Source organism: Chrysemys picta, chromosome 9, assembly GCF_011386835.1.
Source record: "Chrysemys picta bellii isolate R12L10 chromosome 9, ASM1138683v2, whole genome shotgun sequence".
Lineage (NCBI taxonomy): Eukaryota > Metazoa > Chordata > Testudines > Emydidae > Chrysemys > Chrysemys picta.
Genome location: NC_088799.1, coordinates 99,276,749 through 99,396,101, shown reverse-complemented (window position 1 = coordinate 99,396,101; position 119,353 = coordinate 99,276,749). Strand labels below are relative to the sequence as shown.

Genomic DNA, 119,353 nt, shown 5'->3' with positions numbered 1-119,353 from the left:
CTATAGATTGCTCCCACCTTGTGGCTGCCAGCTGCCATTTAATAACTGTCTGTACTGAGCTATCTTGATTATCACTTCAAAAGTTTGTTTTCTCTTAATTAATTGGCCTCTCAGAGGTGGTAAGACAACTCCCACCTGTTTATGCTCTCTGTATGTGTGTATATATATCTCCTCAATATATGTTCCATTCTATATGCATCCGAAGAAGTGGGCTGTAGTCCACGAAAGCTTATGCTCTAATAAATTTGTTAGTCTCTAAGGTGCCACAAGTCCTCCTGTTCTTCTTTTTATTTAATAATGAGGCTCTCAGAAGTAGGTCGGAATAATCAAAGACCTTTCTTTTCTTGCAGACACCTATCTCTGCATCAGGCATCTATCCTGTTTTATTTGAAGTGAAAGTGGCAAATCTACACCTTTAAGAGTATGGAAATGCCTGTCAGAATGAATCTGCACCTGGGCCGTAAGGGCGAGGCCTAGACAATCAGAATGTCTGAGATAAATTGTTCAGGAATTCATTCAGGATTGTCTTCCATGGAGATGGGTACAGAAAGATGAATCAAAAATCTTTCCCTGCTAAACTAAATCTTCGTTCCAGGCCTGGTAATTTGAAAGGAGATAAATTTGTAATTCTACCTGGGAGCAAAAGAAAAGTTAACATGCCTGGATCATCAAACTGAAAACTGCAGAAAATGAATCCCCAAGATCAAGAAAATGAATATCAAAGAAAGATAAAGGTTACACCCAGGGTCCCGTTTTAGGTCAGAATATTTGCGTTCGTCAGACTGAGGGCAAAATGTCCCCTCTCCCATCTGCACTGCGGCTCCTTATTGCATATTCTGCCCTCATTCCCCACACAGAACTCCTCCTGACATCAGGGGAAGTTCTGCCTGAGCAACGAGTGCAGAATAGACAGTAGAGAGCTGCAATGCAGACAGGAGAGGAGAATTTTGCTCTGAAAATGTAAAGTAATGGGCAGTACTGAACTGGAGAATTAAGAACCAAGAATGGTGTTATATTGACAACAAAGTATGGGAGAATTTTCACACCATGCATCCTTCCTAGTCATGATTTTCTGGCCTCAGAATACTTGGATATGGGAAATAGGAAGACTCACCTCTACTGCTCTGGAATCAGACTTTTCTAGACCTCTTCATTTATTTGACAGAACTGTGTGCTTGTGTTCATTGCCTTCAATATGTGAGACCCTCAAAGGGGTCCGAGGCTGATAGCTGCCCAACTCCTGTTTGCCTTCAAGGAAAGGAAGTTCCTTGATTCTTGGCCTGGCAGAGCTGACTTTCATTGGGAGTTTGAAAATCATTGCTAGTATTGTCCTGAATAGATGCTCTCCACACATTCTCCCAGGAGATTGGCAAGAAAAGTTTGGATACTTAATTCAAGATGAGAACATGTTGCATAGAACCAGCCTGACAATCCTCAGCAGAACAATGAGCCACAATGCAGGAGAACTTAGTGTGAGACAACCTCAGTCCTTCCTTGACTATTGCAGTGGTTGAATACAGCAGAGGTGATGCTTAAACACCTGGGAAATACTGGGTCTCTTGTTACCACTGGTTTCCGTTTATTCTGGCAAATGACGGTTCCCTTTTCAGCAAACTTCGGCCTCTGTCCTCGGCACAGTGAGTGAGAGGCACCTTGGTGGTTCCCAGGGGATCATTTGCAGGGACAGATCTAAGAATGTTTCTCCTGAACAGCTGGTTTTCTCTCACCAATCTCTGTCAGATATGAACACTCTTCATGGGGACAGAAAAGGGGCGGGACTTGCACGAGTTTTAAAACGTCAGTCTTGATTCCATTTTATGATGTGACAGAAGCAGCAATAGGGTGTAGTAGAGAGATGACTGGCACCACTTAAGCAACTTGAGATTGATCCATTTGATCTGAGTCCTGAAGAGACTTTTCAAGGACTAGGATGACCTTGGAAGGAAAACAACATTTCCACCTCCCTTGCCGCACCCTCAAAAATGAGTGAAACAGTCATACCACATCCATCAATGCCTCTTCTTTCGGAATCCAGAGGTTTAGGAATGAAAGTAAAAGCAAAATGTCTAGTCTATGACAGAGATACCTCAGCCTTAAGATGACTGAGTAGTATGAGTGGAAACTCATGTTCTATGCTGAACTTAGGGCTAAGAATTCTTGCTCCTATGGTGGAGTCCAGGGTCCTCAGGACTCAGGTTTTACATGGAACTGTTCAGGAATGTCCCATCTAGGTTGAAGTATGCTCAGACCTAGCTCTTCTTTAGATTAATTTAACAGCAAACTGGGATGGTGGTTGAGTTCATCCCAGTTTATAATGATCAGTGGCTTCAATGAGAAGAGAGCTGTTGCTTGTGATGCTAAGACTATGGCAAGTGGTGAAGTAGAAGACTATGGAGAAGCAGGGAGCCTTCTGTCTTCTGTCATTGCTAGAGATCTAGAAGGGGACATCACATATGTTGATCTTGCCTTCTCCAAGGTATCTTTATGTCTTGGCGAAGGCAAGCTGGGGCCCCATCCTTCCTTCGTTAGATAGTCATGAAAATAATCCCTACTCTCGTCAATAGTCTGACTGAGTTCAAAGGAAGGGTGGATGTTGGGCATGTTGCCCATGAAGGGTCACAAACATAGGCTCTCTTAGATCACCAGGGGAAGTGAATTTCTGAGTGGAGGGCACTGAGTGGAGGGCACTGAGTGGAGGGTGCCCTGCCAGCAGCCCCTAGCAGATGATTTCATTCCAGACAACTTTAGGCAACTTTTTGCTCCTTCGCCATATAGCCTGAAACAAAGACTCTTGCAAGAAAGATGATGATGGGTTTACAGTGCGGCACTGTCAAAACACTTCAGCGAACCAACTGCAAAAGGAGAGGTGCTCAAATTGTAAAATTATACAATGTGCCTGCTGCATAATTTTCTGTTGAACCAATTCCAGCTGCAGCCCTTAATCAGCTATTCCTTTGTAACAGGCCATTTTTCATGCTAAGAAGCTCGACTTGCTTTATAGCATAAGAGTGTAGCAATATGCACAGGCATTCCTGCTTGCTAATTGCAGCAAGGGGGGGGGGGGGGGGAGGGAATGTGAGCATAGGGCCTGGGAAGGAGGTGGCTTTTGCCGAAATGCTGCTGGTAAAGGCCTCTTCTTCCTTGGTACCACTCCAGACACATCACCCTGCTTGCGATCATCCACTGGCTCCCTGCCTCTAATGGCATCTGATTCTAGCTCCCTGCCATCACCATCTGGCCACCACCTGCATCTCTGTTGCCGTTTCCCCCTGCTGCCCATCCTACATCCCTCTCAATTCCTTTGTCTCCTGTTCATGCTCTGGACTTCGTGCTCTCTGTCAGGCTGTCCCAGCCTGGTCTGCGTGTTGTCACCCCCTCTCTTCTCCTTCAAACCCACCTCCGGAAGCAGCTGCTGCTCCCCTTTTTATTCTCATCCATAACTCCCTCCCAAGCCGTCTGTCTCTCACCTGTCATCCTGTCTCTCCTGGGCTTTGCCCCAATCCTGTAAACACGCACCTACTTAACTCTATCCATGTGGCTGGTCCCACTGGCTTCCGTGGAACTACTCCCAGGCTTGAAAATGAAGCACGCGTGTGTTTCCAGGATTGGGCCCCTGCACAGTACATTCTCCAGAGCAAGCAATGTTCCTTAATGGGCTTGTCAGGTGAGACTGAGATGTAAGAGTGACTTTGTTTTAACGACACTGAGTGTAATTGTGTTTTATGCAAATACCAGTGGAAAAAGTGCCTTGGGGAGCTGAGTGTATATGAATTCAATTCACATGATGGAAAATCACCCTCCATCTGGGCCAGAGTTCTGTTCTGAGTGCTCAGGGAGCGTCCGTGCTGTCATGGCATTGAAACTCACAGCTGTGCTGCACCTGATAGCAAAGGGGAAGGGTGGCATAAGTCATGTGTGTGACATCAGGTTCCGGTGTCACAGGCGGGATCAGTTATGGGGTTTGACACCTTGCTTGTTGAAAGGAATCAAAATGAATGTAATCTTGCATATGCTTTACAGCCTCTAGCACTGTTCAGCCCGGTTTGGGCATTCCTAACGTAAAAGTAAATAAATCCCTGACAGTGATTGAGGGCCTTGCTCAAGAAGTCATTTCAAGCTCATTTGGAAAGGGACCTTGTCTTCTTACATGTTTCAGTTAAACACCTAGCATGGGTCTGGGTCAGAGGTGGGCAAACTACGGCCTGCAGGCCACATCCCGCCCATGAGACTGTCCTGCCTGGCCCTTGAGCTCCCGGCTGAGGAGGCTAGCCCCCGGCCTCTCCCCTGCTGTCCCCCTCCCCTGCAGCCATGCCACTGCATGGGCAGCGCTCTGGGCGGTGGGGCTGCACGCTCCTGTGGAGTAGAGCGGCAGTGTGTCTAGCTCCAGTCGGGTGGCGCGGCTGCCAGACATGCTGCTCTGAGCGGCATGGTTAGGGGGCCGGGGCTGGGGGGTTGGATAAGAGGCGGGGCGTTCCGGGAGGCAGTCAGGGGACAGGGAGCAGGGAGCAGTTGGATGGGGTGGAGGCGGTCAGGGGACAGGGGGGTTGCATAGGCGTGGGAGTCCCGGGGGGCCTGTCAGGGGGCAGGGGTGGATAGGGGTCAGGAGATGGGGAACGGGGAAGTTGGATAGGCGCGGGGTTCCGGGGGGCCTGTCAGGGGGTGGGGGTGTGGATAGGGGTTGGGGCAGTTAGGGGACAGGAAGCAGGGGGGTTAGATAGGGGGTGGCGTCCCGGGGCCGGTTAGGGGTGTGGGGTCCCGAGAGGGGGCAGTTAGGGAACAAGGAGCAGGGGGTGTTGGATGGGTCGGGGATTCTGAGGGGGGCAGTCAGGGGGCGGGAAGTGGGAGGGGTGGATAGGGAGTGGGGGTCAGGCTGTTTGGGGAGGCACAGCCTTCCCTACCCGGCCCTCCATACAGTTTTGCAACCCCAATGTGGCCCTCGGGCCAAAAAGTTTGCCCACCCCTGAGCTGGGTGCTTGAAAAACCAACAATAATCATTTATAAAAGCCAGCAGTGAAAATATTCCCTGGGCAAAGGGATTGCAGGTTGAGCCCTAGCTGAGACTGTTTTGAGATGTTAGCACTGTAGCAATATTTAATTTCCAAGTCACCTTTCTCCACTAAGTACAAATGTTTTCGGGCTGAAATGTTCATTGTATTGTACAGAATCTGACGGAGCCCGGTGTAGGCTCTGACCGAGGTTATAAAGCGATCAAAGGTTTCTGGAGGCATCATCATAAACTGTGTCACCAGAGCCACTGGCTGTGTTTAGTATCCGGCAATGTCTTGTTGGTATAGAGGCACAGGTCAGAGAAAGAATCTCTCTGCTCCTAGATACAGATGAATTTACACACACACGAAGCAATCTGATACATTTTCTCTTATACAAATATCTGAGCGGTGTGGTCAAAGTCGATAAGGCATTTCTACTGAAAATGAAAATCTTGTGCTTTGAAGCGCAGCAAATAAAGCACGCCTTGCAAATGAAACCTTAGGAAAACAAGGTGTGTTAAAGAGGCACCAAATGAAAGGCCTGGCGAGTGATTTTTCCCCATAGGGTAGGATTTAAAATGTTCCACTCCGGTGAGGTTGGCTGAATCCAGCCCGCCCCCATCCCCCATCTTTAGGGGAAAGTCCTGCGGTGCTGGAAGTCAGGGGAATGGTTATGTAACTGTAGGACCGAGCCCAGCCTGATCTGAGGGGCATTCTGCGTCGTGCCAGGGGTATGTGCCCGTTGTTCCTCTCTGAATATCTTGACTGCAATCGCCACGTGGTTTCCTTGGGGTCTGACAGCGAGGAAACGCGTCTCCCCAGCAAAAGAATAATTAGCTAAAGGGCAGCCCCCCCGAGCAACCCCCCCCAGCTCTCCCCTCCTTACTGTCAGCAGCAGTGAGGAGGAGATGGGTCTGATAACAAAAATACCACCGCTTACCCCCCACCCCATAGAGAACTGTTCTTGTGACCCAACTGACCTGAAAGAGCGGAGCAGCAAAACGCTAGAGCGAGAGAGAAACCCCTGGGGTTGACTCCAGTCCTTCCCGGTGCGTCTTCTGCAGCTGTGCAGGGAGGGGCTTTCTGGGATAATGGAGACAGTCTCCGCCGCAGGTGAGCCTGACCCTGACCCTGCCGAGGGACCGTGTGCTCTGGTCAGTTCCCTAGTTCATATCGGCCAGTGCCCTGCGCGGCTTTGTGCATATCCCAGTCACCTCGGCTCGCCAGAAACACTCCACCCGGCCCCTGGGACTCCCGGGCGGGCTCTCTTTTCGGTTTGTTTCTTCTCCCCCCCCCCCCCACCCCCGCCCCATTTCTTTTCAGGATTGGTTTAATTACAGGAATAATTGATAAGGGAATAAAAGTCTGACAGCAATGCAAAATAAGCGTGAAAACATCCCCCGAATGTCTCTCTACGTGCCCAAGTGGTCTGGGTGGCACACTTTATGTATGGGGAAGCGGGTTACAATACCTCTTCTTCCAGGAGTGAAGGGGAGTCGAAAGCAAAAAAAACAAAACAAAACAAAACCCAAAACACCACCAAAAAGTCGGTTTCGGTTGTGCTTTGAATTCAATGTCTCTGCCTCGGGATGTAAAAGGTCCTGGTCCAGGTGACCCAGGTAGGCTGAGAAACTGTTAGCAAGTTACATTGCAAGACTCAGCTTTCTATAAAAGTGAAGACAGAAGTTAATTAATCTCTTTTGCGGTGAGTGTTTTGTTATTTGTTTCCTTTTTTAAAGATTCCCCCCCCCCCCCTTAGGATTCCTACTGGGGGAAATAGCTAAAGGACTCAGGGAACCTTATAGGGACTTGGATTGAATATTTAATGTTCAATTCTAACTTGCTCCTTAGAACCACTTGTGGCTGGATATTCATGTGCAGCTGTGCAGGACAGCCCCCGGTGGTCTGAAATCTTGGATCTACACTTCAGGCAGGCGTCTAGATTTTCTCAAGTCCCCCTGTCCAATGGAAACTCTCTGAAACATCATCCGAAAAGTTTGGACGAAACTTTATAGGCAAAATGTAAATAGGGAAGAAAAAGCCGTGCAGACAACCTCGCTTCCGTGTGCAGAACGGTTCTCGGAAGCGGGCATCTAACACGGTTCTAATAAAAGCGAGTGATTGTCTAGACAGTCACTGAATTACATATATTGCAACCATACAATAGCGTCAAATGACAGCCTAGGAGACTTACGCTGGAGCTGTTTTAATGAGAGAGTCTCTAGTCCTTTGCTAACTTCGAGAGATGAAATAAGAGAAACTACAACTATCGTCACCCATTCCCGTCGTGTATTTGAATAAAAACGAAATTATGAAGCAGCGATGACAGTGTTTTATCGCAAAGAACATTTGTCCCGATAGGAAGGTCAGTTTTGTAACACCACACCTGTTTTTACAGTTCCATAGATACAGATAAAACTAGATTTATACGGGTAGAAAGGATTGATGGTAAAACACCACATTAAAAGGTACCGTTGAAAATCAGGATCTGCAAGAAGATGTTGCAAAACGAAACCTCAATTAATTGCGTATAGAAATTACATTTCCGCCCCGAAAAATATAGGAGCTTTCCAACAGTCAGAGTGGCGGGTAACAAACGCTGCATATTGGGTAAAGTTTAGTTGCATCATTACCATCTCTCGCCCATTGGGATATATTTCATTTCACCGAAAAAGAAGACAGCTTGATTCGGTAGATAGATTTTTTTTTAATGGTAAATGCAAATCGATAGTAATTCATCCTCCTGGTCCGTTTGTATCACCTGAAAACGAAAGGAGACATGTGTGAATATTTTCGACCTAAGCAGGTTTTGATCGGAACAGAAGTGGTTCTGAAATCGAGATCATACATCTGCGATATGAGATAGAATGTAATAGACAGAAAGGAGCCGTCTCAAGAGGCTACATCGTTGGGTTCCTGAAATCCGTGCCACGACGGATTTGATTAAAAAAATAAATAAATAAAAGTTGCCTTTTACTCAACAGGCAACTGATGTCGGAGGAACGAAAACGAGCTGAAATGCAGTCCCGGTGCCAAGAAAGGCGCGAGGGAACCTGGTCAGGGGTACTATCAAGTGCTGGGATTGTTGCTACGTTTCTTGATTCTGCTTCCTTTCACCTCCTGTGTAGACAAGCCGGTAGCTTTGTACCGGTAGCACTATTTCCGTAAGGGGGTGATCGTTTTACCAGAATAGTCAGGCCAGTACAACCCCCGCTAGGGAGGCCGTGATTGCACATTATAAAGTAATCAATTCTCTGTAGTGCTAGAAAAGCGTTTTGGTTTTGAACGGTGCAGTTCAGGCTGAGCTGAGATGTAAAGGTGCAGCTAATTATAATTGTTTGAGACCGGATGTATTTTTAAATGGTTCAGTTAAAATATGGGATGAGTTTCTGCGGGTCTGGGCGGCCGGAGCAGCCGCTGGAGACAGTCTCCCGTTCAGAGCAAAGGCGCCTTTCCCGGCAAGCCGGATCCGCATTGGGAATGTCAGGGGTGGCCATGCTGGGCTGGTCCCAGAAAGGACATCGGCTGCTCCGAAAGAGCTCGCAGGGGCTCCTCGGAGCAGCGGGCAGGGAAACCCTGCGCGCCAGCCAGGTGCTCGGGAAGGTCGTGTCCTTCTCACCGCGTGGTTGGGTGGCTATCACGCCCCCCAGGACGGATCGCGGGTTTCGGATTCCCTTCTCCCGTGCGCGCAAGGGGCTGGCATTTCCCGGGTGCCCTCGGCCCCACGGCGTGAGAGCGTTGAGTGCAAAGCTTTTCTTTTAGACCTCCCTGTATGTGCCCCCGCCGCGGCCCCGCACTGCGCGGAGACTCCAGGCGGCCAGGCAGGGCTCCCGGTCCGTGGCACCGTTACTGCTTTCCTCTCGGGGAGGCGGGCTGGGGCTGGCTCCTGGTCCCGAGGCCGTGGCGCCTGCCCCGGGTGGGTCTCTTTGGGGTACAGGCCTAGGACGGAACACACCGAGTCATTGGGGGCGGCGGGGGGGGGCACGTTTGATAACAGCCCGATCCGTCTCCCAGCCCTGGTGCGCCGGGCTGTCCCACGCCGCCAGCCGCATCTCAGGCACATCTCCGGGCAGGCAAAGGGCGAGGCGGGGGCAGGAGGAGAGGTGGCTTTGGAGCACGTCAATGGGCCTAGTCTGAGGCGGGCAAATAACCCCCCCGCCCCCGGGGCAAAGTGGCATTTAGCGCCAGGCCCATCTCCCGCAGAGAAGCGGATTCGCGGCCAGGCTGGAGCTGGGCGCAGCGCAGCAGGGGGACGGGGAAGGCCGGCGAGGTGAGGTTTGTGACTCGCTCCTGGGGCTCGCGTGGGACCCTCGCTGTTCCCAAAGAGCCACGCCCGGCTCTCCGCGGGCAGGTCCTTTCCTTTCCCCGTGGAGAGCAGGGAGCCGGCGCCGAGAGCCCTGCAGATCACTCTGGGCAGCTGTGGAGGTCTGGTCTCAAGTCCGCCTTCCGCCCGCTCCACGCACAGTTCCCATAACACTTGTCCCTTCACCCAACAGCCACGCAGGCAGAGGCTGCCCGTTCCCCGAGCCAGCCTCCCCCGTTTCACTGCTGGGCACACGGGAAGTACGTGCTGTGCCCTGCATTGCATAGTGAGGCTGCTTTCTTCCGGCTGAACACAGGAGCGCCACGACCGTGTGCACGCGTGGGCTCCGGATTCACTGCGGTGCGCGCCGTGCAAAGAGCCCGGGGTGTAGCGCGACACCCCCTTGTGTTGTGTTGTGTTGGGGGGGGGGCAGATCTCCGCTGGGAGCAGGAGGCCGGCGAGCACGCGAGGAGATGGTGTCTCCTCCAGCACTTGTAGGCCCACGTGCGCCACGCACAGTGTCATGAAGCGACCGCCGGAGCCCGGCGAACGGAGTCGAGCCCCTGCACCCACCCCCCAGGAATCCGGGTTTGATTCTGTCTCACGCCGCTTCCACGCGCCCGGATTTCTGCCTCCCAGGAAGGAGCAGGTGGCTCCGTGCACTGGCCGGGAGACTGCTGGGCTCCCCCCCCCCCCCGGGGCGGGGCGTGGGCAGGGCAGAGTGCTCCTGTCCCCTACCGCCCTGCTCCGATTGCTCCGCAGGTGTGAACGGGCGCAGCTCCGCAGCCGCCATGGACTCCGTTTACACCAGCGGACTCTGTCCCCAGGCCCCACCCCGCGTTTAGCTTCTGGCATCTGGGCAAAACTCTGCCTCTCTTGCCAGCAGACCTGGGCCATGGCCAGGCAGCTGCACCGCGGGTGGACCGAGGTCCCAGGCAAATCGGGGGTGGGGGCAGGTTGCAGGAAGGGGACCCGATCCCTCTCTTCTCCGCACCCGCCGCAGCCCAGCTGCTCCCGCTCTCTGCCCTGAGAGGGCAATTGAGGAAACAAACGATTTGTAGAGATTAGGTGACCCGCAGCTTTGCATATTAACGCCGCGGCGTTCGGCTAATTAGCGGCGTCTCGCTTTTTCTGCCCGCGCTGGCTGATGTGGGAGGATTGGAGCCCTGGGGGGGCGGCAGCGGGTTCTCCGCCGCTGGGCGCCCCCTCCCCGCCGGCACCCCTGCCTCCAGCCTGCCCTGGCCTAGGGCTGCCGACAGGTGCTGGAACTGGGGCACCCCCCGGCTAGACGTGGTTCCCATCATATCCCTGTTCGGTTCATGTTCCAGCACCCCTGGCTGCCAAGCCTCCAGGATTGTCCTGGAGTCCCAGGAATTAATGTTTAATTAAAAACTATGTCATGTGATGAAACCTCCAGGAATAGGTCTAACCAAAACTGGCAACCTTCCCCCCACCTTTTTCCATTGAGTTGTCCAATGGGGTGAGTACCCGGCCCTTATTTGAAGAGTTCATCCCTTGACTCTATTAACCAGTCCATGGAAGGTGATGCCAATGGCACTGTCTGCCCGAGGGCAGGAGAAATGTCTGCTTGAGAGAAGATGCTAGGCTCAGGGGAATGGTGGGTCCCTAAAATGTCCCTTTAAATAAAGGGTCCCCTATTTGTCATGGGGTAGTTCCATCACACAAAGGTGGTCCCGCTGCTATCGCCTGAAGCCTGGGGGCTGCAGAGTGTGTGCAAGGCAACTGCACTTGGGTGTGTGCCCTGGGATCAGTCTGGGGGTATTGGGCCAATCCTGTAGGGTTGCAACAGCATGCAAGGCATGTGTGTGTGTAAGGGCAGGGCATGTGTGCAACTGTGTGCAAGACACTGTGTATGTATAACTGCAAGGTAGAGTTTGTGTGTGCAAGACAGTGTGTGTATAACTGTGTAAGGCAGTGTGTGTGTGTAACGGTGTGCAAGGCATTTCCGTGTGTGTAATTCTCTCTTGGCACCCCAAATATGCCTGCATTCCGTATAATACTGAGCCCTTCCTGTCCCCAGGAAGGTGGGATCATGTCAGTGTGACAGCCTGGATAATCACAGATTGGGTTTGGAAGGCTGTTACTTTCTGTATATCTGAGGCAAGGTCTACATTACAAACTGACATCAGTACAACTACGGCGCTCAGGGGTGTGAAAACCCCCTGGGCGACACAGTTATACCAACCTAATCCCTGGGGTAGACAGCCCTGTGTGGACAGGAGAGCGTCTCCCATCAACATAGCTACCGCCTCTCGGGGAGATGGATTAACTATACTGACCAGAGACGCTCTCCCGGCAGCGTAGTAGGATCTTCACTAAAGCGCTACAGTGGCGCAAGTGTCCAAATGTGTGTGTGGTTGGGGGGAATTACTACCTGGCAACACACACTGGATGTGCAGTTCCAGCATCCCAGAATGCTGGCATGGTGCTGCCTCACTAAAAGGGCCAGATGGTAATCAGCCACTAACTGTTTTTACCCACAGTAGGGGAAACACACATTCTGCAGCTCATTTTGTTCACCAGATAGCTGCAGAGATTAAAAAAGTTTCCTTAAAATGTTTGCATTACTAAAGGCACAGCAAGAAAACAAGTGATAATTATATTAGTGCCGAATACCAATAAGTAACAGCCATTTATAGGTTATACAGCTCTTTAGAGGATGAACTAGAAAAGTTGTCTAGGTTGAGTATGTATTTATTACTTTGATTGATATCATTCATTTAATTCAACATTAAGGCCGTTATTCTGCTACCTGGATTTACATTGAGTAGGACCTTCCTCCATGAACAATGAGACTGCTTCTGCCTCTCAGATGTCCTTTATTTCGAGGGACATCACGTGAGTCCCGGTTACCTGTATTCCACACAAATTTGGGGTCCCCTTGCATTTACAATTGAGAAATATTTATATCAGAAACAAAGACTCATGAAACAATAGAAACTGTGGACAGAGTTATTTGTGCTAAAGAAAGGGATCCCACCGCATGTCAAAGTTTTGGTATGATTGATGATGTGTATCCCTTCTTGGGGGTCATTGCAACACAGGGTGCCCCACATTTAGGCCTGTGGGATTTTGCATGGACTAAGGTTAAGGTAACAGTCATGAATCAAGATGGCTGGGGTTGGCCCCAAATTCATAAACAATTTGACATTCCAAAGCTATGTTTCAAAAATGATACACAGCTATGTCATAGAAACTTCCCACCAGACTGGGACATTGATCCCACCCCTCAGAAAGGCTGAGTTGGGTGGATAGAAAGGATTTGGCAATGTTCTCTGTAGGTCAGCAAACTCCAGCACTGTCACACTGCTGCAGTTACTGTCTTGGGCCAGGGAAATGATGCAACTTCGCTGTCTTTACCTTTCTGTTCTAGTCCAATAATATGTATGACAAATTTTAATAAAATGTTTAATTTTTTAAAATTGCATTACAAACAATGGGAAAACTTTTTTTTTTAAAAAGTAAACCCTGTTTTATTTGAAGGTCATTTATGTGTTGTGGTGTGTTATGCCAGCCTAGATCAAATGCATTGGATTAGGGCAGGTGATGTAATTGATGTGAGTGATGCAACTGCATGCACTAACTGGAAAGCTAGGAAAGAAACAAGTGAGAACTTTGAAACCTTTGAGAAAAAGAAGAACATGTTTTTCAAAGGGAAAATTTTTGCTTTTCTTTAAAAAAAATGCTTTTCATTATAAGATTTTATTTTATTTTTCTGCATAGCTCCTTTGTGATGTGTTATTAGAAAATTGATAAGTCCATCTACTATTAGACAGTCTCTGTATGTGTATAAATGTAATTATGGTACATTACAGCTGGTGGGGAAACTTGTTTTCTTTTCCCCGCAGAAAATGTAGACTTTTCATCAAAAAAACAAACACTCCAAAAACTGATAATTTTTCAGCAACCAAAACCCAAATATTTTTGTCTGAAAACTGCCAAAAAATTCAGATTTTGGGTTTCCAGTTTTCTGATGAAAAATCAAAACATTTTCAAGGAAAATGCACACTTTACGTGACAATTTATAGTCAAACACCCAATTTTCAGTTGAAAATAAGTTGGAAAAATTTCAATCGGCCCTAATATATATAAAAAATTATCTGTGCTTTCAAGTATATTTAAGCCTTCAGACTATATCCAGCCTATTCAATTAGTACAACCAATGGGCCAACATTTTCAAAGTTTGATGTATCAAGTTAGATGCCTAAGTCCCCATTTAGCCAACTAAATAAAGGCCAGCTTTTCAAAGGTGCTCAGTGCCCACAGTCGCTACTACCGTCAATCTTTCATTATTATACTGGAGTCACTGGGGGTTGCCAGCTGTGACAATCAGACCATTTATTTAGGTGCACCGCTTTAAGCACTCTAGGTTAAAAATGTTGGCCTTGAATGCTCAAGGCCTTGAACCAGATTATGGTAAAATTTAATTTATTATTATTCTATTTGAGAGAGACAGGCCCTGCCTACTGATGGCCTTAAAGTTTAGGACCAGGACTTATAATTACATCTGGAATTGAATGGCGATCTAGCCGAAGGCATGAGGACTGGCTCTTGGCTGCTGCATGGCGCACAAATTGGGGTTTCTGGGCCAGATCCTTGGTCTTCTATCCAGCAGGGGATTCCTGTGGCATTGGTCAGTCTTTGGCAGTGAACAGATGGTGCAGTTAGTTTGTCACCAGTGGGAGAGGGTGTGGCCAGGGAGCACTGCACTTTGGTGATTCCCAGATAGCAGAATGGGATGTCATGTAGACTTCCCTAAATTATGCCAGGTGCTGGACTGGTCAGCCTCAGGATGGGAAGGAGGAGGGAGGTGGCTTAGAGCTATCTTTTCTCCTACTCAGTCCCTGCGCCGAGTGCCGCTCAGCCAGATCTATCTGGTTTTCATCTTCTGCCCTGTGCTGAGTGCAAGAGCATGGGTGACAGTGCCCACGTTCTTGTCTGAGAGGAATGGACATAATCCCCCAGCAAGCCAGAGACGGAAGAAGGTATTTCTTGCATTGGCACTGAGTAGGAGCCGAGATTAGTGTAATAAGACCTGAAGCTTTGTACTGTAATGGCAATAAGCAGGTGGGTACCCTGGATAGAGGCTGAGGTTGATATCTTGTGTAGCTCCTTAGGGTATGTCTATACTGCAGTTAAAAACCCGTGGCTGGCCCATGCCAGCTGACTTGGGCCAAGCGGCTGTTTAATTGTGGTGTAGATGTCTAGAACCCTGCTTAGTGGTTCCCTCTTCCTTTCAGTATCGTTTCTGTGTTGCCTGGTTTATGGTTGAGCCAGCTGTTTTCCATCCAAAAGCTTTTCCGTCTCAGGCATTGTGACATCTCTGTGAGAGCAATGAGTGCAGCTGCTGAGAGGGGATGTAAATCTGGGGGTTGGCAGCGTGCTGGTGGCACTACAGCTGTGGTATCTCATGACCTCTCCAGAAGGCCTGGTGTGTTGGAAAGGAGGAGAGAAATTGATGTCTATTGGACTCCACATGTGAGGGCTCTAGGGGACAAGCAGAAGCTGTCATTTATGACTTCCCGGGATCCCTCTGCAAGCAAGGACTAAAGCCAGTAGTCCACTCCGCCAGCTCTATTGAAGGCTACAAACAGGACACACCTCACTGTTTACACTGCTGGATCTCTCTCCATAGACACAAGCAGGTCATCTATCAATGCCACCAAAGGTGTCTTTGCATCATGTCCTTAGAAGGAAGCCTGAGTGTCAAGGAGCTAAAATGTTGGCAGAGGTCAGATGTTGTAGGAACTCGGTCACTACCTCCTCTCACTGGTTTTGCATGGGAAAGGGAGGGTAAAGACTGGACGGCGGATGGTGAATTCATGATTCAAAGAGGTCAAACTGCTATTGATGATTATGATCAGAAGAGTGACAGGTTTTTCCTCATTGTCTTTCATCAGCCACGATGGGCAGGGCCCTGTTTCATGTTTAGTGGCCTGGATATCCCTCAGAGCATCCACGGACTTGGTGTGATAGGGTCAAATTGCCCTGAAGAAGTGACGCAGTCGTTGTTCTGGTTGGTAACCTCTAGTCTGGCTAGACAGTCTTGAACTGTATTATTTTCAGCAAAGCAGGAGAAAAGCTCTTCGTAGTAGTACTAGGGCCTGAGGTCTAGGTATTGCATTTGGGCTGATTTACCAGATAGCTATGCTGCATAGTTTTACCTGCCTTAATATTGCAGATGTTGTGACAGAGGAGTAGGTTCTTCACAGCTGTGGGGTATTCATGTGAGAACTCCTTGGGCTGCTGGTGAAAAGATTCTGCCTATCACTTGCTCTTCCTCCCTGTAACCCACACACCCACTTTTCTTTTCTGACCCCAGTTTGGAGTTAGATTTACTCACCAGGGGCAAAATTCACAGGTGATTGATATGGGGGATTGCGCTACGTGGGCAGCAAGCTACGTGAGTAAGTTTAATGCAGGCTAGAGGGAATCAAAGTGGGGTAATAAATATATACATATGTTGAGAGGGCCGGAAGATGATGTAAGTTATACCACTCTAGCCTTGCTCAGATTCACCTCTGAATTTGGCCCAGTAGAACTATGAAACTCCAGTGCTTTGCTAGAGAACACTGCAGTTAGCCCCAATAAGATGTTATCCAGGCGGGTCTTGGTGATGCAAATAAGGTCAGGTGTCTTATATGACATTGGCTTGTGAAGGACACTGTTCTTGTATTCACCAACAAGAGCCTCAGCTTCTTCGACCACAGACCAGAGTGCGGTCGGTTGGACTGTCAATATACACCTGTCCTTTGGACCTTTCATGTGGCGTGGACTTGGGTGGTGTCCTCCCTGCCCGCTAGGATGGGGATTTGGGAAGCTGAGGCCTGTCAGAGGGTACATGGCCCTCTGAAGGCGTCAGGGACCCAACCTACCTCTGACAGGCTCACTTGGGAATAGTGAAGTCACTGAGTAACTGGGAGGCAGTTAATGAGGCCGGGTAGCCCCCGGGGCATGATTAAAAGCTAAGCACTCCTGAGGAGAAAGGAAGCTCAGAGGATGGGAGATCCCAGGGAGAAGCTCTCCAGGCAGGGAGGCCTGGGAGAGAGCCTGAGCAAACGGGAGGAGGAGACTGCACAGCTCTCCAGGCAGCAGAGAAGCCGGAGGCCTTACAGCAGAGGGAGCTGCTCGAACCAAGAGACTTTTGTTTTGGGACTTTGAAGGCGTCTTTCGACTCTGAGCTTGGAGCCCTTAAACCATTGTACACGTGCTCCTTTCTGAAGGCTTTAGAGAAGGGAGACACACTGCTGCTATGTGGAGGGTTGGGCATTCCCTTGACAGAGCTGCTTAAGTGACATCATTGTCACCTCACTGAGGGGGAAACTGAGGCAGACCACACTCAGCTTCACAGGGATGCTTGGGAGGCAGCATTGCTGCTTTTACAAGGCCATCTGGGTTCCTTTGCATGGTGAAGTTGCTACAGCTCTAGTCTGCCCCACCCTAAGACAGTGGTAATGTTGCTAAGCCCGCTAGGCTGGAATGCTGGCGTGGCGGTTCCCAAATGGACACAGCCAAGTGTGCGAGAGCACTGAGAGTGAGTGAGCAGCGACGAGGGGAGCATCTTTCCTCCTTCCCTTCCCCCAAGAGTTTGCACTGGGTACTACATTACCCGCCTAGCGCCTTTAGCGTGGGAAGACCTTTGGCTGGACAGCAGGGAACAGGAGAAGCCCAGATTGCATGCGTGGCATGGAGAGGGGCTTCTTCCCACCACTCCCCCGTCCCGTTTTCTGTGCAGCCATTGGTTGGGGAAGGGGGGAATGGGACCAGCTGATTGGGTGCCCCCCTCTGCCTATTTAAGCTAAGCCTGGGCTTTTCAAAAGCCTCTCTCCTCTCCAGTTAGCTGCCCAGCCCTCCCTCTCCTTAGCTGTCGATTAGGAGCTGTGCTGCGGATCTGTTGGGTCGCCTGACTTTTAGGGGTCAGAGAGAATTTTTTCCAATGGGCTAAATTGGGATGGGGTTTTTTGCCTCCCTTGCAGCCTCTGGAAGGCTCAGATGGGTTAGAAGTCACAAGGTTTGTGTTTCCTATAACGCTGTTACAATTACTGAGTTGTTACTAATTGTGGCTGTTGTCCAATGCAGATAAAAGCTAAGAACGCCAGCTCCCTGAGGGAAATGAATCCTGGGATCGCCCCATTGGACTTTGTGCTCATGGAGGGAGGATCCTGAAATCTTTGCGGATCAAGATTCTTCCCACAGCCTGGTAGCCTTGGTCACTCACCCCATTTATGTGGCAGTTGGGGGGTTTCACAACTGAGCTGAAAGTCCATGAGGTAGACTGAGGAGGGCCTACCTTGAGTTATTGTTTGGTTTGTGGTTAAAGCCCCGTAATCCAACCTGGAACGGATGAAATGCCTTGTGCATGAGAGCTGGGGCAGGCAATGTAGTATCCATGCCCAAGGAATAATTAATGAAGTTGTGGCCTCCCATTTAAACACATCCCACGTGTCTGTAAATTATCCGCCTGCTTGTCCTGGTCAATGCACAGTACTGTGTGAGAAGGGCTTTTCTGAGCCTTGTTCACACCCTGGGGGCAGTAGGTTTCTTCCCTGGGGTGGCAGGTGTTGACATGAGACTGGCCTGTTCTTTGAGAAGAGAGAAGATGGGGTGGTGAGTTTGTGACATGTGCAAAATCCTTCTGAATACTTTTAGCTCGAGTTCTCTCTCCAAGGCGTTATTACAAAACGAGGCGCTGTCTTGGATGCATCGCAAACTCCACTAGATAAAGTGTCTCTGAGAGTCAAGTTTTGAAGTGACAGATGAATATTTTTTTCCGCTGGGTTTCTGGTGGATAATAGTGCTGCCCAGTGGCTCATTGGATTTTACAGCTAAATAAACCCCGGAGCAATTGTACAATCTTGGTTTGGGATTTCTAGTGGCCAGGCAGTGATTGCAGAATTCATATATAAATCTCCCCAAGAGGCATCTGTTTCTCGAAGATGCAAGCACAAAATGCTGGAAAGTTTCATAAAGGCTGCCGTGGGTCCCGCAGAGCTCTCACCGATGACATTTTTCAGCATTAGATTTGGGGGAATAGGGCAGAAAATTCTTCACAAGGATTTATTTGAATAGAAATGGCTTTGGACTCCACAAATCCTTTTGTTTCCTTTCCAAGAACACTTGCGTCAACACATATTTGTTTGCAAACGTTGACCTGATGAAGATGTGTTGCACATACTCATGTGGCGTATGTATGGGGTGGCCATCTTGAAAGCACTTCCTCGTGGAGCAGAAACAATACCATGTAACTTAGATGATCCATCACACAGTACCAACGACCAATTTCCAACCGGGGATGCTTAGCGAGTAGTGCATGCACCAAAATAGGTTTGCAATAAACAACTCATTGAAAGCCTGATCCAAAGTCACTTTCATTGAATGTGCAAATGTAGTGGCACAATTGCACATGTATTTTGGGATAGGCCTAAGCGAGCTTTTGCCCTTTGAAAATATGTCCATTCAGGGTGATGGGATCTTGGCTTATAAGGGAGCTCTCTATAGACTCCATACAGTAAACTACAGGGGACTCAATTTATCTGTCCCAGGCAAATAAAGAGTTGTCTAGTGGGTAGCTTCTGTAGATATAGACTCTTCTAAACTTGCTCAGCGTTTTGGGTGCCTCTCTGCTTAATATGGTGTGACCCTGCCAGAAGCACAGCACAGCCACGATTCCATAAATCCGTGCATTGGTCAGCAATCTGTCATTGTATTTTCATGCATCACTTTTATTTTGTGCAGGGACTTCATAAAGGGAATATGTATGTAGTTAAGTTAAGGCGCGGGACAGCTGGGAACTTGTAACACAGTTGTGGCAAAATTGTTGCTCCTTGGTTTTATGCCCTTAACACATCTTCAGTGCAGAGAGGGCCATGTTTTTGAAGCCTGGCTTGATTGCCTCACTTAACACAAAACAAAAAATCTGGAAAAGGTCCAAGATTCTACATCTGGCCCTCAAACTGACACCTCACAGAAGCTAAGAGTGGACAGGGAGGAATGAAGATGATTGACTTGACAACAGTGCTGCACTGTTCTCCTGTGAAATAATTGTGTGTGATCAAACCAAACTAAAAAAGAAATCAGACAGCTAACGGTCACTCACCCAGCGAAGCCCGGCTTCCCGGCGATGTGCCGCTGAGCACATGCTCTAGCTGTTCCTGCTGCAGGACACTTTGTACACCCAGTGGTGGGCAAAGGCGGGTTCAGGGGGAGCCGTTAGACAAACAGATTCCAAAGCAGAGTTATTTTTTCCTTTGCTCCCGTGTCTGGTGGCTGCTGATCAGGTTTATTTTTGCTTTGTAAGGAGTCAAGGGCTGTCCTGTGGTGTTTGCATTCGTATGCTGCTAATTTGCAATCATTTGCCAGGCTCTCCTGCATTGCATCAGAAATCTAATAAAAAGAAAGCAGAGAAAAGCTTTGTTTATTGATTGCCATTTTCATATAACAGGCAGCAGATTGGGCATGGCAGTGAAGCGGCATCCATTTTTAACAGGCACTTTGGAAATAGTCGCAACAGGACGTACCTCCATGCTCCCACCACAGAGTCAGTGTGAATAACTGATAATCCCCACTGACGTGCAGCTACACAAAGTCCTGTTGGGCCTACAGACATCAGGCAGCCAATGGGGGAAGTAAAAGAAAATAGACGGAGGCCAAATTCTCAGCTGGCGTAACTCCATTGTGTTTCATATGGCAGCAGAGAATTTAACCCTGGTCTCTAGGGGCCCAATTCTATGAGGCACCAAGGGCCAGTTCCTCAAAGGTATCTAGGCTCCTAATGTCCACTGATTTCAATGGAAGATAAGAGCCTAAATACCCTTGAGGATGTGGGCCCATGTGTCTTCGCCTCCCATTGAAGTCAGCAGGAGTTGAGTGTGCTCTTCTTCTATATCTCTTGGGAGGGGAGTGTAGGCTGTAGATCTGAAGGAGAGAGGTGTAAGAGCACACCGGGAGTCTGCAGGGGGCAGAAGGAGTGCATCAGATTCGGAGGTGAGAGGAGAAGGTGTATCAGAGCCAGCTGACATGTGACTTGTTTCTACTTAAGCCTGCTTCCCCTTTCATGTCAACTTGGAAGTGAAAGACAGTTGTTGGACACGTAAATACAGGCACCCTGGAGTTTGAAATTTTCCCTCTCCCCAGGACACAAACATTTTACTTACTACAAAACAATAGTCTGCTGCGCAAAGAAACAACACCTGATGTTTAACTTCGGTGGCTAATTAGTGGGTGGCTTTACCCAGGACAAGAGATGTTGGCAATCTGTGGGTAAAAGAGGGTTGGTTCTACATCTGCACCTGAAAGTACCTCCAGCACCACACTGAGCACAGAGAGAACAAACTCCTTTACCTTGATCACCAGTCTGCATGAGAGCAGATGCATTCCTGCCATATGTGGCTAGGAGTTGGATTGAAGCATGCCTTGACACAACTGCTTGCCTGAAAGATTTAAACTCCAAAATTCAATAGTGTTTTTTAAAAGATGTGTGGCAGCATCGCTCTGAGGTGAATCCTGCAGAATACGAGCCCTTGGAGCGGTTAAGAAGTTAGCAATGTAATGTACAAAATATTCAGTAGGAAGGGTTAATTCTGAAACGGAACAGATGCTGAGGCAGAATATAGAATATAAAGCATTAATAAGGAAACCAGTTATGACCTCGTATTCTATTAGCAGCTTATGCAGCCTGTTAGGAAAACACCATACTGTACAAGAGAGTGCCATATGGTATTGTACTAACTCGGTGCATAAATCCCTAATACAATTAGAAGCTCCAACTTCCATGTCGAATTAGAGCCTCCTATAGTCTGTGTGTCCTTGTCTGCAGGGATTTGTGGGTTGTTTAAGTGTAAAGGTACCGGGATGGATTTAAATATTCCGTATGGAAGGAAAAGGGAAGAGTTCTTGCAGTCTTTCAAGTGTAAATTTCTATGCTACGGCGTGTGCAGCCCTCTTCCTACTCCTGATTCAAGCTGATCCGTGGAGGTGGTTCATTGGTTTTCTTGCTGGAATTGGCTATCTGGACAGTTCAAACTCAGTTTAATAGCATTCCTACAGTTTCTTTCAGTAGACAGTTTCATTGGTATACTACACTATTTCACCAGTAAGTACTAGGCAGGGACTGCGGGCATTGGGTCTATTGGTGCTAGCGGAGGAAACTCTATGCAGAATAGATATTACATTAAGAACGACCAAATTATCATGGCCTTGAAGTTGCATGTGAAATCTGAGACCTTATTGCAAATATAGAGAAAATTACTCTTTCATTTGAGTATGGCTTGATCTTCAAATGCTAATAGTTTAACAGTAGTTCAGGTCTGACTGTTCATAGATCACATGTGAGAAATCATAGATCAAATCTGAGGGCTTATGGCACATCTAGGAAAACTTCACTTTTCCAGTTATACATGGCATCACTTTCCGCTCCTAGGAGACTAGAAGTTTGGATCCAACCGTTCCTTAATACAATCAAACATTCATTCAGAATGGCAAGATTCTAAATTTCATTGTTTTCAATATTCATCTTCATCGATATGAACTGATATTCATCTTTGTTGTATTTAAAAAAATATGACAACGCAAAGTAATAGTACTTGATTGCTCAAGGAAAACATGCAGCTATTTCATTTCATAGACATGCAACTGGGAGATGCTTTCATGTCCTGGAATATTGTAGATGATATTTCCCATCTCAGCTTTGATGCTATATTATATACTATTTTATCTCTTAAATTTTCATTTGTTTTTATAAAAGAAAGCAAACATTGGCATCTCTAGGAACTCCATGTTGGTAAATGCTGAACAAAAACATCTTTTCAAATTTCCAGTTTTGAATGTAAAATATTTATTTCACTCCACAGTGGTACAAACTGAAAAGTAACCATTTATCTTGCAGTGATATTTATCTTATTGGTGTGAGATGGGGAATTCTCCTATTTCTGCCATGTGATCTCTGTGACCTCACTTTGCTGCACTAAGATAAACACTAATATTTTAATTTGTACCATTTCATGATTAGTAGTAGAGAACTGAAATGTATTGCACTTGTCCAAACCAGCTGAATCAACTCATGCAAAACTCATAGGGAGTCAACTATTATTATTTATTTGTATTAAAGTGGAGGCTAGAGACCTCCAATACAACTGGAGCCCTATTATGCTGGGCACTTCATGAATGCACAGGGTACGTGTGACGGGGCATTTACCCCATACCAGCCCTGAAAGGGTTAATGAGGCTGAGAAGGAGACCAATTAACTTGATGATGCACCTGATGGAGATCCAGAGCTGGAAAGGCTGATTGGAGATGGAGTCCAGCTGAGAAGGAAGGGGGTGGGTGGGAGGGGAGCTGGTATAAAGACAGGAAGTTGGCAGCGGGAAGGAGCTGTGGGGGAAGTAGTTGGCAGTCACTCCCTGGGAGAAGGGAGGTGTGTTTTGGGGCTATGGTGCTAACTGGCTTGTGGTTACTTACTCCCTGGGAGGAGGGAGTTTGGGCTGGTAAGCCTAGAGCGGAGAGGAGCCAGAAGGTAGAGCTGAAAAGTAGGAAGGAGTCCAGGGGAAGAACATGGTCTGCAAGTGTGTAGGCCACCTTTGCTAGAGAATGGATCCCTGGACTGGAACCTGGAGTAGAGGGTGGGCCTGGGTTCCCCTTCCAGCCACAAGAGGAGGGGCACTATCAGGACAGCGGAGGGATGACTGCCATTTTTGTATGGAGGGACTTTGATTCCCTGGAAGGTGAGGACTATAGTGACCTGGCTGGAGGGCTGAGTCATGAAGGAGTACCCTGAGTCCCAGAGGAAGAAAGAGACCAAGGAGGGAGGAACTGACAGAAGGGTGGACCCCAGGACAGTATGTCTACACTACTATCAGAGGTACAACTGCAGCATGTGTAGACATACCTGACCTAGTTTTGATCTATAACAATAGCAATGAAGATGCAGCATCATGGGTGGCATGGCAGTGCAGACTAGCTGCTTGAATACATCCCCAGGGTCTGGGTGGGCTTGTGCAGCCCATGCTGCCATGACTTCACTGCTATTGTTGTTTGAGCTAGTTTGATCAAAACTAGTTTTGATCGATGTCTACATGTGCTGCAGTCACAGCTCCAGCTGCAGTGCAGACATACCTACAATGAGAGACAGATCTTGTCTTTGGGTTTGTCTACACAGTGCATTAGCCGCACTATAGGGGCGTAAATTCAAGTTTGTGCTAGTGTGTCACACACTAACTGGCCCATGTGGACCCTACTGGCATGCACTAAAAATTCCCTAGCACATGTTAATATAGAACTGTTTGAGCCAGGAATAAAACACAGGTCTTCTGATTTCCAGTCCAGTGCCCCATCCATAGAACTCTTCCATGAGTAACTTTGAGAACCTCTGATCTAGACTGTTCTCAGTGGTACCAGATGACAGAACAAGGAGTAATGGTCTCAAGTTGCAGTGGGGGAGGTTTAGATTGGATATTAGGGAAAAAATTTTCATTAGGAGGATGGTGAAGCACTGGAATGGGTTACCTAGGGAGGTGGTGGAATCTCCTTCCTTAGAGGTTTTTATGGTCAGGCTTGACAAAGCCCTGGCTGGGATGATTTAGTTGGGGATTGGTCCTGCTTTGAGCAGGGGGTTGGACTAGATGACCTCCTGAGGTCCCTTGCAACCCTGTGATTCTATGATCCTATGAAATGAGGACTGTAGATTTGGGCCCTATATATTAGGAAATATATAACTCACTATTTAATTTTCCTTTGAATTTGTTACAAGAACTATCTGATACTGTCTAGTTTTAATTGGGAAGGATAAAGAAATAACATGTTTTATTTCCCCCTTTTTCCAAGCTTTCATTCCTCCTCTTTCTTCAGCCAGCAGAAGTAGAGGCAGGGGCTATGGAATAACTACCTTCTCACACTATCAATTCATGCACCGATTTATAAATTGCTCGTTTGGTCACCTGATGCAGCATATTCTAATATGATAAACCTCTAAATATATTTTAACTGAAATTTCTCAGCTAAATGAGAGCACAACCAAAATGTAGATGGACCAAACTGAGATTTTGTTTTCACCATTTTAGTGACAGTGTTTGAATGCCATAGTATGTAATTTTTGTGCTGGAGTAGTGAGTTCTAACCGGGGAACTCTCTGTATATGAGAAGTATTCACGGTCTGCTTGCTCTGTAGTGTTATACAAGTTGTACAGAATTAATAAAAATATTGCACAATATGTTTCTGCCAAACAGCTCTGCTAGTAAATAGGCAAGCAACTGATGCTGTTTTCTAGAAGCTGAACAAGCCAAAGAAATGTCAGGGATAGACAGTGAGCAATAGAGTTAGAAATGAGCAAGAACATCAGGTAGCGCTTTGGGGGCCTGATCCAATGTCAATAGGAGTCCGATTAACTTTATTGGGTATTACTTAGATCAAGCATTTGGGTCTCAAAAAGACCAAGACTTTGGGAAATAGGATGACTAGCCTTTGCTGGATCGGTTGGAATTATATCTTTGGAATATTTTTTCAAAGAGCTGCAGTTTGTGAAAGAAAAACCCAAACTATCAGGTGCATTCAAGTAGCCCAAGTGCAGGTCTGACATACACAACGGAGGTATGCATGGCACCAACTCCACCTTCTCACTGACCTTCATTACGTTACTGGGGGCCACTCTTCTCACAAGGGTGGCCTGCTGGTTTGCAACGTGTGTCCAGTATCTCATGCTGACCCAAGCTTTTCTTTCCCAACCTCTTCTCCTTTCCATGGACAAATGTGAGGGGGTGACCCATGATGAATTAACACTTTCTGTTATCCTGGGCAAAGAGGGGAAATGTTGCCGGCAGCCTATTCTGCCTAAGAACAGGAAATAAAAAGAATTCACCCATATGCGTCTGTGAGTGTGTGTAGGGTATCAGCAGCACATTCAACAAAGAGGTGAAACTTTTAAGGATATTCCAAAGTGCACTGGATACAGGTGTGCAAGTGATTTAGAGAGTCAGTGGGCTAGAATGAAACACACCTGACTGAAGTGAATATGGAAGAGATCCTTCGTCTGTGCATTTTCTCTTTGACACTATGGTCCGGCCAGTCTTTCTCATGGGCTAATGTGTCGATGGCTGTGGTGATTGCAAAGAGAATCCCACTGTTTACGTGCTTTCGTTTCTTTCTTTGCCCTTGTAATGAATCCCTGGTTGCAAATGGACAACATCGTTGCCAACAAAACTGCATGCCGGGGTCTCACGCCCCCAGAGCTTTAGATCTAAAACTACAGCCCTCTACCACTTGAGCTAAAAGATCATCTCCATTGGTTAGCATGGTAGTGTTAGGATTAACATGCACTGTAATCCAAATGGGGGAGGACAACACAGTCCCATGGGAGTGGTCGGACATTACATGTTGCAGAGGGCGGAGGTGAGTCTGACCCACTTCGGGCCCTATCCTGCATGGTGGAGAATGCCTCCAGCGAGGCGCTGACTGCCCTCATCTCACTTTACGCAGTGCCCTTAGTGCACGAAGAAGAATTACTCGTGTGGGGTATTGATAGCAGGCAGAACCCTTTCCTTCCACTGCCAGGTCTCTGTCACAGGAGCCCATCCTGGTGCTCTTTGTGAGAGGAGCAGTGGGAGAGTCGTTAACTTTCTCACTTCGTGGTTGACCCCATGTGCCCCACTCCATTGCTCATCCCCGCCACAGCTGTGCCACTCCAGACCATTCTAAGCTGGGGGGCAGTCTCACTCGCTGGGGAATGACAATGAAGTCACAGCCACGGGACTCTTCACATCCCTTTCCTCAGGTTTTGCCCTGCTTCCAACAACGACAGACTCAAAACCACAACGTGTCAGTTAAAATGACAAGGGTTCTAACCACCTACTCACCCCCTGGAGGAGAGAGGATGCTGTCTCCTTTCACCAGCTTCCTCTTTCCTCGTATAACTCTGCCCACCAGCCAGGGGCAAGGCCCCTTGTGTGTCACAGCATCTCTGCACCTCATCCTAAACATATTTATAGGAACTTTTTCTTGAAGTGCTAAAACCTTTTTGGCTAAGCTGACATTTCAGTGCTGTGCATTGGCAGGTGAAAGAGGTGGGCACTCCAGGATAGAAACAGGCAGGTACCTCTGGATAGATCATGCTAATTACTGAACTTGTAAGCATGACTGAACCAATTAAAGCTAGGTCTGTTTAGGACTGACACCTTGAATTATGCAAATTACCCATCAGCCTGGGGCTGGGAAGAGAGTCAATGCTGGAAAGTGAGTGGAGCTTCCATCAGCGATTGGGAGAACTATCTGGTTTTTAAAAAATATATGACTACCTATTTATTTCATTGAAGGGGGAAACAATAGAGATTGAAATAATTACCTTGCTGGGATGAGGCAGCTCGCTTTATTTGCGACCTGTATGGCATTCCCAGAGTTGTTTTACGGCTCTCACGACTGTCCCGTCATCCCCTCTGGTGAATAGATAAATGTCTATCAGGGATGGTCTAGACAGTATTTGGTCCTGCCATGCGGGCAGGGGACTGGACTCGATGACCTCTCGAGGTCCCTTCCAGTCCTAGAATCTATGAATCTATGAATCTATGATCAATGCGTGGGTTCATTGTTAATGCTGCATCTTTCTGGAGTGTGAACCCCACACGCGTTGGTTTGGAAAGGTTTCACTTTGGCTTGGGAGGAGTAAGAATTTGTGCAGCCAATAACTTTTAAATATTGAACTCTTGCCTTCTCTCCCATTTTCCCCTTTCAGCCTATGGCCGTTAGTGTCAGTGATTGCAGATTTCTAGTGACGCCACCTATTTTACCATCAACATTTCCCCCTCTATGTCTGTGTCATCTGAGGGAGTCTCTCATTCAGAACAGACCTTCTTGAATTTTCAAAGGTCTTAGTTTTTCTTTCCTTTTATTGGAGGAACAGCTCTTAGTTGGGTCCTTTGTTCCTTCCTTTGTCCAATTCTCACTTATTCCGTTTCTTCAAATCAGACAGGGAAGTGAGGTAAAGGAGGCGGAAAGCCATCTTTACATGCCCAGCTATTCTGGGGCCATGAAGGACCCTCCCTGGCCCGGGTGTAAATTAGAATAGCCCCGCGGGAGGTTCTTCTAACTTATGCTGTGCTTCCCAGGGTTCGAATAACACTTTGCATTCACGTGGTACTTTCTTACAGCACCTTGCAGACAACACTGCTCACAATGCCAGCATGTGTCAGGGGGGGGGGGGGATTATTTCCATTGCGCAAAAGGGAAACTGAGTTACTGAAAGGCCAAGTGACTTACCCACAGGCACACAGTGAGTCAGTAGGAGGTGGCTTCCTCTCCCATTCCCACCTCAGGGCCTTCTTCCAAGCTGACCCCTGGGCTTGTGTTGCCTCCCTATCCTCATTTATTAAGGGCCCCCTCTCCACATACCTCTTCCAGCAGTCCCACCAAAACGAGGCCGCTCAGCTGAGCGGACCAAGAACTCTGGGTCGTGGTGCAGGCACGCAGTAGACACCCAGCACTTCTCAGGTTTTGGTCCCTGGTGGCTACCTTCGGGTCCCCACCTAGATCCCAAATGCCGCTTCAGCAGTGTATGGGGCTATAAAGAGGTCACGAGATCTGAGGAGAATTTCCCAGCACAGGGCTGACCGTAAGCAGCCCTATACTGCCCCCCAGGCCCAAGCGTAGGGACTATCCTGGGGTAAATCGGGGCAGGAGGGGAGTTCAGGGCTGCAGTCCATAGGCAGCCAAGGGGAGGCTGCTGTAAAGCAGAGCAGCCCCGGAGGCTGTTCTAACTAACGCTAGGGGCCACGTCAGCCTGTGCAGCTGCCCCAAAAGCACCTTGCCCCTTGCTCCACCCGGCTTGGGCCGTCTGTTCTTCCTCTCCCAGGAGATGCAGTGCAGAGTCTGGCCCTACACGTCTTGCTCCTGATTAGTATTAGTAGCTCCCGCTCTGCAGTGACCATCTGTCCCTGGATTTCTCTTGGTGCAAGACACGGGTGTGAATTTTTTGTTACTGAAACTGTGATAATACTGTGTTCCGCGGAAGAGTTCATCCAGCTTAGATTTTTAAAAGGTTTATTTGTTTTTCCCCCTCCCTTTAGTAATTACAAATTGTTTAAAGCTCGGTTTATTCTCTAAGCCTCTTCAGTAGCGAGGTGATCACTCATTTTTGATTGGGAACTTCACAGCTGGCACTAATAAAAAGCCCAGAGCATTTGCAGCGGGAGAATTCAGCATAAAGGGAAGAGCTATTTTGTTTTTTCAGAAAAAGGAATTTTAGCAGGTGACTGTCTCTCAAAAGCTCTGTCAATTTCGATGTTCAGAGGCAGCTGTTAACTAGCTGATCCTTATAGCACCCTTCTAAAAAAGAAAGAGATTGTTACCCTCACTTGGGGAAACTGAGGCAGGGTGTTTGTGTGACTGGCCTTCCTCTGCAGGGGAAGTCGGGAGTTGCTGGAAACCAGCCCTAGCCACAGACCAGGCCTCTTCTCTAATGAAAGAGAAACAAATCCAAATGTAAACATTCTTTGCTGGTGACAGCAGCAATGACCAGAGGCTCCAATGGGCAGCAGGATAAGCGGTGTTCTAACAGAGACACCCATGCCCAGTAAAGGAATGGCCTAGTCGGTGTGGCAGGGTGGATGCTGAGACCCTTTCTCTGTAAAGCGTGAGGCCTGGGGAATGAAAATCTGTCAAGTACCTTGCTTTGCTGGCCTCCTGCGAAGCTGCACTTACCTTGGCAGGCTCTTCGGGGTCTGAATGAAGCAAGCACCTGTTGCCGATTACACTCGAAACTGATTCTTTTGCCTCAATTAAGCAGAATCGGGGGAAGCAGATACAATAGCTGCCCAGCCCAGAGGAGTTTATCACAAAGGATCCTGGGAGGAAGACTCCAGAGCACCCCTGAAATGCCTAAGGGCTAGGAGGAGTGGGAAGCCGTGGCTACTCCTGGTGTAAGCGAGGAGCCCAGATTGCACTGGGGACTGTGCTACGCATGGATTATAGGTCTTTAGTTGTTATCACAGGGCACAGTCTGGATAAGAGGTTCTGCCAAATATTCTTAGAGCATCATATCTGTAGGCAAAGGTTTGCTGTCTCCAGATTTCCTGCTCTAAGATGCATCGCTTGCTGGCTGGCAGTGACTTCAGCAAGGCAATTTGTTGCTCTAAAACAGCGGTTCTCACACTGTGGGTTGGGACCCCAACTAGGTCGTGACCCTGTTTTAATGGCGTCGCCAGGGCTGGCGTTTAGACTTGCTGGGGTCCGGGGCTGAAGTTTGAGACCCACTGCCCGGGGCCAAAGCTGAAGCCCAAGCCCCACCCCCGGGGCCGAAGCCTGACGACTTCAGCTCTGGGTGGCGGGGCTCAGGTTACAGGCCCTCCACCTAGGGCTGAAACTCTTGGGCTTCAACTTTGGCTCCCCCACCTGGGGCAGAGGGGCTCAGGCTTCGGTTCCCCCTCCTGGGGTCATGTAGTGATTTTTGTTGTCAGAGGGAGGTCGCAGTGCAATGAAGTTTGAGAACCACTGCTCTAAAAGAAAAAAAACCTTTAATAAGAGATGGTGGCCTATCTCTCATCTGAGTGTGACTGAAATACTCAGACATACCCCATTAAGAATGGAACTGCTAAAACTCCTTCAGTGAAACATCGAATACAGCAAGGCAATAAATTAATGGGAAATGGACATTATCTACTGATTGACCTTCTCAGTAAGTTAAACAGCTTTCGCTTTTACCTTGGGGCATCTGGCTGCCTGACATGGCCAATTATCCTATGATAACATCAACTTCATTGGGTCTTATTGCTTCATTATGAAACTGCTTTGGTTGGTAATACATTCCGATTAGCTGGTGAACATTCTTGGGAAGGGAGATTAATTTGCTGCGTGAACGGTTCAGTACTTCTAACCCCTGGTCACTTTTCCAAATTGCGTATTTCATTGGCTCCTAGCACGAACTGGCTTCCCCAGCAACCTGACCAGAGCCCATTCCATCCCGGATGGTTCCCGAGGAGCCATCACTGCCCTAAAACACCATGCAACTCCAGCTGCCAATTAGCTCCTGCTCACGAAGGAAGGAAAAAATGTTCCTATAATGTTGCAGGGTCTTAGCAGGAAGCAGGTTCAGTGAGGAAACCAGGGAAAATCTTACATAAAGTGTTACCCATCTGGTGTCAGCAAGAAAGCAGAAGAGAAGGGGGAGATGGGAAAGCAGAATGGCAAGCACAAAGGGGCTGATCAACCCCTCTTCTGCCCTTCCTCTTCCTCCTCCTCCTCCCTGTATCTTAACATCATTTTCTTCTTTGTGTGAAACTATTTAGATGCTTTGATTTACTGCTCCAGCTGGGGGAACAAAATGCCAGAGTTTTTTGCTCGTGTCAAGCAGTCATTCATCCTGCCCTGTAATCAGAATTGCATGGAAGGCTTTGTACCAATATCCAAACTGACAGTTTCTTCCTTTTTGTCCATATGGCTACAAGGAGGGAAAGAAACACCCCCGAAGCCCTTTCCCCTCCTTATCATCTCTGACTTTGGCTTGTGGCAGGAAGCAGTTTGTGGCACTAATAACAAGTGACATCAGTTCATGCCCGTGGAGAGGAAAAGGCAACAGTTCAAATGCAGCTTTCATTTTTTCCACCCATCTGGTTGCCAACTCTGTCTTACTGCAAATCTTGTGATGTCTGGTGATTCTTCTTAAAGCCCCAGGTCCTGGAGTCATGTGAATATGTGGGAAACTCAGCTTTCATCAAAATAAAAGTACATTTCTAGCTCGCCTGGGTACATTTGTAGAAAAGCTTGAAACTGTGAGCCCTAAAGGCTCCAAAACCGGAAGGCACCTAAAATTAATTATTTTCTAAAATCTCATGATTTTTAAGCCAGTCTCATGATTCTGGGGGGCTGGGACTCCTGATTTTTGAACTCTTAGGCCATACTGCGTCTGATCTGCAATATTGCACTCCATGGGGGATGGAAGGGGCTTTCAAATGGGAGGCACAATGGTAGCACGAGCCACCAAGGAAAGTTATGTTAGACATTTCATTAAAATCATCTGTTCGTTCTTTCATGGAGTCATGGTGCTCTCCAGTTACATTATACTCAGTGGCTGTCTCATGACAACTAAGGCATGTCAAATACTTCTTAATAGATAACAGGACAAAGTCTGCCTGTCTCTTTGAGTTCATGGATTGTTCACAGACAGGGATGTTTTTGAATCTATTTGTTACTCTAAGTTATGCGCCGATTAACTTCCATGATTCCCCCCCGCCCCCGCCCGTTTGTGCTATGGTAGTGATCAACCAAGATCTGGGCGCTACTGTATTAGGTGATGCAAGGACACATAGTAGAAGTCCTTGCTCTTTATAATCTAAATAGACAAAGGAGGGGAGAAAGAAATCATTCTAATTCTTGGGTTGTAGCTTGTCCATGACGGTTTGATATTCAAAATTCAAGACTTTTGATTGGACAAATAGTCCACATGGGATTTTTCTGTTCCCTGATGGGATGAATGGAACTTTTAAAATGGTTTTTTTGCTGGAATATTTGTCTCTCTATGTGAGTGGGGGGGGCATTGGGTGTTTCGCACTGGTACGGTTATGATCTGGGAAACTCGGCTAGATCCTGATAGTTTGTTGGTGTTCAGTATCTGAGAGTAGGTTCTAGTCTGCTGTATATTAGAACATGGTCAATACACATTAGTAACTAGGGACCTGATCTAGGGCCCTTGAAACTAATGGAAGGACATCCACTGACTTCAATGAACTTCGGATCAGGCCCCTACGAGACTGATTGCAAATGGCTGACCTTGGCAAATTAGCAGGTAGATGAACAAAGCAATATAAAAAAACGAGGAGTCCTTGTGGCACCTTAGAGACTAACAAATTTATTTGGGCATAAGCTTTCATGGGCTAAAACCCACTTCATCAGATGCATGGAGTGAAAAATACAGTAAGCAGTCTATATATTTTACAGCACATGAAAAGATGGGAGTTGCCTTACCAAGTTGGGGGGTCAGTGCTAACAAGGCCAATTCAGTTAAGGTGGAAGTGGCCTGTTCTGAACAGTTGACAAGAGGGGTGAATATCAAGAGAGGGACAAAAGGGCATAGCTGCACTGCATTGTAAATTGGGGCTCCTGCTCAAGTTTGAGTCCTACCCCTCCTATCGTCCACATACAAATCTTTGACTCCAGTCAACCAGCCCTCAGCACTCGGGTCCTTGTACCTACCCAGGGGGCAGGGTGAGAGCCTGAGTCCCAGTGGACTCATGTCTGGCGATTCTGCCAACGCTATCCCACACTCCCCCGGGCCTGCGTTTCATTGTCCTCGTACTCCAACACTTTCCACTTGATTCCCAGGAACCGGAAGTAATCCCACTTGGTTCGAATACAGTTAAAATGCAGCTTCTCAGAGTTTACCTCGGCTCCCACACTGACCGCTTACCTGGAAACAGATTTAACAGTCTCCGGTGTGATCTATGACCACCGAGAGGCAGAAGCCCTATAGTAAGCATGCTGCTGCCTGGCCAGCGGAACACGGCAGAACTCTGCTGTGAGGTGAGCAAGACTTTGGACTCCAGTAAGAGTCCAAGAAATGAACATGTGGACAAAGAAATCCCCAGGAAGCTTGTGGCGTTCGTTGGGGAGCCACCGGACCACTCAGCAGTGCAGAGAGCAAGTCAAGCAGCTTAAAACCTACTATTGCAAGAAGTGGAAGGGCGCACAGAGGCAGCCAGGAGCCTTGGGGGCGGATTGTGGTGCCGCAGGCAAGAAAGAAGCAAGTCCGAGATGAAATGATGAGTGAGATCCTGCAGAAGGCCACCCCGCAGTTGGAATACCGGGGGAGAGAGAAGCTGGACAGCATGAAGAGAGATGGGCAGTGCAGTTTTTGCAGCAGGCTTTAGACTCAGGCAGGAAGCTAGAACGCAGCAGAAAGAACTGTTTGAGAGGATGTTCACACTCATGTCAATGAGTCTGCAAGCTCCAGGTCAAGTGTACATCCTGCTCCAGCCCCACAGCCGGAGTCCCCTCCATGCTACCACGTCCTGTAGCCCAGGCACTCTTTGGACAACACTGGGGTTGGGTGGCCTATGTCACAAGGAATGACCAATAGTTGGATCACCAGAGGTCCCCCACTCCAGTCCACCAGCGGCCCATGCGCATGAAACACACTAGAAAGGCCAAGCGGAACAGCGAGACGGTGGACACTCCGAAATAGTGACAGTTATTGAGCACCCTGAACAGAGCCTGCATGTTTTGTCCCATTGTGCGCAGCAGTTCCTCACATCCGCCGCTCACTGGGCTTCGCACTGGTTTTGTTTGTGGCGCTGGAGGCTTTGCTGGCAGCTGGCTTGCCTGTCAGGTTTTTAACAGCGTGAGTTTCTGTTACATGACTGTTCACAAGTAAAGCATCCCGTATTTACTAAGGTGTCATTATCCCAGTTTATTACATTTACTGTGGAGGAACGTCAGCGCAGCAATCCGTAAGCTGTGCTTTGAAGTACGTGACAAGTTTAAATTGCATAAAAAGCCCATTACTTTTAAAACATCAAGCACACAACTAAGCGGTGAGTTTAAGTACAGGGCCAGTTTTTGTAAACGGCATGCGACATTTCATATGTATCACCGCACTGCATCGAGGGCAGGTGAGGGGACTGGAGTAGGAGACCTCTCGACATCCCTTCCAGTCCTATGATTCTATAAACTGCGTGGTGAGGCTCAGGGCCTGAGTACACAAAATGCAGAATACAAATACTATTTCATTCCCTGTTTGTTCATAACACTGTACACACACTGTACACCCCATTTCTGTTCCTCCCCTCACGCACTGGACCATGCAAACCCATTATGTTGGTGCACACAGCATCCCTGATTTCCACTGAGTGCGTGGACCCTGCTCCAGTAATGACAGCTGCTCTTGCTGGCTGTGTGTACCGGCTTAGAAGTCTAGCAGTGTCTTGAGTCCATTCCTCGCACAATGGCTCACCTGTGTCCTGGCACTCATTGGGCAGACTTCAGCAGGCAAAAACGATGGGCGGCAATGCTGACACTGGCAGTGGATGGCTCTGAGCATCGCCACAGGGATTTCAATCTGCCAAATGCACATTCAACCACCCTTCTGGAACGACTGCTTGTGTGGTCACACCTCCTTTTGCCAGGCCTTCCGAGGTCAGGGCATGGCTTCAGAAGCCGTAGCAAAAAGGGGCACATAGGGTCCCTTAGAATGCCAGTGGGACGGTGACTCCATTTATAATAATGTGATTTGATGGGACTGATGTCCCCCATTCCCCACAAAGGTAAAATCCTGAGCCCTGGAACACCCTGACAACGTGCGCCTTGACAGTGCTCATGTCCGTGAACCTGCCCTTGTGGCTGACCAAAGCCTGCATAACGCTGGAGTAGTATCCTCTGTAGTTTCTGTACTCGTGCTCCTTGTGGTGGGCATACTATGGGCACATGAGCTCTATTGATAGCCCCTGCTCAGTTTGGGAAGCCCATTCTCTCCAGCAATTGTTTCAGGGCCATTGTTTATGCCCACAACCCACAAGTGCAGACTTTTGATTTTGCCAGTGGGTGCTCCTCTCCCCTGCTCCCTGCTGTGTAAACAGCCGACGGGGCCTTCAGGGAAGAGGCTGAGCATGGGTGGGGCTGCTGGGGGAAAGGCTGAGCAGGGGCAGGGCCTTGGGGCAGAGTGGTGGGCGGGGCTCAGGGGGAAGAGGCTGAGCGGGATGGGACCTTGGCGTGGAGCACGGGTGGAACGGAGGGGAGGGGCCAAGGTCTGGGCGCTTAGGGCCAAAAAAAGATTAATCCGGCCCTGTCGGTGCTGAGCACCCCCTATTTTTTTCTGTGGGTTCTTGAGCCCTGGGGCACTGACGGAGTCAGCACCTATGCCACAACCTTTGAGTAAATCACAGTCCTGATCACCTCACAAACCTCCACCACCACAATCCCAGCACTGGGGACTTGCCAACAACAAACTGGTTAGCCGTGGACCTGTAGCCGTCTGGGGTAGCCAGATTCTAGATCCCTACAGCAATCCGCTTTGGGACCAGCATGGCCTCCCACACGTGGGTGTCCTAGTCCTGGAGGGCCAGGGTCTGTAAACTCGACAGACTGGGATAGATGGGGGCATACGTGCCTGAGACCCTTCTGCCTTGCCTGGGTGTGCTCCAGGTTGCAGAGAGTCACAGCAGCGTTGAACATCTGGCAGTAGCAGGACTGGAGGCAGAAAAGCACCTGGGAGATGCAAGTGAATGTCGGGCCAAACTTTCGATGGGAGCTGGGTGTGCCTTTCACAAAGTCAGCAGGAATTAAGTGTCGAAATGAATTTAGCACCCTGGAAAAATCACACCCTTCACCGAGATTGCCCAGGACTTTTAATGTATTCCTTTAAACTGGGGCCTTTGGTGGAGTGTAGAATTGCTGAATGGCCATGAGTCTGCTTCTCCCTAGGAGCCAATGGGCATGTGTACAGCCCTATATTTTTGAGACTGTCTTTATTTTGTCGCCTTACTCTCCATGTCATGCCTGAACAGAGTCCTTGTTTATGGTGCATAATAAGCACTGTAACAAGAACTTACTTGCCAAATTATGTGCCACTGATGTCTCTCTTTGACTCCTACTGATCTCCTTTTTAATACCTTGCAGAGATCAGGAATAGGAGTGGTCAAATTGTTGTGGTGTGAGTGAGTGTGTGGGGAGATTAGAATTTATTGCTCATAAACAGAGAGAATTGAGGATTAAACTGCTCTATTTACTTTCAATAATAGTAATAATACCTAGCTCTTTTATAGCACTTTTCATCAGTAGGTCTCAAAGTACTTTACAAAGAAGGTCAGCATCCTTATACCCACTTTACAGATGGGAAAACTGAGGCACAGGCAGGTGAAGTGGCTGGCTCAACCTCACCCAGCAGGTCAGGGGCAGAACCAGGTCTTCTGAGTCCCAGTTGAGATCCAGTGTCCTCCATCCACTAGGCCACACTGCCTCTCAACATGGCCAAGGGCAGAGCTGGTGTCCCACACTAATCAGCCTAATAGCCTCAACACTGACCCTTTAGCTCAGTGTCAATGCCCATTCAATCTCTGGTGAAAATGCCAGAAAGACACCAGTAGTTCTTTCAAACTGAGACCACCAAACAGATTTCACAGAGACCATGCAGCAACCAGGTGGAGGGGAACAGTTTTCAGTCACTATCAACTCATGGTGACTTTGAACAAATGACTCATAGATGAAAGCAACAGAGAGTCCTGTGGCACCTTTAAGACTAACAGAAGTATTGGGAGCATAAGCTTTCATGCTCCCACTTGCATCTGAAGAAGTGAGGTTCTTACCCACGAAAGCTTATGCTCCCAATACTTCTGTTAGTCTTAAAGGTGCCACAGGACCCTCTGTTGCTTTTTACAGATTCAGACTAACACAGCTACCCCTCTGATACTCAGAGATGGAAGACACTGTCCCATACCAATCTGCTGAGCCCTCCAGCCAGAAACGATAATGTCGTCCTTGGAACCCTCTCAGACCAGTGGAGCAAGCACAACATTTTGCTTCTCCCAGGTAGAGGAGCATATGGGGCATCTTGGATGGAAGAAGCTTTATATAGAGTGGATAATTATTTCATTGTGCCTTTTAATCAACTAAGGCTGGGTTCATGCTTTCAAGAAACACATGTATACAAAAAATGTAACTGGATCAACAAATCCAAGCAGAGCTGGTCACAATTTTCTCAATTTTGATTTTTCAACAAAAATTTGAATTTTGACCCCCACCAAAACAACAACAACAAAAAACAAACAAAAAAACCCACCCTGACAAAATTTGCATGAAATGTCCACCTTTTCCACACATACACCCCTCCTCTGTTTTTCATTTCCAGTTGTAGGGCAGTCAATTTTTTCAAATGTTGACCCTCTCCCCAAATTAAAAAAAATATATCAAAATGTTAGCTTTTGACATCGGCCCCACCTTTAAAAGGCAGAACATGGCTACGGGACTTTTTTTCTCTCTTAATTTTATGACACATGCGTTGTGTTTTTGAACAGCTCTCCTGAGTGGGAGCTCTTCCTGGCCCCTTATTCTGCCTCAGGCCCTGAGCCTGTAAAAAAGTTAAGCATGTTGGAACAGGGTGGCCTGTGGCCAGTCAGCCCTGTTCAATTAGCCCTATCTCTTACACCTGTGAGGGTATGGGACTTAAGAGGAGGAAAGCCCAGCAGTTGAATACTGGTTGGGGGGAGGAAAACAGGTGGGTTTGAGCAAACCTGAGTGAGTGGGGCACTAAAGCCCAAAGAAACTGGTGAAATGTTTAAAGACTGAGTCCACAAGGAGTTAGAGGCTCATGAGTGGACTAGAACTCAGGGACAAAAGAGGAAAGCCCAGCAGAACTGAGTGGAGAGATGAGTACAAAGCAGAAAGAGGCCTGTGGCAGATTCCAGGTAGGAAGACATGAGAGTGGCTGCTTGGGAAAGTGCAGGGAGTCAAGCCTAGGAGGGGCTGATGGGAGAGATGGCAAGGAGCCTGAGAGGGGGGGCAAAGAGTGCTTGAATTAGATAAGAGAAAACAGACCCCTTGGGAAGGAGGGGATGGGCCCAGTTTGAGAGTGGGGAAAAGACTTTGTGTGTTGTTTGATTTGCACTTGGCTTCCCAGGAAGGGGTGGACACTTGTTAATGACTTAGCTGAAAGGCCAAGTCATTGCAATGACAAAAATAGGCTGAAAATTGTGGTGGGGAAACTGAGGCAGAGCATAGCAATGCTAGGTTTTGCCATGAGAGGGTGCTCTGAGAGGTGAGTGGTATAACACCTGTGTAAGTCTTTGCAGAATCAGGGACTATGGTTGTATAGCTAAGGATATTCATAAATTGTCTGGAAAAAGGGGTAAACAGTGAGGTGGCTAAGTTTGTAGACTATACAAAATTACTCAAGAGAGTTAAGCCCAAAGCAGACTGCAAAGAGTTCTAGGGGGATCTCACAAAACTGGGTGACTGAGCATCCCAATGGCAGATGAAATTCAATGTTGATAAGTGCAAAGTAATGTATAATTGGGATTATGTTTCCCAATATGCATACAAAAAGATGGGGTCTAAATTAGCTGATACCATTCAAGCAAATAATATTGGCGTTGTGGATAGTTCTCTGAAAATATCTACTCAATATAGAACAGCAGTGTTTTAAAAAAAATAAAAATAAAAAGCTACCAGTGTTAGTAACTGTGTGGAAAGAAACAGATAATAAGACAGCTATAATTGTGCCACTATATAAATCCATGGTACGCCTACACCTTGAATTGTGTGTGCTATACTGGTCATCCCATCTCAAAAAAGGTATATTAGAAATGAAAGTGGTGCAGAGAAGGGCAACAAAAGTTAGTAGGGTTATGGAACAGATTCCGTGTGAGGAGAGATTGAAAAGACTGGGAGTATTCAGCTTGGAAAAGAGAAGACTCTTGGGGCGGGGAGGGGGTGGCTATGACAGAGGTCTATACAATCACAAATGGTGCAGAGAAAGTGAATAAGGAAGTGTCATTGACCCCTTCATGGAACACAAGAACCAGGGGTCACCCACTGAAATTAATAAGCAGCAAGTTTCAAACAAACATAAGTGAGTGCTGCTTCACACAACGCAGTCAACCTGTGGAGCTTGTTTCCAGGGGATGTGGTGAAGGCCAAAAGTATAAGTGGGTTCAAAATAGAATTCGGTAAGTTCTTGGAGGATAGGGCCATCAATGGCTATTAGCTAAGATGATGAGACTCAACCCCAGGCTCCGGGTGTCCCTAAGCCTTTGACTGCCAGAAGCTGGGACTGGCGACAGGGGATGAATCACTTGAAATTCCCTGTTCTGTTTGTTCCCCCTGAAGCACCTGGCCGCTGTGGCAAGCCAGAATACTGGGCTACATGGGCCATTGGGCTGACCCAGTCTGGCTGCTGTTCTATATCTCACCACCTGAAGCCTCACAAAGAAGCTCTACCTGCTAGATCTATGCCCAATTCACTGTTGCTGTTTTCTGGGCAGTGGGGAGGCAGCCTAGTTTGCCATCATGAAGACATAGGCCAAGGACAATGCTCCCAATAAGCAGGGGCAGTGTTTGTAGGTGGGTGTAGGGTCTTGGGGGTTGCCGGAGGTGCATATTTACATTCTGGTTCATTCTAGATTATTTGCTGCTTAGATAGGTGAGAAGAATTAGAGAGGAAAAAATAACCTCACATGCGCAGAATGCGGATACCTTGTGTCCAGCAGCAGGGGCTGAGACAGCAACCCCCTGAGTGAGATGCACCGGACCCGTGTCCTTTGCGTACTGGACAGAGGGGGCTGACCAGTGCGTTACTCAGGGAAACCCTCCAACTCCTCAGCTTGTTTGAAAAAGTGCTGCTCCTCTCTGCTGCAATGGTTCCCCCTATGCCTCCCCCACACTGTGTATGCTCACCCTGTGGCTCTTGTGACTTCTCCTTCCCTCTTCATGGCTTCTTCCCTCTGTTCATGAAAGCTCCCCCCAATGTTCTTGTTCCCCTTTTCCTACTTCCCTTTGCCCTCCTGGTGGCTGCTTCAATTTGGGGCCTAAATCAAAGTCATCTGAGGGTCATTTGCAACTCCACTCGGTCCTCTCTCAAAGTAAAGTGCCAGTAGAAACGCCCAGCGACAGTCAATTCACTAGTGGAAGCTCTGCTTTGAGAGGGTTGTTTGCCTGGTCTTGCCAGGAGGTTGAACAGTCTGGAGCAGCTCTGATCTTCCTTTACTTGGAGTTCACGGTCACCACAGCGAGTTCATTGGCGTTAATGTGGCCGTGATAAATACCTCCTCCTGTTGGAATTGAAGATGATAGGTTCTGCCAATAACCCTGTTAGGTTGATGCCATTGGGTGTGGAGAGCTTTGAGCTGACTGGTTCCAGATTTCATCCGAGACAAGACATTAAAGAAAGTTGCCTGGAGCTTCGTGGCTTGGCAAAAATCAGTGCAGCTGGGGTCACGGTTACTCCACCCATCAGTGACCGAACTTTTTCCCTCCTTTCCTTGGCGTGCTCCTGACAAATGGATTCACGCACTTGAACTTTAGGTGGAAGAGTTTCTTTGGCACTATTAATGGGAATCTCATTGGCGTTACCTGAACTATTGGCAACCGGTCAGCACGTCTCTTAGCAGACGGCTTCAACAGCTGAGCATTTTCAGGCACGAGGATTAATATACAGCTCTGACAAACAAAAAATCAAAGACACTCTCTCTCTTTTTATTTTTTTAACTATGGAAACCACAGCTAACCAAGTATCTAGTGATGAAGGGAGGGCCACTGTATTGAATATAGCAGACATCAAAGGGTTTATACAGCCCTTACATCCCACAAGCCCTGAGTAAGAGGCAGTGAATAGTTGTGCTCTCCCAGGAGCAGACCACCCCAGCTGCTCTTTTGCTGAGGGTAGAACGAAACTCTATCACCCCTCTACCCAGCACAGTTTGCTTCCCCCTCGGCATCAGCTTGGCTATGCTGCGTTGTGCAAGTCTCTGCTTGTTCCTTGCCCACCTGTTTGGAAGGGGAGTAGCAGCTCATCTGCTCTCCCCAGGCACAGACTGCCAATGGGGGTAGCCTACTCAGGGGAGTTCCTTCTTTTCCTGCCCAGCATGGGCCCGTGAACAGCCCATGAATGAACCCAATGGGAAGAAGAATCCTGTTAATTCAGTGTGCGATAACCGCGTTGTGTGTTTTCCCTCGAGAAGGAACTCTTGGAATTTGTGGGACACTTGAGGCTGAATTTCCTCTGCTAAGCCAGGTGAATGCAGATTACCTTGGCACTGAAGAGCTTTCCCAAGTAGCTACTCACCAAAAGGCAATGGTCACAAGAATTTAAATGTAAAGCACATTGTGCTCCCTTATTAAAATATTTTGACTCATGTATCAAAGGGGAAAAGGGGGACTGTGTCAGCACATGTCAAAATACTTAGATGGTGGAAGTCAACTTCTGATGATGTTTAGTCAAAATGGGTTGAGAGCAGATATGTGAAAACATTTAGGCAGAGCTCATTTTTGAGACACATGACAAAGAAAGGAAATCAGCTGCCCTGTGTCAAAATGCTCTGACAGACTTGATGTCAATTGTTTTTCATAGCCAGCCCAGTATCTAAAAAGCTAAACTTCATAAAAAGTGGGGGGGAGGCGGCGGGGGAGTCCTCGGGGAACAGGCTGATAACCCTGGTTAACAGCTCAAACATCCTCCATCTTAACGCCCCGGCATTCAGAAAGTTGAACAACTCAATTCCTTTGGTGGCACTTGAGTGTTTTGTTCCACACACAAAAGGTTTCTAAAATCTTTGCAGATCCTATCACCTAAAAGCTGCAAATGAAAACTGTTAGTATTTGGAAAGATCGTGTAAGTTTAGGCTTAAGGGGAAAGCTAGACCGCCTAATGCAAAAAAGTAACAGCTGAAAAATCTGAAACCTGCAAAAACCTTCAAGCTGTATTTACTAAGCTGATAAAAGGTAGTTTGCATAAATTTTTAGGAACAGGGGAAATCCCTAGTATATTAACATGAGCTTCTCACAGTTTTATAGTTAAGTAAACATGCTTCACTACAAGAAAATTGTTAAGAGAATTTGCGACAATAATGAAGGTCAGAATTAACTTTATAGCTTACATTTAAGATTAGGAAATACTATATAATATTGAAATGTGGTTTCTGTGTTATATAAAATACCACTGAACAGAGAGAAGCCTGCTATTCTGTCCCAGCGTTGGTTGGCTGGTTGGTAATCTTATTACTGAATGAATGTAGCTAAATGCTTTGAAATAACTGGATGTCTATAGTTTTTTCCCCACCTGGCAGAATAGAAGAATGAGTAAAAATGAAAGAGACACACACACACATTTAGGGACCACTGAAGTGTGCACCACTTCCCCCCTCTATAAAATAAATGTAAATGTAGAGCATTGTGAAGAGATAACAGTGGAAGCTCTCAGTCTGAGCTGATGTTTCTTTCTTACCTCATGCTATTTTGCCTAGGAATGAGAGGGTGTTTTGGTGAGTATGAATAGCCACTGCTATCAGATCCTTTAATAGTCACAAGTTAAAAAGCCAGCCAGATATTAGCTCTCCACTTTCTTGCTTGTATTGGTTTCTTGTTCTAGCCTGAAGGTCAGACTCCTTTCTTGGTCCACGGACCAAAGCGATCATATATGTATGTTTGGTTCGTTTTTGTACTTTAAGGTTTATCCTCCTAGTTATAGAGTGAACTGATAGGCAGTTCATCCACCAGTGAAATGCAGTCACTTCTGGGAGGAAACCTGGATAGAAAAATTGAGGACAGGAAGTACTAGATTCATTTGAAATTGCCATATGAGGATGGAAGGAATTTTGGTAACTGTAACGATATTAGCCCTGTTGGAATGTGGCCAAGGCACTGAGATTAGCAAGACCATTTTCCAAGGACCTGGTTTTTACAGAAAAGCGGGTACTGCAATGACACACTGGTACCATGCCAGGGGATTGGTTCATAGCAGACTCCGAGGGGAGAGTGCGGTGATGAATCCAGGTGCTTCAGGCAAGAGATTTGCCAAATAAATTGCCCCCACCCACCTAGGGAATCAGGTCTAGAACCTTGTCCCATCCGTGTCTAGGTTGTGAGCTAAAGAGCTCCCTTAGGAAGTAGCAGGTTCCTTTGCGTGGTTGGGAATGAACCCTAGAGAACACCAGGGTTGTATAGACCTGTACACCTCCAGGCAATGTTCATCACCTATTACCCCTCTGATTAGACCAGCTCATTCATCCCAGGTACTTATCTGGCCCCCTCACTGTAGTATCAGAGCACCTCACGGTCTAATGCACTATCCTCACACCAACCCTATGAGACAGGGCAGTGCTGTTCTCTCTATGGGGAACTGAGGCACGGTTCCCTCCGTGACTTGCCCAAGGTCACACAGGAAGCTGGTGGAAGAGCAGAGAACTGGACCCAGGTCTCCAGTCCTAGGCTAGTGCCGTAACCGCTCGAAGTGGTTCACAGGAAGCATGTGAGTTTCACAGTTAAAATCCCATAGCAGGGTGCTAGTCTATAACAACTCCTGCTAACAGCAGCCACAGTCTCGCGCTCTTGGACCCTGGTGCTTCAGCAGTACAATACATACACCGGGATTCCCCCTGTCTGCTACAACCCGTCAATGTAATGGCATACAAGGGCTTGAAAAGCCCTGGAGTTGGCCACAGAGACCTGTCCCAGTCTGGGTACTAATATAGGGCTGCACTAGGTGGTACTACACAGGTCTCCCCACAAGCCTCAGCACAGGGGGTGGGCCAGAGGGGACATGCCTGGGGCAGGAGGGGAATCCTAATAGTGCATCCTCCTACCAGGCTTCCGGGCAGCTCAGGAGGCTACAGGCATTTAGAGCAGCTACGAAGGCTGCTCTGAATTACACTGGAGGACACGTACCCCAGAACTGGAGGGCACAAGCCGCCTTTTCACCTGTGTGCGCTGTGCCCCCTGAAAGCATAGCCCCTAATTTTATTCACAGCTTCCAACACCTGAGCTTGAGGGAATCCGTGGCATTCCTCTGGATTTACTCTGGTATAAGTGAGAGCTGATGGTTGCCCAGGAAGCGTCACTTTCTTTGTCTTTGAGCCAGCAATACAAACCCAACAGCTTCTGCTTTGCCTACCAAAACTGCCCAAGCAGATCAAGCCCCCCGCTCGAAGGAGCCCCACTGAAAAGGCAGTCACTGCTTTTATTTCATCTGCTTGCCTGCATCACTTCAAGGCAGGCTCAAGTATGATTGTTCAGCCTTGGTCTCAGCAGGTTAAGAAGAGGGAGCTTAGCTTGAGGCACATGAGTCGTACCAGACAGAAGCGCCGGAGCAAGAGGTCACCAAGCACTATCGATTCCTGTTTGAGCTCGGAGTTTGAAGGGTTATCCTGATCAGAAGCAAAGCACGGCAGTGGATTTTCAGTCTTGAAATGCCTTGGGACGCTTCCAAAAATAGAGACCGAGCTGCCAGAAAATTGACACTTCCTCCAACCGATATTAACGTATCCAGGGAGCAAACTGCAGCTTTCACCAAGTCTGGGGAGAAAAAAGGTTTTCTCCATGCAATGAAACCCAGCACTGTTTCTGAGGCAAGGGGTGTGTGTGTGAGGATTGCCTGTTCTGTTTATTCCCTTTGAAGTGCCTGTCATTGGCCGTTGTCAGAAGACCGGGTACTGGGCTAGAGGGTCTGTTGGTCTGACCCCATACAGCCGTTCTTAATCATTTGGAGAATAAATATAAAGCTGAATTTCCAACATCTGTAAAAATGGGAAATCCTGGTCCTGTGATAACGACCTATCCACTGACCTCACTTCTTGCCAAACAATTGCAGTAGGTGTAACCCTCCCATCTGATGGATGTTGGTACAGTGCAGTGTTCACTGGGCCATTATTTCCCTGCTGCTTTCTGATTGGTCAGGTGCCCTTCAGCCAATCGAGGAACAGCTCATCTTCAGCAGGTCCATTTAGTTCTTTAGTAAAAGCAAGCTGTCCTCTAAGAATAGACTGGCTTCTGGATTGCTGCGCCTGTGGAAGTGCTACGATATCGGTGAATAACGATCAAGCAGTCTGATGAGCTAGCATGTTTCATTAGGTGGGCAGCATGGTCTAGTGTTTCTCAATCTTTTTGATACCAGGGACCGGCTTGCTGCCTTCTTAAACTGTGTCAGGGAGATCTCGGGGACCAGCGCTGGTCCATGGACCGGTCATCGAGAAACACTGGTCCAGTGGAATGAGCAAGAGAGTAGGAACCAGGAGCTCCTGAGCTCTAATCTTAACGCTGTGTTTGCTGTATGGCCTCTGGGAAACCACTTAACATCTTTGTTTCCCCCTCTATAAAATGGGGAATAATGATACTTTGCCCTTGTATAACGCCTTCTATTGGAGGATCTCAAAGCACTTTACAAATGATCATTTAAACTTGCAACATCTCTCTGAGGTAGGTAACCACTGGTAGGATTCATTCATTATCACCATGTGGGGAAGCAGGGATGTAGCTAGATTGTGCAGCATTTGAGAACAGCTGGTTTTAGTTACTTAATTAACATCTTTCCCCCCCCCCCAAAAAAAACTCCTTTTCCCAATGATCTGCAGCCATCAAGTTGTGAACTTTACGGAGGGGTCTTCGGGACCCTGTGCTCTTACTGACGCCCCTTCTGTGCTCCTCCCACTTCCCTCCCCTTGTTTGTCATACTCGCTCCCTACATCCGGTTTCAAAATAGATTGTAACTTTTTGGGACTGAGAAGCAGATTTACCTGAGTGTCTATCCAGTGCCTGGCACTGTGGGATCCCAATTCTGACAGGGGCTTTGGGCAGTCCTGCAGTATAACTAATCATTAGTTCCTTACCCTGGCCTTGTTATGCTTAAACAAAGCACACGAGATCTTTTATAGGGGAGAAGGCAACACACCGCATTTAGCTGTTAGCATATGCTTTTTAGTCACACACACACACACACACCCCATGCACACAGTCCCGCCAGTTGATGTTTATAGTTACCAGTCCAGAGTCTGGATTAATTTAGGGGCCAGCCAGATTGGTTGCAGAAGGGAGCCGGGCTCTGTTGGTTGCGATCCAATGCTCCGGGAGTAGTGGCATGACGAACCCAAAGTTCCAGGGCAAAGCACCCTGTTTTTATAGGTGCGTGTTGTTTATTTTTGTTTGTTTATGGATTTTGCTGTGTCAGTTTATGACCGGTTACTCCTTAATTGATGTTATTTTTTGATGTAAACATTCCTCCGAGAGAGTTATTTTGTCCCGGATTTGATTTAATTAATTGTTTTTAGGAGCGCCAGCCTCTACCTCAGGGTCGTCAATCTGCCCTTCCTCAATCATGGCTGCGCGTTGATGGTTTTTTGGTGTTACTAAGTTTTGATAAGTGTCTTTGTTTTTCCTTTTTTGACTATCTGGTTAACAATGGCCTTTACACCTTGTCTTTTTCTGATGCATGCATTTCTCATTTACACAAACAGTCTTTTACCGAGACCTTTGAGAATACAAACAGCAGTATTTTATATTGAGCAAAAAGACCTTGTAAATTATAAAACTTAGCATGGTTTAACCAAAACAATTCACATTCAGGCCCAGGCCTTCAACGTTCCTCTAATTTACTTAACATAGACACAGTACAGGATCCTGTCTTTTACTAACAAAACCTTAAAACAAAGAACTAAAAAGGGCCCAATTTGTAATGCATATGGGAAACCGAATTCCATAGTCCCAGAGGGTCATTCCTTTCTGCTATTCAAAAAGGGTGGCTGGCAGGATGAAATCAAATCATACATTAATTCTCATAGTACAATTATAAAATCCTGCTCCGACACCCCCGCATGGAAGTCTCTGGCAGGCTGAGGGTAGAGCTCTGAGCTCCTTAATTCTAGGCCAGTGATTTAGCCATGAGACCATCCTTCCCCTGCTTCTATAATTCACAGGGGTGCCTGGAGAACTGATTGGTTAATGTTTGCACAACACTGTGGATGGTTAAGGCCAGATTCTGACCATAGGAAGCATACGGCAAGTATGGTGAGCACTGATTGTAGTAAGGGCCTCAAGCATGTCCCACTGCAAGTGGGAACAAATCCTGGATTTCAAACAGCAAGTGGCTGGCAGCCTGCAAAAACAACAGCTCTCCTTCCATGCCAAGGTCCTCTGGCATAGGCACTCTTACGGGGCTCCTGTTCAACTAATCTCAGTTACACTGATGTAAATCTGGAGTAGCTTTGCCGGAGTCATGGGAGTTGCCCTGGAGTCTCCGGTGTAACTCAGATCAGAATCTGGCCGGTAAAGCACTCATCTAAGTATTTTTAGAACTGCCGCTCCCTTGTAAACAGAACTGTTATCGGACAGGCAGAAGGACAGAGGAACACTCTCCCTGCTCATTTCAAAATACAGCCCGACAGATAAGTCTGCTGTAACCTAGGCTGCTGCTCCTCTTTGTCTTGGCTGTCACCCCCACACCACTTCCTTTCCTGTTCGGCCAAGACCAGGGGTGAAAGTAACGTAAAGGATTTACCAGTACTCTGGAGTCCTTAGGAGGGGGTGGGGCCTCAACCAGAAGAGGCGTGGCCTCTATCGGAAGAGGCCAGGCCTTTAAATCCCCGGGCACTTTAAATCAGGATTTAAAGGGCCCAGGGGTGGGGCTGTGGTAGCAGCAGCTGGGAGCCCTGGGCCCTTTAAATCACCCCCAGAGCTACGAGCTGCAGAGGTGGCTGGGAGCCCCGGGGGTGATTTAAAGGGCCCAGGGCTCCAGCTGCTGTTACCACAGTGGAGCCCTGGGCCCTTTAAATTGCCACCCGAGCCACGCTGCTGGAGCCCCACGGTAGTGGCAGCGGCGGTGCTCCAGGGATGATTTAAAGGGCCCAGGGCGGTAGCGGCTACTGGAGCCTTGGACCCTTTAAATCATCCCTGGAGCCCTGGGGAGGCGGCAGCGGGGCAGGTACAATCATTAGTTTTATACTTATGTAAAAGTGCCCAGAGTGTGAGACAGGTACTTACTGATGACCTAAATAAAATAAATGTGGCATCGCTCACAAGTGGCTAGATCCCTTTGTGTCCTGCATTCTAAAACCATCAGCCAATCAGTCCTGTTTAAGTATGAATTTTCTCTCCATATTATGTAAGTGTAATGGCCAAAGTGAATTGGGATTTTGACTGCCTCTATTTTTTTGGGTGCCCAGCTTGACACAACTTAAAGAATCCTGTTTTTCAGAAACTCCTGAGCATCCTTCTTCTGAAAATCAGAGCTCTGTATGGTGTCTCAAGCTGGGCACCTACAAAATAGAAGCACCCAAAACGACCGGTCACTTTATATAGTGTGCCATAGGCCGTGGAGCTACCGGGGCCACCTGGGCTATGGCCTGGCCACTTTTTGGATGGGTCAGACCTAAGTGGCACTGTGCCCCTGTGCCACTCGCTAAGATTTGGAGGGAGTGGGTGTAGGTGCTCATGGGCCAGGATGGGGGTGTCAGGCTGCTGCGGGAGGGAGGGACAACTCAGAGAAGAGGGTCAGGTAGGGTGATGTGGCAATGGGGCTACTCGTGCTTAAACGCCTAAAGGCCTTGCTCTCTGTGTAGACACATCCCCTCTTCTGTTGCAATAAGAACAATGTTGTACAAAGGAGCTGGGATCGTGATTCTACTTTGGAGCCGAGCTCAATCTCTGTTCACTTGCACTTATCATTCATTGTCAATTATAAACCTAGCAGCAATATTTGGAGGTGCATGTTGCTGGTTGGGTCAGAGAAGACCAAGCACCTTTATGTACGTATGGCTGCCTAAAATGATTTGCTCAGCTTTAAATGATGGAAATTTCTTCTCAAATGTTGTAAGCTAGGAAATAGCATTGCTCCCCAAACCTAAAAAGCCTCTTTTATGTGACTATTTCTTAGGTGACCAAAGTGTCTGAGTTTTACAAGAGCTGCTTATCCTTTGATAAAACAAAATCAGTGAATTTATGCTGACAGCTTCAGATGCCGTGGAAACCTAAGCAACCTTTCACCAACATATGTTTGCTGGATCATGTCTTAAGAATAAACTGCAAAAGCATCTCTGGTAATTTAATGAGTAATAAAGAAGACTGTTTTATTTACATATAAAAAAATTTTAGAACCCTACATTGTTACCAGAAACACCCAAAACGAAAGGTTGTGCTAGGTGGAATGGGTATTTTTGTCCCACAATTAAAAACATTTAAAAAAAAATAAAATGCAAAGAAAGATTGGGGCAGAGTCTGAACGACAAAATCATTATTAATCAATCACAGTCTGTGTCACGATACCCTCTGATACTTCATTAAAACAAAATTAGGGACCTGACCACGTAGCTTTGACCTCTTTTGCCTTTTGGAAATATTTGATGAAGGTGCTTCCATGCAATTTGGAGGAACAAGTAGATTCACAGTGTTAACAGTGAGTGATGTGGGTTTTTCCCCTAGGTTACTGTTACAAGAAGGCAAGTTCTGGAGCACAGAAAAAACACTTAGCCAACCAGAACAAATTAATTGTGTGTGTACAAATTCTGCCACTTGTACACAGATGCACCATTCTGCCACATATACACACCTCCTTCTATCACTTACACACATACATCCCCTTCTTCTGCAGCTTGTTCTTCTAGCAACACAACTTGTGAAACAAATGAAAGCCAAAGCATAGCACCATCCCTTATTAATATAGCAGTCTTTAGGAAAATTAGAGGATTAATTAAACGTCTTCATGCAATAACATAATGCTAACTGTTTACACTAAGCCACATTTACTTATGCAAATGATCATAACTGGAAAATTACTTCCTGTATAATTGTAATAGGGAATTAAAGACATGTGGAGGACATGCAAGGCAATCATTTTTTAATTATACACTCCAAAATGAACGAGGGGAAGACCTAATCTGCCTATGTAAATGTTAATTATTAATTTAGTGGATAGGTGCAAATGAGCTTGAAAGATCTGGGCTGTAATTATAACAGTCTAAGGGCCCAATCCCACCAATTTGCTCACAAGAGTTGTCCCAGTGACTCCATGTGAGGAAGTGTTGTAGATGCAAATCCAGGGATTCTGTGTCTGACCCTGAATTGAGCAGCCTCCTCTCACTGGAGTCTATGGGAACTGAGAATGCTCAGCATCTCCAGGGGGGAGCCTTGTTTACACTGAAGCCATGCAGAACTGATTCCAATAGGTATTGGATCAGGCCACTCATGTTCGGCCCATATGCCGATCAATTCAATTGCACACACAACAATTTGTTGCTGCTATATTTAAAATGAAATGGCCCCAGCTTGGGACCTAAATGCTAGGATCTTGGGGGAGCTATGCGAGCAATTAACCCAAACAGGGCCTGCGCAGGCAAATAGGGAAAGCAAAACCTCCCTGTTTGCATGTACCTGTGAACTCCAGTGTATTTTTTGTGTAATGATTTAAGACCCTTTGCTCCTGGATTGAATAGCCGTGTTTTGTTTCCCTGTGCTGCTTTAAGAACAAAAATGACAATGGAAGAAGTCGTAGCTGCTGTTTACATGACAGGCAGATCACTTGCCTTCAGTTCTCAGGGTTGCCCAGTGATAAGACGCTTTGCACAAGCTCAGATTAATGTGTACCATACATTTTGGAGATGCTGTATTGTCACTTGACCGCAGGGTCACTGCAGGGTAAGTCAGGAGTGTCTTCAAAGGGCTTCTGCATTCGGCATTGCATTGCAGGGTGCCTCAACGGGGTTATTGCGGAAAGAATTGGGGAGAAGCATGAGAAAATGGCAGTATTTAGGCCCAATTTGTTGTGGGAAAGTGCAGAGGGAACTAGCCTGTTTCTGGCCATCTCGCAGCAATAGAGATCTAGTCGTTCTCGACTGCAAGGGTGGCAGATGTGATGCCAGGAAACAAGGTGAGGAGGGGAAGGCTGTGTCAGCGAAAAGCCGAGGACCTGAGAAGGTATGTGGGAGTCTCTTCCCATCCCCCAACAGACCTGGGAGGTAGTCCCTGATGAGGGGTCTTTTTTTATCTCCTCTCTCAGGATGCAGGTCTATTTTTACCTGGGGAATGGGTCCTTTGTTTTCCACACACACACCCCTCCCCAATTGCTGGTATGGATGAGATCGCTGAATGGGAATCTTTCTTCCCAACCTGCACCCTGGGAAGTGCAGCTACCCCGGTCGATAGACTGGGGTCTGCCTTCCCTCCTGGCCCCCGAGAAATGGCATCACCCCTCCTAGCAGGCAGGATGGAACCCTGGCTGACTCTCTCCCATTCCCTCCCATTGTGGGGTAACTGTCCCCGCTATTTCCCCATGGGGATCCCCAGATAGAGGGGTGTCTCTATCCCAGTCACAGGGATGGCTCTGTCTGCAGGGAGGTGGTCCCCTGAGCTCTCTCCAGTGGCAGATCAAAGCACATGATAGCTGAGGAGCCTGGACACCTTATCTGTATGTGTGCAGCAGCCATATTAGCAGCATGTGTGCATGTATATCCGTCTGCGGGGAGTACGCCTGTGATTATGCATTCAACAGGCATTGGGAGGTGTGCAGGGTGGAGCCAATGCAGTGAACTTCAAAGAGCTCCCCCTTGTCATTCAGCCTGGACCCATGTTGCTGTAGCCTTTCTCACTGGAGATTAGATACGTAGCTAGATTAGATAGAATGATGAAAGTGCACAGTACATGCTGCTTTCCAGCCTGGGGGTTACATGCATCCCTCTCCCCCTCCCCCTCTTTGTACTCGCTGCCACAAACTTCAACCAGGAGCGGCCCAGGCTGTACGGCCGTATTATTCTCGCCATCTTCCTGACAGGCGTAGTAATATACAGAGCTATCTCAAGCTGGGACCATTTGAATGAAGGAGATTTCAGATGTCTCACTGAGGCACAAGGCAACAAACTGCTTCATAAGGTGGGCACGTGAGACACTGGGGAAACTAACTAGAAATGAATCCAAGAGGAGGGACGGTTGGCAGGGCTGCCTAGAAGGTTCATCAGCTGGAAAACTGAAATATGTAACTGTTCTAGAGAAGCACTAATAATGGGTGTGTTGGTTGGTTGGGGTTTATTAAACTGCTGCTTAAACTGTTTTGCTACTGTAATAAAGATTCAGCAGTCTTCGTATAGTAACAATAACAACATTTGTTCAATGGCTAAGATCCTATTAAGTATTTCTCAACAGAAACCCCCCAGAATATATAAAGAATTGGTCATGGCCAGTTTCTGATAGCCTTCCTCACACTGAGCAGTACCAACTCTTGCAATAGTTGTGACTATTACTGGATCAAAGTACTAATCCATGTGATTTATCTGAATCTAGCCCCAATTTAACAAAAACAAAAATATAATTGGCCAATTCCCGGATTGTTTGTTTGTTTTTAGTTTGTTTGATTTCTAATTTTGCTCACTGGGATTCATATCTCCCTTTCCTGAGACATGCTGTACAACGATTTGACAAGCGAAGCATCATAATGTGACTATTTCTGAAATATTTGTGCAGTAGAAATTCCAAGGCCTTCCTAGATGTACAAGAATGTTTGAGAGTGTTAATGCAAGCCGCCTGTAACTAAAGAAGCGTTTGCTACTCAAACAGATATATTATTTTTGAAGGGTACTTCTTTGAACATTAAGCCTTTCTCATGCTACACAGTGTTTGCATTCTTTTGTCTTGCATCCCTTTTAAATTTTCCCCAGGACATTTCAACTATTTTTTGTCTCTCTCTCCTAGCTCTGCTCAAAACCAGTAAACTAATAGGTGATGAAGGGCTGAATAATAATTCCCAACTTCCTGAAAGATTTTTCTCTAAAGGTATTGAAAGGGAGGAAAAACAAAAACACATGTTGCAGAATACTTGCATATTTTACACAGACTTTTTATTACATAAAATAGCGACCCCGTATGTGATTACTTTGAAGAAACTTCTAGGAAGCACAATAAATTCAGTTTCTTTTTTTAACTCTTGCACAGTTCATATGCATGTTCATTTATTTCTCATTATAAAGCAGTTGTTTTCTCACCAGTTCTGATTTTTATTAGAGTTGTGGTTCTACAATATCTCATAAATGAATCGCATTATTACCAAGGTTACAGTGTCTAGTTAGATCAAAATACTTACAAAAATGTTGACATCCAAGGGTTTGTTTTAAATGAAAGCAGGGTGGATGGTGCAATGGTTTATTCCTAGTAGCATTTCATCTTGGGAGATGTGGGGCCAAGTCTATTACTAGTCCATTAACCAGGTGCAACTGCACTGAAGCTAGTGGAGTCAATGTACTGGATCCGCTTAAACCAGTTGCATATGTGGCCCAGGTTTTTAAAGGTATTTAGATCTTGCTGAGCTCAGCGGTGCAACACTTAACTGATTTAGGAGCCTAAATCTCATTTTCAAAAGGGATTTAGGCCCTTAGGAATCTCAATTCCATCAACAGTCGATGGTGCCTTATGGAGTCCTATATCTGGAAACAAAAGATGCTAGCTTCAGCCAACTGTGGGACAATGGAATCCTTTGGGTATGCACCCATGGGTAGCCTGAGGGTCAGTTACTTCACATCCAGTTTATATCTACTATAGGTGAAACCTTGACCTATTGAAATCAATGGCAAAACTTCCATTGACTTCTGTGGAGTCAGGATTTCATCCTATGTATATATCCTGAACACCTTACTGAGTATTTACTGGAACACGCATTATTCACTTGCCTTATGTGAATCACTACAAATTTAAAGTGTTGACTGATGCTCCTGACCCAAGAATAATGTAAGACAGTAGGAAGCAAGACCAACCACCAAACAAAAATGCAGATAAACGATTGTCAAATCTGCAATAAGATCTTACATGTTTCTTTGAACTAATTAATTAAAACAGATTTTAAATGTTTTTCAGTTAATGGAAATAGTATGATTACGTCTCACTGGTGGTGAAAGATGGGACTGCAGTCTATATTCTTTGTATTTGATTATTCACAGGATCTGTGTAACTTTTATGGTGAGGTCAGTGAGTGTATTCATGAGTTAGAGAGCAACATCCTGGAGAGTGCAGAGGACTTTCATCACTCAGACATCAGGAAAGGGAATCCTTTCGTATGATTGAGTTAGCTATTACTTTAAAACAAAACAAAAGGTGTGATTTTGAGCAGGCTCAAGGTCTGCATCCTTCATCAAGCAGGGGGCTCGTGATCTGCCTTTGATTGTTCAGTTTATTCAAGCCAATTTCCTCTCTGCTTCCTCAAATTGTTACGGCCTAAATATTTAAGCTCGCAGGTCCTTGTCCAACCATTCTTGTTCAAGCAAAACACCGAGTGGTAGGGTTGGAATAATAGACATGTCCACCCACTGCTTATGAAGAACTGCTCGCTGATGTACAATCGTGTGTGCTTTTTCCATTCTCCCGGTTCCCATCGGACAGCCTTAAAAACGGCCCTGTCTGGCTTTTCCTGATATCCAGCCTCAACTTTTCTTTAGCTAACTTCTTCCCATTACTCTTACTTATCCCTCCTTAGGCCAGCCTAGACAATTTTTTTCTCCTTGGTTGTTTTATATTAGTTGAACTTGCTTGTGGATCGGTACCATCTCCCACTTTAACATTAATACATCTTCTGAGCAAAGCCAGACCCAGGACGCTCATCTTAGCAAGAAGTATAATCCAGAAATAATATTGTTTCGCACAGCACGTAAACCCTCCCGGGCATGACTGACAAGTGAGAAATCGAGAGGTCCTAAACGTACAGGAGACCAACATTCCCCGACAACATACCAGCCGTGCTGGGCTATGGCTGGTGAACAGTAGAAAGTAGTTCACTCACAGAGACATTTTAAGGCAGGTCCTCAGCCGGTGTCAATTGGCATAACTGTGTCAGTTTTCATGGAAACAAGCTGATGTCCCCCAGCGGAGGATCTGGCTATCTGCGTTTGTCGCTAGTTTGGGGATTTATTCTCTCTGGAGAAAGCCACTACATGGGGAAAAAAATCCAGTGAGCTTCCAGCGATCAACTTGCTGTAATGCAAGTAAATCTCCTGGGGGAGCCTGCTGCGTTCCCCTCGGCCTTACCTTGCCCATGGCAAGGAGAGAATACGGTGCCCCCCAAAAGACAAAGTGGAATTCACGTATTCCACCAACTCCACCCCTGTTAACGTGCCTGATTCATGAATGAAAAGCACCACCGCGGTGTTAGATAACCTGCCTTCCCAGCACTGGGTTTGCACTGGCCTTTTCGGTCCAGCTCATCCCTGCTCAGGAGGGTCTCCTGTCGGGGACTGGCATTCCAGAGACGAGGGGCCTAGTTTTAAACACCCTACATCAACCCCACCCCCGCTTGTTCTGTGTGGGTAACTCCCCAGCCCCCCCCCCCCCCAGGGGCAGCACTCCGACCCCCCTCGCTGCCATCCCTAGCTTTGCCCAGCAGGGTGCGCCACTACTGAGGGGTTAACAGACACTGCATAGGAACCAAACTAGCCCCGTAGTCCTCTCTGCTGGGGGGGGGGGGGGTTGCACCTCCTCTGGGTGCATGGGAGGTGTAACCCCTAAAGAGGCGGGTCATTTCCTACTCAGGCTAGTCCCCCCCCCCAGCTGACAGGCGGGGGCTGGAGTCTCTCTCCCCTCCTGCAGTCAGATCTCCCAGAGGTGGGGGTGGCTCAGAAACACCTCCCCCCCCGCCCGCCCGATTCCCGAGGCACGTTTCTCTGCAGGCTGCCCCCGCCTGCAATCGTGCGGCTTTAGGGCAGCAAAAGGGGCCCCCAGGGAACGGTTCGGCACCGACAAGCCAGGCGGCTCTCACGGCCTTGCCTCAGCCCGGCTAGTCCATCATTTATAGGCGGCAGTAAATAAAATCGGTTTCTGCGCCTTTCAGAAAGGAGCCGTCGAGCGGCAAACACCCACCCGAGGGCAGTTAACCCAGCAGCCTGGAAAGAGCCTGGCGAGTCCCCCCTGCTCGCAGGGAGGGGCCAGGCGAGCCGCTGCATTGCGCAGCGCGGGGAATCGAACCCGCGGCCGGGGGCTGGCTCAGGCTACCCCCGCCCCGCAGAATCCAATGATTCGCGTTGCTCCGCAGGAGCGTTTGCGAGGTTCCCGCCTGATCGCCTTGACCGTGAAACCCGACTCCCGAGCACTTGACCTGACTGTCCCAGGGCAGCCCGTTCCCGCTAGCAATTGTCCCCATGCGGCCCTGGAACCCGAGCCCCGGGCCCTGGGGGCGTTCACGGGAGCAGCGGGTTCCAGGCAGAAAACAAACTCTCTGCGAAAAGGGACCCAACAGACCCCTCTGCTTCCCCCAGCTCCACGGGCGCTCCCCAAACACACTCCAGGGAGAGCATGTTTCGCTCATAGGAACAGCTAACCAGGGATACAGTAAATCCGCAACACACAAACCCCTCCTCCCCACGGTCTTATTAGTGATTTTGCAGCTTTCCCTCTGCAGTGGTTTGCTTTTAAAGGCTTGTTTTTGACTAATGCGCTCATTCGTTGTCTGCAACCAGACGGTTAATTAAGGTGACTTTTGTTAGATCATTACAGATAATCAGGAAAACATTCTAATAGATATAATTATAATACAATCTGTTCCAACACCTGCACATATTCCAGTTTGCTTCGAGTCTATGGCACCCTACCGGCTCCGCAGTCCTGATAGTTTTTTTCCCCCTGACCAGAAGATTTAATATGTGAGAGGAGATAGATTTCACGAAAACGTGGCGTCCCTTCTGTAGCTGCATCTGCTCCATTAGATTAGGAAAAGTAAGACATTTTGATACTAATTGCAAATAAACGTTGATGTGTTCACCCTGTAATTCATTTAATGAAGTTCAGATGAAACTCAGAAATTGGTCAAGTAAAAGGCCCCCCGTGGAGTCTATTGTGGGAGGGAAAGAGAGTTCCAGAGGTAACGTGGCACAGGGGGCCAGGGACAGATGTAACCTATGAAGCCAGCATTGTGGTTGAGCTACAAAGAACACAGAATGGTGCCCACCCCCCACCAAAGAAGGAAGGACATTTCCTAGCTCAGCATATGTTCCTGACACGAAATCGAAGCTTGCACGATCCCGATTGAAAGTGCAAACGATTCGCCAGTAGATGTTATTCAGAGATTGGCATGTACATGGACTGTTGGAGGAGCCAAGCACCAATGTGGTCAGACAGGCGGGTCTGAGCATCAAACCATAAATCCATTCAATCCCCTTTGCCAGTGACCTTTCAAACGTGTGGCCTCCTTCCGTTCATGCACGTTGTGGCGCCCACTCAAATAGTTGCTGCAAAACCTAGTCCTTTTCACCCCTGTGTTCCGTTATCCAGGGCTGGGTTTTAAGAACTTTACTTCCGCTGTGTAGTTTAAAGGGGGTACGTGTGAGCTTTTCTGGTGTCTCAGGATTAGTTGTTGGAGTGGTCCGAGAATACCACCCGGATTTGGAGTTTTAAATGGATGCAACAGGGCCATTTCTTTGTCCGCTCTCCAGACAGGGACTGTGAACAGATGCCGTAGACAGAGACTGGTACATGCCATATGCATCCTGTATGACTCCCCCCCTCCCCCTCCCGTTTTTGGAAGCCCTGTGCAGCTGGGAATTTATTAGAGTTAACCCCTGTAATATTAGATCGCCGTTTTGTTTGCTTTGACTCAGTCTGTAGCAGATACGGACAGAACTTTACAGCTCAGATGGGAACTCAGCGCTGAGATCAACAGTTAGGAATTTCTGGATCTAGACCCAATGACATGGCAGTAGCATCGCTGCAGCAAAACCCATCGATTGTCTAACCCCTGCAGTTCTCACTCCCGCAAAACCCCCAGTGGTTCTGTTGGGCCTGGGAGGTCGAGCCGGGTGAGGACTGCATGCCTGGCTCCAGTAAGGTAAGCAATTCCCGTCAGCTAGCTCACTTCTTAACTTGTAGGAAGGAGGTTGAGAGGAGGAAGAGTCCTAACGGGGCAGACACTATAGCAAATTCTAAAAGCAGAGAATGGAGATAAGCCAGCCAAGTGCAGGACAACCCTGTGTAAAGCAGCCATAGACGAAGACTACTTAGAGAGGGTGTCAGGTTTTGTGCTTCTCGTATTGGGATATAAATGAAGTATTAGAGCTGCAGTTTTATCCTACACAGGTTAATCCCGCTGCTTTGCTCATCCCTCAAATGTGTGGATCCCTCACAAACCTATTCTTTCTATTGCTGGAAGGCTCATGTCCTAGTGAACCTTTCACTGATTTGCCCCTTCCGGAACTGCGAGTGACAGCGAATCTGGAGCGACCATAAAATGTACTTGCTTTCGTTTGGTATTAAGTATTGTGAGCATCCATTTCTTCCGGCCAGTTAGACCGCACTTGTGTTTCTTCATTCGGGAAATAAAGCGGAGTTAGGGAAACCTCTCTACCGATGCATGGGGACTTCTACAATAAACCATAGCACTTTCTATGGTGATGCTTTGCATAGGTGAACTGAACCTCTTTAGGTGTGTCGGGAAGTGATAGGCTGTACGTGGCGTTAGGCACGTTTTAAACATGGCCATGCAGGGGGACAGGCGCCAGGAACTGCAGTTGGGGAAAGAATTGGCTAGAATTGTTCCGCTAATGTTGTTTCCTTTGGTGGAGGTGTGCAAACCTCCGTGGTAACAAGTTTAGAAAAAAAACCAAACCCACACCATCGGGGAAGTCAGCCCCCAAAGTGAAACTTATGAAGACGTGAAAGCACCGAAACTAGAGTTTGAACATCCTACACTATTTGCATTTCTATCACATCGAATCAAGATCAGATAGTTCAACTTAAAAAAAAAATCTATTCAACTTCAGCCAAAGACCCCCGCAGAGAATGACCGGGTCCGACCCATATACCCTCGCTTGGCAGTGAGAGCTCTGCCCTTGACTTCGGTGGGCTCTGGGTCAGGCCAGGTGTAAAAAACGCGCTCTAGACAGTTCAGATTTCTTAGGTCAACCGTGTGTCCACACAGCATTGTTCCCCGTGCTATCTTCTGTGAGGCTCCGCCCATGTCACGCACGGAGGTGAAATCAATCCTAGCAGCCCGCTGAACCATAGCTTGAATGCCCCCCCCCTTTAAAACGCCGGTTTTGTTTGTAATTGCTCTAGTTAAAAACGCTGCTAAACGGTCCCCAGAGCCAGGAGAGATTTGATATGTCACATAAAAACAGCCCTCTGGTTTTGTCACATTAAAATGATGGAAACCTTTAAGAAACGGTGAGGGGGTACACACAAGCCACTTTCAGGGTGAGTGATCCTTCACAAAGTTCGTTTTTAAAATGTCATACAAGATTTAATGCAACCCCCTTGAAAAGCCTCCAGTGGAGCGAGGCCGCTGTTTGGGGAAGTCTGGAAAGAAGCTGCCGAAAACAGTTTGGGTCCTATGGGCGGGGGGTGGGAAACCTCTCCTGCTGCTTAAGAGGAGCGATGTGGAGAAATCCCACTAGCTGTGCTCCCTGGGCAGAATGGTGGCGCAGCTGCCGCATATCTGCGCATCCTACAAGTGTGAGTGTATCCACACCACACCCCGGTGCCAGTCCGGAAGGGGTGTGTGTGTGTGTGTGTGTGTGGACACACTCTCTCTCTCTCTCTCTCTGGAAGCAATCAGGAAGCCCCGCAGCGAGGAAGGACCGGAGCAGTGCGAGGTGCACTACACCCACCCCGAGATGGGGCTTGCCGATTGGGACGTTGCCGTTTTTGCCCCGCGGCCGGCCGGGCTGGGGGGCGGATCACAGCCCTGGCTGCCCTGGGCCTCTGTCTCGGCGCTGCGCTCGGCTGGCCCGTTGCGCGGCTCCGGCACATGGTTCGCATTCCTCACTTTAGTGCCAGCGCTGAAATCCAGCCCCGCGCTGTGGGAACCACACGGTCCCCCGCCCTACTCCCCCTGCCGTTTTTATTAGCCGGGGCGGGGGAGTTGATCCATCCCAGTTGTTCCTGATCTTTCCCAGGCTGGAGCCGGGCTGAACAGCTGCGCGGGAGGCTCCAGTCTGCGCCCCCCTCTCCGAGCCAGAGCGCAGAGCGCGCCAGCCCGCTACCGCCCCCAGCCGCACGGCCGCGGCGCGGAGCCGCACCGCCCGCTGCGGGGCGAGGGGAAGGCGGCCCGAGAAGCAGCCGGCGGCCCGCTGGCCTGTGAGAGTGCGGGGCTGGGCGAGCCGTTCTGGGAGCGGAGATTTACGATGCGGGCGGACAGAGCGTGACAGCGGTATATCATCATCAGGCTGGGCCGGGAGAAAGCAAACAGCTCGCCCACAAAAAAGCCGCGCCTCGCAATTCAGCCGCGTTGTTAGGACAACGCAAACTATCCTTGACGTGATTAGTTCCACTTCAAAGGCATTTACATTCAACAGGGGCAAACGCAGCCGCTTTTCATGTCCCCAGAAAGGGGATTTCGCACTAAGGAGAGTCATATGTTTGCGCCGTCTATTTATTTTTCCTCATTCAGGGGCCACTTGTATAAAATAAACAGAAAGCTCCGCACTAGGGCGCTGCTCAGGGCCAGGCCGGCTGGGCGGTGGAGCTGATAAAAGCAGCGCTCTCGGCCTCCGGGTCTTACAAGGGGGGGACTAGGACTTTTTTTTTTTCTTCCGGTGTTGGTGCTGGGAAGTAAAAAGACAACACTTAAAAAACTGACCTCAGGAGTCGGCTCTCCTGGGCCATCTGTGATTCACTGGAGGAGGCGGGACACACATTTGGTTGGATCACAAAGACCCAGAGTATCTTGACACAGTTTGGGGAAGGTTTTAAAACAACAGCTCGACCCCCTCCCAAGCCCCAGACACCGTGTTCGACAAGTTGTCTGCACTGCTACGGGGTTTGGAGTTTGGGTGGGCAGCCTGGCATCTGATGCTCTATAACTGGGGAAGAGACTTTGTACCTTAAAAAAAGACACTCAGGCCTGAGCAAATTCCCTTAATGCCCTTCCACCTCCGGGTTAGTTTGGTCATGTGTAAAGTTTACTCTGGTCCAGATCAGAAAGAGTCTAGTACAAGAGACCACGAAAGAAGGAAAGAAAGATGCTAGGCTTCAACCAGAAGAATCCTTAACCAAATCCTGATTATTTTACCACAAAGATCTGATAATTTCTTGCATCAAAACGGAAATCAACCATGACTTTCCTTTGGGGGATGCCATTTCTTTAGTTCCAAAGTTACCTGTGTTCCATGCAAAACTGGTACCCCCCTCACTTTTAGTGTCTGATAATGATTTACAGACAAAAAGAATCATGAAGCCGAGGATGTAGGAAGGTTGTGGACACGAAATGGGGGAATTGCACCGCATTTTAAGATTCCTGTGTTAATAATTTTTTTTTTGCACTTTTCATTTTGTTGCGCATTGTATCCCATATTGGGCCTTAGCAGCAGGAGACGGAAAAAGTCAGCTAGTGCCCAATTTCTTATGAAACCCAGTTACTGCTCAAAATTCAATACGGGAAGATAATCTAAATAACAAGCTATCTTCAGGAGCCTGCGTAACAGTTTTCCAAAATATTTTGTCTCCCACAGAAGTCTCAAAGCATATGCACTGAATTACTTTTAACATTGGTGCAGATCAAACTTTTTTTCAAGTCACCATTGTGGGGAGGTTAACACTCTACACAGTGTAAATCTAACAGCTAGTGCTGGTTTTTAAAATGTCTACAGGTGTCCTGAATATTATCAACTCAGTATCGTAGGCCCACAAACTGTCTGCCCCTGTCCTGTTTAAAAGCTGAGGTCAGGATGTAGGCCCTCTTAATAAATAAATAGCAGCATGCAAGTCTGCATCTAGATCCCAGGGATCAAGACCTGCAGGCTTTATTCTGATTTTAATGGCAGCTTTTGCCTATGTTTAATAATGCAGTGATTCCAGTTTTATTGTTCTGTAAATGAATGTGATTCATTCCCAAACTGTGCATAACAATCTTTTTGTTTGTCTGCACAAGGAAGTTTCCTACATTGTTTTGTCTCTCTATTTTACGGGCTCTTTCATCAGGGGTGTCGGAAAAGGAAGGAGGGTTCCTAGGCATTACAGTCATACATAAGGTGTATGGAAAAATACATTTAAATAAATTCTGAATTTGCTCAAACTTCAACTTACTTGTGAAATCAAACCCTAAAAGTTCCACGTTCCATAAATTTGATCCCTTTAAACTTTTGATAATGCTAGGATTCCAGCACAATACAATTAAAGCCAAGCTAAAACTGCCAAAGATCAACACAGTCTTCCCTGCAAGTGACCAGTACCTACGGAGGTGTGTGAGAGAATGTAGCATGGCGTGAGTGTCAGCATGCATAAGAAATGCAGCAAAAAAGACCATTGCCACTGGAAAGAAGAGTAGTAAACTCAGAAAAAAATACTGAGAGCGGGTCAGAGGGACTGGGGATCTGGAAGAGGGGAAAGAGAGACTGGAGAAAGAAAACTAACAGAATGAAGAGAGGCTTGGACAGAGAAATGACCTTGGAATGGAGAGAGAGATCTTGCCATGAAAAAAAGAGAGACTAGCCAATGAGATGTGCTGAGGGATGCAGTCCTTGAAGATCCAGCCAAGAGAGCTGTGTGTCTGAAAAGCTTTATATATTAGTTGTGTTATTTTCCATTCCTAAAGATATCATCTTTTCAGTCAGAAAAACACATTTTTATTGAATTCTGTGAATGTTCGTATTGAAAGAAAAATGTGTTTTTCATTTCTGACTTCTTTGTTTTATGAAACATTGGCCACTTTAGAACTTTTTGAAAGATCCTAGAGAACCCTGGAACTTTTAAGTTCCATCCTTAATAGCGTCATGTAAAAAGGCACTATCAAGAAGTTAAATCTCATGTATGTGTTAACTTTAACATGATCTTCTCGAGTGGAATTTCCTCTGGATTACAAGTATCATTTTTTTAAAAATTCCACCATCTCATTGGTGCAGGGCTGGAATAATACTAAGGTATTAAAATACTGATGCTCTCTTTAGTTACTGGCTATGTGTTCTGCATACTGCAGCTGAATCACTTTGTAGCCTCTGGCTATGAAGTTGAGTGGTCTTGGTGGTTAGTTTCTTTGGATGCTGTGATTATGTATTTGGAGGTGTCCGCACTGCTTGACTACTTTGGGTGATGCTTTTACATTCTAGGCATCTTCTGCACCATTAGTTGCTTGCTGCTTAGGATGTTGTGAACAATCCCTGAGTTAGTTTTGTTTTTAATTTCTTGCTAGCATGTAACCATGTCTTGATGTCTTCAGCCTTTCTCATAACTGCCTTGATGATGATGTGCAGTTGGGATAGCATCCAATAAGAGGTGGAAAGAGGAGTAGCTGGGGGAGGAGGGGAAATACACTTCCTCACTTGAAATGAGCAACAATGTGATTTTCTGCTTTCAGCAGGAGCTAGGTTGGGGAGTGGCCACCAATGGAGACCCCTGAGTTTAGTGGCCTGTCTGCTGATGTAATTGACTACATTACACAAGGGTCACTGATTGCCCCAGGGAATTCTGTTGGACTCTTGTGACAACCTAGTTGTTCTCTGTAGGGGGTCCGGTATTGGAAACTCATTGGACAAGGGCTACGTTGGATGTGCTATTAGAACCCAGTGATGGGCTTCTTTGGACCATGCTAGGTTCCATTTGGCCACCTAGGGGAATGTGAGAGTCTGCCTCACTTGGCTGATGCCCACAAAAAGAGCAGTATGGCAAACAGAGCTCCATTTCCTGCCTACCGGTGCCTGATAATCAGTTTGCCCACCCCCGCACTGGCACTGTCACCTGCGTTTCATAAGCAGTTACAGCTGTCTGTTGCATAGTTAGTCATGGGTTTGCTTGTGCTTGCAGAAAGGAGAGACAAGGAAATGGAGATCCAAGAGACATGGGAAGAGGGTGTGAATAAAACCCAATCACTGTTGGAAAACTCTACACTGGATGATGATGTTTGCACTGCATTAACTTTGGCCACACCATGTACCTTGCCACACCAATAAAGTTATAGAAATCGAATTGATTGGCTAGTTATTTTTTATCTGGGGCAGCTAGTGAAACCCCTCAGAAAATACAAGGTGTTCTGTGCCCAGCGACGCTACATCACTGAGGCATGAGACATTGTTTCATCATATTCTTGTAGGGGGCAGGCAAAGAGAGAGGACATGAGAGGGGAAAGAGATGACAAAGAGGAGGAGAAAGGGTTGAGCATGAATGGGAACCCTGGGCCAGGTAGCAAAGGCCCCTCCCCATGTGGTCTCTTCCCCCCTTGTTATCGAGTTGTCTTTCTCTTTCTTCGATTTTTGTGTGTGTGTCTCTCCCCTCCTTCTTGTCTCTCTGTTTCCCCTCACATACTTGTCTCTCTCCTCCCCTCCCTCTTTCTTGTCTGTCTCAGCCCCACACCCCTTTGTCTCGCTCTGCTGCTCTAGATTGCTTTTGTGTGCTAATAGCAGCTGAATGAAAGTGAGTCAAAGAATCCCATCTCTGAAGGTCGTCTCCCCCCCCCACCCCCCCGAATCTTGTAGAGCCCTTGAGCTGGAAGTCTGGGGTTTTCAATTCACTTTTATTCAACTGTATAAAGGCAAATCCAGCCCCCACATCTGTGGCTTCAGAAGTCCCCTAGAAGTGGAACTGATGCAGGTCCCCCACATTCTGAAGGGATAACAAGGGGGTGGCACAGAGCCACAGCGCAGTGGCGTATGGGTAGGGCAGGTACCACTGTATGGAACTTCTGAGCCTCCCACTGTGGTAGAGGGGTTTGGGGGCTGTGGGCAGACTCTGGGCTGAAGTAGTCTCTGGAGATCATCTGTGGAGTCGCTTTGTGGCCTGGAGGAGAGGATTCTTTCCCCCTGCATCTCCTAAGGCCGTTGCTTGGGCTATGTACTGGTTGCCCTTTGGCCCTTAGTGCCTGTACATTGACATGGAGATCAGGAGAGAAGGGCAGACATGGTGGGAGAGAGGTTGAACAGGACAGGGGGAGCTGGAAAGAGACAACATGGGCTTTCTTGGCCCATTTCGGGATCCATGTGGCTGCGTAGGTCAAGGCAAAGGTCTGCCTCATTTGGTTGATGTCCGTAAAAAAAAACCCTGTGTGGCAGGCAGAGCTCCCATTCCTGCCCATCTGCTTTTCAGTGTGCCCACCCAAGTACTGGCATGGTTACTTAGCCTGCTAACTCCCTGTCCCCAAGAGCTTACAGTCTACAAACGCCAGACAGACAAAAGAAGGACTATTATTTCCATTGTAAACTCTTTGGGGCTTTTTGTTCTGTGTCTGCACAGTGCCTAGCACCATGGGGTCCTGGGCCATGCATGGGCTCCTAGGGACTGCAGTAAGACAATAATATTTATTATAGGTGGCAAATGAAGGCCTGTGAGCTTAAGAGTGGAATTTTCAAAAGGTCCAAAGTGACTTGCCCAAGGTCACGTGGAGCATCGGTGGCAGAGTTGGGAAATGTACCCAGATCTCCTGAGCCCCAGCCCCATGCCTTAGCCATAAGGCCAGCCTTCCTTTCTTTATTTTCAGACTTAAAATATTTGGAGATTCCCCTCCCCCTCCCCAGGTTTTACACCAAGTTGATCAAATGTCTTTAGAAATTGATCCCTTCTCCATGGGACTAATAATGACAATTAATTTCTAACTCAACCATGCTGCTGTGCAGCCTTGGTGACCCTGTGCTCAGTCTGTCTGTCTTCCTGCGTCACTCGGGGTCCGGGCTCATTTTTACACGCTTCTGCTGAGCTCCGGCACAGGAGCGCCGGTGACCTCTTTCTGGTGGGGGTGGCGGAGTTCAGTGACCACTTGAAGGCTTTTCATTTGCAAACTAGGTGACAGCCGGCACTGAAAATTTGAGCCACCCTCCTTCTGACTAGTAAGGGTGCAAAGCTATCAGCCAACAGCTCCAGCAAAGATGGCAGCCAGCCCACTATGTGGGGAGATGGTTACAGCTGAGGTGGGTGGTTTCTACCCACACTCTGAAATTTGGGAGCTGAAATCTGGGTTTGTTTTTGTCTTGCAGTGGGGGAGAGGGGATTTGCTGCTTAAAGAAAATGTTCAGATGCTGTCTGTGGAACACGCGTCTCCAAATATATCAGGACCTAGTTTATGCCTCGCAGAGGAAAACTCGGCGCATTTGGCCCAAACTTTCCTGGGGAAGGTCAGCCCAGTGTGTAAGGAGAGGCTCTGCCCCCAGCCTGGAGTCAGGAGTTGCAGATCCGTTGCAGGGAAGGGGAGGAAGGTACAGAATGAACTGCTCTCCCCTGAGCAGTCCAGCTCTCTCTCTCCCTCCCACTGTGGCTGTGAAAACCAGCCAAGTTATTGCAAACCCCTGGCTCTAGCCACCCTCTGTACATAGCTTCTGTGCTGCGGGATGGGAGTGCTGGGGCCAGGTAATTGCATCAAGATCTTCCTTGGGACTTGTGGTGGATGGCTGCAGGCCAACCTCTTTCTTCATGGTCCTGAGGGCTGTCTCGTCTCCCTGCCTGAGATCTGCCCCAGAGCTTCTTTCAGAGACCCGGGCCCACCCAAAGAGCCTGTCCACCCTGCAATGGGGGCACACTTTTAAACATGGTTTAAAATCTGCTTCCCCTGCCTGCTTCTCTCCCGCCTCCGTTCCCATTCAGGGCTTCCCTTCCTGTGAGTTCGTTCTTCCCCAGGGGCTTTTCTCACTCCTGGAACGTGACGGTTTCACTTCTAAAGCTATTCCCCACCTGCAGAGTACGCAAGAGGGCAGCTCCTCAGCTGTCACAGGCCCACTGATGTCAACAGGCCTATGACAATCTACCCCAGTTGAGGGTCTACCCCAAAGTGTTGACTGTCTACCTTCCTGACCGTGTGCTTTCCAGTGGCACCTCTGTTACTGGCTTCAACCAGCTGAAATTAGTCCGCCGGCCCACGGGCTTCCTGTATTCAGCAGGTGCTTTCCCAGCTGTTCTCCCAGTGTGACTAACTGCAGTTCTCAGGGGGGTCATCATCGCCTTTTGCTTCAATGGTGGCCGAATGCCTCATTCTTTATCGCTCTCTTCTTTAGAAAGAAGCCTCTGATAGCTCTTGGGAATTGACATATCCCACTGACCATGCTCAGGGAATCTTCCAGCTGGTCTAGCGGGGGTTGTTCTTCCTGGGGTGAATGAATGCCAGTGAGCCTGAGAAAAATGCCAAGGAACTGTGGCCCAACGTTTGGGGAACTGGCTCTTTCCTGGCTGACAGGTGTTCTCCTGCATCCAGCAAACGAGCTTTTTATGCCAGCGACCTGACTGCACACTCCTGGGATTGGCTGGAAGGGAGAGGCCAATGGATGACATAAACTGTCTGTCTGAATTCAGAAATGAAACCACCAGCCAGGGAAGAGTAACAGAGGCCAAGAAAAATAAATCAGTGATTGGAACGCTCCCTTCAGGAGACATAAAATAGCTCCTCTTTTTAAAAGATGATCTCGAGTGTTACATGAGCCCAGCAGTCCCCCTGGTTCTGAGTTCATATAGGAGAGGTAACAACTGGCACCTGCTTTGTAACTGCAGTTGGATTTCAAGGCAGCAAGAATTAGGGTTAGGTTAATTCATTTTGCCTAACTTCCCATCCATTTAAATACTGTGGATTTAAAAGTTCAGCTCAAATGTTGAATGATATTGGGTTGGCTTCCCATTTAGGAGAAGCTGTGGAAAAAATGTAGCAGAGATGGGGGGAGAGAAATTCTAATGAAAAAGTAAATACAGAATTTATACTGCCTGGGTATGACACCTACTTGTGCCATCCTAACTTTTATTTGATCATCAGGTGAGTGAGGGGAGAGCATCCTTCTATCTGGAATGCATAACACAAGTTTCCTTTTAACTAAAAAAATCTTGTTTAGAAGTGAATCACTTTACAAAGTAATATGGGCTTAGATTACGCAATAAAAAATAAACGAATTCAAACCAGTTTTGCGAACAAACTAATGTTGATGGGCTTCCGTAGCAAACTGACCTTTCATCTGAACTGTACCCGTTGCCTCAGAATCAGAATTCATGACCCTCTGGAGTGTGCAGGACCTGGCGCATTCTGGGGTGAAATCCTGGCTCCACTGGAGTCAATGGAAGTGTTTTGATGCAGCATTCAGTTTCCTGGGGTGGACCATAAACCATCAATGCTGTATGATAAGAGCGTGAAAACTCGCTTTCATAAACCTATTACAGACTTTCACATATTAAAAAAGTGTAATTAATAATACATTTGCCACATCTCCATGTCACTTTAAATTTGTATTACTTTTCAGAGTGTGCACTATGGCGGTAGGAACAACGTAAACTGGCAGAACGCTTTAGCTGAAGTCAGCACGTTTGTCAGCTGCCACTTGTACTGTGCACATTAGTTCTTCAAAACCCAGATGCTTGAATTCCAGAAGGTGAGATTCTAATAGGCCACCATAAAAGGTCCTAATTTTCTAACATCTTAAGTGGGGGAAAAACTGGATCAACTAGCAACTCCTCTCTCTCCCTGTCTCTCTTTCTCTGAAATTTAGGTTTTGGTCTTTGAAACAATTTAAAAATAATCAATGTTACAAATGTTTGTATTTTAAAATGAAAAGAAAAGGTAAGGTTTCCTCATTTAGTTTCCTCATTTAGCCAAGGTTTCCTCGTTTAGCCAAGATTTCTCCTTATTGAGCTACTTAACATCTTAGAATAAATGTGTTCTCTCCAGTGTAATATAGGACCAGAATCAAAGGGGAGACTGAGGCCCTGTCTACACTTGGGAAGGTTCTCAAACATTTCTCGTTGCTAACACCAGTTCGTCTCCACTAGTGTCAGGAATGTTGGGAGCCCTGGTGTAGAAGGGCGGCCAGATGCCACTGGCATTTTAAGCAGCTAACCCTGAATCTTGTCATCTAACCCTTCACTTGACACCTGGCTACCAACAGTGCTGATGCTAGTGCAGTGAGAAATGTTTGGAAAATGTCCCTACTGTAGACCAGGCATTAGGGAGTCTGGGAGAGACTTCTGTAACCTACACCTCCTTCCCCCCACCTCACACTGTCACCCTAAGTTAGACTTACACCCCCTTTGCCCTGATGTGATGTGCCTTTGAATTTGGTCCCCACACCTCAATCTATTTTATATAAAAATCAAGCCCCGAATTAAACTTCCAGCTAGGAACTGTCTCTTACTATGTATTTGTACCAGTATTGCCTTCAAAATCATGAATCGGGTGCCCAAAATCACAAGGTTAACTTAAAAATCTGGACATTTAAAAAAATAATAACTGTTGGGCTCTGTTAATTCTTTAGGAGTCATGTTTTTAAGCTTTTCTTTGCAATCACAAGGGCTAACAACTTTTTCTTTTAAATGAAAGCTGAGATGCTCACATAATCACATGCCTCCAGGAGCTGAGGCTTTAAGAGCATCAAATATCATGCAACTTGTGATAAAATCACAAGAATTGGCACCAGTGACCGCACCAAGCACAATGGGGCCCTGATTCTGCTTGGGGTCTCTGAGTGCTACTGCAATACAAATAAATACTAGTAATATTAATAATTAGAGGGTATGTTCACAAGTAACTACCATCAATACTAATATGTTGCAATAATGTGTATATATTGAGAGAGGAGTATGCCTTTTAGTCCTTATATTATGATATAAAATGTAGTAGAGACTTCTTGGAAGTGGTTGAGTCCTTGCTTTTCTGGTTAGAAAGACTCAGATGCCGTGTTGTGTTCTAATTTTCAGATGCATCTATTAATCTTCACATATATTAGTCACGTCACACAGCTAGAATACAGCAGCATACAAGGTTCCATTAAACAAACATTATAACTAGATTTCAGTACAGAAGGGGGAAAAACACTTGAAGGTGACAGTAAATCATATAATATGCTTGCTGTAAGATGTAGCAGACAAGGATTTTGAAGGAAACTCCTGTTGATGGCTTTTTTTTTCTGTGCCTTGTCTATGTTCATCCTTCTTTTTTCCCCCTGTTTTTAAAATTTCATTTAAAATAAATTTTATTGCTTGCGCAAAGTCCCCAGGCAACAACTTGACTGTTCAGCTTATCCCTAGAGCAGGTTCATCCTACCTGTGACAAGACAAGTGTCAGCTCTTGCATACCTCCACTGAGATCGCTAGGGCTGAGAAAGTAGTTTGGCCCCTCTGACCTACCCACTATTTGACCCTTCTGCTTAGATTGCTACTAAGGGCTCCAAATGGTGCCGCTCTTGGTAGTGGTTTTGTTGGTGTGGACACTGTAGCCCAGTGGGCCAGCTTACCTCTATTATATTCACTGCTTTGCATTATATTCTGCTTTATTATATTCAGCAGTAATGTAAGGAACCTACAGGCTTGTATCCTGTAAGTAATTGGCTTCAGCAGTTAATATGAGGCTTGAGGCCTATGAACTTTGGCATAGATAAACTTGGGTAACTCATAAGTTTTGGTGAACTGGAAGGAGAGTGTAGGGAGGAATTTTGTCCATAATGACACCAGCCAACCACAGAACATGAACTGACTCCAGCTTCTGGAAGGCTTTGGACGGAACATCCAACTGCAAGAGTGCCATGGCAACAAATTGACGTATATGATAATGTGGTGAAATCATAAATACACTAACCTATAGAAGAAGGACACCGTAACATTGGTAAGGGGGGGAAATACAAATTAGGAAGAGGGGAGAAACCTCTATTGAATATGCATTAGACATGGTAACGTCAGCGTAACATATTATAAAAGTGGCATCCCAGGGCAGTAGGGATAAGAGAGATGTAGCCCTTGGGAGGGGCCAGAATGATGGCCACTGGTGAGGATGAGGAAGGTGATGGTGATGAGGAAGATAATGGCAAACAGTTCAGATTGTTCTGCAAGGGATGGTGTGAGAATGGATGTTCAGATGTACTTTCTGTGTTACCTCTATCTACCTTACTGAGTTAGAGTATGTGAAGCTTTGCTAAATATATTCATAAATTGTTTATTTGTAAATATAGAAGAGTTCCAATGCCAGTGCTGGAGGGAGGGCTAGGGAGAGCGGCCATCCACATCTGGCCCACCACGCATGCAGGGAGGAGAGGGGTCTCCCTGTAGGCAGAGGGGCGATGGGGGGTTGGGTGGGCTCGAGCCACTAGCCCCACAGGCACCAGTGGACAGGGAGACCTCTGACCGGCCCCGCATGGGTGGGAGGCAGGGAGGGCTCGGGCGGGCCTGCACATGGGGTGGGGGGCTGAAGGATGGTAGCGGGGGGCTCGTGATGGCCCATGGGTGTCCCATTTTCCCTTTGGGAAAATATGGTCACCCTAGGTTTAGGAACTGCAAAGGCCTGGATGTACCAAGCTTACCCGATTCAGAAGGGGTTAGCATAAAAAGTGCCATTTTATAGTACAATGAAATTGACATAAAGTGATATGGGATTGGATATTACAACTCTCTAGGAAAATGTTATTAAAACCTTAGTGATACTCTGTGATGTAAGTGCAGAATAGGTATCTCTACAGTATGCCTTTCACAGCCCTGCCATTGATATGCTTGCCTATCCCCTGTTAATGCTAATGGGAGTCACGAATGCACAGCAAGGGGAGAAGAGACATCTAGTACTTTTCAGTTATCTGTCAGCATTCCAATAAATATTTTAGTGAATATTCTTTTATTGTTCTTTTACTAAAATATCTTTAAAAATAAATAATTGTTACTGAATTATGTTTTTAAAGTTACTTTTTGCAAGAAATATAGAACTTTATAAAAAAAAAAATCCCAACAACTACCTCTGTAGCAGTTTGTATGAGGGGGGTTGAAAAGTCCAAAGGCTGATTTCCCTTCAGCGATGAATAGTTAACATTCTAATAGAATTTCTCTTCTATGATCCCAGACATTATCAGAACAGATTGACGAATAGCTAATCTTGTTATGGGATGTGGTAGGTTGGTTAGAGCTAACGAAATAATCACATTTTATTAAAAATGGGACACATCCCAAGAACTTACCCTAAAGCGCGTGAAATCTGTTTCTCACCATATCAGTCAGAGACAATTATTATTGTGACCAGGTTAAAGTGAATGGCTGAACTAAGTTTAAATATTCTGGCTTTTTCTGCCATGAGCTACTTGTATCCAACTGCACAAACTTTAATGGGATTGCATGTGTGTATAAGAGAGCAGATTTTGGCCTGGAAACTATTTTATGATAACTGAGTTAAAGAAGGGTTCAAAGCAATGCAAGATGGTGTTTTAAAACTCTGTTATTTCTTGGTGATTAACTGTACTAATTGCATCATGTAGTTGACATCTAGCTTTTAAAATATATATTTGTGAGTAGTTTAATTCATGAGACCTTTTTCCTGTGAATTGATTTGATAAAATGAACTAGGCAAATAATAAATTTTTCGCTTGAATGAATCTGTTTAATCAATTTAGACAATCAGTTTGTTCTTTGCTTAATAACATTTGCAAAAGAAAACAAAGTATTTCATTAAAGGGATGACCACAGATTCATAATGAAAAGTGGCATCTAACATCAGGCTACATCTTACATATAAAAGTAAAATAAAGAAATTAAAATGTTTGGAACAAATAATTGGCTCTAAAATTCATCTTCTGCTACTAAATTTAGGTCTAAATCTTAAATTTTTTACACAGGTAAAATCCTATTGACTTATACGTAAGCTCTGCCTGTGTAAGAATTAGTGACTGGGTACACTGGTCTATATAGTGTACCCATTAAAACCAACAAGAATTTTGCTATTGACTTCAATGGGAGCTAAGATAGACCCTTATTAGTACATAATGTCCAGGCAAAACCTAGTAGTAATACATTGCAACTAGATACAGCCCTAAATATTAAAGTTATCTCAATATCATTTGCCTTTCAAACAGGAATTTTAATATGTACTATTACTGAATAACTAGATTCTTACAAGGGATTGAATATTAAAATCTTCTTTGAGAAGCCAGCTAACTCAAAACATCTTCTCATAGCTAAAACAAACACTAGTATCCTGGAGAGTGAAATTGTTTGTATAGCAGTATACAGTACTGTTTGGTCTAGTAATTTTAAAGACATTATCTCCCCATGTTTGATTTTCTCTCTGTTATAGATTTTATGTGGATTTTAATTATACCTCTTAGGAATAATATCTGCTGAACTGATGTTCGTGAACAGCAATGCAAAAGCATTATCCACCTACGGTAATTACACATATTTCTTTGCCCCCAGATACAACAGTTTTACTTAAATCCTAATGCAGAATGTCTAAACTCCCTTTTGCAATCTCTGCCAGTGGAGTTTCTGACAATAGAAATCTCAAATACTAGTCTGAAAATTCCAGATGGCACCTTGTAGGACCAGTCTAAAAAAATCCCAACTATTGTTCAAAAACCTATTTCTGATCACAGCTCTGTCTCAAAAAAAGCATCTCATAATTTTCCTCATGTGCTCTATTAATTTAATAATTTGGGCCTAGTGCTGTTCCTGTTGAAATCAGTGAGCTTTGTGCCACTAGTTTTACAGGAGCAGAATCAGATCTTTATAGATTGTTTTCAGACATGTCTATGGGCCCAATTCTGCTCTGGCCGAAACTGGTTTTGACACTGGTGAGACAAAGTGGACCAGGTAATATCTTTTATTGAGCCAACTTCTGTTGGTGAGAGAGACACTCATTCTAGTTAATTCAATGGAGTTACTCCTGATTTACATTGGTGTAGCTGAGATCAGTCAGGCCCCAAATCTGTTTTACAGCTGTTCATTCTTTCTTGGTTACATCAATGCCTGTTGCTGAATCAAAATCTTAGTAATCAAATATTCCCCTGAATTCAGTTCTGTACCTGCTCTGTAACTCTGTTGCCCTGCTCTTTCCATACTAACAATTTCACAGTGATATTTACAAATACAGAATAATGATGTTAGCCCCTACTTAATTCCAGTCTAATACCGTGTTGATACTTAGTCTTCAATTTAATAAACTTAAATACCCTATATTAACACTACTTCTCAACCTTTGGGGTTTTTTTTAAATCATTTGCTCCATCTCTTAATAGTTTTAACCAGAAGAAGCTGTAATCCATAACCAATCCAAACAAAAGAATAAGTGCTTTCACTCATGTATAGTATGTCAAGACAGATAACCTACCCCGGACTGCCCTTCCTGAGTTCCTGTGCCACCTTCCTGCACAATCGTGCACACAAATAGGCAAAAATTGGGAGAGCAAAAGGAAGCAGCACCATAATAAATAGTGGAGGAAAATGAAAACTTCCCTATTTAGTAAGTCTGTGTAAAATCCTGGTAACTGGCTTCAGGAGAGATGTCTGTATATTAAAGGAGGCCACTGGGAAATATTCCTTTCTCCTTTGCTGTACACAATCACCTTCTGGACCCACCATTTTGGTACCCTTTGAAACCAGCAAAGTTGTAGTTGTCACATCATGCGCACGCTAGTTGTACTTGCATCTTCCCAGAGATGATCGCCTGTATCTATTCTATTCCTTAGAAATTGATTGACTAATTGATTAATCAGTTTTCCTAAAAGCCTCCTTAAAATGGCCCTTAAATCTGGGGGAAAATTATTTTAATACTTCCTCTTTCAAAAGTTGTAACAATACACTGTCATACCATGCAAGCTTGATCTTTGGCAAGAGTTATGGTATGCCTCCAATGTATTATAATTGCATGACAATTTGACATTTCCTGTGGTATTTTTATTGTACTGTAGAATAGTTAGAGGCAGTAAAACTGTGTAGCATGGTACATTCTAACCAGATGTAGCTAGTTTGCAGTGTTCCCATCCTGCTGTTGGAAAACTCCCAGCTCCCCCATTTAACACAGTTAGCAGAGTTTATGTAGTAGACTAGGGAATTGTATATTTATTAAAACCCTTCCCCTTTCTGAGCTTTGCTCTCTTAGGTATACAATATATGAGACAGTTCATTCTCAGATGAAGAAATGACAACTGCAGCTCCTTAATTTTCAGCTGTGAAAAGTCACTATCAGTTCATCATAACTTTCTCAGCTGAGATAATGCTGTGCATCGATATGAACTGAACGTCTTTCCTCTGTTCAGCTGTAGCTCATGGTTAAAGAAGTCAGGCCATCTTTCCCCCAAAAGCAGCAGTGTAGACTATTTAAACTCCCCCATTTAGTTTCTTGTTTCCTGTGGCTGTTAATGCTTTTCATGCACCGCAGCTTCTGGAAAGAATGAGAGTTGTTGTTCTGACACTTACAGGGCCTGGTCCTGCTTTTATTGATGCCAAGGGCAAAGCTCCTATTGATTAAAATGGGAGTGGGATTGGGACCATCGTCTCTATTTATATAACGTCGTATTGGGTTAAAAAGCAAAATGACACAAGATTTGTATACAAATTGCCAGTGATATGCCAAATTCCATAATACTTTATATGAAACAGGCAATGCAATAACAAGCAATGGAAAGTATCCGAGGGGGAGCCGTGTTAGTCTGGATCTGTAAAAAGCGACAGAGAGTCCTGTGGCACCTTTAAGACTAACAGATGTATCTGAAGCAATGGAAAGGATTGGTAGAATATAATACTCATTTTAAATAACCTTCTGAGTGAGATGTGTTTATGCTGGTTAGTCACAATAATCAAGGATTTCATGAAAAAATAAAGGAAAATTATTTTCTCTTAACCCTTTCTTCAAAGTTCTATTGAAACAATACCCTAAACTTTCTTTTTGCGTAATCTTGTATTCAAAAGATTTTTGAAATTTCCATATGCAGAAATAATAAATGAAAAATCTATAGATGCTAGCAATACCTCGTGAGACAAGGTGGGTGAAGTTATATCTTTTATTGGACCAACTTCTGTTGGTGAGAGAGACAAGCTTTCGAGCCACACAGAGCTCTTCTTCAGAGCTATTGTACTTCAGTGCTATTTGTACTAGTCCATATTAAACAACTAGTATTATTTAGTATAGAATAGTACAAATGAAAGACACGTGAATACTGCTTTTTATTTAAAACACTTCAATAATTCATCTTACAAGGTTCCATGATTAAAATTATTTTAATAGTTTTCTGTGGCATAAAATAATTGTTAAATAGAAATTGGCAAAAATGCATGTTACAAGATTAAATTGTTAAATCATAGACGTTTAGAATGATGGAAATATATAGTCTATACACAATTTGAACTATTTAAAAAAAGGTGTAACCATCAACATTCAGTAGCAAGTGAGAACCTCTAAAAGAAAAAAAGACAAATTTAAATATGGTGAAATATTTCATGCTCTTAATTTTAGGTGACTTAAGTTAAATAGAGTTGTTTATTCTGACATTTATTCCCGTACATTATATCTGAGTATCTTTTAAACTTAAAACTGAATACAAAGCGGCATTGTTCAAATGCAGAATTTTATTTAATTTTATTATTGGATTGTCATTAATCATGACCAATGTGTTTGAATCTTAATTCCAAAGGACATTGCCAAGTGATTGTATGGTCAGGATCTATCTTGAAAGGTAAATTCATATTTTGTGTGTATTTCCTACCAGCATAAATGTTCCTAATTTATGAGACTGTGATTTCCCCCATTAAATAAAAATCTACACATGAAATATTCACAATCCCAAAGAAAAATACAAAGTCTGAGCTGTTTAAATATGTACAAATCAATTTTCAAAAGCCTCCCTTAGAATCTGTGTACTGAATTAGATGCTTGTTACAATTCAAGAGCATGTTTTCAATAGCATATTTCTAAGCAGAAATTTCACATAATCTTAGGGGTGAGGATGAGAGTTCTGAACAATTTAACAAATTAAAGTGCCAGTTCTAACATCGTGCGAAAAATGTTGTTGTTGCAGATTTAGCTTTACATGTTAAATGTCCCTGCACTTAGTTATTGTTGGCATCTTTCAGTAATTCCGCCAACTGGGCTAATAAACAACAAAGCCGAAAACGTATGGTTGTGTAGAAAACATGTAAATTCTCACATCTCTAGATTGCATCTCAGTATAGCATGGCTGCACTGTAAACATTAATGTTCTATTATAACATCTCTTGTGTTTGTAAGTACCCAGAAATCAAATATTAACATGATTAAGAATGCAGTATTACATGTGAGGCAAAGAGCTGTAGTTGGTGACAGGCAGCTGGATTGTGTTTGATCTGGCAGTTTTCATCTATGCCACCATTTTACTGCTACTGTGGGACTGCAGCAAAATGGTGGTTTGCTTATACTGTACCTTAGTGACTAATAGGAGGTGTAAAATAGCACCATATATGCGCCTGGCTGTCTTTGGGAGAGAGAGCACTAAAAGAAATCGCCTTGCTAATATATACTATATAATGGGAATTCCTACTGAGGGCTTCCCAATATTGGAATGGGAAAAACTCTACATTAATTTCTCTCATGGGATGGGGATTTAACAGTTTCATTATATAGTCTAATAGACTTCTAGACTTTAAGGCCAGAAGGGACCACTGTGATCATCTAGTCAGCCCTTCTGTACATTGCAAGCCACAGAACCTCACCCACCCACTCCTGTAATAACTTCTGGCTGAGGTACTGAAGTCCTCAAATCTTGATTTAAAGATTTCAAGTTGGAGAGAAAGTGAGCCAGGCCCCATACTTCAGAGGAAGGCGACCCCCCCCCCCCCCGCCCCAGATCTCTGCCAATCTGGTCGGGGGGGGGGGGTTGGGGAGAGGAAGGAAATTCCTTCCCAACCCCAAATATGGTGATCAGTTAGACTCTGAGTATGTGGGTGAGGCGCACTAGCCAGACACCTGGGAAAGAATTCTCTGCAGTAACTCAGAGCCCTCTCCAGCTAGTGTCCCATCTCCATCCGTTCTCTCTATCTTTATAGTGTTTTCCTTGGGGGAAAATAGACTCTCCCCAGAGTATGTGAACTAGAAACTCTGCTTTGGGATACATTGTCTGTAAGAACGCTAAGTACCAAGGGTCAGATCCTATTGTCCTCATGCAGACAAAACTCCCCCTTCCCCTTGACTTCCGCATGAATTTTACTTGAGTAAGTTTAGGAGGATTTGGCCCAAAGGCTGTGCATGGGGGCGTTCTGCAGGGGTCAGGGTTCCCGGGGAATGGTTCTTCCTTCTGAGTCCAAGGAGTGGAAGTGGAGACTCTATTCAATTACTGCTGTTGGCTCCTGGCTACAGCAGCCCCATGGCTGCTATACGCCTGCCCCCCATATGGGCTTGGCAGGAGAATTCATAGAGTTGTAACTCCTTGGGTCCCATCCTGTCCATCTCAGCTCCACCCCCAGCCAGGGATTTTAGTCTATGCACCTGGGTGTTCATGAATCCAGCAACTGTGCTTTCCCTGACTGCCCACCTGCAATTTCCCCCACATGCTGCTGCCTGCCATGTGATACTCTCCAGCAAAGCAAAGGAAGAAACAAAGCCGTCCTGTTTATTATCAGTCGGCCCTTTCACAAATCAACCCCCAAACTAAAGCATCGGGACTCAATTTGCCAGTTCTGCCTTCTCTCCTGCCGGGCTGTTGCTTGAGCCAGGCCTAAATCGCAAGGTACTATTTGCTATCGATAGGGCCGTCTGGTTGATCAAAGGTAAACCTTTCACACAGGTCTCAAATGCTTGTCTGTACATCTGAAAGCTCTCCATACATACTGAGCACAAACAATTTGTTATTGCGTAACAGAAGGCCTGGAGCCCTACTGACAGAGCGGGCAAAGATATCCAGTGGACAAACAACCGGCAATCAGTCTGCATTCATCTTACAAATGAATCTCGCCCCCATCTCGCATTGGCCTGGGAGACTGCGGTATTGGAGCTATCAGAAATACACAGGGCTGCATGTCCCTCTACGGGGGAAATCCCCAGAGGTGGGGGAGGGGAGGGAAATGCATGCAAGACACCCAGGAGGTGAGCCTCACTGCATTTCCCTAGCCTGCTTTGCTCCAGGGGGCGGTTTGGGGATTAACAAAGGAAGAGGCCTGCAAAGCCCACAGACTCTGGGGAAATGAGGCTCCACTTTAGGTGTTCCCAGTCAGTCACGTAGGGAGATGTCCCCTGTGGAAGCCAGGCCATCCTCTTTCCCCACCCCTCTGTGGAAGGCGCAGAGAGGAGAGCTGTTTCCACCCATGTTTAATGACTGCATGGATTTCTACCAGTTGCTGAGGGGGGCTTGCTGCAGACAGCCGCTGTTCCCTCGCTGTCTGCCCCCTCCTCTCCCGGTATGCTCTGCCTTGCTCACCAAGCGCTCCGGCCCCGCAGCGTCATATGCTGGGGAAAGAGCAAGAGACCTCATCAGATTTCTGAGCTCCGGCTCAGTTTTGCAGTTTTCACTATCAAGAATTTCCATCAATCTAGTTTCACAGAGCTAATACTTGACAGTAATATACAGTGGACTAAGACAGGCTTTGTCCGGCTGGTATGGTTAGACCCAATCCAGCAAACAACGATTCCTGCAGCTGACTCTACTCGTGTGAGTTCTGCCTTCATACATGAGACCCTTTGATGCTTTCATGCACCGTCGTTTGCAGGATCAGGCCCTTTGTTTGCAGCGGCGTGTAGGACCAAAGGGAGCATTGTTTGCAAGGGACGGGTGACATGGGCCGTATAATTTCAGAGCATGTTGTGAGTGACCTTGGTGCTATACATGGCCACATATCTTGGCTGTGCCTAATTCTGTCTGCTGGTGAATTATGTACTTTTTTTCCAAAGATCATTGTGACAGGAAACTGGAATGTATAAAGAGAGGTTTGGGGCATCATAAAAGATGTTTGCAACGAGGTGTGATTAACTTAAAATAATGACTGCATTTAGCTCTGATGCAGCACTTTCTCCCTTGTCAGTGCATTTTATCAACAGCTCCTGCAACGTAGGCAGGTAAGTAACTGGGGACAGGAAATCCCCAGCCAATGAGATTAATCCAACTCATCCAATGCCCACTGAAGTCTACAGGTGTCTTTCCATTGACTTCATTAGACTTTGGGTCAGGCCCTAAGTGAAATGGGATGGCTTGTGTGAGTAATGGTGAGCTCCTAAAGACAACGGCTCCAGCAAATCTATAAATAAATTAAAACAGGGCAAGGGCGGAGGCAGGGGGAAATATTGCATGCATCTCTCTGCGTCTATATGTTGTCTGTCCAGATTGCAACTCTTTGGGGGCGAGGATTTGTTTTGTTGTGTGTTAGCAAAGCATCTCGCACCCATTGGGTGCCGTATGAATCACGGGTACTTTTAGTAAAAGTCATGGACAGGTCACAGGCAATAAACAAAAATTCACGGCTCCATGACCTGTCCATGACTTGTACTATAAATGCCCTTGACTAAATCTTAGGTGCTCTGGGGGCCTTCAGGGCACTGCTGTTCCTCAGGGGGGGAGGGGTGGCCTGGAGCCCATTGCTGCTTCTTGGTGTGGGGATGGGGCAGGCCGGGGCCCCGCTGCTGCTCCAGAGGAAGGGGGGCTACCTGGGGCGCCGTGGCTCCTCCAGGGGGAGGGGAGCTTCCCGGGGTGGTGTGGCTGCTCATGGGGGGGCACAGCCTAGGGCCCCGTGGGTGCTCTGGTGGGGAGGGGAGCTGCCTGGGGCAGTGTGGCTGCTCATGGGGGGGGCACAGCCTAGGGCCCTGTGGGTGCTCTGGTGGGGAGGGGAGCTGCCTGGGGCGGTGTGGCTGCTTCCAGGGGAGGCAGGTGGCCCAGCGTGGCGTGGCTGCTGCCGGGGGAGGGGGCGGCCCGGGGCCCCGTGGCTGCTCCCAGAAGAGAGGGGTGGCCCAGAGCCCCGCGGCTGCTCTGGGACCACTGTTGCGCCAGCATCCCCTGTGTCAAGCTGCCTGGGGCCATCCAAGAAGCGGCAGGTATGGTGGGCCCAGGGCTGCCAGCCACACCGCTGCTGCAGAAGTCACGGAGGTCCTGGAAAGCGATGGAATCCGTGACAGACTCACAGCCTTGCGTATGAATCATAAGCATACCCTCTCCTGCAATCGTTTGTTTTCTAGAGGAACAAGTATGAATTTAAAATGGGTTTTTGTGCTGGGACAAGTTGGAAGAAAGAAGGCATTTAAGCCAAGAACCTTTTCTGTGGCCTGCAATTTCTTGCGTGTCTCAGCCACAGGGTGTTTGAAAATGTGTGTATCGATAAGAGTTTCTGCACATTCCAATCTACTTTCTCCTTCTGCTCGTTCCTGTAAACAAGCCATTCAAATGTGTTTATGACATCACAGTTTGTGCCCATGGAGATGGCTTTGATGTTAGAATGACAAATACAGCATTATGACTTCACTGCAGGATCAGGGCGGGAGAAAGCCCATGTTCAAATGGTTGGTAATTAACAAAGGTGGTCAGGGGCATTTTGAAAAACATATGAAAAGTAAACTGATACATTTTTGAGTTTTCCCAAGCGTGAAAATCCTCTTCAAAGAAAAAAATCAGAGAGCACTGGTTGAACTATTTTAAATCAAGCCTGTAGGATAAATATAGAGCTGGAAAAACCTTCAGAATCATGATCAAGCACATGGGGAAAAAACATGATGCATCTTTTGAAGCTGAAATGGACTGCCCTTAAATCAAATTTGGGATGTCAGGGACAGTGTAGACGAAAGGGGCCGATATGCCTGTATAAATCGGTTACAAAATAACACGGACTTCAGGTAGAGCAGAATTGATCCCATGGTTTGTTTTTTTAAATCCCCGTTAGCTGCTGTCTGCTTAGGCCACACCCTGCTGAGAGTAAAGTGAATGGGATTTGATCCACAAGCAACAGATTCAGAATGGCTGCTACTTACCCTGAAACAAAATGCTCCTGATCAGAACTGGTTGCAAATTTTCTGACGGAACAACTTTTCCTTTAGAAAATATTGATTTGACAGACTCATTGAAACCTTAGCTGGAAACCAGCAGGCGTTCCTGCCAGCCCTCGTGGTCCCCTGGCTGGCTAGTTGTCGGGGCGGTCCACCTGGTGGGATGGATGGCTCGCCAGCTCCCCACCTGCTCGGACTTTTTCAAACAATTGTGTTTTAATTCTTCCAAAATGGAATTAAGAACATAACATAAGATCGTAAAAACGGCCATACTGGGTCAGACCAAATGTCCAACTAGCCCAGTATCCTGTCTACTGACAGTGGCCAATGCCAAGTGTTTCAGAGGGAATGAACAGAACAGGTAATCAAGTGATCCATCCCGTTGCCCATTCCCAGCTTCTGGCAAACAGAGGCTAGGCATGGTTTTTATCATCCCTGTCTATCCTGGCTAATAGCCATTGATGGGCCTATCATCCAGGAATGTATCTAGTTCTTTTTTGAACCCTGTTATAGTCTTGGCCTTCACAACATCCTCTGGCAAAGAGGGCCACAGGTTGACTGTGTTGTGTGAAGAAATACTCCCTTTTGTTTGTTTTAAACCTTCTGCCTATTAATTTCATTTGGTGACCCCTTAGTTCTTGTGTGATGAGAAGGAGTAAATAATTATGTACTTTCTCCACCCCAGTCATGATTTTATAGACCTCTATCATATCCCCCCTTAGTCATCTCTTTTCCTGGCCCCCCTGAAGTTAATAGGAGTTTTGCCATTGACTTCAACTGAGCCACAATTTTACCCCATCTCCGCTTCCTCAGTGAACCCTGCTACCCCTTAATGGGATCCTGCTCCTTCCTAGTACGCTCCTAAATTATCCTTCCCACAAAGAGCCCCCACTGGGGGAACGCAGCAGGGCTGGCTGACTTCCCCTAAGCCCAGTACTGCCTGTCTGTGTTACCAAAGATTCCTCTCCTTGGGCAAACATGTTAAAGCACTTAGGATGTGTTATGAGCAAAGATGGGCCTAATTATGCAGAACTGGTCAAAATGAGCTTGATATGTTTTCTGCTTCATGTTTTCACAGCTCCTTCCGTTTTCTGATGGGAGATGCCCTCTGGAACTGAATGGGTGTATTTATGCTGATAACAATCCTCTTTAATATTCTTTCCGTGACACATGATTGGGTCTGACCCAGCGGTGTAGAGCAGTGCAAGAGGTCACACATCTGAAAGCAAGGCACGTCAGCACAGATCTTGGCCGTCAGTTCAGGTCTCTGTGAGTGGTGTGTTCTCCTCTGAGAACTACGCAGAAATGTAAACAGGGAGCGGATGACTCATGGGGTTTGTAATGGGATATAGAACCTTTCACCTCTAGGTCAGCCAGATCATATCCAATCCAGGTCAGCAGGGCTTGAAAGTTATTACTGTCTAATGGCTCTTCAGTGGCCTAAATGGAAGGAGTTGGTGGTTTCAAGTCTGGCTCCCAGTGAACTGATGTCCACATGACACAAGCATCACCATCGTTGGCACTAATTAGAACCCTTAATAGCAATCCTAGCTCAGTCGGCATGGAGGCTGGACCACATTCTCATTCTCTGGGCCGGTACTGACCCACACTAGCAGGGCAAACTGCAGAAACCCGTGCTGCTGCTGTGCTTGTAGGTAGAGGACTTTGAATCTGAAAGGCTGACCACTGAATTCCTTGCATGAACACTGAGGACCTAATTCAAAGCTCACTGACTCCCATTGACTTCGGATCAGGCCCTAAATTCACACCAGTCCCCTTAGCAATGTTTCCCTATTACCAGCTGTAACGGTTTTGCTGAATCACCATACTTCCCTCTTGAGTAAAGCCTGGGGAAATCGACCGTGCTGTGGAATGCTTGTTAGTGCTGGTGGCTTGTACTATGCATGTGTCATAGGAGACAATGAATCCGATTCTGATCTCATTTACTCAGTGTAAATGCCAGGTAACTCCACTGAAGTTAAAGTAGTGACTCCAGTTTACACCAGTTTCATGACAATCAGGATCCAAGCCCGTAAAGTTTACCTACATGCGGAAATGCCATTAACTTCAATAGGATTTTTTGTGGAAAAGGCTGCAGGTCAGGCCCATGCTTAAGACACACTATTGCAAAGAAAATAGGGCTTTGGGATAGGGTTATTAAATAGCGCTAAAAACTTTAGATGCATTACTAAAAAAAGTACCGTTAATCAAATCCCTTCTGGAGTCACTTTTTGAGCAATCACCCTACAGTATGTAATTATGAATAAAACAGCCTCTGAAAAGACCTCCTCAGAATCAGAGAGAGATGAGAACAATAGGGTAGGGATTAAAAAAGATTGGTTCGTCTCAGCTAATTGTTTTTAATAAAATGGTAAACGTGAAGAAAACACCAGGAAACTGTAATTAGGATAATAATCTATTGTTCTTCAGAAATATGTACCCTGTTGCCTCTGCTATTGCAAAGTAACAAAGAAAACGAAGCGGAGGAGAAATGAATAGTGGGGATGAATGAGTAGTAAGGGTTGTTAAATGTCAGACTGCAAAGGTCAGGAATCCTTCCTTCAAGGTGAAGCCGGTGAAATTAACAGTGGTGGATACAGGACCAAATCCTGCTGGGCTTATTCAACCGGCTAGCTCCAGCGTAGTCAAGAGCAACAGGATTTGAACCCTTGTGATTTAAATACTTATGTATAAATCTCTCTGCATACTGGTGCTAAGCTCGCCCTCCGTGCTACCTCCCAATTCCCTTTCCGCCTTGTGGACATGGAGCGCTCTGCTAGCAGCAGATCCACTGCTCCTCTGATAGGGGAAAGGAAAGATCCTGGAGCACAAAAGGTGCTCTCCTCCTGCCTTTTAAGCTTCTTCCACACCGCTGCAGGGCTAGGGCTAGCAGATATGTGACCACTCAGATCTGTCGGCATTATCATTGCCTCAGCGGGAAGTGTGGGCTGCCGAAGCTTCTGCAGTAGCAGGCAGGAAAAAGCTTCATTGCTGACCTGCAGAGGTGGAGAGAATTCCTTTCCACTCCACCCCGGCAATGCCTTCCTGCACCAAGTCCATTTACTGGGAAGGTTGTTTCACAATCCCACAGGCCCTGGGGAGAGAATTGCTTCAAGAAGAGGCATGAGTCCTTGGCAAAATGCACAAGGTCAGGGCCATCTTTGTAGAGAGCGACTGGAAAGGACATGTGTTTTAAACAGCATTCCCAGAGGACTTGGCATAATGCATCTGAAAAACATCTTCAGAAAATGCATCCAGAATCTGTCCAACTCCTTGGCTAATGTGCTGTATATCTTCCTCTCCCCCTTGCTTTAATTTGAAAATTATATATATATATATATTCCAAGGGAAAGATCCTCCCTGACCTATTTACTTTGAATATCCTATAAACTCTTTGTGGGCAAGGAGCATCTCTTTGTTCTATGATTATGCAGCACCTAGCACAATGGGCTCCTGGTCCAAGACTGGGGCTCTGAGGGTATGTCTACACAGCAAGTGGCAGCCTGTGGCAGCGGGTCTAAGAGCCCAGGGTCTACAGACCTGGGCTTGCACTATGGCACTAAAAATTTCTGTGTTCAGGCTCCGGCTGGAGCTCAGGCTCTGAGGCCTACCAAGAGGAGTGGGTGTCCGAGCCCAGGCTCCAGCCCAAGCTACAACGTCTACACGGCTTTTATTAGTGCTGTAGCGCTAGACCGAGTCTGTCGATTTGGGCTCTGAGACTCACTGCCGGGGGCTGTGGAGGTGCTCCTGCAATACCACTAATGAATAATCGCATCTGACTCTAGTGATCTGATCGTGTAATGTTGTACTTGCGATATTAGCTGTGTTCATGGGACTCTCGACAACGCTACAGATCTAGGGCGAGATTTTCAAAAATGCCAAGCGTGCAAAATCAGGGCCAGATTTTCAAAAGAGCTCATCGCGTCGGGAGCACATTAGGTGCTGAGTTTTTTGTTGAAAAATTTGGCCCATAGGGTAAAACTCCCATTCCCTTGACTGGACTTTGGATCAGGCCCACAGAACTGTGGCTTTATTGAATTCCCAAGTTGGCAAGGAAACAGCAATGGCAACAACTTATTGTTATTTAGAGCCTGGATGAAAATTTTCCATCCAGCCACTTTTTTCAATGGAAAATTGGTTTGTTTTTTTGACTAAACAAATTTTTGTGAAAAATGTCAATTTTTGTAGAAATTTTTCAGGGTTTGGCAGGTAAAAGCGTCCTGCTTTTGGTTGGTCAAAACCAGAAAATGTTGGGTTTCCAGCTTTTCGATGAAAACCTGAAAAATTTCCACTCAAAATTTTGATGAAAACAGAAACATAATTTCCTGACTAGCTCTATAAATAATTATTATTTGGATGGCGCTAAAGTGCCCCCAAAATCCTCTCTAAACAAAGAGATTGTGCATGTGTCCTCTCTCAGCAAACACACTATCTGAACAAAGGTTGGTTTGATATTTTAAATTTTGTTTTTCAGCTAAATCTTTTGATGAAAGCCTTTTCTCTATCCTCCCTCCTCTTCCATCCATGCAACATGCAGCAGCTAAAATGAACTCCCATCCCCGCTGTTCCAATTATGTCTCCTCCCTCACGTCCCTGCACTAGCTCCTTGTTCCTCTCTGGATCAAATTCAAATTGCTTGTGCTTCCCTTTAAAGTGCGACATGATGACTCTGCCCAGCTTCCACATCTTGACTAATTTTCTTCTATCCTTCTTTTATGCCATACTCTCTGCTAACTGCGTTTGCGATGTGGGGCCTTCATGTCCTCTGCTTGTGTGCCGTAAGATGGAGCTTGATATGTTTATGAATGGGATTGCCTGCAATAGCAGGGGACTGGACTTGGGACCCAGGAGGTCCCTTCCAATCTTATAGTCCTATGTCCTTTTCTTGCTTGCCTCCTCTACCCCGTAATGTTCCTGAGCCAATGCACCATAGAGCTGGGTGAACTGGCTGTAGCAAATAATTTATTCGGGTAGCTTAATCCTTTTCCTTGTTTTTAAATTTTCCAAGGACAGACTTGGATATTTACAGATTTGTTCATTATTCAAAATTTCTCAGCAAATGGATTTTGCCAGTGTATCTCCCGCTCTGGGTTGGTGGCAAACTCTTCGCTTTGGCTGTCTTCAACTGTTCATTTTTGTTTGTTATTTCCAAAGTGGGATTGGTCCCCTAGTCATATGGGGATTGTACCTGCCTGCTGATTGGATGACTGACACTTTGACTTCTCTCCTGTTTTATAGAAGAGGTTTCAGGTTGGCCTTGCAAGAGCTTCCCGTGGAAATGTTCCCGCAAACACATATTCTCATATGGATATGTAGGAGTTTTCACTTTCTGTGAACATTCTTGTGAACAAAAAATTACTCAGATGTGCAAATACTATAAAGCAAATTTTAGCCAGACAACTACTTGCCAATGCAATGCCTTTTTGCAGTACTCACCCAGCTCTTCCTAGTGGGGTATGTTCTACCTTCGGCCCTGATCCTGCAAACACTTCTGCACTTTCCTAAGCATGTGTATAAGAATAGCCTTGTGATTCAGGGACTGGACTAAGACAAGTTGCCTCGTCTCGCTTTGCCTCAGCTGTAAAATATGGATAATAATTCTTCCTTTCTCACATCTTTTGCCAGTCTTGTCTGTGGCCAGCTCTTTGGCACAGAGACCAAAGCTTTGCATTTCTGTTTGCAGTGCCCTGACTGGGTCTGGATCACCTGTTGGATGAAAGCCGTGGCTGTGGGTTTTAATTGTGCCTCCCAGGAGAGTCTTTTATGCCTCCAATTAACCTTCTGCATAATTATCAATAGATAAAAGCAGTCTGGCCCCACCGGAGATGGCAAAAGCCACTGCTTGGCCAGGAGCCGTCCTTCCCTTTGAAGTGACAGGTCGCTCCTCCCTGTGGGCCCAGCCATCACATCCAGCACGGCCAGGACACTTTTATCTATTGATAGTGATTGAAAAGCAGGAAATATTCCGGATCTATTTAGAAATAAATACAGACATCAGGGCAGGAGGGGGAAGGGCCAGGTATGTCCCAAGCAAAATCCAGCCAGCCAAATCTGGCTCTGTCCATGTGCAACTTGCAGCCAAAAGCATTTATAGGATACTAAATCTATGCATTCCCTGCTCTCCTTGGGAAACAGGCTCCCCGGAGCTGAGATCCCTTTCCAAAGCCCTCTCCTCTCCCTTTCTTGTACCCACTGCGGTCTATTGCCTTTGCCATTTTGTCTTTACTCAAGAGAGGTTTTAATCTGCACAGCCACTGCATTATCCTCCATCATACCCCTCCTTAAGAGGCACCCCTGCCTTGATCCTACAAACCCCTGCCTGCTGCCCATGGCTAGGAAAGGCATGAGCTGTCCCTGGTCTCTTCTCTAGATGGGTCCAGCACAAGGGCCGGGGGTAGGGGGCTCCTTTGGTAGCTACCATAATATAAATGTTTAGTCCTACTGCCAAGTTCCTTGGAGCAGGGTCCACGGGACCAAATCCGTTCCCAGTAGTGTAACTCCATACTTACACCAGTGCAAGGGCCAATTCTGCATGGTGCTAAGCCCTTCCTGAGAGGGGCTGAGCTTCCTCATCGTATACAGACTCCAGTTAGAGACTGAGGTGCATGCCACGTCGTAGAGGGGCTGAGATTCTTGCCGGATCAGCCCCTGGCTGCTGGCAGGATCTGGTCCGTGTCTTTCGTAAGCTTGTGAAGTCCCCTGCACATAGGAGTTAGGTAACTAATAATAAGAAGGAGTTCAAAGGGGCTGTTTTGTACTAGACTATAATGGCCTTGATCCAGGCATTGCAGCTTTTCCAGTGGGTCAGGAGCTCTTTTAGCTATCGATACCTAGTTATCAATAAATGCTGCCCGGTGGCAATGGCTCGGTCTTGAATGAGACCCAACAAGCTGATGAGCATGGATAACACTATCAAAGGCACTAGGGATAGGATGGAGGTAGGGGGGGTTGGGTGACACAGGGAAGCCAGAAGCCAGACGCCTGTATTGCGCTGTCAGGAAGGTTTTAAAGGTGAAGGATGCTGTGCTAAATAAAACACATATGTACAAATGTAGCCTGGCAGCTTGGTTTTGTGGATTTATCATTCAGCTTGGTGCAAGGGACCCCGGGAGTCCCAACTTCGCTGCAGATTTGCTGCTATATTTAACCTGTCTATCTCAGTGTCTCTATCTGTAAAATGGGGATAAGAATACATCCACCCAGGGCCTGGTGAGCGTCAGGGAAAGGAGCACTGCAAAGGAAAATAATTGGGCTCATGCTCTTTGAAACATCTTTATGGTGGATGAAGAAGGCTTGAAATGTTTCATTCTAAGGTGGTTGTTTTCTTCTTAGAAATCTAGTTCTTGTCTGGGATGGAGGACTCTGTAGCGATTGGAGAAGTAGTGAAGCAGTGATGCCCCAGGAGCCGGGAGGATGAAAGTGGAGTGTTGCGAGGGGAAGGAGCTCCTTTAGACAGGCTCTTTTAAACTCCCTGGGTTTGTTTGTTGCTGTGAACACCTGTTTAACTTCAATGCCTAATTAACATTTTGGCTAAAGGAAGCATTTGTTGATATTCAACGATCCCGCCCCTTCAATTCATATGATAAAAGCTCACTGCGAACATCTCTTAGCCCTCCCCATCCTCCAGTGAGGAAATCAGGCAGACCAGACTTTATATTCCTAATATTTCTAAAGCAAAACGCAAAGAAGGGGGGAAATAATGCTCTTTAACAAAACCCTTTCAGGCTAATTTTATGCATCACGAAGAAGCAAAAAAAGGGCATGAGACCAATTTATTTTAAAATCCTTTGCCAGGTCACCTTTAACAATTTGCAGTGCGTTGAAAATGCAGAGGGCTAACCACAAGTGAGTGCAGAGTGGTGTTATTGTTTGTCTCTTTTTTTCCCCTCCCATTTTTTAAAAAGTTACTGCGGATTTAGACGAAAATTATGTTAAATAAGCAGTTTGTAGGGGTGCTGGGGGAAGTCGTTATGAGGCATACCTGAGAGTACAGTCTCATTGGTTAGTGTTAAACCGTTTCCTTTCTTGTAGGCCGAGTCCCTCCCTTGAGTCATCTAACCCTATAAAACCCCTCTGTGTTCCTCAAGAGAGTGATCGTGATTTTCGCATAGTTATTGTTTGAACTCACTGGGCAGCAGGTAGGCAGTGACCACCAACATTTTTGCCTTTGAAAAAAGACTTTGTGGCTAAAATGTTGGTGGAATGTCACCATTGTGCCTATAGAGAGAGGGTTATTCTGGGGTTCTCAGAATTATCTGAAAACCAATTTTTCTAACTTAGTTCTGAGTAGCTATTGAATGGATAATTTCCATACTCATTATCAAAATGATGTGCTGGAGGTGAAATGTAGCTGTGTTGTATTTATCAGTAATTGGGGGAAATGTTTTTTGCAGGTTAAAAGTAGTGTCGGCAACAGCCCTGCATAGGGAATTACAAGGTGTTTAGACACATTTTGATTTATTCAGTTGCTTTATGTTATCCAAATACTTTGATAGTGTGGAAGAAGCTAACGGGATTTATCTGAGTATTCAAAAATGAACTGAAAGGCTTTTACATTCCAAGACCTGAGTTCAGAGTTCTGCATTTCTGCTGTTAATTATTTATGACATAACTAACACCTACAACTATGCTGGGAGAAGGAATTAGCAATTTTCAACCCTGAAGCAAATTAAGATCCCCCCAAAATTGATATCTAAGGCTTGAAAAAAAATAACACAAATATTATTGAGCAATTAGTAAAGAAAAAATAAAAAGGAGTGAACAGGCTCCTTGGTTTTGTTTTTTCTTTAACTCCATGGTGGAAAGGTTTAAGATGATGTCTTGTCTCTTTCTTCATCTTTGGCTACTTTAAATGACAATTTTATATCAGAAGCTTCTGTTTAGTTAAAACAAACCAAAGATTAGGACAAGCAGAGAGCAGCAGTGAATTCTGAAAGGGAGAGAAAATGTGATTTACACAGTTAAAGGCAAACTGCAAAGGAAAGCTGCAAATTGAGTTAAGGCCAGATTACTCTATGTCCCCGCAAAGTGGTGTGCACGCGCCTGTGCTAAGCACAGAGATAGGTTGTTGGGACAGTCAGTACCAAAACTTGGGCTTAAACTAGTTCTGATTTTTTGGCTTTGCAATTCCTCTTTGTAATAGAAGGATGGTTTGAAATCCAGTACCCTGGAGACCCACAAGCACCACCAAAATACCATGGGTGTAACCAGGGCCGGCTCCAGGGTTTTGGCTGCCCCAAGCAGCCAAAAAAAAGCCGCGATCGCAATCTGCCGCGGCAATTCGGCGGGAGGTCCTTCGCTCTTAGTGGGAGTGAGGGACCGTCCGTCGAATTGCCGCTGAATAGCTGAACATGCCGCCCCTCTCCGGAGCGGCCGCCCTAAGCACCTGCTTGCCAGGCTGGTGCCTGGAGCCGGCCTTGAGTGTAACTAGTTTTTCTGGACCAGACAGCACCTGAAACTAGGTTGAGTGTTCAGAACCCAAACTTATTACCAAAGAATCAATGCTTGGAGTTGGACCAACGATTACTTCATCAACATTCAAGCCTACTGCCTAGCATAAAAGCCAGAAAAGCATGAAAGCATGGGATGGAGAGAAAGATCAAAGGAGAGCAGTAAGATGGGGAAAAAAGGCTTTTTATCAGAGCGCTGTAGACTCTCTCTCCTTGCTTCCTAGATTCCCTTTCCAGCCCACCATAAATAAAGCGATTGGCATGTGACATGTTATGCAGGATTGATCAGCACTGGCAGACGCTGTGCATATTTAGCATGGAGATATTTCAGCTAGCGCTTGATAACTTGCTAGATGGCAGCCAATTTCAGGGAACCCTAGAGCTGGGTGGAAAAGTTCCTCCCGGCAGCATACAGCATCTAGCATCTGCAGTTTCATACAAAACATACTTGGACTCAGGAGTTAAGTGAACGTGAACAGCTATTTTTCCCTCCCATAAAATCTGCCTTTTGACACGATACGCTGTAACTAGGGGGTCAGTTGCATTACAATCCTGTATAGCCACTTTAGTTTTAATTAACTGTATTTCAGTGCATTGGGGATATTTCAGTATATAGGAAGATGGGAATTGCCAGGCGGGATCAGACTCCTGGTCCATCTAATCCAGAATCCCGTCACAGACAGTAACCAGCTCCAGATGCTTCAGAGGAAGGCTCAGGAAACTTGCAGATGTGGGATAATCTGCCCCCACCTAGGTCTCATCCCAGTCTCTAATAATTTAGAGATTGGTTTAAGCCCTGAACCACAATGTTTAATCTTCCTTCCAAAATGTCTGGTCTTTAATTGTGGTAACTGGATAGTCCTGGTATTCGTATCATTATCCAATCACACTTCGAACCTTGTTAGGTTCTTTCCTGCAGTGACTTCCTGTGACAGGCAGTTCCACAGTTTAACCATTTTTGCATCGCTCCACTGGCTCCACCTTCTCTGTCACCTCATACATAAGCTTCTTGTCTGCATTTTCAAGGCCTATCCCCACTCTACCTATCGTCTCTCATTCACTATAAGGTGTCGACTCCTGCCACTGATTGGCCTCTTGATATCAGCCTCACCAATTTGTTACATTTTCCAATAAGCCCCTCTGTGCTTTCTCCCATGCTGCCCCTCATGCTTTGGAGGTGCTCTCCACAAACATCAACAAAGTTACCCCATGGTTCTCCTTTAAATGCATCTTAAAACACTCCTGTGCTATGAGGCATACCAAAAACTTGACAACGGCTAGGTTGCTGGTGTGCTAAGACCATTGCCGTCATGCTGACCAATATAGTCTCACTGTTTTCTTGTACTCCCTGGTCTGTCTGTCTGAATCCATCTGTTGTCTTTTGTCTTACACTTAGGGCAGGTCTGCGCTACTGCTTAACTCGATCTAACTTACATCGCTCAGGGATGTGAAAAAGCCCCCCACCCAAGCAATGCAAGCTTTGCGCTGTCCACACTGGTGCTATGTCGGTGGGAGATGCTCTCCCGCAAATATAGCTTCCGCTTCTCACCGCGGTGGAGTAATTATGTTGACGGGAGAACGCTCTCCTGTTGGCATAGCGCGCGTCTTCGCCAGATGTGTTATAGCAGTGTTGGTGCAGCTATGCCGATGTAGTGCTGTAGTGTAGACTTGCCCTTAGACTGGAAGCTTTCCGAGGCAGGGAATGTCTTTTGTTGTGTGTTTGCACAGCACCTAGTGCAGTGGGGCCCTGGTCCATGACTGGAGCTCCTAGGCACTACTGTAGTGTTGTGTTAGTAATTATTAATAACAATATGAATGTGTGGAAAAAGTGTTTCCTGTTTCAGTTTTGAACTGCTCACCTTTTAAATTCACTGACTGTCCCCTTGTGCGTGTGACAAGGTGAGTGAGGTAATATCTTCTATTGGACAAACTTCTGTTTTTAGAGAGACAAGCTGTTGTCGAAAGCTTGTCTCTCTCACCAACAGAACATATTACCTCATCCGCCTTGTCTCTGTAATATCCTGGGACCAACACAGATACAACTACCCTTGTTTTTATGTTATGCAACAGGGAGAACAGACGCTCCCAACCGCCCTCCTCTAGAGCATTCAGTATTTTATATACTTTCATCATGTTCCTTCTTCTTCATCTCCTGTCCAAGGTAAACAATCCCAGTCTTTTCAATCTCTCTTCATCCGAGAGTTTTTGCAGGCCCTTGATCATTTTGTAGAGCAATATTGGCATGTCAATTGTCCTCCAAGTGGATTCTAAATTCTGTGATATACGTGAGGATTTTGGAAAGGCAGATTCCAAAAAGAACAATTCATATGAGTATGTGATCACCAGTGTCAGTAAAGATTGCCCAGTCTCACCCTTAGTGAAAATCTGGTGAATCGGTACAGGAGCTGTACGTCCCTTTCTCCAGGAGAGGTAGTGTCTGTCGACTTAAACAGCATAGTTTAGCAAAAGATATAATTTTGCCCCGGAAACGTACATTTGTTATTTGCCTTTGAACATTCCTAATACAAAAGCAGACACCAATCAAGGGCCCACAACGCTTACACAGAAAGAGAAATGTCTGTGTCCATCGGATTACTAAGCTTCCTCTGGGTCAGTCATGAGATTCAAACCATCTCAGATAATGGACAGAGTCTAACAGGCTTTGCTAATGATTTTAGGAATGACAAAAAGTCTTCAAATATAAAAGTCAAGCCGGGACACTCAATTAAAAATGGAAGGATGGTGAACTATGGAGTCACCTGCTCGAGCCCTCTGGAATTAGGAGGATAGATTTCACTGTTACTGAAGAATACGCATTTCTGCAGTGAGTGATCAAGTCTAGCTCTAAAAACTGGCCTGAGATGGTGATTCTCTTGGCCTGCAAACACCAAGTTTCCTTCACACATTATCTTTTGAGAGAATAAAGAGCAATTAATAAGGGAGGACAGGGTGATGGCCAGTATCCTTAAACCTCCTCAGGCCATACCTTGTGAAACGCAGAGCAAGGTCTTACCGCAAGTCTTGAGTATGGGGCAGAACCAGAGCAGAGCAGAGGTGGAATTGGGGTTTGGATCCCAGCCTCTGCCCACTCCATTCTGTTACATCTTGTGTCCTGGGATGAATGTAGCCCTTGCAGAGGAGTAAGGGAGCACCTCGTGCCCATTACTGCTCTACACTCAGGGCATGTAAAGCAGCTCTCAGTCTGGCCCTTGGTAACTTACAAACCAGCACAATGAGAGTCACTCTTCAGAATTCTTTGCCTCCCTTCAGTCATTTGCAAAGGGATAGAACTGATCAAATAAAGTAATGAATGGAAACAAACACGCCTGTCATAGTCAATAAGAATTGTTTGCTTCCTAGCAGCTTGCGAAGGAAATGGCCTAATGTTGACAGATGATGAGCCCTAATTTCTAAAGGAGTGATTCTGTGCGAGCTTGTAATTCAGGATGGCCCCTATGTCTTGAGTGGCACCAGAGAAGTATTAGCCCATCAAAAATTCCTTTTGAAACTCCAAAGTTGTGCAATTTGCTTGGCTAAAAGGCAGTGTTACCAGGCATCTCTGCCTCTTTGAAAATTAGCCCCAGCAGGTGAACCATTACGCTTTCTGTGCTGTGTGAAATGGTTTTTAGCAAAGCGTCAGAAGTCATCAGTGTACATGTGTTTGGTTTCTTTACTGTATGCAAAAAAAAAATGCAAGAACACTATAAAATAATAACACTTTCTGATGCATCTTAAAACATATTGCGCTAAATGCCAGCATGGCGTATGGTCACTTTCCACCATGATGCCAGCGAACTTTAGCCATCCTCAGACATGGGGAGCATCACCCCAGTGCCCTGGCTGCATAGAGCTTGTGCAGGGGATCCTACACCACCCAGCCTCTTTGCTACCAGTGTAGAGTCATGGCTTGGAAAAAGAGAGTGGGGCAAGGATTCGCCGCTGCTGTACAAATCCACCTGCTGTTCCTGCGTCCGTGGGTTGTTAGCAGCTAATAGTCTAGGAGCGAGGGAATAGAGCTTGAGCTGTCTGCTTCTTGGCGAGAGTCATGTAGCTAATCCACTGTATTTTAAGAAAATGTAGCCAATCAGCTAATGTATTTCTAAAGCACCCCTCGTCACAGTACATCAGCACCTACATAGTCTCAAAGGAGAATGAACATTTTTACTTTAGCACAGACCTTTCTGGTACATATAAGTACACTGATCTCATGGCCTGCATTTTGGCCCCCAAACAGCTGATTAATACTGGTACATAAGGTTGCAGCCTGCATTGTTTCATGGTGAAGCACTGTTGTGGGCTAGTCAGAATGATCTATCCTTATAAAAGAGCTCTACAGTATTCAGCATTAATGATCCAGAAAGGTGCAATTTACAGGTGGGTTATTGCAGGCTTTGGAGAAATTATATTAGCATACAGCAGTATTTTTAAAGGGCATTTATTTGTGTCCTTTTCATGCTTGACATAAATTCAGTAGACTTACAGAAAGACAAATGCCATCTCTGTGTGTACGTGCAGATCCAAATTGCCAAGAATTTGGGGATGTTCAAAATTTGAATCCAAGTTTGGCAACTTGAGCCCGTTTCTAGTTGTCTAGAAACACAGAAGAGAATGTTTAGCTATGTATTGCCAATATTAAAACATACTAACATCCCATCCTGATAGAAACTCATCCTGGGGTACACCTCTACCTCGATAGAATGCTGTCCTCGGGAGCCAAAAAATCTTACTGAGTTATAGGTGAAACTGCGTTATATTGAACTTGCTTTGATCCGCCGGAGTGCGCAGTCCCCCCCTCTCCCCCACCAGAGCACTGCTTTACCGTGTTATATCCAAATTCATGTTATATCAGGGTAGAGGTGTATGTCTATTGTATGATAAAGGATGGTCTGCCACTGAATTTATAAATCCACATTCGAATAACTGTATATCTTTTGTGGAAGAAATGTGCCTATTTTTATCATCCATTTATAGAGTAATCTTTTACAGTACTTCATTATGTGCTGCACCCAGCCCTCCTTCCCAGAATCTCCTCTCGCCCATGTGTAAGATAAAAGTTTAAATTATACAATACAGACTGCACTATGGGCTGAGAAGTCAGCTGAATTAACTTGAATTGTTTATTAAGGAGTTATACATTATAAAGAAAGAGTTAAATGAAGTCAGTTTATATGCATATTTATTTTTTAGAATTTTAAAATAAAAATCGTGTGCAGTCTATTAAGGTACTTATGTGGCCCCATTACCATACATCTGAGAACCTCAGAATATTTATTGTATTTAGCCACACAAGACCCTGTAAGGTAGGGCAGTGCTGTTATCCCCATTTTACAGATGGGGTAATTGAGGCTAAGCGAAGGTCAAACAGAGAATCTGTGGCAGACCAGAGAATTGAACTCAGAACTTTCAAGTGTCAGGTTCTCATTCTAATTCCTGGACTCTCCTTCCTCTCAAGTAATGACGTAGTGTAATCTCCCTGGGAATAATGAATGTGAATCATATTTAAGGATGTATCAAAAATAATTGTCAAAGCTTTAGTTGAGAGATCTCATGTAACATCTGTAACTGAGTCAGAGAGATCTGTTAATGTACTTTACAAATTCCACCACTGACTTAGATGTTATAAATAGGCTTGGCAGAATTCAGTTGTTTTTTCATCATTTCAATTGCTGATATCAATGTTTATTTTTAAGCCTTTCCCCCCATTCTTATGGATTTAAATGTTCATAGCTGTGGAAAATTGTGGAGGAGGTCAGACAGTAGGAGGAGTCAGACAATCATTATTTGATGACAGAAGACATTGAGATTGGAAACGTAATACCACATTAAACCACAAATTGTCAACATCACATGTCAAAATATAAAAAGTAAATATCCTTAAGTCAAACTCCAATAAGTTCTTGAGCAGCATTTCTCTTACTTTGCCTATATGTAAATTATTATTAATGGAAACATTTTTGTCAGTCAGAGTGTATACGGTGAAATCAGCATTTATGGATAAAAATCTAATTCAGCCAAGCCTAATTATAAAGCAAGGGTTAGCTCTAAATAAATCGTGTTAACATGTATTTAAGATTGCTATCAACACTTGATACATGTGTAACATACGCTTATTTTAGGTAAACTCCGGCACCTCTCGGCTTGGCAGTTCATAGCCCTGGCAACTCCGGGCTTGCTGCATCAGTTATGAACGTAAAGAAATTGCTTGAGCCCCAGAACCTCTTTCATTACAAATTAAGCACTGGGCAAAACTGAACTTTTGCCTGTATAGCTTGATTTGCTTGTATTGGGGGGAGAGGGGGAAGGAGAGAATGGGGAGTTGGAATAAGCTATATTGGCAAAACTGTGAATTTTGCTGGTATCAGCTGTGTCCATGTAGTATACCGATATAACTCTGCCGGCAAAATGTTCCTACTGTAAACCTGGCTCAAGAGAAGAAGGGTAAGAAAGAGGGAAGTGGTAGAGCATTCATAAATGATGCCTGGGAACACACACCGCTGTATGGAGCTGCCAAGTGTAAGCAATTTACATAAATTCTCCTCATCAGAAAAGCAAGCATGCTGAAAAAGTTCTGACGTGCGTGGTAAGTGAATGCTGACCCTGGGCAGCCTTGATTTACATAGCGCGCTTGGGACCCACTCATTACCTCAACAACTCCTAATCATCGTTACCTGACATATGTAAATGCTCCCTGAGATTCGTGACGATTCGTGACAGTCACTAGTGTTATCAAACCCAGTTTTTTCACAGTGATTGTGATGTGACAACTGCCCGTGTAGTAGAAATCAGGGCTTTGCATCACACAATATAAATTAATAAAGTGAAAATACAGCCTTTAACACAACTTATGGTTTTGCCTATTATTACAATGCCCTACTTGTTCCAAAGGAAAGCAATTTTATGCTCCACTGAAGCATGGTTAGCTTAGCCTTCAACTAGCAGCAAATGCCAGATACTGCAAAATGTAACAATTATGGAAGCTATGTCCTATATTTATTTGCACATACTGAATAAAGACGAATTTCAGAGAGAGCTGGAACTGAAGTGCAACACCTCTGAACTTTGGGAAAGTCAAATACTCCAACTTTTGTATTTCTGCCTTCGTTACATTGTATACATCCCAATTTATCAAGGTTCCCAAGACATACTTAACTTTAAGTCTGTAACTAGTCCCTTTGAAATCAGTGAAATGACTGACATGCTTAAAGTTAGGCAAGTGCTTAAATACCTTGATGAGCTGGGGTTTATGAGCCTTGTAATGAATGGGGAATAAACTAACCCTGACTTGAATCTCTTTTCACGCCATTAAGTGACTATCTGCATGGAGGAGCAGTGAACACGACAGGACGATGATTTCTAAAGCACACAATTTGTTGCGCACTAACTGGTCTGTGTAGCCCCTGCTGGTGTGCTTTAATGTAGTGCTGTTTGAAACAGTACTACATCAATACTCACTAGGGAACTTTTACTGCTCACTAGCAGGGTCTGCACAAACAAGTCAGTGCACAACACATTCGTGTGCTTTAGGAATCACACCTTTGTACTGTGCATTGCTGCTCCAAGTAGACACGCCCTTAAATATCTTATATAGGAGACAACTCTCAGTTGGGACATCCAAATAGCAAATGTGGATTTAAATGCCTAAACTTGGCCACCCAAGTTTGAAAGTGTTAGCCAGAATACACATGATATATATGTTCTACTGAATTGTTTTATTAAATTATGTTCTGACGTTATTGAAATGAAGCATTTTTACCTTATCAAAACAAAATCATTAGACATTATCCAAATGAAACATTTGAACAGTTCTGAATTAAACATTTTCAGAATTTCTGTTTTGTGGGAAATTTTGACATTTTCGTTTTGATTTGGCACAAAAACAAATTTCAGCATGTCGGAATTTCCTGTGGAGTGGCCATTCCAGTTTCCAGCCAGTTCTCCTATCTATGCCATGGATTGAAAGTTATAGTACAGTGCAGTGGTCTGGGGCTACAGCCACTTAGGATGACCAGACATCCTGATATTATTGGAACCATCCCAATATTAGGGGATTTGTCTTATATAGGCAACTATACCCACCTTCCTGCCCCTATAAGACAAATCCCCCCGGAAAAAAAGTGTCCCAATTTTTCACACTTGCTATCTGGTCACACTATAGTCACTGCAGGTGTGCTTCTTAATAAGGTATTAATTGATTAGTGGATGAGCATAAATAGGAAGCATAGAGGGGGCTTATTGCTGAAGGAACTATGCAAATGTTGAGTTATTTAGTAAAAAAACCCACCAACTTGAATTTTATATCTGTCTGCTGCACATAATGTTAAGAGCAGAATGCACAGTCCCTGTTCCCCGCACCTGAATGTTATCCCATATTGCACCTTTGTATCATGCCTGTCTAAGGACAAAATACTGTGCAAAGGAGACACATTTTCTCCCTGTACAGCGCAACTCAATGGCATAAATGAAGATCTCTACAAAACTACGAAACATAAAAAAGATTACATAGCCATCAAATTTTAAGCAAAACTCATTGATTTCATTGCGGAGTTTTGCTTAAAAACCTACTGCTACGTTTGCCTCTCTTTTGAAGTGGAAATGCAGTGTGAGGAATATTGTTGTTTTGTGGTAGACTGAATAGAAAGAGATCATGCTTCACAGCTAATAGGTATTGGAGAATATAACCTGGACAGAAAGGTTCCTAGGAATTTTTTTTTACTAATATTTTTAATATATGGAGATACCCTATCTTCTAGAACTGGAAAGGACCTTGAAAGGTCATTGAGTCTAGCCCCCTGCCTTCACTAGCAGGACCAGGTACTGATTTTGCCCCTGATCCCTAAGTAGCCCCCTCAAGGATTGAACTCACAACCCTGGGTTTAGCAGGCCAATGCTCAAACCACTGAGCTATCCCTCCCCTCCTTCAGTGCTGCTACTGCTGCTGCATGGAGAGAATAAATATTGTGCCCCTAAGATCACGATAAGTGATATTGTTCATAAATCCTTCCTTAGCTTTTGTTTGGTTACTTACATTCTCTAAGTGCATTGCACTGGCCGGAAGGGAGCAAGTGGAACCTGTTTCTTGGCGGTTGCTATTTGTATTCCTGGTTTCGTTCACTGGCGTGATGGTTGGATCTTTGTAGCAGCGGGAAAGGGCTCGGTTAGTGGGTGAGATTGCAGACCTCTGTGCACACTGTGCTGGCTTGCCTTTGAGTGGAGAAGAGAAGGAACAGCATTTCCATTAGGAAAACCCTAACGGGAGGAAAGGTCCTTGGGTCTGGCTGCACTTGGCACAGGACTCTGGGGTGGGCAAAGGTGGCTGTTTGGCACATCTAGGCTCACGTGACCCTGGGCCCCGATGGAGTCCAGGTCAGGCCCAGTGCAAATGGCAACCACCCTCCAAAGAGCTGTTCTGGCAGCCAGCGATGACTGGAGTGCTGCAGTGCCTGGCAATGCCCCTTCTCCCCTCACACCAGCCACAGCCTCCAGGCTGGTTATGCCTTCCCTGTATCAGCCGGGGGTTCTGCTGCATCAGCTGGTGCTACGAGTGGCCAGGCCGAGCTCTAAGCATGTATGTTTAGGAGAGTTTTGCTCAAGTTTGAGATTAAACCGACTTGCAGTAGCAACAGGCAAAACTGTCCAAAGCACAGAAATCTTCACCACATCATGCCCCTCCTGCTGTCTCCAACAGGGAGTGACCCACGGTTGAAGACAGATTGACCACTAGTGCGTAAGACCTCCCCATTCTGCCAGGGGCAATGCGTTGTTTTACTGAGCATTTGCCAGGCTGGGTTTTTCCTGGACCCTCACTAGCTGCAGAAGAGGCAGACCTGACTGTGAAAGTTAGCAGCAGCCTAAGAAGGTAGGCGATGACGTAGTAGAAGACCTAGTTTTCATAGTGCCGGTGAATATGGTTGAGCACTGAGCAAGCAGCTGTAGAAGGAGGCTGCTTGCTGGTATTGCACTCTGAACTAGAGACACTTTTGGGGCCCTGTCATCCCAGCCATAGCATGAGACAGAGCAATGGAGAAAGGGGCATTTTATGTGCCATGGTTTCAACACAGGGACTAGGATCGAGTTTACAATGCCTGTCCTGGGCTGTCTTGGACTGCGCTGCCATTGGTGCCCGTTCACCTTGGACAATGGACCATGTTGTCTCCCTACTATCCCTATTTTCCCCATTACTAATGAATCCACCTATTTGTTTTTTCCATTTCTTCCTCCTTTGCCATTCCCCCGCGGTAGCATCTTTATGATGGTACCTGGCCCTCCCCTTTGAATATATATGGTCTTGTTGCCCTTTTTTGGCCTCTGACCTCATACTGGCTGCATGCACTTCACCGCATCATTGCAAGCACGGATGCCTGTTATTCACTCTTTTGCAAATATAGGGAGAAAGAGACCCATTTTCCCCATGTGGAAGCTGATGCAATTTTCTGACATGCCTAAAGCAGTCCCTGTTCATTAATGCGTCTAGGAAAAGGGAAATGGAGCCCTCCTGTTTAATTGTCTATTGTTTGGCCTAGGTTAATTTTGATTTTTCTCTTTTGATTCCTTTGTTATGTTTATTTCATGGGATTTATGTCACCTCTTTTTCTACTATAATGTAATTTAAATATTTCTATCTGAAGTGATCACTTGCAAGGATTTGAGATTATGCTTTTTTGACACTCTTGCGTTCACCTTATTCCCATTGATTTTCTTTTTCCCAAATTACCCTCATGCATCTACAAGCTAGTGCTGTTATGTCGGAAAATTATGTGTATTTTATTAGAACTTAATGTTAGAAGGCATTTTCTACCCTCAGATCTCTGTCTCCCCCCTATTTCTGATTATGAGTGTTATGTTAACAATTATTTGTTGTTATTCTCATTCAGTGGTTGCATTTTTCTGTGGGAGGCTTTGAATATTCGTTCCAGGAGCTGAAAAAGACTTGAGGAAGAAAGTCAGAATGTTCTGTAGAAAATTCCCCAAAGTCACAAACAAATATTTCCAGACATGAAAAACATTCAGCCAGCCAGGAAATTCCCCTGAAATATATCATGGAAATAGATACATTTCTCTAATGTTGACATTAGCACGTAGCTTCCACTGTCGCACACAGACAGAATATGTGGACAGAATGATGATGTTGCTGTCCTGACTTCGAGGAATTTAATATATTACACAGACTAAAGGAATTTTTAATTGGACACATTTTACTTTTTTATCCGAGTCCAGACAATGCATCTGAACCCCTCTGGTTACCAGAGGCTTCAATAAACTGCCAAATTATATTACGGAAGTTACGATTGGATTAATGAAAAGCGTGTAACAAAATTATCCCAGTGAGGAGATGATCCTATTGGAGGCTTTAATTTCAATTGGTAAGACAAAATTAGTTTGAAATGAAACAAAATAACGAATTGTCTAGCTTTTGCTCAGCTGATAAATATGCTAGTAGATTCCCTTTCCAGGATGCCATTCAATGTATATAAAGGTTTCAAGATAAAGTTCACAAAACCACTCAACTTGCCTGACTCCCCTAACTTCCTCCTATCTTGCAGCTACACCAAGCACTTAGAGCTCTGCTGACTTGTATATCACCTCTTATAGGCCCCAATAGTGCAACTGATTGCCTCCAGGAGACTGCTAACCCCTCATAGATCCCTGATGACGACTGGGGCTGCATGCGGGAGTGGCTGTCCACCTGCATGCAAGGGGTTTCTTGAGTGGAGCCATACATTATACTCCTGGGAACGATGCCATAGGTGAACCAACACCTTTGGTTGTTCGTTGCAAATAGGTTGCAACCATGTAGTACAGCTGGACCTTGGTCCAGCAAAGTATTTATACACATGAATAATCCCATCGGGTGCTTTGTTGCATCAGGACTTAGGGCACAACACCTACTCACGCGTCTGCCTGTATTGCTGTATCTAATCTAGTGCTGCCGTACCATCCAACAAAAGCTTCACATTTTCTGCCTTGCCTAGACACTTCAGACTGAGTTCAGGGGACTGTGTTTTTATTGGTTTATTTCTCAATATGACACGGACAGAGGTTTTGGGGAGAGATAGAAACATGTTCTTTCCCTTTGTCTCATTACTGTAATCACCACCCCTTACCATATCCTCTGATAAAGAGTATCCCAGCTGTAAAAACCCTTCTGCCTCAGACCTGGAGTTGGCAATGGGACACCTTTCAATATTTTAGAACGGGTTTTTATCATTGCTTTGTGGCTTCTATGATTATTTTGTCATATCCTATTAGGAAGTTTTGCCATTTTTCACTGGAAAGAGAACAGCATAAAATACGTATTATTTATTTAGTTTATAAACATTGAAGCCAATCTGCCAGATAAATTAGTGTTTTGACATTATCTTGACATTGCAGTTTGGTCTGCCCAGATTTGCACTGACATTGTCTAGAAATTGTTTTGATGCGGTTTTCTCTAACACAATTAATCTAATCGTCTTTAACCTGCATTGACACCGCCTTTCCTTTACCTGCATCCTAATAGCATCATGAGATTGCATTGGCTTTGGCTTGCAATCATGCTGACACGGTGATGTTGTCGCCTAAGACTTGCAGTGAACTCGTATTTCAATTCTCAGCTAAGATAAGCACTCCAGAGTATACAAATATATCAGAAAAAACTAGCTTTCAAGGCTTGTATTGGCATTTTATAAGGGATTTTAACCCAAAGGGACAGTCTTGCGGGCACTGGGCTTAGGAGATCTGGGTTTAGTTCTAGCACTTCTGCCGACTTCCTGCGTGACCTTAGGCAAATCACTTAATCGCTCTGTGTCTCAGCTCCCCAGCTGTAGGCCACATATCCAAGGAGCAAGCAGGAGCTGACTAGGTAGGGACATGCTCAGCTGAGAGAATGGAGAATGAAAGGTTTGCTGACACTTTGTCCAACCATCACTATTCTTTACTCGTAGGAGATAATGATCATCTGCAGGGGCCTTGGCTCACGACTGCATTCATTTTCTGGGCTTTGGGGAAGTACAGTCCTGCTCCGTCAGCACGCACAATTTGGCTGCTGAAAATGGCTGCAGGTGCGTGGATGGGCTAAGGGCCCACAGTTCTCTTGTCCTTTGGCAGAGTGATTTTTGCTGCATGTGCTAACCCAACTTAGGAAAACAGACCGTGGCAGAGGAGTGCCTCAAGTGGAAAGTCCTGGGTGCTGGAGCTTTATCGGCTGTTCTGGGACATTATAAAAGTGAAGGAGAAGGCAGCATTTCAGACTTCCATAGTGATTCCCAGAAGCTCAAGATAAGGCATACAAAATCCGGAGACGTACCATGTTCCAATACTGCCTGTGATATTGGCCTCACTAGACAGGAAGAGGTAGTGGAGCAGGATTTCCTGTTTCTTATCCACACAGACAGCAACCTCTAGACCAGTGTTTCTCAATGACTGGTCTGTGGACCGGCACTGGTCCCTGAGATCTCCCTGACACAGGTTGGGGATGGTATGCTTTCAGTTCTTGGCTCCTGAGAGTGGGTTCCTGAGACAGGAGAACCCATAGGATTGTGTCTTGGCACTATGAGTGCCCTCAAGGGTAGGAAATCTAGGGAGTAAAATTATCTGACCATTGTGTAGAAAGAGCTGTGAGTTTTTGCTTGGAGTCAGCATATGGTAACAAGTGTATAAATGCAAAGCTATGGAGGCTATGCAAAGCATGTTGTCAGGAAGAAGCAAGTATCCCATGAACTAACACTGGCACCACTACGCTGCCTATCTTTCCGGTTTGTTGACAAGCTTAATTCTCCCCACAACTTGAAGGTTCCTAGCAGATTTAGCTGTCCACAGAGGAAACAAAGGTCACAGAAGTGATAAGAGTCAAAATTACATCTGTGTCATTTTCTCCAAAGCATCAAGCCTGATGGCTTAGGATGAAATTTGTCCCAGTTCAGAGGGCCAAATCAATGCCCTGTACAGCACTGGGATATCTAACGTTTGTGTTGTCACATCATCCCATGACATCTTTGTCCTGCTGAGCTGGACCTATTGAGAGCAACTTCTCAAAGAAGCATATGTATTAATGTGGGAATATGTTGCATTCAGATAACACAGCTGAACATCTAATTAGATAGATGTGGGATACTGGCTTTACCCTATTCTGACCCTGATTAATATTTCTAGTATTTTTCCTACTGTTTAGTTACTTTTTTACAAAAGGTACCTGGCTGGAAGATTCATCCTGCTTTTATCATGACATCATTACATTGGACGTTGAGCACTGAAGTTATAATGCAACATTTTGCTCTTTCATTTTGTGAGATGATATCAGCTCCATGAAAATGGTACAAATGGCTTCAATGGGTTTTACATTTCAATGCTGATGGTCTCCAGAGCTGCTGGTTCCACTCTGAGACAAGAACATCAAGATCAATCAAGGGTATTGATCAGTAAATACTAACATTGAAGCCACACTTATTTTGGGGATCTTTCCTAGGTCGTTTTGTGTGTAGACACAGCTATTACATTAGCTTCTCTCCAGATCGCTGATATATCTCACGTTTATGATGAGTTTTAAACTAATATATTTGCTAAGGAATTCTTAGGTTCTTTCTTTCCCTTCCCAATTACAGAGAGATGGCCCTCCTTTGGACCCAGAGTTTTGTCAGTCTGCATTCTAATACTTTGATTGTTGAGGTGAAAACCCATTTTCCTTCAATATCTGTCATCTGTCACTTGCCCTCATGTTGTAACTCTGAGGCAAATAAATTCACTGCCATTTCTGGAAGGTTTTATTTTCTCCCTTAGTGACCTCTTGTTCCTCTTGTTTTTGACACATCTCCTGTGCGCATCACCCAAATATGCAATCATCTTTTCATTCTCTATCTTTGCTTTCCTTATGATTTTTTACACTTCATTAAACTTCCCTCTGTAATTGCACTTCTTTGTCATACCAAAGTTTTATGGTTCTTTCCTCTCCTCTATCACTTCTTGTGTTTCTTTATTATTCACGTTAGCTTTTTTGACACTGTGCTCCTAGTACGTTTTCTAGGTGTCAGGCAAGCTCTTAGGCCTAAACAGATTTCTCTTTGAACACTTTCCATTTCCACTTTATTGCTTTACGCCAATGAATTCTGTCCAGAAGTTCCTGTTCTTCTAAAATTTGCTGTGCTGCTTTCATTCAGTGTTCCTCCCCTTCGGTCTTATTTTAAGTCTAATTATAAACCTGGTTGTTAGATCTTGAATGCTTGCATGAGCACAACTCATTTAAAACTACAGTTTTGTCATGACTGCTGTGGGTGGGTTATATGACACCCATGTCAAAATTATATAATTCCCTGTATGTTAATTGTCATACTGGATCAGACCAGCAGTCTATCTAGTCTGATATCCTATCTCCAAAAGTAGCCAGTGCAGATGGTTCTGAGGAAGGTGAAGAAACTCCATGATGGAATAACCTGTCTAAGGGAAAGTTTCTTCCTAACTCTTGTCAGTTAGTGGTTGGCTTATACCCTGAAGCATTATGTTTGTATCTCATATGTGTTTTATCTTATCAAATGTAGCTGCAGGTGTTCTCAATATCAATATAAATGCCAAATCCTTTAAAAATCCTATTTATCTCTTGGCCTCAGTGCTATCTTGTGGCAATGAGTTATAATGGCTAATTATATATTGTGTAAAAATAAGTATTTCCTTTTATCAGTTTTATATTTATTGCCTTCCAGTTTCATTGTATACTCCTTTATTCTTATGTTATGAGAGAGGATGAAAGGAACACCTAAGTTACCTTCTCTATACCATTTCCTATTGTGGTGTGTCCTGGATGGAAGCTAGAGGCATGTAGGTAAGTGTAGCGGTCAGTAGGTTTCCAGTATAGGGTGGTATTTATGTGACCATGGCTTATTAGCACAGTAGTGCCCAGGAAATGGACCGCTTGTGTGGATTGATCTAGGCTGAGGTTAATGGTGGGATGGAAATTATTGAAATCATGGTGAAATTCCTCAAGGGCTTCTTTTCCATGGGTCCAGATGATGAAGATGTCATCAATGTAGCGCAAGTAGAGTAGGGGCGTTAGGGGACGAGAGCTAAGGAAGCGTTGTTCTAAATCAGCCATAAAAATGTTGGCATATTGTGGGGCCATGCGGGTACCCATAGCAGTGCCGCTGACTTGAAGGTATATATTGTCCCCAAATGTGAAATAGTTGTGGGTGAGGACAAAGTCACAAAGTTCATCCACCAGGTTAGCTGTGACATTATCGGGGATACTGTTCCTGATAGCTTGTAGTCCATCTTTGTGTGGAATGTTGGCGTAGAGGGCTTCTACATCCATAGTGGCCAGGATGGTGTTTTCTGGAAGATCACCGATGGATTGTAGTTTCCTCAGGAAATCAGTGGTGTCTCGAAGATAGCTGGGAGTGCTGGTAGCGTAGGGCCTGAGGAGAGAGTCCACATAGCCAGACAATCCTGATGTTAGGGTGCCAATGCCTGAGATGATGGGGCGTCCAGGATTTCCAGGTTTATGGATCTTGGGTAGCAAATAGAATACCCCTGGTCGGGGTTCTAGGCATGTGTCTGTACAGATTTGTTCCTGTGCTCTGTCAGGGAGTTTTTTTAGCAGATGGTGTAGTTTCTTTAGGTAATCCTCAGTGGGATCAGAGGATAATGGCTTGTAGAATGTGGTGTTAGAGAGCTGTCTAGCAGCCTCTTGGTCGTAATCCAACTTATTCATGATGACGACAGCACCTCCTTTGTCAGCCTTTTTAATTATGATGTCAGAGTTGTTCCTGAGGCTGTAGATGGTGTTATGTTCAGCATGGCTGAGGTTATGGGGCAAGTGATGTTGCTTTTCCACAATTTCAGCCTTTGCACATTGACGGAAGCACTCTATGTAGAAGTCCAGTCTGTTGTTTCGACCATCCGGAGGAGTCCACGCAGAATCCTTTTTTTTTTGGAGTGCTAGTAGGGAGGATTCTGTGGGTCCGTATGTACAGATACACATGTTTTGGTTGTATATTTACAAAGCTACCCCTGCTTTCAGCAACTAGGTCTGAAGTTTAAATATTAAACCCCAAGAAAAAAAACTTAATGGAGCTCTTTTGGAGAGGGAGAGTGGGCTACGTTTACCTTCCTCCTTCTCTGTTCCTCTTTTTCTTCCAGCAACATAAGAGATAAGCTTTAATGTACTCTCCAGGAGCTCTCAGTCCTCTCCCTTGTAAGTTTTTTCCCTCCAATTCTGTGCTGCTCACGGAGGAAACATCACTTGCTATTTGGGGACTCAGACCACAACTCTGCCTTCCATTTTCTTTGATGGGCCAAACAAATAGCACCCTGTTTTGATGCTCCATCTGTACTCCTCTGCCCTGCCCTTCGTGTTTAATGCTGGAGCCTACACAGGTATAGACTGGAGGTGGGCAAGCCATTCTAATGAACAATTTTGCAATGGATTTTGCCTCTATTTGGTTCGTGCTGAGGAACTGTCAGTGAACAGACTGGGACTGTTTTAAATGTATTTGTTACCCACAATCATTCTTGGTCTAGAGTTTGCTGATAATCAGTTTGTTGTGAGTTCTAGATGACAGAATTCTGGCCTGTATTTTCAAAAGCGACTTGGGGGGGACCCATCTTGAGACGCTTTAAAGGGGTCTGATTTTCAGAGAGCAGGTGCTCAGCACTTTCTGAAACTCTGGCCCCTTTAAGGCATCTCACCCAAAATCAAGTGACTCTGGAAAATGTCCCGCTCTTCTGACTGAGCACACCGGTCACATGGCATATTTCTAATTCCTAATTGGATGAATGCAACTCTTAGATGCACATTTCCAGGGTGGATACGTGGCCTGATGAGTTTGAAATTTGCTTTCCAGAAATTTTCCGCCATGTTTGCTTAACATAGGCTGTCTAGGTGAATACCTCTGCCAGTAAAGTATCAGAGGGGTAGCCGTGTTAGTCTGAATCTGTAAAAAGCAACAGAGGGTCCTGTGGCACCTTTAAGACTAACAGAAGTATTGGGAGCATAAGCTTTTGTGGGTAAGAACCTCACTTCTTCAGATGCAAGACATGCATCTGAAGAAGTGAGGTTCTTATGTCACAATGTCATCTCATTTACAATTTCAGCTGGGTTTTAGCAGGCTTCTGCTCTTGGAACAGCTTAAAAAAATGTGCTATTTGGATACAATTCATCCTTCCCTGAGAGTCTAACAGAAGAATTGTAAGGTCTCTGAGGCAGGGACTGGCGCTTTGTGCTGTGTTTGTACAGAGCCTGGCACAGGGGGATCCTGGGGCACTACAGTAATACCAAGTAATAAGAAGAACAACAGCAGTGAGTTTGCAAAGCTGGGGCAGCTTGTCAGTCAGAGCATGAAGTGGGGATGCTGCAGCTCTGTTCATTATGCATCACTTCTCTTCTCTAAAGTGTGCTTCTCTTACGCATCATTCCTTCTGAAGCATCTGGCATCAGCCACTGTCAGAGACAGGACACTGGGCTAGATGGACCATTGGCCTGACCCAGTCTGGCCGTTCTGATGTTCTTACCTGTACTTAAATAGTCACCATTTCTTAACCTGACTTATTCTGAGCTTTTGGACTGGTACACAGGAAAAGTAAGCCAGCCTTCCTGGACTGCCCAAATAACACAGGAATGGCTAACAATAACATAAATACCGAGATGTGCATTGTGTTTGTACATGCTGAGTCGGCATGATCTGATTTCTGTTCCTGACTCTGCCTCAGATTCCCCTTGTGACCTTGGACAAATCATTTAGTCGCTCTGTGTCTCAGTTTCCCTACCTATAAAATGGGTATAATAATTCCTATTGCACTGTGATGCTGTATGAGGCTTAACTCCATAATGTCCGTTAAGGGGGTGAAGGTTCTCAGACAGAAGGTGCTGCAGAAATGCAAAATATTCTACTGAGTAATTCACGTTCATTCCTGCCCTTGTCCAAGTATTTATGGAAGGAGAGAGAAATGTCACAGGTGGGGAGTGGACAGATGGTAGCACTGGCACACCAGGGCCTACTGCAGGGATTGCACTATATCGCACAATGGGGCGTATGGAGGATGGGTTTAGAGGAAACCCATGGGTAGGCCCCAATAAAGGAGTGGATGGTGCCATCAGCAACCAATGCTGCCAGGCACCTGATTGGACAATCACGTTCCTCAAGCTTGGAGGAACAGCAGCACGCACCCTGGCCATCCTTCCCCTTGGTAAAGGCTTCATGTAGAGCAGCAGTTCTCAAACTTCAGTGCACCACGACCCCCTTCTGACAATAAAAATTACTACATGATCCCCCTTCCCCCATCACAGGGCTGAAGCTGCCGCCCAAGACCCCTGCTGCCCCAGGGGGCTCAGGGTGGGGCTGAAATCCAAGCCCCCCAGGTGGTGGTGGAGGGAGAAGAGGCTGAAGCCACAACCAAGCCCCCTGCTGCCCCAGGTAGGTCAGGGAGATGGAGCTGGCCCAAGCCGGCTTCAGCCCCAAGCCCCAGCGAGTCTAACACCAGCCCAGGCGGCCCCATTAAAACAGGGTCGCGAACCACTTTGGGGTTGCGATCCACAGTTCAAGAACTTCTGATGTAGCAGCATCTTGCCACTACATCAGTTGTGTTGGCCTGTCTCTGCTGGGGCAGGACTTGTGCTGTTTGCTAAAGCTGAATACCACAGGGGCAGATTGGAAAACTTTTGAAATGTTGAAATAAAATTCAGCCTTTCCAGATTCCGATTCTCTCTTAAAGAGGCAGAGACCTAAGCTGATCAGTAAATACATTTGTTAAAGGTTACTGGGCAATGCAGAAAAAGATCAAGTACACAAAGCAGCAGCAATTTTTAATATTGGCTAATCAGTTTTTAGACACTCCCTGAAATTATATGAATTGCAATTAATTAACTGGAGATTAATGTGGCTATCAATCCTCTGGAATGCCTCTGCATTATTGAGTATTTTAACATAGGCCTGAAATTCCTACCATAACTTGCAATATCATTGCTTTTACTTTAGACATTACTTTGAAGCATTTGTGTGTGTATATGTATGTGACAAACATTTTAACTATCTCTGGCTTATTTTTGTGATAGCAGAAATGAGAGAAAGAGAGAGAAATCTCTTATAGAAGCTTATTTGAGATACTAGACCTATCACAAGAGTTGACATGATAAATCAAATATCATATACACTATCATGTACATAAATACAGTCAGACTTTTTTCAAGTATGTACTATTTGCAGTATGTGTGTAGGTGGCCAGTACTGGATTTTTATAGTCTAGCATTTAAGTGTGAATTTAGACAATGTTTAAAGTGACTATTATCTAATAGGCTGGAAGATGCCTCTTGGGGCGGTTATTATCTCTCATGCAAATGCATGTGAAGACAATTTGAAAATGCATATTATGTTCTTGATGGAATGCGTAGTTTCTGTGGAGCTGTGAAGGGCTTTTGTGTTGTGTCATTCCACAGCCGACTGCTAGTGCTAGCTATTTGCACTCTGTGTGACATGAGCATTGGATAATAGAAGAAGGAGAGTGGATCCCTGGGGGCTCCAGACCAAAAGCCTTACTTACAGGAGAAATTAGTCTACAAACTGGATTGGGGGAAAAACTATAGTCCAGTCTACTAGCTGGAATGGCTAAGGGGGAAATGGCCCAGAAATCCAAGATAAGTTAAAGATGAGAGTAAAACTTTGGGTGATGGTTTAGATGAACCTACCCTGGGCAGTTTCAATCATTAATAGTGAATATTGTAATGTGATGCTGTTCCACTTTTAAGCTACTCGCCTTCCAGGAAAGGAGCGCGTAGGCCCACTGCTTAGCGGGGAAGGAGAGCTAATAATGGACAATACCAAGAAGGCTGAGGTGTTTAATGCCTGTTTTGCTTCAGTCGTCACTAAAAAGGTTAATTGTGACCAGATGGTTAACACAATTAATATTAACCACCAGGGGGAAGGAGCATAAGCCAGGGAAAGAACAGGTGAAAGAATATTTAGAAAAGGTCGATGTATTCAAGTTAGCAGGGACTGATGAAGTTCATCCCAGGGTAATTAAGGAATTACCTGAAGCCATCTTGGAACCATTGGCAATTATCATTGAGAACTCATGGAAGCCAGGGGAGATCCCAGAGGCCTGGAGAAGGGCAAACATAAGACCTATCTTTTAACAGGGTAACAGAGAGGACTCGGAGAATTATAGACCAGTCAGCCTGACTTCAATACCTGGAAAGATACTGGAACTAAGTATTAAACAATCAATTTGTGAGCACCTAGAGGATAATGGGGTTATAAAGAATAGCCAGCATGGATTTACCAAGAACAAATCATGCCAAAGCAACCTCATTTCCTCCTTGACAGGGTTCCTGGCCTAGTGGGTAGTGGGGAAGCAGTAGACATGATAGATCTTGATTTTAGTAATGCTTTTGACACAGTCCCAGAGGACATTCTCATAAGAAAACTAGGGAAATGAGGTCTAGATGAAATTTCTATAAGGGGGTGCACAACTGGTTGAAAGACCATACTCAAAGAGTAGTTATCAATGGTAATCTGTCAGACTGTGAAGGTGTATCCAGTGGGATCCTGCAGTAATCAGTTCTGAGTCTGGTTCTGTTCAATATTTAAAATTTGCAGAGGACAATGAGCTGGGAGGGGTTGCAAGCACTTAGAAGGACAGGATTAGAATTTGAAAGGACCTTGACAAATTGGAGAATTGGTCTGAAATCTACAAAATGAAATTCAATAAAGACAAGTGCAAAGTACTTCACTTAGGAAAGAAAAATCAACTATACAATTACAAAATTGGGAATAACTGGCTAGACAATAGTACTGCAGAAAAGGATCTGGCTGTTACAGTAGATCACAAATTGAATATGAGCCAACAATGTGATGCAGTTTCAAAAAAGGCTAATATTCTGGGTGTATAAATAGGAGTGTTTTTTGTAAGAACAGGAGGTAGTTGTCCCACTCTACTAAGCACTGGTGAGGACTAAGTTAGAATAGTTTTGTGTCCCACACTTTGAGAAAGATGGACAAACTGGAGACAGTCCAGAGGAGAGCAACAAAAATAATAAAAAAGTTTAGAAAACCTGACCTCTGAGGAAAGATTAAAAAAACCGGTCTGAGTAATCTTGAGAAAAGAAGACTGAGGAGGGGATTTCATCATCTTCAAATATGTTAAAGGCCGTTATTAAGAGCACACTGCAGGTAGGACAAGAAGCAATGGCCTAGTCTACAGCAAGGAAGATTTAGGTTAGACATTAGGGAAATGATAGTTAAGTACCGTAATAGGCTTCCAAGGGAGGTTGTGGAATCCCCGTCACCAGAGGTTTTTAAGACCGTGTTGGACAAATATCTGTCAGGGGTGGTTTAAGTTTACTTGGTCCTGCCTCAGTGCTAAGAGCTGGACTAGATGACCTCTCAAGGTCCCTTCCAGCCCGATATTTCTATGATTCCGTGTACTGGAGAGTGAGGAACTTCTGAAAGTGTAAGGAACAAATGCTAGTGATTCATTAGTTCATGTCTGTAAAAGGCTTTGAAGCTCAGAAGCACTATATAAGGGCTCAATATTACTGCTAATTAGCAAATAATACAGTGCAACAATGCCATTAATAAGGGGTGGGGAGGAAGAGATCTGGCGTTGCCCCAGAAGCTGGCTCCATGGCTAGATATCACCATGAATAAGAGCCATGCCTGGCAAGAAAAAAAATGGGAGGTTCTCGAGATTACAATTCTAGCACTGCAGTAGGAATGGGTTACATTTGTGCTTATTTTGTGTTCTTGCTGCAGCCCACGAGGGCAGACACCTGCTGTACCATTTTCTGCTCTTGTTACAGCCTTCGGGCTAGATTCAGAAGCAGAAATCAGTCCCAACTCAATCAGGACTTTTTTTTTATTCAACTCAATAAAAAATCTGGGATTCATTAAGTGCTTGTCATGTTTTGAGACATGAATCAGGAACTGATCAATTGCCAGCCAAATTTAATAAAAGGAGTTCTATTCTTGGGAAATGAGCTCGTTACCATGCCAACTATCGATTTTCCCTGACAAGCTGCTGTAAGTCGCAAAATGGGGCCCTGATGGGCACGTCTGTCTCCCTGCTGGCAGGAAATGGGACCTATTTCATTCAACCTCTTTATTTTAAAGGGTTTGGAGACAACCCTATCTATGTCATTCTTTGGGAAAGGCCCTAAACTGCCCCGAGCTATTGGAAATTGTCCAGAGACTTTCTTTGACTTACCAGCATCACAGTGGTGGAAATATAACCGAAGAAATGCTGCGCTATAGACCTGTATGTTGACCATCATGCTGTTTGTTGCATCATAGCCACAGAGAGAGGCGCTAAAGTGTAGCATCCATTGCTGTCTCATTGTCCCAAGGCCAGACCGCAGCGTCATTGGGCCATAAGCCTAGCTCTAGTTGGGGTACATACATTGTTTATTGACATCCACTGGTGTGCCCAGATGCTGCATCTGCAGATGCAAACAGGCATTTGCTTGGCAAATGCAATAATTGCATGCCCAGTTGCCCCCCTTTTTTATTCAGAGATCTTGTTTCTATCAACTGAGGCTGTGTCTACATAAGGATTTCCACACACACCCCAAAACCCACCCCATTGTTGCTACCACCAGTCCAGATCATAGGAACATAGGAATCACCAGCCTAATCAGACCCAAGGTCCATCTAGCCCAGCATCCTGCCTCCAAAAGTGGCCAGCACCAGATGCTTCAAGGGAAGGTATAAGAACCCCACTGTAGGTAGATGTGGGATTGTCTGTCCCCCTTCCCTATAGGTCTCATCCTGATCTCTGTGCAGGAGATTAGATTCCCCAACACTACTCACAGAGGGTATGTCTACACTTGGAGCGGGGTTGTGATTCCCAGTTCAGTGAGATCTAGTGCACATCTGTTTGTACTGGGGGCAGGTAGCCCTTGCTGCCAGCGCTACCATGGCTACGCTACTATTTTTAGCACACTAGCTCAATGACAGCTAGAATCATATCCCCAGCGCCACATGTAGACATACCCTTAGACACCCCTTCTTGCACTTTCTTCTGCATCCTCGAGATGAGTTAGAGCCACTTAGCCCCCTTCCACTTAAATGGAACAGGTGTAAGTAGGCGTGGGGAGCCTAGCCGAGAGTGGCAGAGCCTAAAGTAGGATAAGATGGTCTTTATGACACCACCTTATGTGCCACTCTTGAACTTGGCCCAATATAAATCCGTGTGTGTGTTTGTGTGTGTGTGTGTGTGTATTAGCAGCTGATAAAGACTGGGTAAATGGCCAGTAGAGATTATGAATAACTAAGAGATTAAGTATAACTTTTCTTGTTCATTTATATCTTAAAACTAGAGGGAAAAACCTTAAAACCTACTGGAGTGACTTGAAAGTAGCTAAGCGTGACTCAGCTAGTCCATGTAACCACATACTCCTCTCACTGCTGCCCGAGTCCCCTGCTCCCCATTTAGTTGTTGCATCCACATTGTATGGTCTCCGGGACAGGGATGTCTCCAACTCTGTGTCTGTGCAGCTCTCAGCACAGTGGTACCCCGATCCTGTTCTGTACTCTGGGCTGCATGCACACAGAACCTGAAAGTAGAACACAATCCTCAGCTGTACAAGGCTGGCACTTTGGAGCTATTAACCTTCGCTGCTGTCCACATTTCTGCAGTCCTCAGAAATGCTGCAATCAGTGCTAACGGGAAGGGATTGCTACTTTATCTGCTTTCAATATGTTCCTTCCCTTGAACATCCTCTAAGCCAAATGGATTCATCCCCAATTCAACCCGTTCCCCTCCTTCAGAGGATCTGTGCTAACATGCCCTGCCCAGGGCCGGCTCCAGGCAACAGGCACCCAAGCACATGCTTGGGGCGGCACCTGGTAAGGGGCGGCGGGGGGAGCGTGGCGTGGGATTCCGGGGGGGGGGGGCGCTCCAGCGGGGGATGGTGTTAATCATATGAAGTTAGGCATGTGAATAAGTGCATTGAATCGGGGCCTAAGACAAAACTCCTCTTAAAATCCAGTGAAGGTTTTGCTTGAGTAAGGACTGTGGGATGAGGCCTGTGATGACGATGTTCTGCAGTTTCTGGCAAGATTTAAAAAAAATGTTACCAACTTCCTGTAGGCTACTGTAACGGGGTCCCCTCACCAGCCTGTCTTGGGAATTAGCTCTGCGGTTGAGTGTGCCCCCGTGGGTGGTGCATTGCCACCGTGACTCCCACTCTTGGACCCACATCTCTCCAAGGACCGCAGTGTCCTCTTCAGCGACACAGCCCTCCAGCCTTGCCACAGATTGTGCTCCTGCCTTCCAGGGGACCTGCAGTGCGCTGTTCAGCCACTTCCCATCAGTGGCTCCGGCACCCTCTTTACCCTTGTATCAGGGCCTCCGTCTGCAACACCCCAGCAGCCAGCCAGGAGCTGCCTCTGACTCCCTCGGCCCCTGTTTGCAGCACTGCTCTGTCCAGGGTGCTGGTGGTTCTCTTGGTCCTTCAGGGACACAGTCCTTCCTCCCTGGGCTCCCTACCGAGAACTGCCTTCCTCTGCCTTGAAGCTCCCTTTTTATATGGATCTACTTGGCTGCTCCCTTCAGCCCTCCTCTGATTGGCTGCCTCCGGTGCAGCCTCCCTAGGGCAGCTTTTAACCCCTTTTCTGCCAGTGAGGGGCAGCCACCCCATCACAGCTACTTTCAAAGCTTTGGACAACAGTCTATAGCGATCTCACGATGGGGTGTACAGTTAAATGGCTGTGCCAACAATGGGCACATTTTGCAATTAATATTGGAGACCTCAGACTCCTGACTCTGTAAAGCACACAGAAAGCGGAAAGATTTCAGCATAACTCACTGGCAATAGGTATGCAATTTCTGTTATTGTCGATGGGTATTCCAAGCCAAATCCCTTCTGCACAGAGCTAACATTCCCATCTGAGATAACTGAACCATAAAAACGTTCCAGCAAATTCAACCGGATTATAATCTGCCGGATGATCAGATTAGAACATACCTCATGCTTAAGAGAGGCATCAACTCTGTATTCCAAAAACTCATAATGCTACCAAAAGAAAATCCCACCTCACCATCATTAACTCTGATGGGTAGGTCCCTTCTTGCCATGTTGGAAATTAATACATTCTTCATCAATTCTTGGGACCCTAACTCAAGGTTATGGATGCTTTAGCACAAGGACTCCAATGAGTTTTTCTCCTACACGTTTAAAGAGCATGCTGTAAAGTTTCCCTGATGGATCAATTTGCCCTGCATATCAGAGTGGTTTCAATTCAGATTGGATATGGCTTATTTCCCTGACCCGAATATGTACAGTAAGTTTTCCAAAGACAAGGTCTGTGTGCTTTTGGTGAGTGAAGTAGTAAAACTTTCCCAGCATAAGATACTAGAAAAAAGTAACTTTGCCCTAAAATTCTGATGCAACCAAACACATCTCCTGGGTAATAAATCAAAACAGCATGAATTCTCCCAGACTGAACAGAAGTGGTTTCTTGGTTTCTTAAACAAACATGGCAGCAAAAAAGCCATCATCTCCTCTTGAAAAACCAAATTGACTCTTCTCATACAGAACTGCCTCAACTCTCTGCTAAAAGCAGCAAAATTAGAGTGGGAAATTGCTTTTGGAAAAATAAAGAGAAATATGCAGAAAGATGAGATCTGGCAACCCTTATGTGTGAAGTAGACCAGGCAGCTGTGTTTTATCAAATTAATACATAATATTGGTCATGAAATACTTTGATCTGGATACCATTCAAGTGTTCAAATACTCTGGAGATGAGAGTCTAGACTAGACAGATAGCTAGTTCAGCTCCATAGGAAAAAAAAAAGTCATGTTGACTCATGTTTGGTGTTGCTTGTTTTCTCTTATGTGTTTCTTCTTATCTTTCTTTTTCCTCAGCTAAAGTTGTTGTTATTCCTTTTCTCTGACTGCTTTTTTCAGTTTTCTTTCTCATTTTCTATTGTTATCATGCAAACATGTCATACCAAAGCAATGTAATCAATACTAATTGTTTTACTGAATAACTTATTGGTTTTCATAATTCATATTGGAGTGTATACTGTATACATTTCATTATGTGAACACTCTTCAAAGCCTCATGAAATGTAAACCATAAAAAATAATAGCATGAATCCTGAGTAGAGACTTCTATGCAGTTTTACACTAGCTATAGCATGAATTTGGTACAAAGTCTACCCAAAACTCTTGCCACTGTTTTATTCATCCCCTTGTTCTAAAGGTGCAATAATTATGTCACACATCACAATATTTTCTAGTGTCATAAAATGGAATCTTGAACACTTCTCTAACTACAAACTCTTCCTCGATCTATTGTCCAGAGGTCAAGAATGACTGTAGAAACAGTCATGCTGATTTTAAGGGTGGATGGAATTTATGAAGAAACATGTAATTGTCATACAATAGTGGGTTTTATGGTACAGCATGTAGATACGGCCAATAGCTCCATCCTTTAAGGTGCTGGGGTTGTCTTAGCCTCAGTGAGAGTTGAGGGCACTCAGAATCTCAGATGATATGTTCCAAGCACTTTAATTTATATGCACGATAATTCTCTTCCATCAATGACAGGTTTCAGAGTAGCAGCCGTGTTAGTCTGTATCCGCAAAAAGAAGAACAGGAGTCCTTGTGGCACCTTAGAGACTAACAAATTTATTAGAGCATAAGCTTTCGTGGACTACAGCCCACTTCTTCGGATGCATATGCATATGTACTCCTGTTCTTCTTTTTGCGGATACAGACTAACACGGCTGCTACTCTGAAACCTGTCATTGATGGAAGAGAATTATCGTGCATATAAATTAAAGTGCTTGGAACATATCATCTGAGATTCTGAGTGCCCTCAACTCTCACTGAGGCTAAGACAACCCCAGCACCTTAAAGGATGGAGCTATTGGCCGTATCTACATGCTGTATATGCATATATATATAGCTATAGCTATATGCATCCGAAGAAGTGGGCTGTAGTCCACGAAAGCTTATGCTCTAATAAATTTGTTAGTCTCTAAGGTGCCACAAGTACTCCTGTTCTTCTCTTCCATCAAGTTGATCAGAAGAGCTTGAAGGAACCATCATTGGTTTCAGCTTCATAGAAAAGAAAACGGATCTGTCCTTCTTGTATTGTCCCTTTTATGCATTGTTTGAATAGTCTGAAAAATTGTTGAGGTTTTTAATTCCTCGTGTTCATACTGAAAACTAATTCCAGTATCCAAGTCTACATTTAAGAGAATGGTTCTATGTTAATGTGGGTGAAAGGTATATTTAGGTAGGAACAAACAGCCAGGTAGAAAGATTCTCACCACCCACCCACCCACAAGGCCCACCCACAAGGCCATCTTTTCTCCAATACAACTCTTATTAAAGTCAAGGGGCCATATCCTCATCTTGGGTAAATAGAGCTCAGTTGAAATTGATGAGGTTATGACAATTTACCCTAGCTGAGATATGGGAGATTTGCTTGAGCTCAGGTAACAGTATCAGACCCATGCTGTAGATATATACATGCTAAGGCTACGTGCTTCTTTTTCAACATCTGAGAAAGACCGCTGACTGCTTGAGTTCTGTGCTGGACTGGAGCCTGCAGGCCAAATCCTGCAACAATTGGCATGGATACATTAGCAGTGAAAATGCAGCATTCCCTCTGCACAGGTGGTCAGAGGAGCAGAGAACCTACTCTGAGAGAGTCTACCCCCAACAGTGATAAATG

The 119,353-nt window shown here is 45.6% G+C and overlaps 1 long non-coding RNA gene across 2 annotated transcripts; it reads right to left on the bottom strand.

The window, feature by feature from the left end:
• Positions 1-6,704: 6,704 nt before the first annotated feature.
• Positions 6,705-67,702, bottom strand: LOC112058711 (uncharacterized). 2 transcript variants are annotated; one of them, XR_002887859.2, is made up of 3 exons: positions 67,546-67,702; positions 19,409-19,695; positions 6,705-7,749 (listed from the first exon to the last, which is right to left on the bottom strand). It is a non-coding gene; the product is annotated as an uncharacterized LOC112058711 (long non-coding RNA). The 2 variants fall into 2 exon arrangements; XR_006174669.2 differs by lacking the exon at positions 67,546-67,702 and adding an exon at positions 24,928-25,128.
• Positions 67,703-119,353: the final 51,651 nt, after the last annotated feature.